The sequence below is a fragment of the Pinus tabuliformis genome, chromosome 9 (genome assembly GCF_031772625.1).
Source record: "Pinus tabuliformis cultivar Carrire ecotype Pingquan chromosome 9, CPIR1, whole genome shotgun sequence".
In the NCBI taxonomy this organism is placed as follows: Eukaryota; Viridiplantae; Streptophyta; class Pinopsida; order Pinales; family Pinaceae; genus Pinus; species Pinus tabuliformis.
The window spans coordinates 1582986824-1583131002 of NC_142307.1; the positions used below are offsets into that span (position 1 = coordinate 1582986824).

The 144179-nt window shown below is 37.8% G+C and overlaps 1 protein-coding gene across 4 annotated transcripts; it reads left to right on the forward strand.

Moving 5' to 3' along the window:
- The first annotated feature begins 8355 nt into the window (after positions 1 to 8355).
- Positions 8356 to 94724, forward strand: LOC149154749 (ARM REPEAT PROTEIN INTERACTING WITH ABF2-like). Of its 4 annotated transcripts, none has more exons than XR_016262930.1 (20): positions 8372 to 8809; positions 12714 to 12868; positions 35409 to 35581; positions 35704 to 35824; positions 35976 to 36050; positions 59612 to 59706; positions 74760 to 74835; positions 75290 to 75397; positions 75589 to 75717; positions 75935 to 76003; positions 76183 to 76242; positions 78297 to 78420; positions 78593 to 78735; positions 92709 to 92772; positions 92965 to 93044; positions 93264 to 93328; positions 93431 to 93548; positions 93638 to 93762; positions 93855 to 94025; positions 94235 to 94724. XR_016262930.1 is itself a non-coding variant. In XM_089440881.1 (19 exons), exons 1-19 carry the CDS (start codon positions 8590 to 8592, stop codon positions 93943 to 93945), a joined length of 2091 nt encoding a protein of 696 aa, XP_089297007.1. In that variant the 5' UTR covers positions 8372 to 8589; the 3' UTR covers positions 93946 to 94724. The 4 variants fall into 4 exon arrangements, 1 of the variants encoding a protein (XP_089297007.1); XR_016262929.1 differs by having other exon boundaries at positions 93855 to 94014; XR_016262931.1 differs by lacking the exon at positions 75589 to 75717 and having other exon boundaries at positions 8356 to 8809; positions 93855 to 94014.
- The last annotated feature ends 49455 nt before the right edge of the window (positions 94725 to 144179 follow it).

Below are 144179 nucleotides of genomic sequence, written 5' to 3' on the forward strand. Positions count from 1 at the left end.
AGGTCGTGGCCTCTCGTATCTAGGTGCCATGGCCAGCCCAACCACTTGCTTATAGTCAGAATAATTACGCCCTCCACTTGTCGTCCTTTCTCTCTAGCTCGATTCACCATGCCAACACCCTCCTTTATTACCAACCCCTCACAACATCTTCAAATGCCTGGAGGTAATGTCAACCTCGATATTAGCCATTACACATTTATTCCCCTCATCATGCTTTCATTATGGGGTATTCTTCCTCCTCCTTTAGTTCTCTTGCTCAACGTCTGACCACATTCACCCACCTACTCTACTTCTACAATCATCGACACCCCTGTGCCTCCTGCACACCTCCTTGATCCCAATTACGCCACCATGATCCGTGAACAAGGGTGAGTTCGTCGCTCTAGTCATGGATGGGAAAGAGGTCACCCACCTACTGTCCCTATTGCGATAAAAGACATAGCGTTTTACGATAACGTTATCTCAACCCATATTCAACATCAAGTTACTGAATTGGGAGTTGAGGAGATTCGATAGGGGAGGAACCCTCATTGGGCGCTTCACAATCTCCTTGCCCATCATCTCCTCGCTTAGGAACATGAACAATCCAATGCAACCAAATGGATCATTGAAATCTCTGCCAACACTTGCCACATTATCTCATCCCTTCATTGCCTCTCCCGTGACCTTGACATAGCCTTACCTCCAGACATTCCTTCCTATTCTTCCCCTGGCCCTTCAACCTCCATCTATGTTCCTCTTAGCTCTTCATCGCCTTCCATTGTCTATGTGAGTGATGGGCGCATCTTTTCGGCTCACAAGTTACAGAAAACCTTGCCTTATCCTGTAAACGGCCAACCAACTACTAACAAGATCTCCCCTCCTCGTCCAAGTCCTCATGGATGCTACATTATCGGAGAACAACCTTCAACTAGTCCTTTCGACAATGAGACACTATCACAACCAACCCCTCCAATGATGAATATGTACAGTAACAATAGGTCAATGCTCCTCCTGGTCTTGAGGGCGCCAACTAAGCTCAGTCAGATTCTCTTTAGCATGACATGCTTTGTGATTCGTTTTCTTTTTTAATGTTGGTCAAAAAATGACCATGGTCCACCACAATTCTCCAGCCTATGGTTTTGTTTCTCTCGTGCATTGTAATGGGTTCAAACAATGAATTTTTGAATGGTTATTCTAGTTTCGCCTTCCAGGTGCAGATAACCTTCCTCCTGCGCATTTCTAAGGCACCCCATGGGTGGTGTCTCCCCAAGTCCTCATGCTTGCACTCCATTTATTTTCTCTTATTAACATAATGTGATCTATTTGCTAAAAGAAAAAAAGTCCTGGCCAAACCAGACATCAAATTGGTGTATGCGACCCCCTTGTTTATGGGACAAAAGGACCTACCTCAGTGTAACGATTTGACTGCTGAAGTTTATTGAGGTGTACATACTCTACCCCCATTTGGATTTGAACCTGTGATCTCTTAGGATAAACACACGTTCTTAACCATGAGGCCTACTCAAGCTAAACATCTTATACAATTGTACACAAATCCTTAAAATTGACCCTCGAATTGAAATTTGACGTTTATAATAACACCATTATTTTGGAGTTAAAATTATGACTTAATTGAAATTGTGGTCCTGTTAGCGAGTCCCATTGCAATTAGAAAACCTTAATATCGACCCCTAAATCTAAAGGTGGCATGTTTTTCAAGGTTAAAATTGTATCTTATTTGTAATTGTGTCTTAGTTGCACATAAATAACTTAAAAACATACATGATCACAACAAAAGATATATTATTAAAAAGAAAAGTTAGAAAACAAGAATTAATTAATTATTAAAAAAAATGTAAACATGTTGTTTTAAACTATTTAGAAAAATTATTTGAAAAACAAACCAAATAATTACATTAATTAAATTAAAAAATAGAAATAAAATTTTAAAACTAAATAAAATCTATATAAAAAATAGGAGTAAACAAAATTAATTGAAAAACATAAAATAAAATAAAATAACATGGCAGGGTTATATGGGGGGAGGGTTCCCATATTTTCCACTTTCCTTCTTCCCCATTCTCATTATTGCCTCGTCTCTCCCCCCCCCCCCCACACACACATCCCCTCCTCTCCACTTTCATTGGCTTACCCTCTCCTTCCACATCCCCTCCCTCCCCATAAATTGCATTAACAATGGTGGTTTAAGGGTTGGGGGTGGTATAAGGAAGGGAGGGAAAGTGGGTAGGAGGATCGAGGATGAGGAAGAGGGGTGGAGAGAGGTAGGGAGTAGGTGGTGAAGGGTGGGGCAATGATGAGTACAAGGGTGGGGAAGGGGGCGAGGGTGGCGATTTCAAAAATTACACCCAAATATGTTGTTGTTGTCCTTTTTTTGTTTTGTTAATTTGACCTATGGGGTTTTGAACTGGCAACCTTCACATGAGGAGTGTCTTAACAATCACTCTATGACCGACTCTTCTACGTTGCATATGTGTTATTTATTATTATTTTTTTTTTCCTTTCTTAAATTGTTATTTTGATTTTTCGTTTATTTTTTTTAATATTTCTCTTGTGCAATTTTTATGCTATTTTAAAGTGTGTGTGTGTGTGTTTTCACCTTCTTTTAACTATTATTATTATGTAAATTTAAGAGATGAGAAGGGGAGGGGGAGGACAAAGTTGGTGGAAGGCGAGGCAATGAGGGGTTTGAGGTGGGGAATCGTTGGAATGGTGATTCTAAAAATCACTTTTTTTTTTTTGGTAAATGGATCCTTTCATTAATAAAAAAAATATGTTACATGTAGTATGGATTTCCAAAACATGACCAACATCCAAGAGATTCTTTGTATCAAGTTTAGTTCAGACTAGCAAATTACCAATAATAGACTATCAAAAACTAACTATGACAATCATTACTACATAGAAAACCTTTTTGAAGATTCAAGAATTCAAGGGAGGAAATGGCTTTGGCATTAGCATATTTTTCCCTAATTTGACTAAGTTTTCAATGTCTGCTTTGATCAATGTCTTATTTCTCTTGCAACATCATTTTTAAGCTTCCTTGTCTTGCCTCAAGACCACTTTGAAAACCTTTGTGTGAACCCCAAGACAGGACTTTGAAGAACTCGATCCCAATTGGTCTTCTTCCTTGCACCAGAGATAGGCCTTATAAAGAATCCTAACGTGATGAACTAACATGTCCTTCTTATCTTTTACATGCCATTCTTCTGCAAGGATAGGTAGTCGTGGATCATCCAGATCCACATCATCTGGTAGGGCTTGTGCTTCGACTTATTTTGATAGGGAGCAAACCATTTCCAGTAGTAATGGATTTTGTTGGTGCTCTTTTATAAATTTTTGCATGGGCTCTGGAGGATTTAGTGAGGGCTTATGAGATTTTCATTTTGTTGGTTGCACACTTGATTGAATACTATCTTTCTAGAGACTCCTTCGAAGAGGAGAGAAACTTGAACCTATTTACATATTTAGGGATTTGGTTAGGATTTAAGGCACCTCAAGGACTCAAATTTCTTCTCCTTTGGGGGACTTTTCCCAAATCATTTTTCTCTTTTTGAGAGGGGTGTTCTTTAGATGTTTCCTTTGCGTTCATTAGATAATCCGTAATAAGATGCCTGCATTCATGAAAACATTTGCATTAGTAGCCTCCAAGACCTTAACAAAGTTGCCAATGACATTGCATATGTCTTTAAGGGTTTCTTCCTCCTAATATTCCTTTAGAAGAGAAATGAGTTGAACCCACACCAGGGTATGAAGGAAGTCTTCCTTCTTTGGATTATTGTACTCATTCCAAAATCACATGAAGAGGCCTGTATTATTAAAAAATATGATCCTCCTTCATAAACCCTCGATTTTATCTTCAAGCTGGAGAAAATGACCGTGACGAATATTTTTGCCCCTAGCTCTAATTCTATTTGACCTTGGAGGTTCATTTGATTTTGAATCCACCCAATCATAGACTTTTCAAAGGCATAATCTGATAAACTTACAGATCAGAGCATGATGATGCATATATTGGGTATATTCTTCAATCTTGCTAGATTTAACCTCATATTTTGGATCTTGCACTGCTTTTAGCAGACAATGCCCTATATTTCTAGCTTGCAAGACGCACCCAACAGAGGCTTCTATATGAAACCAAAAACCCCACTTTTCCCAATTGCTCTATGAAAAGGATGTTGAAGATGAGGATATTGAAAGGGAAACCAGTAGATCTAGAATCTTTACGAATTCTCGAAACAATCTGACTGTAAAGCTAATCATGGATGACTATGTAGAAGAAACCCTACCCCCTATATGTTTTTTTATTTTTTATTAGTCGTATGCAATTTTGTTTAAAAAAATGGTGTTTTATTCCATTTTAAAGTTTTTTAATGTAAATTTAAAATAACAATGACAATACTAACATTCTCTTTTAATATATGATTTATCACTTCTTCTTCTTCTTCTTCTTTTTCATGTTTTATGTTTCTAGTTGTAATTGTGCATGTTTCTAAGATACATATCCATAATGATATTGATTGTCAAGTCACAATTTCAAAAAAAGTATGGTTTAACTTAAAAAAAAAGAACAAGTAACATTAGTTTTTGATTAAGAGCTAATTTTAAGGTTCTTATTTGCAATGGTATTAATAGTGAAGGCCATTATTTCAATTTACTTATAATTTTAACTCCATTTTTTGTATGCTACTAGGAGAATCACTTTTCATTTTGAGCATCAATTTGAAGCTTTTTATCCACAATGATATCAATTATCAAGGTTCCAATTTCAAACAAGTTGCAATACTAACCACCACAAAAAAAGGTGCTACAAGGAGCACCACTTTTTAATTATGGGGTTGATTTGGGTGTTTTGACCCAAAAATATGGGATTTTTGGGCTAGAGTTCTCTTTTTGAGGTCGATATTCTCATTAAGTTGTCAATTGTGTTTCTATAGGTTGTAATATTGCTTTAGTTTTCTTCAAGGTTAATTGTAAAAACTTGAACAACGCCATTCCTTTGCACCATTGGGGGTAATTGATGATTTTAACTATTTTCCTCATATGTATGCATCCTAGCCGCAATTTTACTTGTTGATGTCATAACTCTATGTTTAAAGATGTTAGAACACATCCTTGGCCTAAAAAAAAGTTCGACATTTGGGCAGGCATTAACATATGATAGAGCCTTGATACCACTTTTAATGGACTTGACTAACATAAATAGTGGTTACTGAACAATGTTTAAGAAATATAAACCAATAAAAAACAAATAAGAGAGACAATGCTAAACACTTCCATAATATAACTTTTGTATCAATAAATTACAAAAGAGAGAGTAATGTTCATGAGCCATTTTGAGGGGGCAACCTCATGTTAAGTAGAGCTTCAATGCAATAACACCACTTAATAAAACATTATCTAGCCTTTTAGCTCTATTAATAGTTTCCCAGTAGTAAACCTTAATTAGTTGTGGTCCCATCATTAATGAGAACCAACAACTTGGTGGGCCTTATTTGGTAAAAACAACATTTTTACATTGAGTAATTTCACACTGATCAGCTAATGTGCCTTACTTAAAGAAGATGACTTGGTACATTGATTGACTAACTCCTAAATATCCCAATGTAGGGAGGATACGGTAAGGCCCTAACAATGTATTGTTACAACAAAGAGTGAACAACATATATTTAGGGGTGGAGAATGCTTGCCCAAAGTTCAACCTTTGATACCACATTATTAATCTTTAGCTTTATAAATAATTTTTCACTCGCAAAATCCTAACTACTTATGGTCCCAGCATTAATGAGTACCAACCAATGAGTGGGCCTTATATAATAAAACAAACCCTTTACATTGAGTAACTTCCCAATGATTATCTAATGGGCCTTACTCAAAGAGATGAACTTGTACACAAATTAACTAGCTCCTAAGTATCTTGATGTAAGGAGTATATATTAGGGCCCTCACAATGTACCATTACAACAAAGAGCCAAAGCATGCTCCACCCTTGAATGTATGTTGTTGTCTTTTTGTTGTAGGAGTACACTATCAAGGCCCCACCCTAATGTATACATGTTGGGTTGTAGTTTGGTGGATTTAAGTGGTTGTCATTACGATGACCTAAGTTCAACCTTGGGTAAGCATGCTCCACCTTTGGATGTATGTTGTTATTACTTTGTTGTAGCAACACACTATTAGGGCCTTACTAGAGGAATTTACCCTTACTAAATGTATGGTCTTGAATCAATGGTAAGACAACGTTAAACTTAGATACGTTGAGCTACCCCTTGATGTTACTTATTATATTTATGCCTCGAGGGCTAGCTCAAAAGGTTTGACTTGCCACGCTGAAGCCAATAAGGCATATTCATCAAGGAGGTCACAAGGTTGATTTCACTTGGGTCCCTTTGAGTTATGCGTACATGTTTTCCTTTAACATCATTAACTGCAAGAACCATCCACAAGATGTGAGGAAGCGCTTATAAGGCATCCTAAATAAATTTTCTACACATATGTAAGTCTTCAGGGTTAACATGTATATATGGGTGCATATGCGTGTAAGTCTCAAGGGTTAGTTAAACTAGTTTAACATGTCATGTGTGAGGCCATATTGACCAAAGAGGTCATGAGGTCAATTCCACCTAAGTAGCTTTAGGTTATGTGTACATGTTGTTTGTTGACAACATTATCATTCATGAAATGTGAGGAAGTAATTGAAGGATTTCCTCAAATAAGATCGTCCTTAGTACATATGCATGTATATATACAATTCTTATTATTACTATTATTATTTCAATCACATTTTTATTTATGGCATGGCACAACTTTTATTTTCATCTTTAAAGTTATGCTTACAAACACAATTTACAAATAAGGAATCTTGATGTAATGGGGAAACACATCTTTATTTATAGCATGACTAATGCTAGTTAATGAAGCTACACCACATTTAATAAATGACCATGTCATTAGGAGTTTGATTGGATGACTACATAGAGGTATCCCTACACTCGAAGGACGTGTCTAATTTTTTTGGCATCCTTAGGTTAGTTGAAGTGTTTTGCCGTGCCATGCCGAAGCCATATTAACTAGAAATGCCATAAGGTAGATTCCATTTGGAGTCATCTAGGTTATCTATATATTGTTTGTTTACAACATTTACTTTGGGTACCATTCATAAAAGTGGTTAGAAAATTTTCTCAAATATTATAAATTTACTCTTTTATTTTTATGATTTTATTTTCATTCTAAATTTATGTTTACAACTACCATTAACAACTCATAAATCTTGATGTTATTAGGGGACATCTTTATTTATAGAAAAATTTGTTAATGAAGCTACTCATAACATTTTAAAAAATGATTATATAATTAGGAGTTTGATTGGATAGTTATGCAAAGTGTTCGTGCATTTAAAGGATAGATATGGTAGTTTCTAGAAGCATATTTACATTGATCTGGTACACAATTCTTAAATTAAAAACTCTTCTAATGGAGTACTAGAGGAACTTAGGCTTGATTTATTAGAAATACATATCTTATTATAAATTGATGATCTCGATCTCTTGGAAATTTTAAATTGAGTTTTGATTAAAAAATATATAATAAATTATTTAAAAAATTAATAACTTTTTGATATACATTTTATTTATAAAATTCACATTTATATCCTTCAATATTATATAATTAATAAAATACCTTACAACATTAAACACCAAATTAAATTAATTTCTTAATTAATAAAATTTAATATTTTTATTTTATTAATATATATATATATATATATATTTTTTTAAATATGTAAAAACTTTTTAATATATAAATAAATAGCATTATAATAGGTAATTCACTAAACACATCCATTAAAATATAGACTACAAGTAATAAATTAATCCCTTAAAATTAATAAACAAATAAACTTTTATATACATAAAATGTTAGTAGTTATACAGTTAAATAATAATTAATCTCAATTAAATTAATCCATTAAAATTAACAAAAACATTGAAACATTTGTTTGCATTAACTATTAATCACTTATATATTTAAATAATTGATCTAAATAGTCTGACAGGTACTTATACATTTAAATAATTAATCTAAAGAGCCGTTGATAGATTGGGTTATACATTAAAGAATTGGTGTAAATAACCCAACAATATATGAGAGAGAGTTACATGGGTTGAATTAATGGATTTTTTTACATTTTGCTAGGGAAGAAACTGCCCTAAGGAAAAAGGGTCTGCCTCAATTTGTCTAGCATTCCTGGGCGGCCAGAGGAACCGATTCAAATCAGCCCGGAGCCAATAAAAGGGAGAGAGAGGGTGGAGAGAGAGGGTGACAAAGAGGAGGGAAGAGAAATTTTTACCAGACCCTACATCCGAGCAGGTTCGCAAAACCGGAGTAGTGTTATCAAGTAGGTTTGTTGTCGAATTCGGGTGGTTTGCACGAAAACCGCTTTGTGGCCAGCAGGAAGGAGCCTTTTCCCTCCCAGAAAGCCCAAGGTCTGGGATAATAAAGGAGGGAACAGAGACGTCTCTCCCCAGCTCTGCTTCCTTCTTGCAGGGCTGTCTGTTTTTAATAGGGGAGGAGGGATTAATTCCATCCATGGAGCGGGCAGATGCACTGGCAAGTGAAAGGAAAGGGCACAAGCGGAAACTGGGAGAAACCTCGCTGGAGACACTCGAGCCCGGTGACACCAGCAGTCCTCTACCTCAGGACGTCCAAATTCAGGTTAACAAGCTCAATTCTAGCTTCTCATGGCGGGAGGCGGATCGCCTTGTTGCCAGGAGAGCGGCTCACGCGCTTGCAGAGTTCGCCAAACACGGTAAGGCAGACATTTTATGTGTGTGCGTGTTTTTTTTTTTTTGTTCTCTAAATTTATTTTCCTACAAAGCTTGTTTATGCGGGTTGAACCTTTGCCGTAACTCTGTCTGGAACTTTGTTTTGTGGACTGTAAAGAAATTTCAAGATAACTCCTTTTATTCCGTTGTACTGTGAAAACAGTTTTGTTATCCGTAATATTCGAAAATTTGGCGTAATGTTGAAAGATTTTTTTGGATCTTTATTCCTCCAGTGTCCAAGTATTTTTTGTTTGGAGAAATATAGATTTAGATCTTTAGCGTTTTGAAAAGAACTTTGCATTTCGTGAGATTCGTAGCTTTGTCGTCACGATGAGGGAGTTTTGAACCTCGGATTTTAAGATTTCTTTTAACCCCTAAATTTATTTCCTACATTTCGAAACTAACTACTTACCGGAGAGCTTCGAAAAGTTTAGCGTCATGGACTTTTATTGTAGTCTTACTTATGCTTTATTTTGAAGTGTCTAACTCATGCTTTTTGATTTTTGGCACTGTCAAAAGAATTTCGTACACTGTAAGATTTGACCCTAGGCTTCACAGCAACAGATTGTCTGCGGTTCATACCCTTGAGTTTGAGTATTTTTTAGGTTATTTGTTTTGTTCTTGTGCTTTTGATCCGCTGCATCAGAAAAAAGAGTTTTGTTTTGTTTCAGTGATGCCAGAATAATTTGTTTCCATGAAGTAGCTGGTTCTCTTTTTCAGTTCTAGTTTTATTGTTGTTGTGTATTTTTAAGAAACGGTTATTTTATATTAATCCAAGTGGAAAACCAAGTGGAAAACTGGCCTGTACGATTGTTCTTCTTCATCAGCATTCCAAAATTGTTCTAAAAGCAGCCTATTTCTACCTTACCTTTTTCTAGCTATAGTTCTGACTACATTTATTTTGTACAGCCTCCACAAGACTCCATTATATTCAGCAAAATTACAAAACATTTAAAACAGAAACAGTTTTTGCCAACCGCAGCCTTCCTTTTCGGCTTGGAAGCTTTCCGTCTTGTCCAGCCTGTTCTGCTTCTATCTGTTGAGGGAGAGTCGTAGCCATGATCTGTTCCAGGGGCTCGTTGTGGAGCTGCCTGCACTCCAGGAGGAGGATTTTCGGGGATCCCATACACATCTTTAAGTATACCCAAAGTCACCGTGTCAACTGTTAACTCAATAAAATCCACTTTTAAAGTTAGATTGTCTACCTTTGTAGCCAGTTTATCCACTGTCAGCTGGAGTCGCTCCACCTTTGTTTTTTTTTGTTTTTTTAAATCATATCAGTTCTGTGAATTTCTGCAATGGTTAAAAGGATTTTACACCCTGCCATATATGAGGATCTGCCATCTTGGTAAATTTTAGTTTCGTTCTGTAGAAAATTGTCTTTTTTATTTTCCTTGAATTGTGAATGGAATTGTCTCAAGATATTTGAAGTTTGAACTTGTGCTGTTCTGGAAAAATCCTCTTTGTTTAACTCCGGAATCTGGAGTGTGTTTATCATTTATTCTCAATGGAACAGTTCTTTTATCCCCAGCACGTGATTTTTTTTTTATCTACCTAGAGTGATTGTTTACAATTGAAGTGGAGAGTGTTTTGGTTTTAATTCCAGAAGTTTAAATTTTTTTCATTATTTTAAATTGTCCACACTGTAAACAAAAACTAAATCTTTGAAATCCTGCTGGAAGTCGTTTTGGATATTGAGAATTTGGATGGTAAGCAATTTTCATGTCTTTGTGTTTGAAAATAGTGCTTTGAATCACTTGCTTTGTGAAAGAATTGCCTCCATGTGATTTAAAATTCAGTATCCTGTTGGAACCTCTTTCAGATTAATCTTGAGAGCACAAGCAACATTGAGTTATTAAACTTGAGAGCACAAGTAACATGGAGTTATTAATCTTGATTCTTGAGGGCACAACATTGTGATATTTTTCCCCTCCTTTGAAAATTGTGCCTCCTGTGCATGTTGAAAAGACTGTTGAGTTTCTATTTCTTGGATCTTGCAAAGCTCACTGATGAGCTAGTCACTCTAAGCTGCGTAATGTGACTGGGAATTTGGTTGCTGATGTTGGCATCTAGAAATGCTTCAAATGGGGTAGACTTACAGAATTCAAAGAGCTTTGTATGTCTGACCGCGTATGATTTTGGTTTATATGTTATAACTTACAGCCAATGGAGTTTGCAAATCTTCTTTTTAATTTTCCAAATTCAAAATGTTTGTTGAACTTGGATATCTCTGACTTTAAACGCTTATGACAAAATCTTGTCGACCTTGTTATATATACACACCTACAGAGATTCGGAGCCCAATTCTTGCATTTGGAAGTGCATTTGTTAGATTAATCTGAACTTTCAGTGAAACTCTTTACTCCTTTTCTATCCCATATGACTTCAGCTTCTAGACTGGGGAGACCCCTTGTCTCTTCTAGACATGCAGTGAGCAGATTGGTTCCCCCTAGGGCTTCTAGGAGGTTTTTTGCTCATGGCACAGCACTCAGCTTGGGTGCCACAGGGCCAATATACATCACATCTCATTGAAACCTGGCTCCTCAAAAATTACTGCCCACCAGTGTTCCTTTCGATGGCTTTGAGTGTTAGGGGAGTTTCAGTGGATGGCTGACGTTTGCCCCTCACAGACTGCACCCTCCAGTCTTCTTTGGATTCTTCAGATAAAGTTGTCAGGATTAAGCATTGGTCCCTTCTCAACAACAGATGGTGACAGAGGTTACCTTTTACTTCCCCCGGACCTTCCAATGTTTTCCCCGATGCTGATAATGAGCTAGGGCCTTGCTGTTATATCTGGCCCCTCTTTCTTTTCTTTCTTTATCCTGACATTTCTTGATCATGCCTTTTCATGTATTTCCCATGTACCTGTTATTTTAGTCTACTTTATGTTATATTTCTACTGATTGTTGTTAGTTACAGAGCTTTCCTAATTGGAAGTTTAGCCTCTATGGAGTTATCATGCAGAAGGCAGGCCAACAACATTGTGCACCCATGTTATGAACTGTTCCTTTGTGTTGGTGGAACTGAGTTAAATAAATAAATTGATGCCAAAATTTTAGTGCATTTATTAGCCATGGATTTTCCTGTGGCTTGTGAAGTTTGAACCTATTCAGCCTTGTTTGCAGAGATGACATATCTGCAAGGGCCAAGGCAACTGGTTTTGTTGCTGCTAGTTTCTGGAAATCTCTGAAATCCATATAGTATGAACCTTCTTTGCATCTATGTTTAGGGATGTTTTCTGTAAACAGCAATATAAGTAACAATTTTCCATTCGATAGTTACAGGTTGCCATAGTTTCAGTCTATAATCTTTAGAGTCACAGTGTAGCTGCCCTATTCCTTTTCATTCTGATCAAGGATAGCTATGCCATTTATACCATATGCATTTATCATGCAACTTTGAGCAAATAACACAGGTCATGATGCTAAATTGGGACAGTACTTGCTTTTGATTAACAAAATATTTTTGTATGATGGTTTCCTCAGTTCAGCCATTTTGCGTGGTCACTGTATGTACACACACTATCTGTGCTAATACCAGTACTGAACTGTATGTGCATGCGGGGTCCATAATGCCATTTTCATTATTGTTCAACTAACTTTTGATGGTTTGCTATTTCTAGAGAATGTTTTGTAAAGGTGCTGTATTATGTACATCTGAAATTCCTTTTTTCATGGTTTCGAAGTATTTTCTGTTTATTTTATTGGAATAGGGTGACTGGATGCTACACTTATTGTCGGTTTTTGCATGCTAAGTCCATGTTAATAATGATAATTTTTTAAAGAGATTTTTTGCAAGCTTATTGATTCAGTGTGGCCATATTTTGTCCTTCATGCTTTGAATGAAGATCTATTTTGGCTGGAGTTGATGCATGTTTTTTATTTGCAGAAGAGCACGTCGACATTATTGTGGATGGAGGAGCTATACCTGCTTTGGTTCAACATCTTCAAACACCTGCAGTTGGTGAGGGAGAGGGACCGATTGCTTGTGAGCACGAGGTTGAAAAGGATGCTGCATTTGCCTTGGGACTCCTTGCAGTGAAGGTAGGAAGATGATTTGGTTAATATCTTGCTTCTGTCATGTCCCTTTTTCGAGTGATCACTGCAGGGGAAACACTGATTTAATTAGATTAAATCGTGGCCAGGAGAACAAAGGGAACTTTTTAAAGTCACATTATTATGTATTTACTTGCCCATGGTATTGGCACCCATGGAATACTTACCCATGGTATTGGTATCCATGGAATACTTGCCCATGGTATTGGGATGGCCAATGATTATAAAAGGGAGCTCTAGATCATTCTTTAGATATGTTTGGATAACTGATGGATTGCTTACTTTGGCTCGTGGAGCTTGCTTGAGGGTTTATAACCTATGTTGCCAGGAAACGTGGGTTCGGGGACAGAGACGGGTACATCACTTTTTGAAACAGGGTGCATGGGTTCGTCGGGTGTGTATATATCTATATATATATATATATATATATTTTATAAATAATAATATATTTGAATTTGTGCATTTTCCAACTTTAAACATGAAAAATAAAATTTTTATGATTTAAACTTCAAAGATTTGTTCTAACTTCTAATTTCTCATGCTATCTAATTATGGCCTTGAGGCTTGTACCTATGATCCAATTATCTTCCACCTCTGCTACAAATTTGAGCACTGCCTTGTGGCATAGATTTTTAATGTGAAGGCAAATGCATCTATAAAATGTAGAATGCTCTAATGCTGTGGCTGAGAATAAACTTTAAAGGTTTGCTACAGAAAATAAATATAAATGACAACAAAATTCATAAAGAACATAGCTATTAATGACAGAGGGAGGGTGCCTTTCTGAAGAATATAGCAGCAGCTAAGGGGCACAGTCTTGAGGACGTTATTGCAGCATGAGAGTGCCTTACTTGATGGCTGCTGTGTACTGTTTTACTATTGTTAGTAGCACGAGGGAAAAATTAGAGGCAGTTACACCGTCTCTCATTCTTGTCACCTTGATAATGTTATGTAGATGTTCATACTTGAAATAAGAGTTTGCATCACTTTTCATACTTGCCCAGTAAGTTCTAGCAGTAACTTATATATTGTAATTTGTCATAACGATAAACAATAAATGTGACATGGAGGACTTCTATACAACATTGACTACTTATTTTATTGTTTCATAGGAGATCTTTATATTTGCAGTTGTTCTCAATGAATGAATTTTTTTATGCTATCCGTGTAAAAGAATTGGTAATTATTGTTGGATGGCACTGCTCATTTAGAGATATACTCACAGTTTAGTAAAATTCAATTCCTTCATGCTTGTTTACAGTAGGTAACAAACAAATGGCAAAATGCTATATTTGACATCAAAAAAATGAGAGTTAAATGGGGTATACCGGTGACTTCCAAGGTTCTTTGAGGTGCTCTAAAGCTTCATTGTGTATATGGAGCTAACGGAACAATAATTTGTCCCTTAGCATATAGAGTGGAAGGGCAGTTTTATTATTTAAGTTTCACATGATGTGGAGTCACTGTTTTATAGTCAAAGAAATACCTGCGGTCCTGCTGCAGTGCTGCACCCAAACACTGCTTGTCACAAACTCACCGCTGGTCAGGTCTCTTGTTGTGCTTTCATTTGGACTCTCTGTACCTGTCTCCTGTGCAAAAATGGATGCCATTTGGACCTGTCACCTGTGCAAAAATGGATGCCATTTGGACCTGTCACCTGTGCTCACTGTTGCGAAAATGCGAAAATGGGCGTTGTGTGCTCTGCAAATCGAGTTGCAATTAGAGTGGCGAGCAAAATGCAAAGCGAGAATGAACAAAATGTCAAGCCACCAATAAATAAAATGTCAAAATGACATTAGAGTAGGGTTTTGTGGTTTTTCATTAAATAAAAAAATTAAATTTTGATTGCCCCTTGTGCCTTAGACAAACCCACCAAGCACCCTTTTTCGGGGTTCACCGCACCCGATGCATGAAAAGAACCCATTTCAAGTTTGCGAAGTACTGGGTTCTTTAGGGTTCGTCTTAGAGGTACCCGTTCCAACACCCAGGACGTGGGGACGGGAACCCGGTGCGGGTTTGAGAACTACACCCGTGGGTTCGTGAACCCGTGCAACAAAGTTTATAACCGAAGTCACCTGACACGGGGATTCAGGATTCGTAGGATACAGGGATTTGAGTGTCGGATTCGGACTCGTTGACCCCCCAGAACAGGACACATAGGATTCGTTATATATTATTTTATATATATATATATATATAGATATATAATTAGATATTTCTTACACAAATTCTCATTAATGATACAAATTCATTGATTTCAAACATAGATCTTCATCTAGATGTTGGTTTTACTGTTTACAAAGTAAGTTAGTAACATTATAGCATGCATAGTACATACAAAATTCAAATATTTGCATAAACCTTCACAAACCTCATAAACCCTCACAAACCTCATAAACCCTCTCTCATAAATCTCATAAACTCTCTCTCATAAACCTCATAAACCCTCACTTTTAGTTTTTTGGGATTTGAAATCCAAAACAGGGACACGACCGAGATTCGATGGTGTCCCATTTTAGGATTTGAATTCCCATTGAATCATGTGGGATTCGGACACAGTGCCTGTTTTGGACGAAACCGGTTTCATAGTTTATAACCCTGAGCATGATGTTATTCGATCGAGCAACTAGCCACCCTAGTTGATTAAAAATAACGATATGTTCTTGGATATTTCCACAGTTATTCATGTTGATAATATTTTCCGTAAGAGAACTGTGTATATGAGTTAGTTTGTCTCCTTAAGGCCCCTCCTTTCCCTCACTTTTGGTTTCTAATCCTATTAGCAGTAATTATTATAGCTAATTATTTTGATTCTTTACCCCTTTTAATTTTGGATGTTATTGTAGAAAATTTATGCCCTTAACCCAATTTACGCCCTTAACCCAATTTACAAGTTTGCATGTGTTTGTTTAGGCCCAACCCACATGTTTTGTCAAGCTGATTAAAAATAAATATATGTGCTTGGATATTTCCACAGTTATTCATGTTGATAATATTTTCCATAAGAGAATTGTGAATATGAGTTAGTTCGTCTCCTTCAGGCCCCTCCTTCTTTCCCTCTCTTTTGGTTTCTAATCCTATTAGCAATAATTATTATGGCTAATTATTTTGATTCTTTTACCCATTTTAGTTTTGGATATTATTGTAGAGAATTTATGATCTGCACCCTTAACCCAATTTACAAGTTTGCATGTGTTTGTTTAGGCCCAACCCACATGTTTTGTCAAGCTGATTAAAAATAACTATATGTGCTTGGATATTTCCACAGTTATTCATGTTGATAATATTTTCCGTAAGAGAACTATGTATATGGGTTAGTTTGTCTCCATCATGCCCCTCCTTTCCCTCTCTTTTGGTTTCTAATCCTATTAGCAATAATTATTATAGCTAATTGTTTTGATTCTTTTACCTCTTTTAGTTTTGGATATTATTGTAGAAAATTTATGATCTACACCCTTAACCCAATTTACAAGTTTGCATGTGTTTGTTTAGGCCCAACCCACATGTTTTGTCATGGTGATATAAATTTCAGTATGCATTTATTGTAAACATTAAAAGAGTACTTCTACTATTTTTCACTTTCCTATCAACATGTAATTAATACAAAATTTAGGCAAGCATTCACACATAAGACACTTATTTTTGGTAAAGTTGAACCCGAAAAAACACCAAAGCCTCTTGGGGAAAACCGGTCTTTAAAGGAGGATTTTATTGCTTGAGAAATTTAGAATAAGTACATAAAATAAACACAATACTTATCTCCCTTTTTTGCTATAGCATTACATGCAAATTTTTGGAAATTTGTGCCCACTGTAATTTTCAGATTTTCACAAAATTCTTCTGCATTTTCTCATAGCTCAGCTCCTTGGAATTTGTGCCCAAAATTCTACTTTGAAAATTGTGCAAAAGGTGGCTTGAAATATGTGCTGAAGGCATGATAATTCATCTTGAAAATTATGCCTGTCTGTTGCCTCGAAATTTGTGTTGACAGTGGCCGTTATCCCAAAAGTCATGCCTTGTATTTTGGGTCTGACAACAGAAAAAACCTCCTTGAATTTGGAGTTGTTTTGCTCCTCGAATTTGTGCTGCAACCCTTCAAAAGTCGTGCCTCCTAGCTTCGATTTTTGTGCCTATTGTAGCTTCTCTTCTCCTCAATTTCTGTGTTGCTGTACGACCTCCTCCTCTAGAAATTTGAGCCTCCTTCTCCTTGCTGCAATCTCTCTTTTGTCTCCTTGGAAAAGATTGATTCCCTAAATCTAGGATCCTATGGTTGAGATTTCTTCTTCAAATCTCAAGATTTGTGGTTGAGATCAATTCTTCCAAATGACCCCCCCTCATAAATTGGCTTCATCATTTAAAAGTCTCCTAGTACTTTTTTCAAGGTGTGTACCTTTTCTATTTTTTCTCATAAAGTGATTTTTCATGTCATTTTAATATTAGAAAAGTACACTTGGTACTTTACACACAAAGTCACTTTATAAAGTACAAGTGGGTTTAATATTAGAAAAATTACATGGTTCACACTTCTAAGTACCTTTTCCACCCATGACATTAATATAATTCATAAAAGTCATTGAGACAAAAGTAATTAATGTGTTCACTAGGGTAAAAGGGATGAAAGCCTAGAAACACCTCTCCTTGGTACTATTTACCAGTGTTGATAATATCGGTATCGGGAAAATATCGGCGAGGGTCCGGAAAATATCTTATCGGAAATATCGGCGAAAATATCGGCAAAATATCGACAAATATCGGCAAGCATAAAAAATGCATAATATATTCATTTTTTTCAGATTTCTAAACATATAAAGCAATAACAACATGAACTAAACACATTGGCACATAAATATGAAGAAGGCATTGATATGTATGATGTCAAATAGAAATGATACATCAAACTTCAAAGGCGATACCAAATCCTGCTGATCCCTGATAGTGATAAATTGATAATTGTCCAATCAAGGACTCAAACAAAATGTTAATATAGTTTAATGTTAACACTGGTGGTGGTTTGAGCTATGGTTTTCACACTTGTATCCCAACTCTCAACTCCTTGCCATCCATTCAAATTTCAATTCCTAATTAGGCCGATAACTTTGTTTTCAATTTTTTAATAAATGTTTAGATAAATTTATTTATATAAATATAAACGCATTATTATAATCTTATAATTTTATATATTAAGATTTTTCAAACACTTTCATTTTTATTAGGTAATGAATATTAAATTTTATTAATTTTATATTAAAAATATTATATTCAGTTGATACATATAAGTAGTGATGTTATGAATAGAAAATTAAAATAATATTATAATTTTTCAATATTAAATGATAAAAACCATTAACTTTTCTAATTATAGGGAATATAAAATTAATTAAATTTCATATAATAATATTATATTTAATTCATACATATTAACATCATTATTACAATAATGCATCCAGATTCCAAACAATACGTTCACGTCCAACAATATCATTGTTCCTCAATTAGAAAATAAATATTAAATAATGTAGGGCTTCAAGTTGTGCCTTCAGCCTCATTGAAAAAAATGGAAGGGCAGTGTTGTATCAATGACATCAGAAATGAAATTCCGGCAGCATTTTGATGATGGCGAATAGGTGTTGGCCAGCCAAATTGACGCGTAGGCATTCACTAGGGATTAATGAGTGAAATCCCTTTCCAAATAAAATTCAATAGACGGGATTTGCTTATTTATTATTCATTCCCATGAAAGGAGAGTGATGGAGTCGACTGTGTTTCCACATTATCAATTTGAAATGCAAATTTTTGCCGTTCATCATAGCAGCAGTTGAGATGGCCAGCTTCGTTTTACCAAGAAATTGTGATTTGAAATGGTTGTCAAAGGGCATTTCCAGCTCTCACGAAAACAAAATGACGTGCATCGAAAACTGAAAAACCATTTTATAATTCGTCGATACAACCTAACCAGCGATATTTACCCTCGTCTCGCGATTTTTACTAAAATATCGCCGAAATTTCGTATTTCTCGCGCGAAATTCAAAACTTGAAAATATCGCGATTTTTCGGGGGCGATATTTCGGCCCGTCGAAAATATCGCGATATTTGCGAATATCGCCGATTTTTCGGCGATATTATCAACACTGCTATTTACAACACTCTCTCTTACCGAGGAAGGTGTTGCTCACCACTCCCATCCTGTCTCTGAAGAAAACATGCTGGCCTCTTGGCAAAGACTTGGTGAGAATGTCTGCTACCGGTCCATCAGTGGATATATACTCAAGCTTCATTGTGACTCGCTTAACCCAATCTCCGATGAAGTGATATCTGATATCTATATGCTTTGATTGATCGTGAAATTCTAGATTCTCAGAGAGTTTAATACAACTTTGATTATCATAGTAAATCGTAGTTGGTCTCAACATTTGACCAAATAAACCATGAAGCATCTTGCAAAGCCATAATGCCTCGCACCCTGCCTGACTAGTTGCCATATACTCTACCTTTGTGCTGCTCAATGGCACTGACTTCTCTTTCCTGTTGAACCATGACACAATTGCTAAGCCTAATGAGAAACAACATCCATAAGTACTGTTCTGGTCACTGACACTGCAAGCCCAATCTGAGTCTGTGCAACCAATCAATCTGACTCCATCACCTCTGACATAGTCCAAACTATGATCCACTGTGCCCTGTAAGTACCTCAACACATGTTTTGCAGCCACCCAGTGTACTCTATTGGGCTCCATTATAAACTGATTCAATGTGTTGATTGCAAAACAAATATCTGGTCTACTATTAACCAGATACTTCAATGAACCAATCAGTTGACGATACAAAGTGGGATCCACCAACTCGGAATCAACATCATGCAACTTCTTCCAGTTGGTGATCATAGGAGTAGCCATGGACCTGCAACCATCCGTACAGAATCTCCTCAAGGTGTGCCCATCCTCCTGCCAAACCTCCAACCCCTGAAAGTAATGCATCAACCCCATATCAGTCATATCAAACTCTAAAGCAAGATCTCTCTTGCAGTCTTGGATGAGTTTGTCCTCCCTTGTAATAAACAAGTCATCCACATACAGTACCAGAATGAGTGGATCGTCACCTTCTAAGATAAAGTATAGGTTCGGATCTGCATCACTCTTTTGGAAACCTATTTGTTGCAAGTAGGCATCTATCCTCTCGTACCATGCCTTCGGTGCCTGCTTTAGTCCATACAAGGCTTTCTTCAGCCTACACACATGAGACTCCCTCCCATGCAATTTAAAGGCCTTAGGTTGCTCAATGTACACCTCCTCTTGTATAACACCATTGCGAAAGGCGGTCTTCACATTCATCTGGTGAATCCTCCATCCCATCTCAGCTGTTATAGATATCACTGCTCTAATGGAAGTATAGCGAGCAACCAGTGCAAAGGTCTCCACAAACCCCTGCACCACAAACCGAGCTTTGAACTTCTCCACATTGCCATTTGCAACATGTTTGATCTTGTAGAGCCACTTGGAAGTCACAATTGACTTCCCATCAAGACGTGGCACTACTTCGCAAACATCATTCTTAATGATAGAGGCATACTCCTCGACAATGGTATCCCTCAAGATCTTTTGTCTAGCAGCCTCCTCGAAACTAGTTGACTTTGTCTCCACAACGCTACAAAGCCACCCAACCTCTCTAGTGGTCTGCTCTCATTCACTGACCACTTGGGTCTCCCCACTGCCTCTTGAGCCTCTTTCAGGGTCTCCTGAAGCCATATTGGCTTCCACTTCCTTGCAATAGTCATCTGTGGTGGCATGGGAAAATCCTCAATTAGTGCCTCTCCTCCAGGTGAGGAAGGTTCTGAAATAACCAATGGAGATCTTGAACTATGAGATATTGTGCCTGATGAACTTGCACTAGGTGATCCGGTACTAGACGAAACTGTGCTCTGTGAACCGGTCACCCTTGAAGAAGGTGAACATCCGGATCCTGAAGTACAACCATCTTCCTACTCTCATTAGAACTCTGGTGTAGGGAGACTAAGGGCTCCCACATCTGATATGCATATCTCATCCTTGAAACATGAGGGAATAAATGGTCCTTGGTGGCACTTAGAAGGATCCTCTTTGCCTTCACATTTTTATTGTTGAACTCCACCAACTAAGCTGGATTAGTGGGTGCTTGCACAACTGCTTCAACAACATCCCACACTTCCATCTCCTTGTTGAAAAATGTAACTAGGTTCGGTCTTCATTTAATGTATTTGAGTCATCATGAAATGTACTTGTCAAAAGAATAAAGAAAATAATTATTATTATTGTAACAATGACTTATTAAAGCAGGGGCTTCATGCTTGGGTCATCATTATATTAGTCAAAGTCCCCATTGTGGACTCTTAGGATTAATATTAAGTTTATAGAGTCATTATATATTCAAAGAGACCCTTCTTGGGCTTTTGAATCATGTAAAAAGGTTTAGTATTGAGTCAAATATGATTTATGTATCCTCCACACCAAGTCGGCCTAGAAGAGATCAAGTCAGCCTAAGGACACCAATTCGACCTCCCTTGAAGCCTATAAATAGAAGCAAGTCGAATTCATTTGGAGCATCTCATCTCAAGCTAGTTCCATATCTCTAAGGAAGCTAGAGAAGTGCAGAGGGGTCTAAGGAAGCTAATGGAAGTGTGAGTTGGGTGGAGTCTAAAGAGAAGAAGAAAATTGAACTTTTCGTGCCTCTCTCTTTTTGTTTCATGCCCTAGTTTGGGAGATCGAAGTCGTCCAAGTTTCGATGATGCCGGAAGCTGCTACATAGTCGAAGTTGTTGGAAAAGAGGTTGAGGATCTGGGAGGCTGACTTGGTGTGGAGGGAAGGTTTGGTCTTTGTCTAGGGTGAAGAGTCTCAAATTATACTATTGAAAGGAAGAGAATTTTGACTTGGTTTTCCCCTCGAGGGGGGTTTTGCCCTGGCATAGTTCCTACATCTCGTGTCTATTGTTTTGTGATCTTCGTACACACATAATATGGTAATTTCTTGATGAAAGATAAGATAATAAAGAAGTAAAAGAAGCCAAAATAACTCACAAGTAATTATCAAGAAAGGAGAATCAAACCCTAATCTATTTGCATTGTTTTTCCAACATGGTATCAAAGCTAAGGTCAGGAAAAGTTGTAGATCACTTTGTTGGCATGGATTCTCCCTCTTTGATGAACTACATAAGAATGGGTATCAACACTATTGGAAGTTGGGTCAAGGTGGTCATCCATTACTTATTCAACAAGGTCAAAATTCAAGGATTCTTGGCTGCTATTACAGGTTGTCTTAATGATGACAATGCATGGATCATTGATAGTGGAGCATCAACAAGGTCAAAAGTCAAGGATCCTTGGTTGCTATTACAGGTTCTCTTAATGATGACAATGTATGGATCATTGATAGTAGAGCATCATGACACATGACAGGAGAAAGTATTCAACTTCATACACTATCAAAGGAGCCATCTTCTCATGCAGTGGAATTGGGTGACAACAAAAGCTATGCTGTTAGAGGCCTGGGATCAACATTGTTGAAGTTGGAAAATGAATCGAAGTTACACCTCAACAACATTCTATATGTTCCAGGTTTGAAAAAGAATTTGCTTTCTATTTCTTGCTTAGAAGATAAAGGGGAAAGAGTTGCTTTTGTTGATGGAAAAGTATTGGTTTGGGGTAAGGACTCTAACATTAATAAAGCTAGGGTTATTGGAGTTCGTGAAGGAAGCCTTTATAGATTCATTACACCACCTCCTCAAGTTTTGGTTCATATGGAAATCAGTGCCATTGAACTATGGCATAGGAGGCATGGTCATCTACATTATAAGGTCATCCCTAATCTTAGTCAATTGGTTCATGGTATCTCCAATATGAAGTTAGATCATGAAGGTGTGTGCAAGGGATTCTCTTTGGGAAAACATACAAGAGAACCATTTTTGGATAGTGAAACTAGGTCTAAAGAGATATTAGACCTCATCCATTCTGATGTGTGTGGACCCATGTTTGACATGTCACTTGGAGGTCATCTCTACTATGTGACATTCATTGATAACCATTCTAGAAAGACATGGCTCTACCTTCTCAAAACAAAAGATGAAGTATTTGATAAGTTCAAGAAGTGTAGGTCCGAAGTGGAAACCTTAACCGAAAGAAAGATAAAAGCTCTAAGGCCTGACAATGGTGGGGAATACACTTCTAAGGAATTGATTGCATATTGTAAGGAAGCAGATATTAAGAGGGAGCTCACTGTTCCCTATAATCTCGAACAAAATGGATTGGTTGAAAGAAAGAATAGGTCAATTGAAGAAGGCATTCAAATTATGCTCCTTGATCAAGCTACCAAAATTCTTATGGAGAAGCAACAATGACAACGGTATACATTCAAAATAGAAGTCCTCATAAGAGTCTTATAATATTACACCCAAAGAAGTATTCACAAGAAAGAAGCTTAGTGTGGATCACTTCCGAATCTTTGGAAGTCTAGCGTATATCAATGTTTCAAAGGACAAGCGAAAGAAGTTGGACTCTACAAGTATCAAGGGAATATTCATTGGATATAGTCTTGACTCTCTCCGCAAAAGCATATAGAATCTACATAAAAGAAGGAAGACACGTTGAAGTAAGCAGGAATGTCATATTTGATGAAAATCAAGCATACAAGAAATGAAAGGATATTCCTATTTATTCTGATGACGAAGAAGTTCCCATATTTGAAGAAGAAGTGAAGAAGAATCACAAAGCCATATAACTATATGCACAACAAATTAACACACAAAAATTAAACTGGCGGAAAAGGCAGAGAGCCATCATGTGGTCTCTCATGCTCATGTAATTCATATTATTCAAATAATTTAATAATACATTTAAATACATGAGTAAATGGTCTTAAGATAGTGCATCTTTCTTAGACTCACTTGGTTGAGACAATTTCTCAACTTACACACTAATTTAGGAGAGCTAGTTGGAGAGAATCTCTCATCCAAACTAGACTCCTTAGTTTGAGGAATTCTCATGATTTTATTTATTTAATTTAATAATTGGATTCATTATTGATTTTTAAGAAAGTGAGGCTAACATTCCCCCCCTCAATGATAAATCCAAAACGAACAAGGAACCATTTTCCAAGTTCTCAAGTTGATCCTCAAAAAAACATTTGCCTGAAAAACCGCCAAAGCTGGATGCTGAAAAAACTCAAATCTGAAGAGAACATGAATCAACTGCATGCCTGATTCATCTCTGAATGTCGCTTGACAACTCCATCTTGTGCCAAGCCACAAAAGGATCCAACTGTCTTTTGCTTGAAAATAACATCCAGTGTCCACCGACACAATTTGATGAACACCCACTGGCGTATTTGCTGATGATGATCGGCCACTGGCTGATGAAAATGCACACTGGCCCTTTCGCTGATGTTGTCGAGACTTTCAGTCTGACAACCACTTGTCAATTTCATTGACATTTCCCTCTTTGTCAGCTGAAAGGAGAGGCAATCTTCTCCAAATTATATCTGAACTCCTCCCTTGTAGGTGGAGGAGTATTTCACTGGTGTACTCCCCCATTCAACTGCGCGAGAGTACCATCTTCATTTGACTGTTGGCTGCGATATGTGTGAGTGAATCCGATTGTAAAACTTGTACAATCTTTTGGCTGTGGATGACCATTCCTAGGGATCAATCCATGAATAATTTATCTTCAATCTGGCTGACTGTCGTTGGTTGCAACATTTCTCTGATGTATGATTCTTTTTGCCACAATGGTGACAAGGATGGAGATCAAAACACTGATATTCCAGATGACCGGTTCTTTGACAATGATAACATTTTGGTTTGTCTGCAACTTGAGTTTGTGTGCATTGACGTCGGTCTGCAAGTCGCTGAGAACTCGCTGAGGTGATTTGTTCAAGTAATCCGACACTAACGAACTGAATGGGCTTTGAATAATCAGGGATATGTAAGTTGTCGTTATCTTTGACATATCCTATGCTACGTCAATTTCGATTACTTTGAATTTCTTCCCATTGCTTGATGATGGGTTTGGAAGAAAGTTGAACTGGAACAACTTCAACATTTGAAGCTGGTTGGATGAATGAAGTCGAATGATCAACTCTCTGGATTGGTCAAAGAATTGGAAGCAACATGCTTCTCTTGCAACTCATTTCTCTGCAGTTGCGACTCCAGTTGAAGGAACTCAATCGTTTCATGTGCATGTTGAATATGCACTTGAATGTCAGCAAGAGTGGTTTTGTTGATGTGCACCATGTCACCGATTGATGATGACATTAAATTGTTAATAATTTGGGACCACTGAATGTGTATCGCCATGTTGCCTTGCTTACTTTGAAGTCAGGCTTGCTTGTCGTAGAAGTCGTGCTTGAAAAAATTGCTCACTTGAGTCGATCACTAAAATGACACGCTTGCTTGTACTGGTTGTTGATTGTTGATGCTTTTAAACCAATGTTGTGAAAATCGCGATCAGGATTAAATTGGCACGGGGAACAAATCGGAAAAAATCGGAAAAAATCGTTTGGTACAAAAATATTCATTTTTTTTTTTTCAAATTTTTTAATATCTAAACCATCTACAACATAAAATAAATACATTGACACATAAATATGATAAAAAAAACTAATATATAAGATGTTTAATATCATTTTTAGCGCTAAAATCACACATAACATTGAATCATGTCCTGAATAGTAAGTCTTGACTCCTGAGTCCCAACTCAGCCTCAAAATATCAACAAAAAATATGATAATGTATCTTATCATGTCATATACAATAAAATGAAAGTCTAATCCTATTGATTTCCTCTGCCCCTCTTGTGAGAAAATGCCACAACTTTCCCTTTCCCTCTAGATGTAGAGGCTGGTGCCTGTGCTGGTGGAGATGGCAGTGGAGTCTGATGTGCTCTAGAAGCTGAAGAACTAGAAGTAGGAGCTATAGGAGGTAGACCACGTCCTCTACTGGTGGCAGGGGTAGCCCGGGCAAGTGGTGTCACCTGGAAACATTACAATCTCCCAATCCTGAAATCCTGAAAAACTGATAAGTCTGCTGGATTTTAAATGAAATCTAAAATTCTACTTTCTCCATATGAAATCCAATGAGGCTGGAACCACTCTCAAACATCCTGAGTCATTTCATGGTAATGTTAAAAATTTAAGTAAAAGGATGAAAATGAATATTAAGGAGAATGTCACTTTTACTTTAAGAATTTAACATTACCATGAATAGCATATCCATACTAGGGCCTAGACTTGATCATTAAGCTGCCCCACTCAAAAATTATTTGTTTCTTTAAAAAAAAATTGCATGAAAAAACCCAAAAAACGTTATAAAACTATGCTGTCGTGACCCCCGACGATTTTTTAAGTTTTTTATCGTGATTTTTTCATAAAATTGCGCCTTTTTTTTTTTAATCAGTAAAAATCGGCAAAAAAAATATCGGCGATTTTTTCGTATAAAAATCGCGATTGGATCAGCAGAAGGAAAAAATCGCGATTTTCACAACATTGTTTTAAACACTTGCTTGAACTGTTGATTGTACGCTCGCTTAATGACGATCACTTTGCTTGAATGAAATGTTATGAATGCTTTAATGAACTTTACATAGGTTCGCTTGTTGTAGATGTCGTGCTTTGAACTTTCGCACTTGATTTTGACGCGCTCGCTTGCTCGGTTGTTGTTATGAACACACTCGCTTGCTTGATTGTACTTGCTTGAAATACTTGTTGTCTTGAACTCTTGTGTTTACTGCACTTAGTGATGCACTGAATGTGCTAAAAAAATGATGGGTGTCGAACACTGTCGAAATTGCACCCAAGAGACAAATGACAAGTTCAATCTTGATGACTCAGTTGAAGACTTACTTGACTTAATGTATTCACCTTAACAATTCAAATTAGGGTGTCGGTTACAACTGAGAATGCACCCACACAATATAGTTAAAAAAATGTTTATCTACAAGTGATACAAAAAGTGTTGATGATGTTGATGTCGTCTTGGCTTGAAATGCTTGATTTTGTAGCATCCTTAACTTGATTGCTTTGATTACATGATGTGAAATGTTGTTGCTGAATATTACTTTTATCAAGTCGATGATGTGACGCTTTGTGCTTATGAACTTAATTGATTATGGGAGCTTTGATTTCAGGAGCTTGATCGATGACTTGTTTTGTCTAAGCATAATAAAGAGAGTGTTTTACAAATTGGACTCAAATCATGCAAGCACGTTCACGACACGGAGTGTAACTATGATCCCCTAATTCAATTTCGGGCGGATCGAGGACACGATCACCACAAAAAGATATGTTTTTATTAACCTTCAAGATACATGATCATGACAATGTCTTCAGTGAGGCGTCTCAAGCATAGACTGAGAACTCCTTGGCGTCAAATTGTCTTCAAAAAATTGCCTGTAGTGACTCAATCACTCTCAAAGTAAAAGATAACTTTGGATTACAAAAATGTCTTTCACCTAAACAAATTCACTTATCGCTCCAAATTTACAAAAGATGCACTTTATGATTCCACAAAATCACTTATTACTCCATTATAAAAAAATCACTTTACTTCAAAAATAATTTTATGAAATCACTTTAAGCATAAATTACCTCTATCTTTCAATGCCCATAATTTGGGCATTTTCCTTGAGGCTCTTGTTTATCCACCAAGCACCCCAATCTATATTGATGTTGGAGAGATATATGGTGGTAATCATAAAATGGCTGAGCTTGCATCCCGGTTTCCAACATTGATAAGAAAGGACAAATTAGCTTATGCAGAGTTGACTCCTTTCATGTCGCATGCAACCCAAATGGTTGCTATTTCTCCTCTTCGATTGAAAGAATTTGATCGAGGTTAGGGGTTCGATTTGCCGTGCGTTGAATCAGAAATCGACTGAAGAATTAAAAGCTTTGCTTGAAATTCAGAGCACTTTTTGCCATATTTGCCTCCAAACGCAGTATTTTATGATCCCTATAAAAATAGGCAACAATAACAAAAAAAAATACTCACGCAGGTCCACACAACATCGTCAAACACATAGCTAGGCTCCAAGTCTCTTCATGCAATTCGACATAGCAAACTGCAGTGGCCACACCATGATTGTATACAAAGGAAGATGCTCCACCATATGCAAATGTCAATTATTGTGGTCTCACACTGGTTTGGTAGTAAGCTACTCTTTAATCCAGTCAAATGGTTGAATCATTCAGACAGCGACAGTGCTAGCAACAACTCCCCACATAGCAGCAAATCCATACAACATATTCCCCAGCGACACATAATTTATGCAACGATTTGTAACGTAATTCTTGGTTTATCATTTGGCATTAGAAGCAACCTTGGGAGGTCGAATTATTGCACAAAAGGAGGGCCCGAATTCCTTGTCATAACCTCGCTCCAGAATTGGCAAAGGATTGAGCTGCTTGGGTTGCTGTAACACATCATTGTTCCAAAAACAAATTGGGCTGTGCATGAAGGGTGGAGTTGAACAATCAAATCCCCAACCATCATTCCGCCAGGACACATTGATGCCACTCTCAAACAAGGGATTGAATTGCAGATCACTGTGGCAGACTTGTGGATCGAATTGTCCTATCTCTGTATATAAGGAGGGCCGAGTTATTGGTAGCTACATCACTATAAATTTCGGAGGAGGCCAAATGGTTTGGTTGACAGGAGGGGATTGCATTTCAAGGAGACAATTGATTGCCATGTTCAGATCCGTAGCTTCTCTTTAGAGACATCCCTGTAGCGGTATATTTGGTTTTCAATAACATTTCCAAATTAGCACAATCGAGCTCTGTCTTCTGGTGTTAAAACCCAGGTGTATTCTCTGCAAATAATATTATAATATTTGGCAATTGTTCTTAATAAAAAAGCCTGAACTTCATGATTCAACTCTCAATTCGAAAGCTTTAACCAAAAATGGCATGCATCCATAACCTCTCTACGCTTTGCTTCTCCACTCGCAATGTTGCAATGTTGGAAGTGGATGATCCAGAATCTTTTGCTCAATTGGCCTTGGGAGAGGCATTTGGGATTATGCCCCCAAAAGAAAAGCTTGATGTGGATATTACTACACGCATACGTATATATGATGATGGTCCAAATCGCAGTTTGCTTTACATTGAAATAACCGATCGACCATGAGTTCTTCGAGCTGAACCCGCCTATATGATATGACCAAACTAAACAATAAACCTTCTTAGAACCCTTGTCTAAACTCGATATCTCCAACCCAATAGCTCTGATACCACATGAACAAGAATCACAAAGCCATATAATCATATGCACAACAAATTAACACATAAAAATGAAACTGGCGGAAAAGGCAGAGAGCCATCATGTGGTCTCTCATGCTCATGTAATTCACATTATTCAAATAATTTAATAATACATTTAAATACATGAGTAAGTGGTCTTAAGATAGTGCGTCTATCTTAGACTCACTTGGTTGAGACAATTTCTCAACTTACACACTACTTTAGGAGAGCTAGTTGGAGAGAATCTCTCATTCAAACTAGACCCCTTAGTTTGATGAATTCTCATGATTTTATTTATTTAATTTAATAATTGGATTTATTATTGATTTTTAAGAGAGTGATGCTAACAAGAAGAAGGTCATCATGAAAACCCTTCTACAAATCAAGAAACAGAAGAAGGTCCAAGTGAGCCTATTCAACCGGTGGTCATTCCAACCATAAAGAAAAGGCCAAATTGGTTGAAAGCCACATTAGAAGACGCTGAAGGACATGAAGCTGCAAAAGGAACCTTCAAGGAAAGTAAGAGATCCAAGAGATATTTTGGTTATGCTGCATATATGACGAAGTTGATTGAAGTCAAATTGCAGGAAGAAAATATCAATCCGTCATGAAGAATGGGGTTTGGGAAATTGTTCCTTGACCTAGTGACAAATCGGCCGTCACATCCAAGTGGATTTATAAGATCAAACATGTTGTTGTTGGAATTATAAACAAGTGCAAGGCAAGATTTTTTTCAAGGGGTTTCTCTCAAAAGGAAGGCGTTAATTATGAAGAAACCGTTGCACCCACAACAAGGTACACTACCATTAGACCTATGGTTTCATTGGTTGCTACAATGGGATGTGAAGACTGCATTTTTGAATGGGGCCATTGATGAGGAAGTGTATATCGAACAACCTAAAGGATTTGAAGCTAATAGCAGGGACTCTCATGTTTGCAGACTTAAGAAGGCCCTATATGGTTTGAAGCAAGTATCTATGGCATGGTATGCAAGGATGGATGTATATCTTCTTAGAATTGTGTTCGTGAAGAGTTATGCTGATCCAAATCTCTACATCAAGGTCATGAATAATGAGCCCACCATTAGTCTACTATATGTGGATCATCTATTCATAACAGATGTGGAGAGAAGAATTCCAGAATGCAAGAAGATGTTGGCAACTGAATTTGAAATGAAGGATCTAGGATTAATGCACTATTACTTGGGTCTATATATATGGCAGAGACCTGGGGAGATATATTTGGGGCAAGGAAAGTACATCACCAAGGTATTGCAAAAATTTGGGGTGATGGATTCCAAGCCGATGACTTCTCCTATGATCACCAATCTCAAGAAGTTGAGGGGCTCTGACTTTAGTCTCGTGGATCCTACCTCCTATTGAGAGTTGGTGGGTTCTCTAATGTATTTAGTAAATACTAAGCCAGATATATGTTTTGCAGTAAACATTCTTAGTCAGTTTCAGTTGGAGCCTCGTCATGATCACTGGATAACTGCTAAACATATATTGAGGTATCTTCGTGGCACTATTTGGGGTTGAAAAATGTAGCTAGGTTCGATTTTCATTCATTTAATGTATTTGAGTCATCATGAAATGTACTTGTCAAAAGAATAAAGAGAAGAATTTTTAGTATTGTAACAATGAATTATTAAAGCATGGGTTTCATGCTTGGGTCGTCATTATATTAGTCAAAGTCCCCATTGTGGACTCCTAGGATTAATATCAAGTTTATAGAGTCATTGTATATTCAAAGAGGCCCTTCTTGGGCTTTTGAATCATGTAAAAAGGTTTAGTATTGAGTCAAATATGATTTATGTATCCTCCACACCAAGTTAGCCTAAGGACACCATTTCGACCTCCCTTGAAGCTTATAAATAGAAGCAAGTCAAATTCATTTGGAGCATGTCATCTCAAGCTAGTTCGATATCTCTAAGGAAGCTGGAGAAGTGCAAAGTGGGTCTAAGGAAGCTAAAGGAAGTGCGAGTTGGGTGGAGTTTAAAGAGAAGAAGAAAATCAAACTTTTGGTGCCTTTGTCTCTTTGTTTTGTGCCCTAGTTTGGGAGATTGAAGTCTTCCAAGTTTCGATGATGTCGGATGCTGCTACATAGTCAAAGTTGATGGAAAAGAGGTTGAAGATCTGGGAGGATGACTTGGTGTGGAGGGAAGGTTTGGTCTTTGTTTAGGGCGAAGAGTCTCAAAGAAAATTCTTGAAAGGAAGAGAATTTTGATTGGGTTTTGCCCTTGAGGGGGTTTTTTCCTTTGCAATAGTGCCTACATCTTGTGTCTCTTGTTTTGTGATCTTCATACACACTTAATATGGTAATTTCTTGATGAAAGATAAGATAATAAAGAAGTAAAAGAAGCCAACATATCTCAAGTAATTATGAATAAAGGAGAATCGAACCCTAATTTATTTGCATTGATTTTCTAACATGCCTCCAGTAAAAGCATAATCCTATCCTTCCATGGGCCAAAGTTTTCAACACCTCCCAATTTGTACTCTACTCAACCCAGTAGTCATGACCCCACAACCAACAATATGGAGCAAATATGGAAAGCTAGAATCTTCTTCCCTTCGAACTGCTGAAGTATTTGGGTTTCTGGCAGTATATCAATGGTAGTGGGGGTTTGGCATCATTGACACCTAGGTGGTGAAAATTTGTAGTAGCTATCTAGCTATTTGTACAATTATTACTGCTAGATTGGCTAGTCTTGTGGCCACACAATTTTTGTTTATTGACATTTAATTTCATTATATGCTTCATTTGCCACATGTTGGAATAATTTTAAGGTCAAGTGGGTTGATTGTTGTAACAACCTTGGTCAAAATTCCATGTAATAAAGTTAATAAAGGCAAAATAATAACCAAGGTCATGGGACACGTATTCCAAGTTGAATGTTGGGCAAAGCATCTTAGTGTGGGTGTTCATTTGGTTTGTTATGGTTAAGGAAAATGGCAAAGGCTTTGGAAAGGCAAAGTGGCATTAATTGACATTTTATTTATAAAAATAATGGAAATTAGGAAAAAAAGAAGGTGAAAGGTCACAAGTTGCATGTGAGGAGGAAATGAAGGAAAGTAATAGAAAATTGAAGAAAATAGAGGCCTCATTAATAAAAACGCTTCTGAGGATCAGTTGGTATCTTTTGTTAGTTCAGTTTCGGAGCTCTCTCTATTCTCTCTCTCATACTCCTGGACACTTGAGCATTCTTGGAGCACTTTAGCATTGGATGAAGGAAAGCAAAGATCAAGCAAGGAAGAGCAACATCTAGCAACTACAACGAGATTATTTGCAGGTATTGATTTGCATGTGTGATTTCCTTGCTAGATTTGGCATGCATGGTACATGCATGTGTATTTGGTTCTCTTACTGTCATTGGCATGGGTTTGCCAGGTGTGATAATGTTCTGCAACCTTGACTTGCCATTTTCAGATAGCCATGGTGTGATGGGTTCTCTTTTATTTGGTTAAGTTGGATTACTGGATGGTTTCAAAACTAAGTGAGGTGGTCTCTGAAAGAAAGAACACAAGGCCTAGGAATCCCTAGATCGGACTGGGATTGTGGTAAAGCTGGATTCCATGTGCCTCAGTGGGCCTACGAATCCTCAACTGGTGAATGGCGGGATATACGGTAAAGCCTAGGGGTGTGTGCCCTTGATCAGGCCTAGGAATATTTGACCAGTGAATGGCGGGATATTTGGTAAAGCTTGGAGGGTGGAGTCTTGATTAGGCCTAGGGATCCTTGACTGTTGAATGGCGGGATATACGGTAAAGCTTAAAGACTAGGAGACAAGCAAATTCTTTAAGATGTAGATCGAGAAATTCAGTGGCATCCATGCTTGTTTAGGGCCCAATGATCCAGTGGTGATTGTGGTAAAGCTGGAGGAAACTTGGTTTGGTTTGGTTTTGAGTCCCACATTCATGCTTGGAATATGGCACAGGGGTGATTGGTTGAAAGAAAGATTTGGTTCAACCAATCTATGGTCAGGTGGTTCGTGGAAGTCCCAAACTTGGTTGGCTTTTGCATTCATTAATAAGAGCTCTTTCTCCTTGGTATTTCATGTGTAAATGTATTGACTTATATGTGGATTTTATGGCTGTTATATCCTTGTTATTTTTGTTGGTTATATGTTGGTTATGAGTGTTTTATGACAAATTTTATGTATGACTCTCATCATGTTTTGATTGGTAATTGAAAGTACAATGAATACATGACCTAATAGACGATAATCCAGCTATTGTGATATGGAAACCATGTTTCTTTACAAATTTTAGACACGTATGAGACCCCTATGCTCATATATGTTGTTATGACCTGTAGATTGCATATTCGTGACATGTTCAATGAAATGCCTATCATGGCTAGTAGTGGTCTAGTCAAGTGATTGATCAAGTGTTTACATTTCTACCTTTTGTTCCAATGTCATTTATCATTTTTGACAGTTTCATGAAGTTCTGGGCAGTGGCTTGAGTCCTGACCTTGGAAAAGTGGCACAAAATCCGGGGTCGCTGGCTCAGAACTAGTTGAAAAAGTTCAGTCACTGGCATGCCCTTGCTGTGGGAGCGACTAGAAGGCCTCAGTCGCATGCATGTCATGGGAGTGGCTAGGGGTCTAGATATGTGAAATGTCAAGTTGCCTCAGGGGTTGGTCACATGGAAGGGTTGGTTGGCTCCTGAGGGTTCTGCAGCTAGTGTGAAAATTCAAATTGATTTGGTTTTGTTGGTTCCACTTCCTTAATTGTACATGGGGAGTTGAATCACATCATAGTAGCCTCTTGTCACATGTTTACCCCAACGGACCTGTTAACTTGGGTAAATGTGGAAGGAGGGTGTTACAATTGTGGAGTTGTTCCTTAAATGTAGAATCTTACATTTCTTGCCTTACATTGTTAGAAGCTCCAAGGATCTAAGAATACTCATCTTGTCCTTAGAGCTATATAATTTAAGGGGTGATGTTTTTTTTCTGGTACAGTATGTCTCATTGCTCATTAGTAGAGGGACTTCCAAAGTTTTGAACTCGTCATGTAACATTTTCTATAGGTGTGGGATAGTCCATTATTCAGACAAAATGCTTGACTTGATTGTTATGCTCCTTTAGTGCATGATCAGTTGCATGTCATGCTAATCCAATAAAGGCAACTTGTCCTGTCTTGATGTATTTCAGATTTTTTGTGGGAAGGCACTCCAAAAGACTTTTATTTGGTCATGTATTGTTGTCATATCTAATCTGAACATTTTTTTTAAACATGGTGTATCACTCTATCAAAATATAGTCACAATATATATATTTTCTCCCAAGGAAGATCTGGTGGGGAAACTTTCTTGGCACTAACCTCCATTTTACAGATGGTACCCAGTTCAAATGTGTCGGTGTTGATTGCGGTGCCTGATCCGGTAGGGAGATTGAGTGAGGGACATGACAACAGCAGCCAGGCCAGAGAATTGACTATGAGCCCTCTTGCACGAAGCTCAAAGCACTCAACTACTTGAGCTAACTCACTGGGCCAAAATTTCAATATAATCATGATATATCATATATCTAAGCTGATGGAAAAAATGCTCTAAACTGTAGCTTTATCCATGGTATTCTTTTTGCACTTTGCTTGTTTCATAACATTTTTTCGTTTCCCCAATTTTTTTTTTGTAGTGACATAGGGTTGATTCCAACCACTACCACTATAAACTTTAGGTGAACCCATACACGCCCCCACACACGTCTCATAAGGCTAACTGGGGTGGATTTGAACCTCAAACCACATACTTTACATAAGACTTCATATCACGGCCTTTGCCAATCAAGCTGCCCCCAGGGGACTACTTGTTTCATAATAAGTTGTTTTGATGTGTGAAAGCAATTTAATTTTGATCTTATTTAATCAGTTTATATTAATAGCTGTTAACCTGTTTCATTGGTTAACAGTAGAGAGAGGCTGCATAATCCAGATAGGTTTGTTATTTTTTATAGGAATGATAAAATTTTGGGGTCTTAGATAATGAAAGAGAGTGTAATTATCTCAATGGAGGTTCATGATGTGGATTGATCTATTTTATAAGCTTCTGTTGTATAGGAATGAGTCCCAAATTATCTTTTTAAAATCTCTTCTGTTGTGTGGAACATCATGTAATACAGAATTTTGATTTTAATTCCTTTAGTCTGTTATGTCTTGTATGATGGGAGTGCATTTATGAAATAAGAAGGCTGTACAAGAACTTTCGTTTATTTTTTCTTGGTTCTTTTAGCAGAAACTGACTAATTTTGTTAGTTGTGAACAGCCAGAGCATCAACGACTCATTGCAGATGCAGGTGCTCTTTCCTGTCTGGTTTCCTTGTTAAAAAGACGTGGAAATGGGTCGAATGATCGTGCTGTTAATGGTGTCCTTCGAAGAGCTGCTGATGCTATCACAAATCTGGCTCATGAAAATGGCACCATCAAAACTTGCATCAGGTTTGTAAGGTTTCAAGATTTTACTGCTGCTGGTTTGAACTTTGGATAAACAAAAGCAGTTTATCTCATTAAAGATTTTGTACTCAAGCAGCTAAAATGTAAGAAATATCATTCATTTTCAGGACGGAGGGAGGAATTCCTCCTCTAGTTGATTTGCTTGAGTCAACTGATACCAAGGTGCAGCGAGCAGCAGCAGGTGCATTGCGTACTTTAGCATTCAAAAATGAAGCAAACAAGAATCAGGTTGGAGATCTACTCACCAAAAACTATTGAACTTCTTTGGCTGAGTTTATTGTATTTTTTTTGCTTTTGCAGTTTCTGTCCCTTATTATGATCAGGCATTATATATATTATGTGCTTTTGTTTTAAGGATGGCAAGTGTCTGTTGTTTCAGATTGTCGAATGCAATGCTCTTCCCACCCTTATTTTCATGTTGCGTTCTGAGGATGTTGGCATCCACTATGAGGCGGTAAGAATTATGTTTTTATAGAGGTTCTTTTGCCTTTAACATGTCTTATGTTAAGACCATTTTTTTAATAATATCTTAAAAACGATACCGTTGATGAGGGAGCAATAGTCTAAATCCCCAAAATGTAATAAAAAACTAAGGAACTATAGATAAAATTAATGTGACCTTCATTTGGTGGTTATACAGAAAATCTGCAGGTCAATCTACAAAGGCTACTACTTGAATAAACTTGAATAACATTAAGTTCATAAGTTGGGCATTTTGAAATTTGTCCATGGGTGGAATAGTGTGATTGCTGTTGCCTTGACTGATCAACCAGTCAGTCTTCTTGTTGGATCTCAAGTCTCATTACTTAGATGCATCATGAGAAAAATACAAGAAAAATTGTTTGATATATCCTTTCTTTATTAGGGGCTGAATCTTCGGTTGCCCCTCCCGAACTTGCATGGTACAAATAAGAGGGGATCATGCTGTGATAACCATGGACGACTTTGGATTCACTATTTCTAAAATACCACAACATCAATCCTGTTATTGAAGTGTACAAAAAAATTTCAACTCAATTATATTAAAATCTCAGATTTCAAAAGGTAGCATAATAGCTAGCAAGGGCCTATCATTACCAAATAGGGTGAATAATGTTATGTTGCTAAAATAAGTGCAAGGGATTTTGGAGGGCAATCAAAGGGAAGATAAGATATTTATATTAGTGCCCAACAAATGACTACAAAACAGGGAAGCACACATTTTGTGCAAAGATGGGGGAAGGATTCTTTGGGGTTCAAGAGATGCCTTCCACATTTTTTGAGTTTCTTTTTCCTTGAATGGTGGAATTATTTACCCTTGGGTGTTTTATTTCATAAACCATAGTGGTTGGAATTAGTTCTTGTTTCTTGACGGAAATTGCATTAGATTATTGAACTTGATGTTTAAGCAATCTAGAATGTCTCATCACTAGGACGATGAGAAAGGAAAATTAAAATTAATAAGCCATACATCTTAAATAGTTCTCAATAAGAGAGAGAGCTAAGTGTTAGTCATTAAAATTTAATATTTACCAATTATCAATTGGATAAAAAACAATTATTATTAGAATTTTCTTGTTAAAGGATTTATGATTGGTCTATTTAAATATTGTTCAAATTATCGATTTAAAGGGCCATTAAGATTTTGGTTCATTCTTATATCCTACGAACCTATTGTAAATTCAATGAAACAAACAACAAAGAAACAAAGAAAATCAAAAAGAGAAAAGGGTGAGACAAACAAAAACACAATAAAGAATTCAAACTGTGAAAATAAATTAGAAACTCAAATAGAAGAAGACTAGAAAAACCAAGCTTCATTAAAACAAATAATAGAAAAGACACTGACCAACAACCACTCAAAGTTATCTTTAGTTACCATTGCTTTTGATCAACAAGCACGCAAATGTTACCTTTACTTATCACACTGCTTTTCACCCATTATCATGCACATATATGACAAAATTACAACTTTCACCAACTTTAACCCTATTGTCCCCATTCTAGTTTTGATGGTGCATTTTATCTGGATGAATTGTCCAAATTGTTGTATTGGACAATGATCAATCTTAGCGATGATCATCCCAACTTCCAAGCAAATAGTTTTGTTCAAGTACTTAGCTAATGCCAATGAATCGATGTGATCAATTATACATGGCTATGTGAAGAAGAATCCATAGGGTCCTCAATTGTGTTAGAAAATGTAACTATGTTCAGTGTTTAATAATGTACTTGAGTCATTATGTAATGTACTTGTCAAAAGAATAAAGAAAAAGGTTATTATTATTATTATTGTGACTTATTAAAGCATAGGTTTCATGCTTGGGTCACCATGTTTTAGGTCAAAGTCCCCCTTGAGGACTTCTAGGATTTATTCTAAGTCTATAGAGTTATTGTACATTTAAAGAGACCTTTCTTGGGCTTTTGAATCATGTAAAAAGGTTAAGTATTGAGTCAAATATGAATTATGTAACCTCCACACCATGTCGGCCTAAGAGAAGATCAAGTCGGCCTAAGGACCCTATTCGACCCCACAAGAAGCCTATAAAAGGAAGCTCATCGAATTCATTTGGAGCATCATTCTCTCATCAAGTTCGAATTCTCTTATAGCTGGGAAGAAGTGCGAAAATCTCTTGTTGCCGGGTAGAAGTGTGAGGTTTCCTTGTAGCTAGGAAAAAGTGTAATGTTTGTTTCCGGGAAGCCAAAGTGAATGCGAGTTTGGGGAGTCTAAGGAGACAAGGAAAATCGAAATTTTGGTGTCTCTCTCACTCTGTGTTGTGTCTTGGATTGGGAGATCGAAGTCTTCCAAGTTTCACTGTTGTTGGAAGCTGCCAGTTGTTGTAAGTTGCTGCATAGTTGAAGTTGTTGGTAAGAGGTCAAAGATCTGGGAGGTTGACTTGGTGTGGAGGGAAAGTCTGGTCTTGGTCTAGGGTGAAGAGTCTCAAAGAATACTATTGAAAGGAAGAATTATCTTGACTGGGTTTTCCCCTCGAGGGGGGTTTTGCCCTGGCATGTGCCTACATCTGGTGTCTATTGTTTTATGTGCTGCTGCTTTTGGTAATTTTTTGATGAACTAAAGAAAGAAACATCAAAAGTAATTATCAAGATCAAGAAATCTTTACTGCCTTTTTGATTTTCTAACAAATTGATCCCAATAACCTTCTAGTAGATGTAAGATGACCAAATATTGCCATGATTTGCTTCTTCTTTGGTGTTTTGGTGATCTTGTTTTTTGTGCCTTGGATATAGGATTTGTGAGAATACATTTAAGACCTCATGGGGTCAAGAGACCTTGATTTTGAGGAGGGCATGCTTGCTTTTTGAAAGTTCCTCTTTAATTTGAATATTGTCATAACCATTGCACAAGGTTGTTGGTAACCATTAAGCACATGGCCACAAATAGTTAGGGTTTTCGATAATAAGAAGCTATTTATGGAGCTAGAAGGCTTTGAAATGTTTTGTGAAGTGTTGTTATTGTATTTGGAGCTTTTCTCCTAGGAGGTATCCCCATTGAAGAGGTCCTTGAATATTGTTCACTCTTTTCGAGGTTTAACATTCTTTGCTCTTGTGTTTGCTTATTTGCATATCATCTCTTTGAATATTATTCTTGCTTGGCTGTTTTTGTTGGTTAAGTATTAGAGCTCTTTCTTTAGCCAACACATGCCTTAATCTTAATATTTTTTTAGAGATGTGTTTTGGTGTCTTTAAACAACATAGCGATTTGGTGGACAAATGCATGTTTGGGGGAGAATACACATAGTAGATGCAAGTGGTTCAATATGTGATCAACTTTTTATCTACACTACCAACATGCCACAAAATCAAACCCCCCTTTGCCTAGTCTCTCAATCTACACGAGACGGGAGATAATAAGTAGTTTGACAAGTTAGCTTGATAAATAAAAGTGGGCTCTAACAATGCATACTTCCAAGTTACAATTGCGAATTTAATTTTCTTTTGACTATCATGTCTACGCAAAATCCAAGCATTAATCAAACATGCCTTTATTCCAGTGTTTGTTCCAACCCAGTGCTCATGAATAGATTTATAGTTTCAATCTTGGTCAAATACCTCAACAAACAATAGTACAAGGAACTTCACAACCTATTTAGTATAATTGCTTTATTTAGCTGGCTAAGTAGTAGATAAATGTACATAATGGGATTTTGTAGCAATAGCTACAAAAATCCCATTATGAAAACCCCGTATTACTATAGCTATATGAAAACCCTGAAATATTATATATCTCGCCCCTTTGGTTAAAATATAACCATAATACGTTTGTAAATAGGGATTAATTAGTTAATCAATAACTAGTTAAGAACCGCAACCCCCTGCCACATTAAAAAGGGATTAATTAACCCTCACGGTTAATCAATAGCCACCTCGACCAATCCTGTCACCCTCGATACGATTAAATAATCCTTAATTATATCGGTCCCGCCTTCATTAAACCCCCGTCACTTCATACCCCAGATAGCCGTCCGATCACACCTCCCAGATCCAACGGCTGTCGACTGCACGTTAGCGCGCAATTGCAAAGTGGTTTTGTGTACAGTGCCTCCGACACGCATCAATCATTCTATGGGATCGTTGGCTCAAGCACAAATATCGCCTCCCCTCCATAAGTGGTGCGATAAATACCGCTTACTGCCCTCCCACTAAATGACAAAACATCACGTCGTTTGCCCGCTGACACCACCTGTCCGAAATCCCGAAACCCGCCAATTCTTGACCTTGTATATAAAACAAAAAAAATCATTTTGTCGTTCTATTTTGCGAACCTGTACATCCATGCAAACTTAAACGACGAGGTCAACTAGCTCGTGCTCCCGGCCGCCAACTTGCTTCAAAATTTACAGTTGACGCAGCCCAACGCCATTTAGTCACATCCAATACTTGCATTTCGTTGTCCATCCCCAAACGTAGGTATTTACCAATTTCCTATCAAGAAAACCCTGCAAATATTTGTTTTCCACTGCAAATTGATTGAAAAAACCAAAATTCACCATAATTCTGCTATTGCATTTGTAATTCAAGTTCCCGGACTTGCTATTTCATCATTTTCACTTAAGAAACCTTAGTTTCCTTTCTGAATCCACAAGAACCAGAATGGAAACCCCAGTAGCCCTAAATGTTGCTCCCATTACCACCCCTCACCGTGATTTAGACTATCTGCCCCTGGCAGATAATGATTTTCAAATAAAGGACCTAAACACTGGTAAAGACCACCTCAAAGTCTTTTGCCAATGCCGAGATAACCACTTGAATGGCTATGATGCCATAGGACTGTGGGAATCCAACCTCCCAATGTACTTTCTCCTCTTTGTGCATGTTTTCCCTAACATAATCTATCAGTGGCATGCAAATTATGATCCCAACCGCAGAGTCGTGATGTCTCCCAACCAAATAGTCCTCTTCACAATAACTGTTGATTCAATCAATGAGATGCTGCAATTTCGTCCTAGTCAAGCCCTCACCCCTATCTCCCTTGGAAATTTGCTTGAGAAATCAACCAAATTATCCAAAGCTGAGCTCAGTCGATTCTGCCAAACTTTCATAGTAAAGACCATCAACCTAAAGATCCCCCTCCTTACCTTTTAGTTTTCTTCACAGATACAGGCAAAATCCTAGTTGATATGATATCTGCAGTGATGGGATTCAACACTAGTGAGTATGTAGATGAATTGATCCTACTGTTGATGTCCATCTTTACCCCTGGACAACCCCCTGCTGTCAAATATGATTATGCTTCATTTATTGCTGACAAAATCCATGACCAGTTCATGAGACTGGAGAATGAAAAGGTTTTCAAATATTCCACCTTCATATATCACCTCATCCTTTATTATCAGTCAGACCAATTCCCATTTTTTGTCAAGAAACTTCATACTAAGGGTAATCCAAGGTCTGTCATCTTTTGGACTTCTATTTTTATGTATCTTTTGCTTGCCCTTATTCATATAATGAATTCATCAATCAATTTGTCCACCTAGCAACCACCTTGCTGACAGGGAATTCCCCTCCTAGAATTAGTGATGACATTCAAAGGATCCTTTAGCTATCCAAACAGTACAGAGTAGGTGACTAGTACTTGTACCAAAATCACTCAGAAATCAGGGTATATGGGTGTGAACTTTCCCCATTCAAGCTACCTAAATATGTTCCAATGAGATTGTTTGCACTGGAGTATTGTAGACAGACGATAAACTCAGATTTGATTCATTTTACTAAGGCTAAGTAGAAATCACAACTCAAAATCAAAGATCACTTAGGCCCATTTCTCTGCAATAGTAGGGAAGCATGGAAAGCAGCAGAACAAATCCTAGAGGACTACATGAAATTAAACAAAAGTTTTAGTTGGACTCCATATGACCCCCACAGTTTTATCTGTGATAGAAGAATGAAAAATAGACTATCACCCTATTTTCATCACATAATTCCAGAGATTGAACAATATGCTAACATGGATGAACGGAGGGAAGGGACTCTTATAAAAACAGATAGTGATCACGTCAATGTAGAAAATGTAATGAAAGATCTGGAAAAGACACTTGACCTAGCTTCTTTTGGACAGGTGCAATTTGAGACTTCTCAAAAACCAACATCAGGGACTAGTGCCTCAACAGCTCCTACCTCACAAAGGCAGTCACAGGAGACCGGTGCACCACTTGCAGAGACATCACAAGGAAGAGAAAATGAGACCAGCACTCAGGCAACAGAACAATCAACCATGTCAAAGCAACCTGAAACTTCTCAGGAGCAGGCTCAAACACAGACCCACCCAACTCAAGTCAACATTGGAGAGCCCCCAATTTTACAGACTCCTCTGAATGAGGAAAGGAACAAAAAGAGAGACAGGGAAGTAGCTACCCCTGCCAATGGCCCATCAGACCAACCTGGTGCTAAGAGGCACAGGCTAAATCCCCATTCAGAGGAGGAATATTTTGAAGAAACTACAGAGAGTCAAAGAAAAGAAGGTGCAGACAGCCAACATACTTTCCCAGCAGGTGGGACACCTTCTAGCTCACAGAGACAGGAACTAGAAAGGCAACAAAGTGCTGAAGTGTCATCCTTCAGGCCTCCAGGAAATGAGAACCTAGATATTAAAAAGAAATTCAAAGAAATAAAGGCTAAAAATGAACCATTAAGAGCCCAATTCTACGATCAATAGCTGAAAATGCCTCCCATAAATCAAACTAGGTTGAGGTCATCGTATGACATCAAAGAAGGCAAGATGCAGATGAGCTTCTTCAAGCCTAAAGTACAACAACCTCAGTCAATAGCAAATTACCTTAAGACTGATTTTGAGGTCATGGCCAAGGACATCCACCCCCAGACCAGATTGAATTACACAAGCAAACATGGAAAATGGTGTATTCCACCTTGATAGGTAAAGCCATGATGGCCCAAAGGTTGGAAAATTCATTAAATAACACAACTGCCCAACTACAGCTGGAAAAAGCCTCCTCACAGGCTAAGGAGAATAGAATTAAATCTTTGGAGGAATTGGTTATTGGATTGGGCCATAACCCAAAAGATGTGAAGGCTGCAGAGGCCTTGATAAAGAAGAAAGATGAAGACATCGCTGCTTTAAAAAGCAGTTAAAGTTGCTTCCATCAAGGCATCCACAAACTGCTGAGGTGATTCAAAAGAAGTCTGAAGAAGAGCTTATGGACTTAGTCCCAAAGCTAAATGAACAATTGAAGGAGACTGAACAAGAATTAGAAAGTCATGGAAAAGCAGGCAGAGTGAGTCGACCACTCAGCCTCAAGATGTGATACCAGTGGTCTCAACGGAAGTCCTTTCAACACTTGCAACAACACTGGCACCAAATGTCCTTTTGGTCACAACAGAAGAAATTACAAGTACAGGTACAACACAGGGAGGAACCTCAAGTTTAAACACAGAGGAGTTAATCAAATCTATGGAGGAGATGAAACTCCAAGTCTCTGAATTACAGAAGGTAAAAGAAAAATTTGTATCTTTAGAGCAGAAATATGATGTTTCAAAGGTTAATTTTGCCGAAGAAGTAAGGAAGAATAAAGGCTTAGCACAACAGGTGAAAGCACTAGAAAAATACCTCACCTTTGAAAAGCCCTTAACAGATATTAGGAAGATTCTTTGGACCAACATCACTCAGTCAATAAATGATGCTTGGTCATCCATACAAATAATTTTTGAACAGATTGAATTATTGAAAGTAGCTCTTGAAGAAATTCAGAAAACCAAGGAAGAGTTAGGAAGGAAGCTTGAGGAAGCCATCAGGCTAATAAATTTTTTGAACAACAAAAATAGGTACCAGCTAGAAGAGCTGGGTATTGAAGATAGAACAACAACCATCCTAGAAATCAAAAAGGTATTGACCAAAAGGTCTCTGATGCAGAATTTGGAAAGGAAATGCTAGAACATGCAAGAAGAAATTGATGATTTTATGGAGAAATTTGGTATTTTGCAGAGCAAAGGGCTTCCTAGTCCTTTAGTGATTAATGATAAATTGATGAGGCATGAAGACTATGTGGACAAGTTGGCCCAGTATGCAAACAATCAGCCTAGTTCATCAGCAAGTGCATCTGCACCCAAGGCACTACCAACAGGGAGAGTTCTCTATGACAGTCTAGAGAACCTTTTCTATGTTGAACATGAGATAAAACATTTGTTTTCAGTTCAGTCTAATTTTTCCAACTATACTGAAGCTGATGAAATCTTTAGGAAACTTCAAAAGACCAGAATACCAAAGGAAAATTGGTGGAAGGACATGACAAAATTTTTGTAATTTACTTTGGTAAAATCAAATATTTACCATGGTCAGTTTTGGTAAAAGAAGGTGAATGAGGATAAAGCAGGTAAAGTGTATCAGAACAGGTTAAAGAGTATCAGTCGAAAGTCAAAAGTAGGCAGCCAACACAGAATTACAAGCTAGACAACAAGATGCCCAATCATAGGGCCTGCCTCTTGCTCATTCACAAAAACAGGGACAACAGGGCAGTAGCTCACTTTCATCTTCTATATTCGAGACCATCTGTCTGTACTTTTATGTAACATATAGTTAGGCTTCCTAGATTATATATCTCTTTGTTAAGAGATATTTTATTGTAAGTTTTTGTATAAGTACTCCCTCATTCAGAGTATTGGGGGTGGATTCTCTGACGTTTTTGTATACTTTTTATTTTGGAAAGAAGTGCTATTGGAACAACTCTTGTATGGCTACCTAGAAGCAGTGAATAAAGAAAAGGACTTTCACAGGATTCTCGTGCAAAACAATGGTCAAATAAGTATTTTATATCTCTTGTTTAGTATTGTTTTTCCTCTGTTTATTAGAAATCATATGTGTTTTCATGAAATCTGAATTATAAACGAAATAATGATATCTGAGAAAGTGCTTTAGTGCAATCTGTTTTAAAAGGTTTATCTTATTGTTTTCTTCAAAACTATTATAGACAAGGAATTCTTAGTTGCTCCTTGTTTCTTAGTTTTTCATTATGATCATTTAGTAAAGAATTCTTAACTGCTTTTTATTAGTGATCACCCACTTTCCCTCCCCTCAAAACTTGTTGAAGGATTCTTAACTGCCCTTCCTCCCTTTTGAGACCATTTCACCCTTTCCATTTACCATTTGCCTCTTGTTTTGCTATCTTGCCCTTTGAAGCCCTCCTTTGCTGAATCAACCCAATCCAGTTAAGCCATCTTCAGTTGATTCCATAGCCCAATGACTTGAAATACTCTGTTTTACCCATCTGTTCTTGAATTCCACCACCAATCAAAATCAAAACCCCCAAGCTATCATACCTAGCCTAACACCTTACTAAACAAAGCTAAATCATAAAGAGAGAGCCCTCTCTGAGTACGGATTGGCTAGATTATGTACTTAAAAGTTGGTTTGTGGTTACCTCAGACTCCTTTCCTCTTTTGACAACTCCTAGGAAAATTCGAGTGATAATGTCGAACTTCTAGGGACATTATTAGATTATCTAACACAATGCACAAGTTGCTTATAGATTGGTTTTTCTAGCTCACTCCAAGATCAATCCAATCGTTGGTGTGTCTTGTTTGGTTAAGGTAGTGGAATCAAATCGTTGAATTTAGTCTAACCTCCAAAAAAATGGATGAAGGGTCCATTTGTCTCTAATCAGGTGTGGATCAAGAAAGTATAGATATAAGACTTGGTAAAGAGCAATAAAATTTCAACAAAAAATGGTATAATGACCTTTATAAGCAGAGCTAAAAACTAAGAAAATCAAATGAAGAAACATTAAGGAGCAAAATTCATAAAAATACATTTGTTTGGAAAAAAATAACAACAAAAGTAAAAAGAAGGATTCAGGGGCCAAAGTTTTATTGCTTTTATAATCGAATGTACCATTATTGCCTTATAAGCATAAATCTCTCAAAGATAAATACACTAGAAGTCTGTGCTGAACTTCTAGGGACATTATCAGATTCTTTAACATAATGGACAAGTTGCTTATAGATTGGTTCTTCTAGCTCACTCCAAGATCCATCCAATCTTTGGTGTGTCTTGTTTGAAGAAGGTAGTGGAATCAAATTGTTGAATTCAATCTAACCTCCTAAAAATGGATGAAGGGTCCATTTGTCTCCAATCGGATGTGGTATTGGCAACCAGAGAACATTGACTATACTAGTGCACCCTTTGAGACGTTTTGGCCTAGTGGAAAAATAAGCAACCAAAAAACACCACTTGAGAACTAACAATGATTTTATAGTAGTTTACGCCTCTAGCCTTGAGGACAATAGTGCTTTTGAAGCAGGAGGCCACGTTAGGGTGCTTGTAATGTCCTAGGGCAAATTAGGGTTTTATTTCTAGCTAGGGTTCCCAACATATAAAAATTTCATGGATACAAATAGCAAATATATTTTCTCATGTCACACAATTATTCAACAACAATGATAGAAATCTTGAACATAATTGGTAGTCCAATTAACCAAAGATATTTACAATTCACAATCCAATATTGTAGTGGGAGTAATAAACTAATCCAACAATTCGATTGTTTTCCAAACTTAACAATTTATCTTAAACTAAAAAACTTGATTAATTCACTGAAGAAATAATGTAACAATTCATAGCCTAAGTGGGGAAAATTCCAATCATGAACGAGATGATCTCTTCCTTACTGCCTTGCTGTCTTGGAATTCCGCTTCCTTGTTGCAAGACACAGATCTAAGTGGTCAAATTTCCTAAATAGAATGACACAAAGAATACCACCAAACGCGTTTGCCTCAAGCTACAGATCTCGTTGCAGGGATGCCACAGAACCGTTGAGATTGCCTCAGATCACGAATTTGGGCTGCAGAGATGCCACAGAACCCTCAAAGATGCCTCGAGGTTGCCTTAGGAATGTCTTGTAGTTGCCTCAAGCTGCCACGCTTGTCTCAGAGAATGCTCGAGTCGCCACAAGTGTGGCTCAAAGTTGCCTTAGAAATGTGCCACGTTGCCTCAGAGGGGCCCAAGAGTGCTCGAATTTGCCTTGGAATTACCTTCCAAATATGTCTAGTTTACTTTAGAGGTGCCCTAATGCGAGTCTTCTTTAGACAAATTACTACGCTATAAGGGAGGCCACAGGAAGGACTTTGTTTGACCATAGAAAACCACTTCAGACCTGACTCGAGCTGCTTAAGAATAACTTGTGCCAAGACCAGATAGAATCTTCAATTTTCTCAAACTTGAATTGATTCCATAACTTGTGCTAGGACTTGAAGAAAGGTAACTAGGTAGGGTGGGATCACCTCCATCGAAATTAGTCAAAGAAGAGAAAGGGGTCTTAAAACCCTCAGAGGCTCAGGCTCAAGAAAAAAGAGACAAATTAATCCAATCCAGTCATGATCAAAATGATTCTACTCTCTTGTAATTAAAGAGTTTCTTGTGGTTTTTTTTCCTTCCTTAATTAATTGAGAGGGGTTCATGGCAACCCCAACGTTGGATTTTTTGCCCCAGTTGCCCCAAAACTTACCCCATGCTGGCCAAACATTAGGTAATTGGGGTTTTTCCCTTTATCAAACACTATAGTGTACAGGGATTGATAGGCTACGTTGTCCCTTGGGAAATTAATCTGTAGGGGACATTACAGTGCTACCTCGCCCTCCCTATTTTATGTACTTAGTAGTTAGTCAATTACTGTACAAGGTCATCTTCTTTCAAAAAGGCCCATTAGATAGTTAGGTCGGAGTTAGTTAATGTGAAGAGTTTCCTTGGTGAATAAGGCCCATTAGGAGTTTGGTACACATTGTAGTTCATCAATTGCTGTACAAGGCCATCTCCTTTGAATAAGGCCTATTATATAGTTAGGTGGTAGTTAGTTAATGTGAAGAGGATCCTTAGTGAATAAGGCCCATTAAGAGTTTGGTACCCATTAATGATAGGACCATAAGTAGATATGGTTTTTGATCGTAACAAGCTATTATGGAGTTATGGTTGTCAATGCTTTGCGATTTCTATTGGGAGCTTTGCTTATAAGAGGTTGCTTCTTTGAAGAGGCTCATGAACATTGTTCACTCTTTTGGATATATTTAATACAAGGCATATTTTTTGAGGTTTAATATCATATGCTCTCGTATTTGTGTTTTTGCAATTAATTTCTTTGAATATTGTTCATGTGCTATTTTTGTTGGTTAGGTACGCTACAAGAAATAAGATAACATAATTTTATTAATGCTCGAAGAATGACCACAAAAGAAGGTTAATGGGTCCTAAGTACAATAGGTATGAATATAATATGGAATTGCAAATTCATCTCCTTGAAAATGCTACAAATAATATAAATAAAGAATCCTACATAATTATAACACCATAACCGTGACAAAGGTATGATGATACAAAATACTAAATAAGTTTGTCCAATACTAGAAATGTCGACAACACAAAATCCTTTCAAGAGAGAGAAAGAGAGATCAGATGATGAAGCTGATCTCACGATCTCCAGTGTCTGATGTCCAAGGGTGAGGGGGTGAACTAGGTATTGGCTTGTTGTTGGAGTCCTTTGGAACCCTTTGGGGGTCCAACTGAATCTATCACTGGTGCTCTATCTTATTTGCCTAGAAAGATCTAGACAAAGAATTGTCTTTGAGGTAGAGGAGGTGTTATCTCATTTTGAATATATAGTTAGGTCAAGAACATCTTGCTAATTAATTTCCTTTTTTTGCAACTCATAGCTAAGGCATCCAACTCAAGGAAGATATCGCTACATTTGAAGAAGGTAAACCTACATAATTACTCTCTAATTTGTGTAACAATATGGGAGAAACCAATGTTATAGTTCTAGAAGTACTTATTCAACCATTTGGTTATGGGCTTGAAATCCCCTAAATTTGCTACTTATTGAGGTAAACCTACATAATTGCTCTGTAATTTGTGTAACAATATGGGAGAAGCCAATGTTATAGTTCTAGAAGTCTTTATTCAACCATTTGGCTATGAGCTTGAAATCCCCTAAATTCGCTACTTATTGATGCCTTTGTTCACAATAATTCCGGCCAGAAATAACCTAGCCTTGATGTTTGCTATCTTATTGTTTCCCTTGAAATTTGTAGCTCATTGGAGTTTGAGTTAACACAACTATTGAAATGAGAGTTAACCTTGATTTCTGATTTGTTGTCCCTCCCTCGGACATAGGTGTAGTTGATCTTATGACTATTGGACAAGAATAGATGTTCACTTGCTCCACACAACCTTGGGTCCCACCTTGAAGAAACCATAGGATTTTTTTTGTTTATCTCTAGTGGGTGAATTTGGCTAGGCACCTTAGTCTTCAATATGTTTTGGAGCCATTCATATGCATATTGAATTTTGTAGAATCTTCTAGAGGTTTGAGGGTATGAGCATGGAAAATGGCATCGATTCATGCTAACCCATACTTCCAAAGACCTCTTATTTTCTCTACTTTGTGAGTTTCATGAATCCCACTATGAGTTATTTGACACACCCTTTTCCCTTGGGAAATCATCCTCCCTATTTACTTGGATCTTTAGACCATGTTCTCTCATTTTTCTCCCTTTAAAATGTTTCTGAGCAACCTCTAGTCTACTTCAACTCCCCCCCCTTCAACAAGTTGCGTGCTGAGAGGCACTCTCCAACCCAGTATGGTAGAGACTTTGTAATGTAATGTCTTATTTACCATTTTGACTCGGTCAAATTACATAAAAGTAAAAAGATTTTTTTTTAATAATTATAATTATTAATAAAACATTTTGATTGGGTCAAATTATATAAAAATAATTAAACCAACCTAGTTCAGTCTCAACTCTGGATCTACCAAGCGCCTAGAAGGATCAAATCTCTTGACATGTAAGCCTCTTTTAGAGTGAAAAGAGATTTTATCCCTCTCAGCGCTCGGTAGATTTGGAGTTATGATGGATCTAGGCTGGTCATATGTTTTTCTGTGGCAACATCGAGCAGTCAAGGTTATGGATTGAGTCAATGTCTGACTAAAATAGTTACAGATGAGGAAGGCTTTCGGGCAGAGCTCCTCAAACATGATATTCACTCCCTTAAAACCTATATTGCTAATTTGTTTAACCATATTGTTTGTTGTAGTGTATCAAGGATGGTTTTTCCATATCATCCACTCGTTCTCAAAGTGATTGTCAGTTAAGATCCAAATATCTATAGGAGAATCATGTTTGGACACATCTTCTCCAAGCTTTATGTCACAATCTTACATTTGTGGTTTTTAGATGAGCTCAAGGGAAGGCATTTCAGGGCTAGAGGGCAAGCAGGGTTCTGTTAAGAGTTTTATATCATTGATCATATCCTTATTCTTGGCCATTAATGAGGAGGCATGTTATCCCTCTTAGAAGTCTTTTGTTGTTTTGTGGACTTTTGAAAGCTATATGATGCAATCTTGAGAGAATCCTTGTTCCAATGACTCCGTGACATTAGCATGTCAAATATCCTCTTGGTCATTTGGGCACCATGCATGGCCTTTTCAACTTCATTAGCAATACCTTATCTATCATGCTTTAGGGTGTGATTAGTTGCAAATTTTTGTTCTCGTGGAATATTGTGCAAGATGAGTTTGGTGCCTATCCTTTATGCGTGGAGAACATTTTCTTACTCTTTTTTTTTTTTTTTTCCCTTAATAGGGTTAACACTTCAAGGGGCTCTAGTTTTGGTTATGATAGATACCCTTATCTTGCTTTTTGTTCTTTTGAAGAGGTTGACCTTTTGGGATGCATGCAAAGTTGTTTCTTAGAGGGCACTATTGAGAAATCAAGGGGCAATTAGATTGGGTGATTTCTCTCACTTTGATAACTGCTTGTAATGTATTTTTCCATAACTTGATTAGCTTCTTCTTTGACTTGATTTTAATTAGTGTTCTTATCATCAAACAAGTACCAAATAATAAAGAACAATGAGAGAAGAGGACACAAGATATAGGCTATCAGCCAACGCCAAAACGTCTCCTCTTGAGAGGAAAACCCACAATAACTCTTCTCTTCTTATAGAACTTCAAATGACGAATTCCAAGACCTATGACCCTTGTCAAAGTCCCCTCCAAGACCAAGTTGGTCCTTCTTCCTTTATGAACTTTCCTTCTAGCAACTTTGACCTCAACAAATTCTGCAATTTCGACCCCCAATATTTCCTTTTGCAATTTCAATCCCCAATAGCTTCTTTTGCAACTTAGACCTCCAACAACTTCTTTTGCAGCATCCACCCCCAACAACTTCTTCTGCATAAACCCTAGCTCTTGCACGTGTGGAGAAAATGATTTCTTTCTTTCTTCCTTCTTCATCGCTTGATGAAGTTCGCACAAGAATAATGTGTTTATCTCTCCCCCTCAACTAGGGAGGATATATTCATTCCTATAAAAAGGAATGTACTCAACCTCCCTCTTAACCAAGGACTTGTCCAAGCTCCCTCTTAACGAGGGACTTGTCTTTAACAACAACTCTTTTCTCTTTAGTGGTGATCATGGAACTATTAGCTACTTGTAGGGCTCCTTTTCCCAATGTCATGAACTTCATCTTCCTTCATCATGGAGCCCTCATCTTCTAGATCTTCTTGTAGGGCATCGACCATCTTCTTCCTCACTTTCCTTCAATGGAGCATAGGGCTGAACCAATAGTCATGTCATCCTTTTTATTGGAAATGGATCTTCTAGTCCACATCTAGCTTTTCCTTCATACAACTACCTTGTCCAAGTCATGCTTCTTTCATGATCTTCCATCCAATCACATGAATACTAGTTGTAGGTGACATCTACAACTCTCTTTTGTTAGCTCTATTTCAACCCAACCAGATGTTGTTCAGAAATCAAAATGAACATCAAATCAAAGGTACCTTTTTATGATGGTCTTTCATCATGGCATCAAATTTTCACAATATCAACATCCTGCACATGTATGAAGCCATATCCAAGACATATATTACCAAGGTTTTTCCTTTTCCAACATACTTATCAAGGTCTTCAATCCTTCTTCTTTAGACTTTATCAGTCTTCATACCCTTTTCATGGAGATGTCATAGCTAATCCTGCTAATTATAGGATATTTATCGCATATCTTATCTTACAAGAGTATAGTTGCATCTTTCACGAATTCTTCTTCCTTTCTTCACATATTGTTCCCCACGAACCACCTCATATTCCATATGTCATATTATGTTGAATTCATCTTATCAATACATGAACTAGTTTAAGGCATATGCCTTCATGCATCATTCTACAGGAAGAGATCCTTCTTTCTTTGATCATGCTCATGAGATAGAGCATTCAATCATTCTAACTGCAACCATATGATGTTATCTATCTATTTCCAAATATACATACCTCTTCATGTGATCATCTAGACTTCCTTTCCTTGCTTGAAGATTAAAGTACTTCAACCAACTTGACATGTTGCACATCCTCGTCATCATACCTTACTAGTGGATCCCACACAAGGTGGATCGTAGACTATCAGCGAGACACTTGCTTCTTCCAAGTAGAGGTGAACCTTCTAATGAAGATTCCAATGGAGGATTTTGATTATCCTCATCTTGCAAATTCTCCTTAATAATGATGATGTATGATGACCTTTCTATCTTCTATCATGCTAGATGACTTTCTTCCAACCATATATATTGTTGCTATGATTTTCCTTGTATGCTTCTAATTGAGATGCCATGAATTACTTTCTTTTTGTCATGATGACTGCTACAACCATGTAGACCTCTACTTCAACTATCCTTTCAAGCTTTTATGATGAGGTCATCTCTTTTTCAGCTCTAATGCATCCTATCTTTTATATAACTGAAAAGAACTAAGTGAAGCAGATTGTCTCAGTCATAGTAGAGATCTTTCACTTCCTCCTCTGATTTCTTCTTTTTAGGTTCTTCTACTTCTTCGGTGGCATGGGCTTCATTTCTTTCTTTTCTCTTCTTGTTGTTCTTCTTGAATTTAGGACAATCTCTCTTGAAATGCCCATATTCTTGACATCCGTAGCATTGGATCTTTGACATATCGATCTTCTTTTTCTGAGGACCAAACTTGCCAAAATTTCCCTTTCTCCTAGCTATGGTAGCAAATGCTTGAACTTGTTTGTTTGATCCCACATTGCTTATTGCCTTCAACTTGGTTTCTTCAATCTTACATAATGACCAAAGTTCGCTAAATGGGGTGGCTTCCTTCTTTCCATAGATGCTTGATACAAAGTTGCCCCACACATTAGGTAGTGCAATGAGCACAACAATGGTCATTTCTTTGTTGGACACTATTTCCCCTAACTCTTGTAGTTGGTCTCTTAGTTGTGATACCCTCATGAGGTATGAGGCTATCGCTTCTTCCTTTGATACCTTCATCTTTTATAGCTCGGTTCTCAAAGATATAACTTCTTTTGCAGTGTTTACGGAGAACAATTCTACTAACTTATCATAGATTTCTTTTTGAATTCTCCGATATTGCTACATAAGGGATGAGGGAATCTTTGATTGATTCTATAAGGATTCTTTGAGCCCTTATTTCCCTTTCCATGTATTTCGATAGAGCTTCAACTTCTTGTGGTGATTTAGTGATTGAACCCTTAACATGTCCAATAACTTCATTCTCTGTGAGGATCAAATCTGTCCTGTTCTTCCATGTAAGGAAATTTGATGACCCAACGAATTTGTTACTTTCCTTGCATAATGAAGTCATTTTGATAGTAAATTCAGACATAAATATAAAGTTACTTACTTGTCAAGTGAAGATGCTTCTTTGATGATGATATCTTCAACTTGATGCCTTTCTTGATTTTGATGATAGTTGATGATGATTGCTTCCTTGAAGATGACAATGCTTCTTCTTCTAGAGATGTCCTTCAAATATACTTGAGATGTTATTCTTCTTTAAAGAGAGGGAGATCACCTTGATTTCTTTGATAATGATAGCAATGCTTCTTCTTGCTTCCTTGGGATGTAGAAATGTAGATTATGGAGATTTCAAGATGCTTCAAATGTATAGTCCTCCTTTCTTTGAGTGGAGGTAGTGTCCTTGTGGTCTTTTTCTTTTTGTGGTAATGTGATCCTTTGAGATGAGAAGTCCTCTTTGATGTTCCTTAGCTCCTTCCCTCAAGATGATGTTTTGTTAAGTTTAGGTATGTTTTATGCTTAGAGCAATTTATTTCAATTTTCACAGTTATCTCAAGAGTCAATATCTTTTACAGATTAGCAATCACGTCAGCATTAAAGTAAATTGCAGATAGAACATAAACATAAATCGTAGAAGACAAGCTAAGACAAGAGGACACAAGATGTGGCACTAGCCAGGGACAAACCCCAATGTGGGGAAACCCTTGATCAATTCTTCTTATATGTTCTTCAATAGTTCAACAAAGAGAGAGAGAGAGATAGTACATTTACAACAAAAGTCAACACTTTGACTTATCTAGATAAGAGCATAGATCATCTCTAAAAATATGATACATGAGATCAATTGAAGACATGTTGTTTCAATTGATTCTCCAAGGTGACTCCTTCACCTATCATTGTGTTGCATCTCGTCATCATGCTGCACCTCACCGTGTTGCACCATGTTGCACCCATCATCATAATGATGGATCTCGTGACCATGCTGTACACATCATACTGTTGCACCTTATGTTGCACTGCTCATACAACATGTCTCATGTGCTAGCAACACCATGCTTGCCATTGCTATCCATGTTGCCCATGCTTTCCATGCTACACCATGCTTGCCATGTTGCACCATGCTTGCAATGCTGTGCATGCTTGCTGCCATGTCACAACTGCTGTCCCACTTTGCCTTGCCATACCTTGCTGCTGTGCCATGTATCTTGCAACACTATGTCACCTTGTTGTCCCATGTATCTTAGTAGCGCTATGTCACCTTGTTGTCCCATGCATCATAGCAGCACTATGTCATCTTGCTATCCCATGCATCTTGGCTCCACCAAGCTCCTAGCTGTCCCATTTACAAGCACTGCTGTCCACAACACTGTTGTTCCAATGCTGCTTATATGGTGACTAGTTAGGGCATCTGGCAACCCTTACACACCCAGCGATCAGTGCACAAACAACAATGTATTGCTCCTATTCTCCTCGGCTTGGCTGCTTGCCTTTCCCGCTCTTAATCATGCCTAGAAACAACCCTAAACTAACCCTTAATAGATTTGCTGTCACCTACAACAGTTGCTCCTATCACAACCCTCCACGTTGTCTCCTTATGCTGTCCCTTAGAGATGACTACGACCTGGTTAGGAGGGCCTTTCTAGGCCTCTCAACCATCTAACTTTCACCTCCCAACAACTGCTGTAGTAGTCCCTTACTGCGGCCCTATACACAGAGATATGACCTCAAAAACATGCGCAAAACTCACCTATAGTCTGCGGCTTGATTGGCAAGGTAGGACTGCTACAACGTGTCACAAAACAGTCCTCAAGCCATCCTTCTTGCCTCCTGCAATGTGGCTAAGAGCTGCGGCTCTTCTTCTCTAAAGTCTGCACCTAAAACAATGATCAGATACTAGGGCTGCCCACAAACTCGGCTATCTTCTAGACTGCATAGATATCGGGGCTGTCCTCCTTGTAGCGTAAGGGCTTCTCACTTGATTGCATAGATATTAGGGCTGTCCTCCTTGTAGCGTTAGGGCTTCTCACTTGATTGCGTCCTCTAGATTAGGGCAGCGTATTTCTTCTTGACTACAGCTAGGGCAACCTCTTATCCTCCAACGTCTAGGGTTTCCACTCCTAGATTTCTCATTCACTAAAACCCAAGACACGTGGAGAGAAATCAAGATATAATTGTGTGTGAAATGACTCTCGAGTCATCTCCTTTTATACTAAAACGTTGAGCACATGTGGGGTTTATTTGGTTGCTGGTTGACCTTGAGAAATTGTCTTATAACACAAATAAATTCATAACTCCATGAATACTTATCGGAAACAGATGATCTTTAGATCAATCCTACACCTCTCGATGAGAGGGATCCAAGAAAATTATTAGCTGCCATAAATAAGATGACCCACATGAATCTTGGCCCTAGTTTCCAATTTTAACATGTTTGGATGAGCTCCTTGTGCTTTGACCCTTATGTATCTTTCTTAATTATTGATCTTCAAACTGCTTCTTCATGTCTTGTCACCTTAGCTCTGAAACCATGATGAAAAATCAAGGGGTAGTTAGATTGGGTGATTTCTCTTACTTTGATAACTACTTGCGAGGTATTTTTACTTAACTTGATTAGCTTCTTCTTTCACTTGATTATAATTAGTGTTCTTATCATCAAACAACTACCAAACAATAAAGAACAATGAGACAAGAGGACACAAGATATAGGCTATTAGCCAGGGCCAAAACCTCTCCTCTTGAGAGGAAAACCCACAAGAACTGTTCTCTTCTTATAGAACTTCAAATGATGAATTCGAAGACCTATGACCCTTGACAAAGTCCCCTCCAAGACCAAGTCAATCCTTCTTCCTTGATGAACTTTCCTTCCAGGAACTTTGACCTCGTTTGAAAAAATGTTTTGGAATAACCTGTTCAGAGTTTTTTGATTAAAGCAAACGTTTCGGACTTCTATGTGAGTCCATCTTTAGGGGAACACCTAGATTCTTGAGAATATTGGTGTGGATTAGGGCAAAGAAAATGCAAGGATATATATAATGATAGATGAGGGGAGTGTTCTTGAGTAGGCTGTTAGGAATTTTAATTTTAATTTTTAATATAATTTATTAGGATAATTTATGAGATAAATTTAATTAGTTAGGATATAATTTATTATTATGCAAGTTAGATGCGGGAAAAATCTTTCTTTTTATAAATTGATTAATTTATTAATTCTTTGTATCTATTATTCTCATAATATTAATATATTATCAATTATGATTTATACCTTATTCAAAAACTATTTTATAATAATTTTTTAATAATGTAAAAACCATTATGAGATGAAACAATAATCTAAGTTCATATGATTTATAAATAAATTAAAGTTAATTTTATGAGATTTTTATTTAACGAGTTAAATTTAGTTAATTAGGATATAACTATTCTATGTTAATTAATAATTAGAAATGTGAAATAGTAATTCTTTTTTATTTTGATTCTTTATTACTAAGCTTTAATTTATCAGACCTATGTTTTTTAATAATTTTTTTTAATTATTCTTTATTAATTATGAAAACATCATTATGCGTTAGAATAATTAATCTAAGTTAATAATATTAAAATTATAAGTTAATGTTAAATTTATTAGATAGGTTGTTATGAGAGGTATGATTTAATTAAGGGTTTCCAGGTGTTGCTGATTATAAGACCTTCATCTCGGTTCATATTGTTCTTTCTCTTTTCGATTTCTATGGCTTCTTTTATTTTTCGTTTTAGGTAGTGCTCTTCTTTGATGACAAGTTTGGCATCTTCCATACAAATGTAGTGTGAGGAGGAGAAAGCATGATCTGCAAGTGCGGATTTTGATGTTCTGTTTCTAGATATGTCTGCAGCATGCTCCTTAAGCTTAATGTTTAATGATCTACCAGTTTCACCTATGTATTGTTTCCCACAAGAGCAAGGGACCATGTATACTCCTTTTTGAACTGTACATAATCTGACCTCAACAACTTCTGCAACTTCGACCCCCAATACTTCCTTCCGCAATTTCGACCCCTAGCAACTTTTGCAACTTCGACCCCCAGTAGCTTCTTCTGCAACTTCGACCCCCAACAAATTCTTCTGTAGAAACCCTAGCTCTTGCACATGTGGAGAAAATGATTTCTTTCTTTCTTCCTTCTTCTTCGCTTGACTTGGTTCTTACTTCTATGGAACTCGACTTGCAAAGTATACCCTAACTCGACTTCTTGTAGCAAGTCTGCAATTCGGTCTAGCTGCTGCAATAGGTGCCCTAATTCTTTCACACATGTGAAGGATATTAGCCCAAAAACAATCCAAAACTTCGCTTTCTCCTTCTCTTTCTTTGTTAGGTATTCGACTTCCTTTTTCGTCCTCTTCTTCTCTTAGATCAAACTTCTTGAGAGCTGATTGGATGATCTTCAAATGAGGTCGAAGTCTTCTTATATATAGGCTTCTTTCTAGGTTGAATTGCTGCCTTTAGGCCGACTTGTCCACTCATGAAGGCCGACTTGTTCTTTTGATGATGACAAGGTCTTGGAGGGTCTATTTGACACTTTTGACTTTACATAAATTTTCTTTACAAGATGTAACATGCCCAAAAGGGTCTTCCATACATGACAATGACTCAATTGACTTGTAGACTCAATGACAAGCCCTAGAAGCACTCAATGGGTGCTTGACCTATAAATAAAATTTCCTTGAACATGGAGCCCATGCCTCAAGAATGGCAATATTAAATTTATTAAATAAATTTTCCTTGAGCATGAAACCCATGCCTCAAGAATGACAATAATAAATTTATTTTTCTCTTTACATCAAATACATAAAATCATGATTACATATGTCATTATGAAGACCGAACCTAGTTACATATTTCAAGTTTCAACAGGCACATCATTTCTTTAGTCCATTGTTGTTTATATAGAGCATCTTGTCTCTTTTAATTATTCAAAGTATGTGGGTCTACTCCTTAGACTTTTGGCCTGAAGATGCCTTTTTATTTTATTATGAGCATTTCCAGAAGGTGCAGGATGGTCTCCTAGTTCAACTTGACAACATTCAACCCCTTGGGTACATGGCTCCAGGAAATTTGATCAAACTACTCGTGGATCATGATAGCCCATCACATCCGATATCCCAAGAGATTTTGTCAGATTTGCCATCTCCTATGCTTGAGTTTGATAAGCACTTTGTTTTCTTATGTCCCATAAACTGTGCAATTCAAGGGAAGTTCCACTGCTTGTTCCAAGACTTTGGGGGACCCCTTGCGGTTTTATTTCGCTACATGAATCAATGATACCTAGCCTCGTACATCTGCAAGGTGATGATTTGTAGAGAGAAGACTTTGTGCTGCATCTCTTGACCCAGTCCATTCAGGCTCATTTATTTCAATATATCAAAAATTTCAAAGAAAAAATAGAAGAAAATGTAAAAATAAACTTGGATTTTGTTGTTAACCTTTTAATTTAAAAAAAAAAAGGTAAAAAATCTTTACTTTTTAAGCGCTTTGTTTTAATTTTACTTTAACTCTTTAGTTTTATTTTAACTTTTATTTAAAGTTTAATTTTGTGCCTTGAAGCCTAATTCTTAACTTCAATATAAGCCTTGTAATGAATTTTAAGTTTAAGCTTTATTTTCAGCTATAGATTTGATATTGTCTTCAATTTTAAATATAAATTTTAGCTCAACTCAAATATTAATAATTTTGCCCTTGATACGGAAGAACCTTAAATGGTCTGTAAATCATCAAAATTGAAAAAAAAGGCTGAAGCATGGTAGAGCTGAATACCACAATCTTTTAATCAGTTCCCACTTCTCAAAAAATTGTTGAGGCTGAAGTTAAGTATCTTTTTGGTGAGATGAATTATGTAGGTTGTAGAGATGTAAACTTGACAAGTACTAAATGACGGATTATTTTTCCAATTTTGGTTTGGCATATGTTCTCACTTCATATTTTATGTTCTTATTTGCTGTAGGTGGGAGTAATTGGGAATTTGGTTCATTCATCTACCAATATAAAGAAAGAAGTTCTTCTTGCTGGAGCTTTACAACCAGTTATTGGTCTGTTGAGGTATTTAAAATATGTTCATTTGGGCTGTATATGATTGATGGTCTGATGGTGCAAGTAAATTGTTAGGCATTTTTTGGGACGGTTTTGAAATGGTGTTTTTATCAATGCCTTGGATTCTGTACTCCTGCACATTTAAGGACACATCTTAGATTTTGTCTTATATTGTAGCATTTAATTTAATGAAGTTGTAGCCAACGACAATTTAGTAGATCATAATTCATTTGATCTTGATTATGAACCAGAGGGTTGGTTTGAAAGGATATGGAAAACTCAAACACAGTTGATTTTGAAGCATTATTCTGAAACACTTCTTACTGCAGAAGCTTGGAAATCCAAAATAATAATTTTTATTTATCGATCTTTTACATACCATTTCCCTTTTATCTAGGTAAACATGTTTGTTAAGCCATATGACTTTTCATTTTACTCAATGATTTATCAATTTTAGATGGCTTGTTATCCAATTTCTGATTTTGACTATGTTGTCGCTATGGTGGTGTTGTAACTATTAGGTTATAACTTATGACTGTTGCCATTGCACTTTTGTTGACATACACTTGTCCCCTGTGTTTATGGATGGCAGTGTTATCTTAGAAGACCCCTTAAGTGTGAGGAACTTTGAATGTTTGATGGGATTTTTAGCTGTTTCAAATTCTCATTTTTTTAACAATGCTATTGTTCTTCTGATCGAAATGGGGCTTCTTACATAAAAGGGGCCCACATTGCAAATCATCGGTCATAATTACTGTAGGGATTGCACTATCATGGAAATCCTTAAGCTTGCTAGTACATGCAATAATCACTATTTTTGTATGTATATTATTTTATTGTTTTCTTCTAATTCTCTAATGATTATTCTTGTTATGCTTCTATAATGATGAGTTGGGAATAAGTTCATGTACTCTTGAATCTTGTGTTTATTCCAAAATTGGAACCCTTTGCCTAATTTCATAGGTGAAAATATTTTTACTAATTTTGGTTGATGACAATGATAAGAATCAAGAGGTGACGAGGATGCGTGCCTCATGAATAATTGGATCTGTGGATTCATTGGGAACCTTGATATGTCATTTTTGATGCTGCTATCCTACTTTAAGGCTGTGTGTTCAAACACTATTTATTCGAAGGCATTGCTTTGGGCTTAAAAAACATAGACATGGTAGATAAAGAACTTGATTTGAGAAATATTTTTCTTCAAGCAGAGGAGGTTCCCGTATTCTAAAACATTACATTTAAAAATTAAATTTCATTAAATACAGAGTTATAAATAGATTAATACAATCTTTCAAAAGGATCTAGACCTGTAGTACAACAGAGTACAATGTGTGAAAATTCTGGAAATTGCCGCAGAAAATGCGAGAAACCAATCACACAATGAACATAAGTATTTTTGGACAAATGTCCTTGGAAAAACCTCAATGTGGGTAAAACTAGTTTTCAGATCTGAGGGTTTATATTATTATCTTCAACAAAATTGCTCTTGAAAATTTACAACTGCTTGCCTGACACTGACAAAGCTCTGACAAAATTTTCTCTTCACTTCTGACCAAATCGAGCTGAGAAATTTCACTGTCTATCTTTGCAGATCAACTCGATCCTTTCTAGAAATTTGCACTACCCTCTGGAATTCGCACTGACAATCTGGCAGGCTTTGGAAATTCAGACTACCCTTCCTGGGAATTCACATTGCCATTGGAAACTCGATTTTCCCTTCCTGGCAACTCGCACTGCCTCTTGGAATTTGATCTGGCAATTCGCACTGGTAAATTGGCAAACTCGAATTGGCAAATTCAGCCTCATGCAGAAATAATTTGGCCTCCTACATAAATAATTCGACCTCCTTCTGTCACTCAGAATCTGGAAACCTCTGTGAAGAATAAACTCTGCCAAATTTCTTCTCAATCATTGCTGCTGAAACCCTCCTGGTGTCTTCCAATGTCGCCCATCGATCTGCCTTTATAATCTCTCATTCACAAATGAATGGCCAAGATTAGAAGTTATCTTCTTCCAATTGATGGTTAAGATCATCTTAGAAACTTTCTACAAGCTTCTGGAGGCAACTCAATCTTTTTTCAACTAATGTCAATTAATTATCCACTTTTCCTAAGTTTAGACTTAGGAAATATTAAAAAATCATTAATTGACATAATTAAGACATTTTCCCTTTGTGAAACATAGGAAATTTTTTTAAGGGTGGTTCACAGACACTGGGTGGCCGCTACATCCATGGGAAAAATCCAGGCAGATCAACCCGAAGGGATCTACCCGCCGGCCAAACAAGGTCTAACCCAAGGGCATCAAGGAGATTTGACCCTGTGACCTCCCAACTGGCGAGGTACTTAGCAATGAGAACTCGACTAATTGAGCTAACCCTTGGGGCTAAAACATAGGAAAACATCAATGTTCCACCAAGGTTGCGGGACGAGGGGGCGAGGGAGCGAGAGGGCGCGGGAGCGGCCTATGCAAAAGCTCCCTACCATTTTTTAGGAAACGTGGGGGAGCGTCAGGGTCTTAAAAATTTATAAATATAAAATGTAATTTATTAATTGAGTCCACTATGACAATTTGGTTTGAATTGAAACGCTGCAAAGCATGATCATTGATATGAATTCTTGGAGCAAGAAAGCAATGAATTTGAAAATTTACACAATCCTTCTTAGAAGAAAACTTAAACAAAGAGAGAACTGTATTTAGAAGAAAACTTAAACATAGAGAGAACTCAAAACTATAGTGGATTATGTATAATAATTTTGAGAAACTGGACTTCTAAGTTCTTGACATATTAGTTAGGCAGGCTGTAGATTTTCAACTAATAATATTAATATATGAATAGCCTATTTGGCAATGCTTCCATAGGACTAGCCCATAGGTCTGATATACCTTCACAATTCTGTTTTAGATACTGCTAACCTAGAGAAAAAGTCTAAAAGAAATCATTTTTGGAACTTGGACTAAATGGAACCTGGGTGCTTTTTCCACACGTAAAGACCATAGGCCTAATATAGTAATAGGCTGACTGTCTATTGTTTTTTCAGTTCCCAGGTAACCATTGTGACAACCATAACCTTGTGCCATAGATTTTTCCAACGGCAATCGCATGCAAAAAATGATAGACACGTAAGTGGAAGTTACTTTCTTCTTTTCATGTTGTTAGACTGCTTAGTTAGTATCCATTTTATAGATCCTGCTGGTTTCTTTCTTTGAGCTAATGTATATTTTGAACCCTTTAAGTTCTCATGGGATCAAAATTAGATGTCAGGGTAGAATTTTGAGAAATCATATAGGAAAGTAGTTGGGTGGCTGGTGGAATATTAACATTCTGTATTTTAATCAGGTCTTATTATTATATTTCAGTCAGGCCTCATCAACACAACGCATGGTAGTCAAGGAGGCAATCTTTTAAGTTTTTACAAGTCGGATTTTTCACCCATACTTGTGGTTAATTGGTTTCTAGAAACAAAATAGTCAGATCCACTTTTCAGAACATGTGACAGTAGGCTCTTTTCCTAAACCTACTATCACCATGAACTGAGAGAGCCCATATTGAACCGATTCTAGGTCTTGGTTTTCCTAGCTTGCACTTTCAACAAATTGTATTAATTCACTGACTTTTTTTAGGTAATGTACCTTTTGTATACAATTCCTAATACAATCAATAATGATACATGCACTGTTTATTAAAATCCGAATAGTGAAATCCAACGCTGTGAGTGGAGCGCTCAGCAAACTTGCAAAGGCTATGAGTGTGTTGTTCATGGTTCAGGGTGTCGTTTTTATAGCATGAAACAATGATTTTCCAAAACCCTAAACGTTAATTAACTCTTAATTAAAGATTAAGTTCAACGTTTAGTTAATTAAAATGGCTTTTAATGCATTAAAGGTGTGCCACGTCCCCCCTCGTCCCCCCACGTCCGCCCCCGTCCCCCCACGCCCCCCCTTTCAGAAACGCCCCCTCAGGGAAGGGAAACGTTTCCCTGACACATCCCCCTGAGTTTCCTCCATTTTGGGAGCGTGGGGAAACGTCCCCTACTCGTCCCCAAGTCCCCGGAGCGTGGGGGAGCGAGGAAACTAGACCCCTAGGGGGGGGTGAGTCCCCATGGAACACTGGAAAACATAGGAAAAATTACATGGGCTTGAAGATACTTAATTCCTCTGTTTTCCTAACTTCAATGTCACCTCTCAAGACTAGAACACTTGTCCGAGCTACAATATTTAACACAAGGAAACATCAAATGGAGCTGGGGAGAACCAAAGAAAGCCCTTGTGAAATTGAAGTAGATGACTTCCTTATGTGCGATTTTATGTTCAAAGTAAGGTAGATTCATATTATCATGGCAACGAGGTTCACATATTCTAAAACACTACTTTTTAAATTAGAATTCACTAATTATAGAGTTAGAAATAGGCTAATACAATCTTTGAAATGGAGTCTAGAGATGTAGTACAATGAAACATCATATAGGGCTAGGGAGAACCATAAAAAGCCATTGTGAAATTGAAGTAGATGATTCCCCATAAAATTATGTGTGATTTTGTGTGTTCAAGTTAAGATAGAGTCAAAATCTCAAGCCGGCACATAAAAACAAGCTAGCAAAAAATGTGTTGTAAAGATACTCAAGCAAGTAATGCTCAAACTATCATGATTTGAATTTTGGACACACATTTAAACACTTTTTTCTGCTACACTATACTACTTGCACAAAGCCTTTGATACAATTTCAAGATGCCTACTAATTAAGAGGCTTAAGACCTCCCATGCTCCCCCTTGAAGAACAATTGAGGTTAGTGCAAGCGCTAAGAGAGCATTAGCTGTACGCTAAATTAAGCAAGTGTTCCTTTTATTATAAGAGGCAAATTTATTACTTGGGACACATTATCTCTTAGAAAGGAATAATAGTAGATCTAGAGAATATTAAAACTTTTAGGGATGGCCTACACCCAAGATTGCTCACCCCATTACATCATTACAGAAGAAGAAAACTAAGATTGAATGGATAGAATAGTGTGAAAAAAACTTCCAGTTATTAAATAAATTGCATACTAGCACGCCCATTCTTAAGATTGTTGACCCAACCAAGGATTTTGTGGTATTTTTAGATGCTTCAAAGAGTGACTTAGTGAGTTCTTTCTCAAAATAGGCATGCGATTTGTATGAATTCAGGAGGCTTAAGAAGCATGCAAAGAATTAGGTCATATATGAAGTAAAACTCATTGCAATAGTTCATGTACTTAAGATGTGGAGACAATTTCTCCAGCGTGAGTTAAGAATATCACAAGGATTTGAAATATTTGCTTTAAATAATAGACTTCAAAGTAAGGCAAGCTTAGAACAAGAGAATGTGCAATAGAAAAATGAGGGTTATAAGTTGGAAGTGAATGGCATTCTTCTACATAAAAATAGAATTTATGCCCCTAATTCTAATGAATTAAGGAAGTGAGTATTAAAAGAAATGTGTAATGTTCCATATGTTGGATAACTTGGTTATTAGAAGATAATTACGATAGTACAAAGTCAATATTTTTGGTAAAAAATGAAGAAGGATGTGTTAGATTTCCTTGAACCCAATGCTTGGTATTTAATTCCTAAAGAAATGCATAATGTTCCATATGTTGGATAACTTGGTTATTAGAAGACAATTACAATAGTAAAAAGTCGATATTTTTGGTCAAGAATGAAGAAGGATGTGTTAGATTTCCTTGAACCCAACGCTTGGTATTTAATTCCTTGTAAAACTTATTGAATAAACACACATCTAGGTTCCTAACAAAAATATTCAACGGAAACAAATAATGATCTCAATCACAATAATACAAACATATTTATGCCCAACAAATCAAATCATCATTAATATTAACTTAGAACCTACTTGGGTTCCCATCTTGGGGTAATGGCATAACTAAGAAAATACATAATACAAAATAAATTGGATCTGATCCATCATATCTGCCCTAGATCGATGCTTGATTTTCTTTGTAGATTTAGATCTCCAGGCTCTCTGCACTCCCTTGGACCCAACACTCAGGAGTATCACACTCCTCCTCTAGAGGCTGGTGCCACTGCATGGTGTGTCTTTCTCCCTCTCCCTAGCTTTGCTTTTATAACTTTACATTGAGCCAAAACCCTACTCCTAACCTTAATCTCAAGGTGATTGACGACACATATTAGATATCACCTTACTTGAGATCAACAACTAAGATTAAAACCTATCAAAGTAAATTACTTTACTTTTGATAAGTTTCTATTAGCTCAATAAGACAATATATTAATATGTAATTTTTCCTAAGTTAGACTTAGACTAAGTTACATGAGCAACTTTCTCAACTTAGAGCAAGTATTCTAAGGAGAAAGTGTGTGACTTTTGCATGCCTAGACATAAGGCCCATGCATAAGTACCTGCCCGAGCTACAAACTTCAACGCGACCTCTTAGCGAGGGAGGTACTTTTGTCCCTTGGAATGTTGATTTGTGTAGCTTGGGAGGTACTCCAAGCCCTAGGGTTCATGGTTTGGAGGGCAAAGCGCCACAAGGGTCACTTGTGGGCTTGGAACCCAAGCATCGGGTTTTGCACCCATCGAGATTTGGGTGAAAAGCATGATGAATTTGAGCTTGAGAAAATTTGAGGTGATAGAGCTTGGCTAACCGATTCCAACGCTCCAAAGATCACTCAAATCGGAGCTCTAGAAACAAAGTAATGCATTTTGGAAGTTGACAATTAATTATGGACAACCAAAGTCATGTAGGCTTGAGGAATTCATCGAGGAGACATGTCTCTTCAAATGAATTCGTGGAACCCCTCATTTGTGTATAAATAGAGGGTGAAGGAGATTCATTTTAATCATCCATTTTTGCAACACACACTTGAAGAAAAGGACTCGCTAGAGGAGGAAGAGAATTCAAATTTCTTACCTTGATTGGGCTGAAGGTAGAAAAAAAGATAGCTAGTGTAGGAATAGGAACTTTTTGGAGGTTGTTTTGCGGTCTGTTCACACTTTATAGGGAGGCCGAGATAGGTAAGGAGCTAGGAAAGTCTATTGTGGCACCTTTGAAGGGTAACAAAACTTTGTTTGGGCAAAACGTAAGGCACAAGAATGCTGTGTGGTAGGCCGCAAGCCATAACACCACAACTAAGCAATTGCATAGGTCTATTTAGCGCTGCGTTGTGCCCTAATCTCCAATGTGGAAGCAGAGGGATCATTCTAAGGTAGCTCGCAGGGAATGATCATTGTTGGAGGGCTATTCAAGGGTCGGTTAAGGGTTGTTGCAGCCTGTTAAATAAGCCCTAACCAGAGATAGTCAAGGGTAGTGTGGGACAATAGACTTGGAGCCATGGTATGTGTGTTGGGTCAAATAAGTCGACCAGTTTGGATCAGTTGTTGTTGCGGCTTGTTGGTGCCGTGTGGAGGACTTTTCGTGGTGGTGAAGAGTTCATCCGAGGAGCAGAATCGACAATGTAGTATTGGGCATCTTTGGACTATTGGAGGGCAACGTGTGGATGTCCAAAGTAGCCCTAGACTAACAGTCTTGTAGTGACAAAGATAGATGAAGATTGGCTGACGAAGATAGTTGAAGATTGGCTGAAGTTTGTAGCCTTATGAGTAGCTCCTGGATGGACGAAAGAGGCTACTAGAAGGTAGATTGGAGCTCGGGAATTGGCCAACCTAGAGAGCAGATTTATGAGCTCGTGTACATGTAGCAGAAGTGACATGCAACAATGTTAGGTGGCAGCCCTCTTGGAGTCTTGATGTGTAGTGGCCTTAATGGACTAAGGTACTACTAGTGAGCAGTAAGAAAGCGAAGGACTGATCGGACAAGATACGACATAAACACTGCAACGAAGTTTATCATTGTATCTTGTATACCATAGACTGTTGTATTATTCAGATTTGGTTTAATATAACGAAGATTGGGATTGTACAATATTGTACAATCTTGTTAAAAATTGTGTATACTTGTGTACATGTGATTTACTGCTTTATATTTTCCATTGTGCAACTTTGTTCTTGTTGAGATTCTTGGTTTGGTAGCGTCAGTGATTTTAAGATTCTAATCTAGACCCAAGATCATGGAAATTCGACATGGAACTGTCTTCGATCCTGGCTCTGCATCTGCTACCTTGGTTACTCTCTCTGAACTGGAAGCCTTCTCGACCACTTGGTCTGGAAAGATTTTCGAATTCCAACTTCTCTTGGTGTTGTTATTAGAAGCCTTCTACTCTTGAACAACCTTCTTGATAGACTTGAAGGAATCTATCGACTACTCCTTCCTACTTGAACTTGAAGGTTGACTCCCTCTGGGTTGCTTAACCTTTGGAGCCTCCCGCTCCTTGTTCTCTATCACTACAATGCTTCTTTTCATTGCTTCTGTGCTAAGTCCTTCTATAGCACGATTGTGGATATGCCTTGGTCCTTTAAGACACCCGCAAAATTTATTGCCAATCCCTTGACTGGTACAGTCTCCCTCTCTCCCTCTGAGGGTTGACCTCCACTAATACTCTTGGCTGCTGGTATCGTCCTTCATATCTGCTATGTCAACTTAACTTTGCGGACATTTCTAATCACAACTTGTTGCGACAAAGCCCTTGCCCAACAACTCCTTGCTGCTTAATGCATCCTGCAGTTACTCAATCATGCCTAATGTGGTATCCTGCCCGTGCCACGATTGTGTCACCTCTTGCCCATGTCTCCACAATACTTACACGACCCTGTGCTCTTGTGCTTGCCTAGTTGTTTCCATTGGCTCATTTGCGTGTTGACTTCCTTTTTCTATGTGACTTGTCTATACCTTGTCGGCCTAACACCCTAGTCTTATGGCTCAAAGTTCAAACCAATGCCCCTGATCTTTGTCGATTGTTGCGTGTACAACCTAGTCTGATCTCTAGTGCCCAATCTCCACGACTTTGTTGCCTTTTTGGATCTCCTTTGCTATTCCGTGCTCTTTCCTAGGACCCAATGCAACTGAGTATCTCACTCACAACAAACCTGCAATATTACTTGTTCAAATCTCTTTCTTACTTGAGAGAATCACTCTCTCAATGTCTCGTGCTCTTGGACATCTCAGTGCCTTGCTCGACCCTCTCGAAACTCTTCGTCCTCTTCATAGGCCCTCTGGCTCTCTTGCCAAGCCACAAGAATGAATCACTCACCCTTGTGCTTATACTCAAAGGGTTCAATACCATGGGTGATCAGAATACCATGGATCTATGGGTGCAAAGCCCCATCACTTAGACCACTTGCCCCACACGTGAGAATACTCCTGATGCTATCTAAAACATCAACACTTTGTCTTAGCGAGGGATGTATTCGCACAACACCACTTTGAAGCGTCTTTGCCATAGAACTTGGAACACATTTCCACCCTTGATCCACTACCATAGCTTCTCCATGTGACACATAAGCAATTCCTACTGTATGACAGGGACCCTTCATCAAAGGCACCTTGCTCCTATAAGCCTCCCTCTCCTAAGCATCCTGCATAGCCATCTTGTAACATGAATTCATGAATTTGAAGGCTATCTTCCTCTGAGTTATTGAGTCCCTTTGGGCTTGTTGGATCCCTCTGAAGACTCACTCCCTCTTGAGCCTGCTCACTTTTTCTGAAGCTTGACTCTATTGACTCTAGACCGCAAGCCTTCTTGGCCCTCAAGGTCTCTGCTTGATCTTTACCCCAAGTTTCTCACTTGGATCTCTTGTGGCTATCTCAACACTTTGACCATCTTGGTTCTGCCTTCATGACCCATACAAACAGTCTGCCATAGTTAGCCAACTCTCTTGGCATAGTTCTTCAAAACACAATTGCTACTGGAACAATTCCTACAACTCCCTCTTAAAGCTGTCACATGTGCAAATCTCATATCCAACTGCCCTTCTTAGATACCATGCTTTGATACCATGTGAGATTTTGGGCACTAGACTTAGTGTGTGCGCACACACACACACACACAAGATCTGGTAACAACTTCCTATTAACTTTACACAACTAATGAATTGAAACAAATTGATGTGTTGAACCAAAGATAAATTTAGCAGGAAGAAACTTATAAAACCAACAATTAGATTATGCATAGTAACATATTACACAAGTTTTTTTCAGTCAACAATTCTTCATTAATTTTTTTTTAAACCTACTCAGGCTTCGTTACTGGGATAATGGTCTTATATTTGCCCTCAATTTGGTTGATCTAGATCTCCTTTGTTTCTCTGTGCTGTTTCCTCAAATCCAACACAACTGAGTATCTCACTCACAACAAAGCTATGATATTACTCAGGAAAATCTCTTTCTTACTTGAGAGAATCTCTCTCTCAATGTCTTGTGCTCCTGCACATCTTTGTGCCCTACTCGGCCCTCTTGGCCCTCTCCATAGGCCCTCTTGGCTCTCTTGCTAAGCCACACGAATGAATCACTCACCTTTGTACTTTTACTTTTCCAAAGGGTGTAATACCATGGGCCTATGGGTGCAAAGCCCCATCACTTAGTCCACTTGCCCCACACGTGAGAATAAGGATGATTTTATATATCTAAGTGCATGGAATGTCAAAGAATAAAGGTTGAGCATAGATGTCTAGAAGGTTTGCTACAATCATTACCAACTCTACACTGGAAATGGAAAGTGGTAACTATTGATTTATAACTAAGCTACCCATAACAACAAGGCAACATGATTCAATGATGGTAGTGGTGGCTCACAAGGAAACTAGGTAACATAGGTTTACTTGAAAGGGATTGTCGAGTTGTATTGGATACGTAAACCAATCATTTTAGGAAGAGATCCAAAGTTTACCTAGCTTTTTGCAAATGATTATTTAAGGGTTTTGTTACAAACTCAAACTTTCGTGCAACCTATAGTCCATAAATAGATGGGCAAACTGAGAGAGTCAATCAAGTGATTGAAGACATGATAATGTGTATGTGATGGACAAGCCACCCAAGAGGGTGGATTACTTGCATTAGTAGAATTTTCTCACAATAATAGATATCAAGCTTCATTGAAGATGAGTCCATTTGAGGCATTGTATAGTAGAAAGTTTAGGATTTAGTTGAGACAATCCAATAGGCTAATTAGTACTTGGGCAATAGGTTCTTAGAGAAATGGAAGAACAATTGGTCACGATCAAGCAAAATTTAAACGTAGCACCAGACATGGAAAATGTTATGTAGATAAAGGCATAACGCCAAGGGAATATAAAATTAGAGACCATGTGTTTTTGAAAGTGGAACCAAAGAAAAGTAACTTGAAGTTGCGTTGCACTAAGCTAGCACCTAATTATTGTTGTCCATTTGTGAACTTGGATAGGATAGGGCTTGATGGATACATGCTTGCATCGCATGCTACCATAAAACTTCATGATGTGTTTTGAGTGTTATTGTTGAAAAATTATGTACATGATCCTATCATTGTGGTTGATTGGGCTTTGATCTAGGTGGAACTAGAAGGAGACTTCTAGGTGCAATCAAGAAGGTCATTGTGATTAGGAATAAATCCATAGGGCAGGTAAAGGTCCAATGGGTCCATGACAACCCTAAAGGAGCACGTTGGAGCTAGATGTTGCTATGCAGGAGGTATATATGCATTTATTTTGGAATTTTTTGATATGAAACTTGTTACTATATATAGTGATGATGTACATCAAGGATGGTGCAAAATCTAGGGGGATGGAAATGTAATACCATAGTTTTGATCCCCAAACAAATACTGCTAAGTTGCATGAAACGATGAAATGTTTTGAAGTTTCTGAAATGGGTACGTTTAGAAACGTCACCTCCCAAAAATGGAAATGTTAGTCGAAACGTCATATATATATATATATATATATATATATATATATATATATATATATATATATAAGCGAATAAAACATTATCTTTGCAAGAAAAAAAGTAATAAGACCCATGGATGACAATTTAGAAGGAAAAACAAGTCTATAATATATATTATCTCTCATAGATGATTACATGATGGCCGAGTTTCGGTCAAGTTTCAGAGTTTTGGGTATGGGTACGGCCGAAACGCTGGGTTCCAAGAAGTTTCGTGCAAGGCAACAATACTGTAAATGTGTACATGATGAATGGCTAGAAGTTGGACAATTGTAATTTGTAATTGAATGTTGATATAAACACATAACATGCTGCAAAAGAGGAAAGGCAAAGAATGGTGGGCTGGGAATTAATTGCATGAAGGAGGTTTGCGGGCTCTCTAGAAAGATACATGGCCCTTTTATGCCATTCAATCTTTACTATGCCTTTTTGGCCTTGTTGGGTGAGAGTTTGAATTATTGTGGAGTTCAAATTACTAGGTGGTTCAAGTGGCCATTCTATTCAAAGTTCAAACCATAAGCTCCCTGCTGCACCAATTCTCTCTGCAATGGAGGCCACCCTGAGTTAAGGCTATGAATGCACAAGGGTGAATTTACCTATGGCTGGCCCTAACTCTCTTCACACAATCCAATTCCCATGTTCACAGTGAATTTTCAAGCTACAGCAATCCCAATCCACAGCCCTCTTTCCCCATCATCCTACACCCAAGGAATAGGATTAGGATCCCCTTCTCTGTTGAGTAGTCCCTCAAGCTATCCCACTTCTAGGGCACTAACTGGCGAAAAAAATCTCACTACTGGGATTCTAAGGATCCTCAGCTGTAGTTCAATACTTCAATGACAGCAACTACCATTACATACATCCTTAATTTTCTTTGTAATTTTCAGTTGTAACTCAGCATGATTTATTTAGCACTTTAATGGTCTCGCTTAGACTCTGAGAAAAATCTCCCAAATTTCCCCAACAAAAGGGTAATTTAAGTTCTCCCAATCAAAATTGATAATTCAAGTCCCCCCACCAATTGGAATTTGAACCAAAATGGTAGTTTGAATAGAATGGCCACATGAACTGCCTAGTAATTTGAACTCCACAATAATTCAAACTCTCTCCCAACATGGCCAAAAAGGCATAGTAAAGATTGTATAGCATAAACGGGCCATGTATCTTTCTAGAGAGCCTGCGAAACTTTGGTGGAACGTCTTTCTACAGACAATTGGTGTATAATGCCTACACAGATAAGTGTTCATGACTTGTGGTCTTGCTGAATTAATGTCGGTTGTGTCTTGGATTATATTAATTTCTATTTTGTTCAGTTCTATTTGCAAGTTTAAGTCTGCATTTTAAAGGTATAGTGCCATGGGAATTGAATGGTTCAATTATATCGTATAAGCCTTTACGTGTTAATTAGTTAATAGCAGGGTAATGCAGAAGGTATCAGGACATGTAATTCATAGATATGATATCATTGCAACAAATTTGGAGTGAAAAACGGTGGCTCCAAGAAGACCACATATCCTCAACAGACTATGGTGAACCTTGAAAAGACAGATTATCATTCTGCAAAGACAAATTTATGACCCTCAACCTTTATAACAAGATGCCACTATAGTCTATAACTAATCTCACCTAAAAAGGAGAGGAGGCAAAAATTGTGATCTTTTACACTCATCTTGGAGTGCTAATCTCTGGCCCATTTTTCTATGTTGATCTTGGCTGCAGAATGAGGCATGAGTAGAGGTTATAAGTTTATCGATGTCTAACAAATGATCAAAGCATGAGTAGAGGATGTGCAGTGTTAAGGACAATTGAGAGACATCCTTTCAAGTTAAACTCCAGGATATCAGGATAAGGCCTGCCTCTTTCACATACTTGTGACACCTTCTCTCCTATTGGTTGGTAGGTTTGGAGCAGATACCCAGGGCAAACAGGTTCAATCCACATCAAAAGTGTACTTGTGACTTTGCTGTCAAAATAAATTCAGTGATTTGTTTTAAAAAAATTCACAAATTGTTGAAGGCCATAGTGATTTAATTCGTTAGGTACGGTGAAATTGTATCCCATGAGTTGGCATTTAGATTATCGACATGATTTTGCACAATATATATAGGGCTCCCTCTTTCACATACTGGTGACAGCTTCTCTCCTATACAGTTTGGAAGTTTGGAGCATATATCTAAGGCAAGTAGGTTCGAGCCATATTAAAATGATACTCATTACTAGTAGAGTTAATGGCATTTAAGTTTGTCAGATTTAGCGAAATTAATCACCATGAATTGGCATTTAGTTTATGGACATGTTTTTGAACAATATATGATCGTAGTACTTGTTTTCCATATTCATAATTATGATTTAATTTGACTTATTTTTAGAGTATTCTAACAAGGCCACAATTTTGCCTGGAAAATAATGGAAATTCTGGCAAGATTTTGACAAACTCTGGCTGAAATTTATGGAAATCTGGGTTACAGATGTCAAGCTTCAGGATTTTGGGTGCCTCAGCGGTTGTTGATGGTGCTGAATCCATTTCCAATATCAAAAAAGCGATTCAAACCAGTGTTGCGAATATCTCGATAACATCCTGATTTTATGTCGAAATCACGATTTTTTGTCCTAGCCGACGTTTGTTGATTTTTAAAGATATTTTTATGGTATCTTAATTTTACCGATGTTTGCCTATTTTTTACTGATATTTTCCAGATTTTTTGGTTTTCTGAACCCTTGATGGTTCTATCCCGATGCCGATGTTCGCAACATTGATCCAAACACTCCTGCAGCCAGATTTTTTGAAAAATTTCTCGACAGATTCCGGCAAGAAATTTTCCATCCAGGTGAAATTGTGGCCTCGGTAGACAACACCCTTATTTTTGGATCAAATTTGAAGTTATCTTTTTTTTAATAAATTTATGTTTTACTCGGATATACAATGTTATAACAAAATTTGCCTAATTCTTTTTGCCATACTATTTCATATTTTTTTATTGGTGGGTTTTATTTTATATTTTATATATATATATATTTTTTTTCCAATCTGAATTTTGGTGTCAGCAGTTTGAAACATAAACAAGAGCCGGGTTGCAGCTTGTAATCATTTGTTATCCATTGTGGCTAGAAATGTGAAATGTTTTTGCATTATTTGGAATAATTTTTTGGAGTCCTTTGAGTTTGTGGAAACCTGCTTTCAGTTGTTATATTTTTGTGCTTATGGTCAAGATTCTAACCGGAAATTGGATATCTTCTGACAGTTCACGGTGCCAGGAAAGCCAAAGGGAAGCAGCATTGTTATTAGGGCAGTTTGCAACAACAGATCCTGAATGCAAGGTATAAGATGGCCCTGTGCCCCTTTTAGTAATTGTTAGTTTTAAATTTTGGGCATCATAGCAGAAAATTATCTTTTGATTGGGCTGGAAGTTGAACGATGGTGCTTTTATTTTCTTTTACAACTCTCAAATCTTTTTTATGCTGTATAATACATTTACAAGAGAAATATTTTTTATGTGATCTCTACATAACTTTGTGCTTTAGTTATGTACCCACCTTCTTGAATAAGCCTTTTACATGTATTTGTGAAGCTTATTCAATTGCTATTTGAGTGAACATTATTATTTTGTTTTCTCTAATGTAAGAAATAAATTATGTTAACTTATTTCTCAAGTATATATTCTGGAAAGATGGGGTTAAAAGGTGAAACCTGGGGAAGGTATAAACATGAGAGATGAAATGAAGTGAGATCTTTCTGTAATCTTGATGATTTAGGTGTTTTATGTATGTGTAGGTTCACATTGTCCAACGTGGTGCTGTTCGTCCTCTTTCTAAAATGCTCCAATTGCCAGATGCCCAACTCAAGGAGATGGCAGCATTTGCTCTTGGTAGATTAGCACAGGTTTTGAATATATGAAATGATCTATTTTGTCCCAGTTGTAGTGGTTTGGCACTCTTTTCTTCATTTCTTGTTTGGAAATTACAATCCTTTTCATTGAATCTTTGCTTTCAAGTTTTGCTATGGAGTTAGTCATATCATTTTTCCTCTAATTTCTAAGGTTTTATTTTGAAGCACTTGTTGTTGACAAGCAGAATTCACACAACCAAGCTGGCATTGTCCATGAAGGGGGACTAATACCGCTTCTTGATCTTCTAGAGTCTAAAAATGGGTCTCTTCAACACAATGCAGCTTTTGCTCTTTATGGGCTTGCAGATAATGAGGTCGCTTAAAAGCTTGTATTATGGTGCCTCTAGGACTTGTCTGATTTTACCATATGATTTGTATTTTTAAAATGTGATTCATCTTTAATTTATTAACTATTATCATTGAATATTCTGCATATATTTGGCCTTTTCTGAGCAGTTGAAATACATTCTGTCCTTGACTGTTTGATTGGAGAAGTCTTGCTGAGCTAGATGTCATTTGTTATGTTTTTAGGATAATATATCTGACATCACAAAGGAGGGAGGTGTTCAAAAGTTACAAGATGTAGAATTGATTGTCCAGGTAAGGTTGACTTAGGAGGTCTATGTTTCTATCAGCACTCATCATTTGCAGGGAGAGGTAATCTTGTCTGACTGCATTATCAAATGATTTGTTTTCCTGATGCTGTCATTTCTGTTGTCTAAATGTCTTATATTCTTAATGACCTTAATGATTTTTAAGATATTGTATTCTGTCTTCAGGCATCAAAGGACTGTGTTGCCAAGACTTTAAAGAGGATTGAAGAAAAAATTCATGGAAGAGTGAGATTCCTTGTTCCTTGGATATTGTTGTATATAGTTAACCGTCAGGCTTTCACATTTCTGAATTTTCTGATTTAGTTTTGTTTAAAAGATATAGCATTCAGATTGATAATAAAATGCCTTGCTTAGTGAGAGTTGTGATGATATGGTTTTATGTTTTTAATAATGACTGATTGTTATTACCTCAAAATCTATAAAATATATAAAACAGTGCAGCATGGATATGTATTATTTTCAATTAAGTTTTAAAATATTTAGGGAAGTCTAAGTAAGAAAAAAGCTCCCATGTTAATTTAGAAAAGGTAAACAAGGTGAAAACAATGTACCCTAGAGACATTTGGGCATCCTAAAGGAAATATATTATTAGCTTAAGTGTGTGAATTTATCATTAGTGTTCATTTGCTTTGCTAAAAGTGGATAAGATAAGATATTCTTATTAATGTCCAACGAATGACATCAAAAGTAGGTCAGTGGGACTGAACAATACAACCAGTTTGAATACAATGTGGGAGTGCAAGCACAGCTGCTAGATAATGCAAAAAATAACATAAAAGAAAGTGGAGAATAAACAAGGAAAGGATATGTGGTGCTTTTAGGCCACTGAACAGTGAAAGTATACTTCATGAACTAGGCCCAACAAATTATAATTAAAGAGGACTTTCTCCTCCAAAAGGGGAGCAATTTTTCTTCACTCAACACATAGCTTGAGGGTCTCTAGGAAGGTGCAGATTAAATTACCTTAAGATTGGTTACAGCAGTATTCAAATTTCAAGGGCTACACTTTGAATATTCGAGGGGTTTTGTCTGTGTTTCAGCAAATTTAAGAGCAGTCTGTGATTTTTTAGGAATCTGGTATTGTTACTGTTTAACATTGTTTTTGTAGCTGTTTTATCCATGTTTTGTGGCAAAGGTTGAACCTCTTTCAGCTGGGTCTTTTGACACCTGTATAAATTCATATTTATAGCAGAATCAGATCTATGGGTTGTTATTTATTATTGCTGTTTTTGGTGTAGCTGTTCTATCCTTTGTTTTGTGGAAAGGGTCCATTCTCTTCATAAATTCAGATATATAACAGATCTATGGATTGTTATTTACTATTACTGTTTTTGGTATATGCTTTTGTGTGGATGGGAACATACTATGTAGCAACAAAAGGGGGTTGAAGTGCTCATGTCAATCACACGAGCTTCCTTTACTAGTGTGTAGGTCCTAGAGAATGTGTGAATCAACGATTTCTCCTGTTTTGCAACTATATATTTTGAAATAAAATGCTTCCCTGAACTTCTAAAATTGAACAGTAAATTATGTATATTGTGACTGGTATTTAATACAAAACACATGGGCCACAAATGCTAGCAAAAGTTAAAATCTCCTGTTAGCCTATCTAATTCCCCTTGGCCAGAAACTTAAAAATTGTAAAATATAAAGTCTGGAACATGATACAGTAAGCAGTTAATAAGCCCATATCCTGCTAAAAGCTTAAGATTGCAAACATGCTTATGCAGCGGTCAGGATAAGCCAAGCCCTGGGTGGAAGATCACTGTGGTCCTGCAGTCCCCTGCATCCCCATCCACCCCACAAATCAACCATCTGCAGTATGTCATGCACAGTAACTATCAGCTTCCATCTATCCTTGGCAGGTTCGGGAGGCTTCTTGTCCTCTGAGATGTTGATAACCAGTGTAGAAAACTTATCATTCTATTTACCATTAGGCGTGCCATGTGGCCAGTTGTGATCCTTGCATCTATGATATATATAGACTACTTGCTTGGTGCTTGACAGTTTATCATTGTTTAATAATTGGTGACTCCGAGGTTCACACTCGTAACTTATGGTACCCTCACGTTTAAGCTTTTACATTTTCGACATTTTGTACTGATGCCAAATCTTTTGATTGATTGAGAATTTTATTACCTGAGATTCCAATTTTTGACTTTATCTTGAGGCACAGTTGTCACTTTGGTGGATATAGACTGGATGATTTTTTGGTATGTTTATTGTTGACGCTTTTACTTGATATCGTTTTGGCTGATATCCAATGTTTTGATTGGCAGGTATTGAAGCACTTACTTTATCTAATGCGTGTATCAGATAAAATTGTTCAAAGACGCGTTGCTTTGGCTCTTGCTCATCTTTGTTGTGTTGATGACCAGAGAATGATCTTCATTGATAACAATGGTAAAAATAATGGGGTTTGACATATTATATCTCTTTTGGCTATGAAATGTTGTACAATGTCTAGCTCAGCCAAATGTATTTCTTGATTTTCTGAGTGGAATAAGTTTGTACAAGATATGACTATTAGAAGAAAAATGTTAATATTAAATTTAGATAATATTTTGACATGCAGGTTTGGATGTACTACTTGGACTATTTGAGCCTGGTTCAAATTCAAAACAACAACATGATGGTGCTGTAGCATTACATACTCTTGCAAAAAGGGCTACTGCTGATTGTCCAATAGATGCCGCTCTTCCGCCTCCAACACCCCAGGTCTACAATAGAGACATTACACAATAACCATGCTATTTTGTCTTCTGCTAACTATAAAATTCTAAATATTGGAGTTAAAAAGTAGGCCATAGTACAAATATTTACATGTTTGCATTTCCAAAGAGAATGCTGGGGAAATCAGTTGAGAATACTTGAAATGAAGAGAGTCTCTTGGGGTGCAGGAGATGAAAGAGGTGGGTGATTAATTTCATGTAAACATGGTGCTTAAATTTCGGCTCAACATGTAGTTAAACAGTGTGCACTTTAGAAAGGAAACCTGTTCAATAAGCTAAAAATTGAGCACCATTCTCCCTCTAAAACTACAGATAATTTTAGCTCAAAAGTATATCAATTTTCGAAGTTTGAGAAGTTAAGAACCTTCAGACTAGTGTTATAAGACTCACAAACATGGCTTGGCACCTAAATTGGGCTGAGTTGATGTGCTAATGAGTCAAGCTTGCCTCACGTGAGTCTGATTTGTTGGTGGCAAATGTGACTCACGTAGTTGTGGGTCAAACTCTGACCCACGAGTACTTGCTGAGTATTTTGCGAATTGGTGAGTTAAATTGCAGGGCTGTCGTAAACTTGGGCCCCAAAGTAAACTCAAACAACAAAAGTATTCCTGTTATGAATTTTTTTATTGCGCAGAGAGGTGCTCTCCAGCCCAGTATGGAAGAGATGCTGTAAGGTTAGGTTATGTTGCGATGTTATGTTATGTAAACATTTTGACTCGGTCAAATTAGATAACAATAAAAATATTGGTAAAATACAATTTAACAAAATTAAAAATTAAAATATAAAACTAATAATTATAATTATTAATCAAAACATTTTGACTAGGTCAAATTACATAGAATTAAAAATAAAAATAAAATAAAATAAAATAAAATAAAATAAATAAAATTAATAATTAATAATTATAATGATCAATTATTAATAATAAAACCAGCCTAGATCCATCTTAAGTTTTACCTCTGGATCTACTAAGTGCCGAGAGGGATAAAATCTCTTGAGGTGCAAACTTCTTTTAGAGTGAAAAGAGATTTGATCCATTTCGGCGCTTGGTATATCCAGAGTTCAAATGGATCTAGGCTGGTTAGCTGTCTTTCCTGAGCCTGAGTCAAACTCTTACTCAGGCGTTGCTGAATTTGGAACATTGCTGCAGATAATTGTAGCCATGTTGGCTTCAATGATCCAATGAGCCCCATGTCTAAATTACTGAAGTTTAAATATTACTGACAGTACCTGGCACTATACAATCTACACATATTTTATTGGACATTTTGATGACCCCAAGACAAAATGCCAAAAAATGAATGAGAACTAAAAGCATAGCTCTAGGCACGCGCCAACCAGGGTCTCAAACTTAGATTAGTTTTCACTGTCATAGGATTTTGATATTGTACACGTTAGGCTGATTGGTAAGCTGTGAGGGAGTGGAAATTAGGCTTCATTGATTGATTTCATTATTCTGGTAGATGCTAAGCTTTTTAGTATACTAGACTGCAAGGAAGCTGTTAAGATATATTATACATAATGGGGTTCTAGAGCAACAATCGATTTCTTAAATGTCGAAACACACTACATGTAATTTTAACAAAATTTGAGAATGATAATCTACAAAATTCTAACAGGATGTTCCACATTCTGCTTACTTTTCTTGAAGCAAAAAAAAGGGCTTACTTCATTGAATGTAGCAGTAATCTTCAATGTTCCACCAAGTTTCTGGGACATGGGGGCGAGGGAGTGGGGATAGCAGGAGCAGCCTATGTAAAAGCTCCCCACCAATTTTTAGGAAATGTGGGAGACGTCGGGGTCTTAAAAACTTATAGATATAAAAATATATGATATATCATTGAAATTTTAATATTTATAATGTAATTGTCTTTATCATTATATAATATATAACACTTACATCATGAAGGATAAATGATAAATCAATGAATCATATAACTGAAATCTGAAATAAATTTAAAATGAAAAGCATGATATCATATAATCATACATCATACATCATACAACATACATGTGAGTTTGTAACTGTACAGTGTAACTACTAACAATGTACAATGAAAATAAATGTTTAAAATTTAAACCATATTGAAGTTCCAACTATGAATGCTAAATATTGAAATAAAAGTCAAGTCTGATACATCAAGAGTCAAGTTTTTATAGAGTCAAGACTCAAGTCTAATATATCATATATCAAGATTCAAAATAAACTGAAGTTTACAACTGAAGTTTGAAACAGAAAAGCAAATGTGAAAGGACGAGAGGACGATTGAGCAAAGTGATATCATGAAAAGATGAAACAATGTGAAATGAACATTGAAAATAAAGTTTAAACCCTTCCCGGTTCATAAAAATTATGATTTGTTTTTCATTAAAAAAATTTGCGATTTTTGTCTAGGAAAACAACCCCTCATGACCCCACACGACCACTTTCGCTTAGGAAATGACTCCATTTGGAGGTTTCAACACCGAAAATCGAGGAAATGCCCCCTTACAAGTTTCTGCGTGTACCCTGCTTTTTGGGAGCGTGGGGAAACGCCCCCCAGTTGTCCCCAAGTCCCTGGAGCGCGAGGGAGCTAGGAAACTTGACCCCCAGGTGGGGGGATGCGACCCCGTGGAACACTGATAATATTCCATAATATCAGAAAGCAACAATTGTTTTTGCATAAGTATGCAATGCTTGCTTTCTAAAGCAACTGTGGCCAATACTTTAGGGTTTAGAACAATGTCTTTGTTGCTGGTGTATAATTATATGTAAGAAGATGAACATGAGAGCACCTCCACGACATAATCCAAGGAGTGCAGGGAGCTTCTTTGCACTTACGATGAGTAGTTATGCCTACAAAAATGTGCTTGGGAGCAGCCACGCTTCAATGGAAACACTCTTGTGATGCTCTTGAAGCTCCTAGAGCTATTCTCTACACATTTTGAGCTTTTTGTAATAGTGCCAAAGCTTCCAAGAGAGGGGAACCGATAGGTAAGAGATGTGGTACTTGAAGATGAAGTGCTTCTCTATCTTGGTCTCATGAAGGATGGTAGAGCTAGTAGGTCTTGTCCCCTTGCATGATGCGGTGATTGGTTTAGACTTGAAGACGATGAGAACCAACCCGAAACTGCCAAAGGGGATCTAGAGAGCATGCACCTAGTGTCGAAGCATGTAGGGGCCCAAACAATAAGGCCATCGCTCAACTCCAGAAAGTGCTTTGAATAGAAGGTCATCTTGGGGCATATTCCACTCGGACGATCAACCCAACTAACCTAGATAAACTGTTTGATGATGTCCTCTTTGATGATCCTACTCAATTTCTTAGTCAACAAGAATTGATTAGGGGCTATGTCAAAAGGTTTGTCGAACTTCAACCTTGAGGTTTGGGATTCGACGAACCTAAACCAATTTTTGAGGTTCGACAAACCTCATCGAACTTCATGGCCATTAATCGTATCCATGGCTTAGGCTCATAACATTGTGTCACAATTCAAGCTTGTAATTAATTCGTGCAGTTTCCAAGTCCATGATAACATTTTTTATGTTTAGAGATGTTGATTTCTTACTCTTTTATGTTATTTTCATTTAAAGGTTTATATATATAGATGGACCTAACGGTGAACCTTATTCTAATCTCATCAAAAAATTCGAACTTCATCATTATCGAACCCAAATTTGAGCCCACACCGTGTGACTTAGATTAGGGGCATAAAGAGTAAACCGGGGGAGGTAGTGGATTGAGATATCAACGGACTGAAGTAGATAGGTGGCCTCTGCAAACCAAGTTCTAGTAATTCTATTATAGGGAATCCCCCCTTGAGATAGGGGAGGGCAGGGGCCAGCGTAAAGTGTGGAAGTGAGGTTGTGTGATTGTAGGCAATATTAGGGTGTTGGTTCCTACTGGTTAAAGAGCTCACAAAGTGTCAAACATGGTTCTAAAGGGAAACTAGACCAAATATGGTTTTGATCTTGGTGGGGTGGGGGTTGTTTTAATCTCTACCTAAATAATGGGTTCGCAAAGTGTCAAACATGGTTCTAAAGGGGAACTAGACAAAAAATGGTTTCGATCTTGGTGGGGTGGGGGTATTTTATTTTTTAATCTCTACCTAAATAATGGGCTGGGGAACATCATTGAAAATTATAGCTCGAATAAGAATTTATATAGATGCTCACTGTGGACATGTGAGAAGTAGTTTGAGATATTTTCAAAAAGTAATCCTAATTTTGGAAAAGTAATTCTATTTTGTAATTTGCTTTAGCTAAAAAATGAAAGTCTTAGTTTTAGTAGTTGAGTGTAAAATTGTACTTAGGCTACGAATAATCTTAAAAATAAAGACTCCACTAAAACTATAAAGACAGGGCAATGTAGAGGCTTTTACACAGGCTGGAGCAGTTGAGCATGAAAGAGAGAGCAGGAAGCCAAAGAAGAAGCATTCCCGGCAAGCGTGCAGTTCTAGACAGCAGTTCCCTACAGTTGTAGAGATTCCAGCACAGCCATAAGATGATATTGTATGGAGTCGTACAGCCATACAGAATTCATACAAAAGCACTGTACAGGAACCATAACGTCCGTACAACAGTGATGTATAGCAAAGAATCACTGTTGCTGATTTTTTCAGCAGTGCTTCCTCTCTAACAGCTTGTAGAAGCTCACTTCAAGATGTTTTTGGTGTCTGTGCATGCTTTTTTTTTGGTTTGTTGGGGGGGGTGTCGCTGTGGAGGTCATTGTGGTGCCAAGAGGAAGGAAAAGTAGATATAATACTTGTTTTTCCTTTTCCACTGCTTTATTTGTCATAGACTTCAGCTCAGTTTACTGTTTCAGTCTTTACTTTTAAGACTTCAGTTAAATTAGAAGTTATGCAAATTGCCTATTTAGTATTTTGTAAAGATAAACTCTTGGCCATGTTAGTGGATAGTCTATTTCATTCCATAAATTTGTGGTGTACTTTCTATTATATGGTTTAAGATTTCAAAGTTTGTAACTACTAGATTGTTGATGCTCTAATTATTATTCATTAATCTACCACGAGTGAAGTTTCTGTCTTCATAATAATGTATTATTCGTCTACAAGTAGCACAAATATGCACGTTTTCATGTTTTCTGTATCTAATTTAGCATTCTGCATTTTTTCAGGATATATATGCATTATAATATTAAAATCCCGGGATCCTTTGCCCTTGGGATTTCTTTGGAAATGCTGTTCCAGGTGTTCTTGAACTTACTCCACTATGTGCTCTGGCAACACTGTTTTTTTACACAGATATTAAGATATATTTTCACATATTTTAATGCATATACAAAATAAAGTGCGGAATGCCTAATTAGTTGCAAGAAGCATGGTTATAAGTGTTACTAGTAGCAAATACTACATTATTAAAAAGTTAGAACTATGATTCTTAATACTTTAGAGCATCAGCCCATTTGTACAAGTCTCATCACTAGATAATATCAACCATAATTACAAATTTAAAAATCAAATAGCATGAAGTAAATCAAGTCTTAATAAATGATGTTGAGCCAAATAATATCAACTATCTAGCATTTATAAAGTTACAAACCAAATAACAGGGGGTACAATAATATGAAATGAAATAGTGCATAGTGAACAATGAGTTATAACATGCTCAGATTAATGTTTACAAATAAGCCTTTAACCTAGTTGACAAAATAGGAGAACACAAACAAATTGAAGTAAAAATGCAAGGAGAAAGTAGCCCCCCGGGGGCAGCTCAATTGGTGATGGCTCTGAAAATCAAGTGTTATCTACTACGAGGTTCGAGGTTCAATTTCCCCCAATTTACCTGTCTGCCGAAGAGGCATACTTAGGCTCCTAGGGGTTATAGTGGTAGCAGTTAGAATCGACCCCGTGTCATGCGAGTACAAAACCAGCCCAGTTGCAGCGTTCTCTAGTAAAAAAATGCAAGGAGAAAAGTAAGAGGGAATTGAGATTTAATAAGCTCTAAGCCCTTTTCCTTGACGATGCAGGGCCTACTAGGGTATTACCATTCTGTTTAATCGCTAAAATTCAATCTTAGTATTCTGTAATTTCCAAATTCTAGGCAAACTTGCAAAGGTGGCTGGGGGCACAACGTTTTGCTTTGCATAAATCGTAAAAGGTGAAAAAGCTGAACAATGGAAAAATATCTGATTTCTATCTTATTTGTGTGAGGTCTGATGGGTCGGATTCTCCACCAATAAACCTTTCTTGAGGGTGTCGGGTCTTTCAGGGCTTTTTCATAGGCACTGGCATAAAAGAATAAAAGTAAAAAATAACTTGAAATTGGATGAAATCCCCATCTTGCGAGTAGTCCCAGGAACACTTAGTATTCTCGGGAACACACCCCTGAGCGAAGTTTCTAGAGTGGGAGTGAGACACCAAGTTGTGCTCTCTGGTAACACTGAGTATTTGCAATAAAATATCTTCCATGGTAGTAGCTGCATCAATATGCATGAAGGGCTCCTTCAACTAGAAATACAAGGGCTCCCATACCAGGGAAAGTGGCCGTTTACAATCCCTGTATAATACCGAAAACATGAGAATCTTTGTACAATACCAAAAACATAAGAACAAACACGCCTGTGTTTTCCTGGGCTGAGGCTGAGTTCTTTCAGCTCTCAAATGCCCTACAAAATGCTCCCTTTAGCTGCTGTCGTTCCTTGAATGGCCACCATAGGCCAACGGTACCTCCTGTACCTTGCTGTGGTCAACCTAGGGCTTTCCTAGCTCTCTTAAACCCTTGGTACACCTGTAATCTGCTCCACAGGTCTGCGGCTCTCCCTTCTGTTGTGGCCTTATAGCCCAGCTTCCAAACAACAACCCCCAGCCCTTCCTTTTGGCTGTGGGTTGTTCCTGCCACAGGTCTGGCCTGCTGCTCCTTGCTCAGCAAATCAGAACCCCAATCTAGAAGAAACATCCATTATTCTCCTCTCCATGATTTTCTCAAGCCTCCCCATTGGCTTCTAATTTATACCTTTTCAAAGGGTGCAATACCATGTGTCTATACCATGGGTCTATGGGTACAAAGCCCCATCACTCATACAATCACTTTTATGATTGTTTTCCTCTCACAAACCCAGCAGCAAGGGCACGTGAGCATACCTCCTGATGCTACCAAATTTCAACACAAGCATCTGCATGATTATAACATTTAAAGCCTAGGCCCCTTTAATAAGAAAGTGGTGATTGCCTTTCGGGTTGCAGACAAGCCCCATTGCCCATTGTCTGATTGGATTACCTTGAATTACTCAATAGAAGTAAAGATAGAAGCAGTATCTGCATTTTTAAAAGAGACATTCTGGGAATCCAACAAATACTAATGCTGAAGTCAATATCTCAGTTTGATATTTCTGTGTCTCTTCAATGTTGTAGAAGTATGCTTGACAGTGTCTATGAGCAATGGTATAATTTAAATGATCTCTGTCATGGATGATGCTTTGCATTCAAAATGATAATTTTGTTCATTATATCCAGATACTCTAAATTCTGAATATGAGAGGTTGACTGATTTTAACGAGGCACAAAACTCTTATGATTCCATCTCAAAGCTTCTTATTTTCCTAACAAAATGGGAAAACATGTTCTCGGATTTTTCTTCTTGGCTTGAAGGGCACCTGGATGGTCTATTCCTTTCTTCATTAGAGTTTCTGCTGTAAGAGGGAGTGTTGAAAAATGGTAGCTGCGGTCGGTATTTTCATTAGCAAAATCAAAAGAGAAAATTTGACTTTAGAATTGTTGGTTTATTAACCCACAAGTGCTCAAGTCGGCCCCTCCAAGTTCAAGTCGGCCTGCCAAAGAGACACGTCTTTTCGCATGGACAAATAACTATAAATAGAGCCTATTTGCTCTCCTCCAAGACACTTCGGATCTCTCATTGTAGCTCTGCGGAACACTTCGGATCCGAGGCATATATCTTCTGTCGTTAAAAGCGAAGTTATGTGGCTCCTTATCTCTGTGGTGAAGCAAAGTTCTGTGGCTCCTTATCTCTGTGGTAAAGCAAAGTTCTGTGGCTCCTTATCTTTGTGACTGAGGAAGAGGATGAAGTTTGAACCTCATGAAGACATGTGACAGACCTAATTACAGACCTTTAAGTGGAAGAAATTGTATGGAACTTTGTATTGTATATTGGAGGGTTGACTTGGCATTTGTGGGAGGTCATCTTGCTGGTCAGTATTTGTCCACGTGATCTTATCAAAGATATGTTATTTTGACTCATGTACAATTGATGAATTGAACTCTCTCTCATAAGGAAAGATTGTTGGGTTTTCCCCCTTGTGGGTTTTGCCCTGGTCGCTGGCTTAAATTTTGGTGTCTCGTCTTATTGTCTACTGTGATCTCTTCTTTTGCTCTATTGTTAATGATCGGAAATTTTCATGTATAACTGCTTGATGATTGGAACAATGTTGCACGAAGCGGGGATGTTTTTTGGAAGTGGGGACGCGGAATCGTCATTTCCCAAAAATGTCGGAAGTGAAGTGTCTACTATATATATATATATATATTTTGACTTTTTGCATTATATGAAAAAAAACCATCCAAAATACCAAAATAGTTGTAGAAGATATGGAAGCATGCATATTTGTACATAAATCAAGATAGATATGGCATCCATTGTACATTAATGATTAATTATTTGAGCATCAACCATTTAGATGCATCAACCATCTAGAATCTAGATTCTTCTCCTCTTGTCTAGCCTTTGCCTCTATCTCGATTGTCTAGGGATATTAGTCAACATTTCCCAATTTTGATCTAACTATCTAATCCAAGCCTTAAAATATGGTAGAAAAAGCCTTAACATGCTTGATCGATGATTTTGACTTTATTGAAATGTAATTTTTTGCTAAGGGCATGACAAAGGAGTTCAACAATTAAAACCGCCACCACTAGGGGTACATATGGGGCTTGGTGTTCTTGATTAAATGCTAATTACATACCTCATACATGATATAGTCTAATTAAAAGCCACAATCCCATTGATCCCGAATTCCTAAAAACTGTTAAGTCTGCTGAATTTTAAATAGGATATGAAATTCTATTTTCTCCATATGAAATATGATTGGGCTGGAATCACTCTCAAACATCCTGAGTCATTTCATGGTAATGTTAAAAATTTAACATTACCATGCCCTTGATGCTCTTTAGAATGCCTCTTTTACTTTAAGAATTTAACATTACCATGAGAGAGCATCTAGGAAGCATCTAAAGAGCATCAAGGGAGCACCTTGGGAGTGTTTGAGAAGCCCCAACCCAACTTAAGTCAAAGAAAAAATAAAAAAATATTTAGAACCCTCTGGAACCGCCCATCTCCCTTCGGATCCGTTGTTGGATCCGCGGTTCAAGGATTTGGAACCGCGGATCGGGTTGACATGGTTCCGAATTTCCAAGAACTGTTTTCGATGGCCCGATCCGCGGTTCCGAAATTCCGAACCACAGATCCGACTGCAGATCCCCCACGGATCCGTACGAGATGTGATTCCTGGTTTGTATCCTTGGGGGGGAATGCTCTAAAGAAGTCAAATTGTATTATTAGAAGTAGTTATCAGTTTGAAAAATTGTACTAGTCTTGATTGCACTAGTAAATCAACATGGTATCAGAGCTATGGTGAAAGAAAGAGCATTGAGATCATCTATATATCTAGCCGCCCTGATCAATGAAAGCCCTTGATCTTTGAAAGCCCTAAGTAGGCCTAAATATGCGAAAGTCCTAGTTCAAAGACTTATTGTAGAAGGCTGAATGCCAATGTCGGTTCTTGAACTCTCTTAATATACGTCATGGATTACATTAATGGAAACTTCAATAGACAAGAAGGCTTGAAAGGATGGTTGGAAACCCTAGAAGCTTCGCATTTATTGAAGATTTCGAGGATGAGGGTCAGTTTATTTGCTTGCAAGACCTCTTCATTGGATTGTCCTCGTCATGCCGATTCCAACTGTATATGGCACGTCACGAGACTCCTCACGGTTTGAGAGATATGTCGGATTAAAGTAGATGCCCTCATTCTGTGGTCAAAATTCCCAAAAGATTATGATGTGACAACCTATTATTGGACAGGGTCTTATAGATAAAAAGGTCTTATCATTAAAAATTAAATTATGGCAAATGTTACCTTGTGGAATGGATCAAAATGTGAATGTGAATCTAAGTGCAAGTCAGCCTAATTTGAAGAAGGGGTTTTTTGGCTCCAAAAATTTGAATTTTCAAAATTTATTTTTCCCTCCAAGGCTAGTCTACTGCCCTCTAGGATGCTTCTCCAAATCTATATAAAGGGATTCATCTTCTTCACAAGAGTATGTAATTTAATGTTGATCTTTTATGTAATGACTGTCCTAAGTTAAAGAGTCCTTACCGAAACTGTAAAGATTACTGAAACTGTGAAACTGTATTAATTGATTTGATGGAGTACTTACCTGATCTGCTACGGCTGTTGCGATGAGGATGCTGCAGAACTTCTCTCGTTACCGAATGACCAAACCACCCAGCCGAACCGAGTATACCTGGATACTCAATCCAGTATGCCTCTCAACCGAAGCATACCGTTCCCCCGTGCCCAGAGACTTCAAACAAGTAAGGCTCAATAGTTCCGAATTATAAGCAGTATGGATAAATTTTCTCTCCTTCTTCCTTCAACAGCACTCTCCTTCTTCCTTCAACAGCCCCCGGTTCAGTTTTTCCAGTTTTTCCACTCACAGTCAATACAACCTTGTTCCTTCCTTGAGACATAGAACACCCCCCCTTTTATAGCAGAGGTTCCTCCCTCTCTACGCATCAGTTCACCGCCTTTATGAAAGGATAAGATTTTGTTAGGCGGTGACCGCTTTGTCAAGATATTTGCCTTTAATAGAATCAGATCTTCACACATCGGATGGTGTCACTTTAATTTATGACAGATGGTACTTTAATTTAAATAGTATAAAACCATGATGATTTAAATATTACATATTATTTTATGTCTTATAAAATATCAAGTTTAATCATAAGGTTTATGGGTTTAGTTTTATTAGTACACATTTTGGGTTATATATGTAAACATATGAATAAACTCAACTATATTTCTTACTGAGTGTATATTTCTTCTATTTACGAGAATTAGGTATTTAATTTACACCTTTGATATCTTATACCTTTTGAACATATTGAGTATATTCTTGGTTGAGCCTTGACATATGCATTGGGTTGCAGTGAATATCAAGGTATATGCATAGCACCATTGATTTTGGTCTAAGATATATTTCTAGTGGAAAATGTCAACTATATTTTTTTCCTAATGCTGATTGGGCTGAATGCACTAATGATAAAAAGAGCACTTCTGGTTTTTGTTTTTGACTTGAGCTTTGCTATGATTTCATGGTCAAGTAAGAAGCAAACTTCTATTGCTTTTAGTATGATTGAAGCTGAGTATATAGCTACATGTTCAACGTGTTGTGAAGCTAAGTGGCTTCGTAAGCTAGTTGCTAGTTTGTTTGATCAAGTGCTGGAATCAACTATTGTATATTATGATAATCAAATCTATGTAAAGATTTTTGAGAATCTTGTTTTTCATGGTTGAGTCGAAGCACATTGAGTTCAAGTATCACTATATCTGGGATGTTGTCCTATGTGGAGCTGTGGGGCTCAAATAAATTTCTATTAATGAGCATTGAGCAAGTTGTTGATGTTTTGACTAAGCCACTGTCTTAGATGAAGTTTGCTTTCCTGGGGTGGTTGATAATTTCTCTTAAAGAAAGAGAAGAAGCATTGATTGTATGGCATCATGAAATTGACAATCTTCCTTGGGCTTCGCTAAGAGACTAAGATTTATGGTCCGGAAGATTGTTGTGGCTACTCCCTTGGGTCATTGAGATTGACTGAGAAACCAATATGGTTGGGGAGTTTGGTTTTGAGGACTGGAGTGATCCCTTAGGTCATTGTGTTTGACCGAGATACTCATAGTTTTGGTCAGGGACATTGATTTTGAGTACTCTTCCTTGGGTCATTATATTTGACTGAGAGACCATATGGTCGGGGAGATTGACCCTTTTGACATTGAGATCATGATTCCTCCCATGGGTCATGGATTGAGAGACCTTGTTTATGGTCAGGGAGATGGACCCTTTGTACTCTCTTAGGTCATTGGGTTTCATTGGGAGACCATTGGTATGGTCGGAGAATTTGATTTTGATTACTCCCTTGAGTCATGGTGTTTGACTGAGAGAATAGTAGGATGGTTGGGGAGATTGATGTTGAGTTCTCTTCCTTGAGTGATTGTGTTTGACTGAAAAACCATTTCATATGGTTGGAGAGGTTGGCCTCATTGATTGATCCCATTGGTCAGCTGGGCACTGACCTTGATACCATTGGGTTTTCACTTATGGGATGCCTTATAATGAAACTTGTACATCTGATCTCTCCCTTGGGTTATTACTTAGAGACCAATGGATTGGTCGGGGAGATTGATCATGAGAGAAAATGAAAAGTACCCCCTGGCTAAGAGGGAGTGTTGAAAAATGGTAGCTGCAGTTGGTATTTTCATTAGCAAAATCAAAAGAGAATTTGAATTTATAATTTGTTGGTTTATTACCCCACAAGTGCTCAAGTTGGCCCCTCCAAGATCAAGTTGCCCTGCCCAAGAGCCACGTCTTTTCGCATGGATGAATAACTATAAATAGGGCATATTTGCTCTCCTCCAAGACACACTTCGGATCTGAGGCATATATTTTCTGTGGTTAAAAGCGAAGTTCTGTGGCTCCTGATCTCTGTGACTGAGGAAGAGGACAAAATTCGGCCCTCTTGATGACCTGTGACAGACCTAATTACAGACCTCTATGTGGAAAGAATTGAAAGGAACTTTGTATTGTATATTGGAGGGTTGACTTGGCATTTGTGGGAGGTCATCTTGCTGGTCAATATTTGTCCATGTGATATCATTAAAGATATGTTATTTTGACTGATGTACAATTGATGAATTGAACTCTCTCTCATAAGAAAAGATTGCTGTGGTTTCCCCGTTGTGGGGTTGTGGGGTTTTGCCCTGGCCGCTGGCCTAAATTTTGGTGTCTCTTGCCTTATTGTCTACTGTGATCTCTACTTTTGCTCTATTGTTAATCGTCGAAATTTTTCATGTTTTACTGCTTGATGATTAAAATGCTCTAAAGAAGTCAAATTGTATCATTAGAAGTAGTTCTCAGTTTGAAAAATTGTACTAGTCTTGATTGCACTAGTAAATCAACAAGAAGTTTTCTGTGAGCCAGTCATTTTGAAGGTGATATTTGTTTTTGGCATGGGGTCTATGAAATCCCATTTTTTCTGTGTGAGAGAATTAATGGCAGAGATTCCAAATCATTTTCCATGATAGAATTAATACCCACATTTGGTCAATCTGCAACAAGCTCTATAGATTCTTCTTGGACAGTTTAATGCTCGACTTTGGTTTAAACTTTATAGTCACAAATTCTGAAGTCTTCACTCTGGCTTATATGTAATAGTAGGAGAGAATTTAAATTTCAGAGGAGCAAACCGGAGTCATCTTTAAGATTGGAAGAATACAAGGGCAAGCCAAAGTAGATTTCTAAGAAATTGATACTGTCTGAATTTTTGTGTGAATGTGCTTATTGTGATTGGATTGTATTTAGTGCTTCGTGTTTAGTGATGGCTGTAGGTTATATGAGGCAGTTTCCTATTAACTGACCTTCACATAAATATGACCGATTTTGTGAATGTTTCCTACTGACACTGCCCTTTGATTATGTGTAACGTGGGACAGAAAATGTGTTTGTTTGAAAGGTTTAAATTGGTGGAAGTTTGGGGACATGATGCAATATGTAGATTCAGAGAAACTCGATATACTTAGAAAAGATGCGTGGTGATAATCTCCTGTTTATTAGCATTGTTTATCAATTTTCGATGTTTTATGACTAATAAACAAGATTTCCAATTTAATTTGTTATGAATTTCTTTTTATCTATGTTCGTTTTTTCATCTTTATAGAACTTTGCAGGTATATTTGGGAGAGCAGTATGTCAACAGTCACACTTTATCAGATGTTACCTTTTTAGTGGAAGGTGAGTGATGATATGCAGTAACACATTTACTAGGATTATTATAAATGTCATACTATCAGATCATTGGAAGTGGATAACTACTCAAAGGATGTTGAATTGGTTTGTCGGGAAAATTTAAGATAGAGGTTTCCACAAATATGCAAATGAGTTTTTATTCTGACAAAGTGCAAAACATATGGTGCTTAAATGCAGGTAGGCGATTTTATGCCCACAGGATTGCACTTCTGGCATCTTCAGATGCATTTCGTGCCATGTTTGATGGTGGTTACCGGGTATGAGTCATTTTGTTTTTGGCATTGGATACAAGTGTTATCCTTAAATGTAGGCTGTCTTTCATTCTTTGATTCCTATAAATTTCGTGATAGTATTTGGAGCAGTTGTAGACTGTATTGTTTACCTGAGAAATTGATATTGTGAAACGTATTAAGTGCATTGTGGCTTCAAACAATGATTAGAAATTGTTTGGGCTTATATGTGTGAACCTTCAACAGGAAAAGGAGGCAAAGGATATTGAAATTCCAAACATAACCTGGGCAGTCTTTGAACTGATGATGAGGTAATTCTTATGGTATTTTCTGTGTTGCAAAATCACTAAAGACTCATTGCTGTTATAAAGCATGAAGAATGTTTGACGATTCTAATGGGTTACTGGTTTCAGATTTATATACACAGGTACAGTAGAGGTGACAGCAGATATTGCACAAGATCTTCTGAGGGCTGCTGATCAATACCTTTTGGAAGGCCTCAAACGTTTGTGTGAATATTCTATTGCACAGGTATTCACTTTAAATCATTGCAGTTTTAACTTCCGTTTATGAGATTGACGCCTTTAAAGTTTATTCTGAGATCTGTTTCTTCTGTTTAGGACCTTACTGTGGAGAATTTTGCAAATATATATGATCTTGCTGAGTCCTATCATGCAACTTCTTTGGGCCATATGTGTGTTCTGTACTTTCTGGAGCACCATGAACAGATGTCTAACATGTCTGGGTAAGGAAAATTTCTATATAACTAAACAGTTACTGTGACAGCCAGCCACATTTCAGGATCTATCTAACATATATCATCAATATTCTGTGCAGCTACCCTTCCCTTGTGGAACGCTTACTACCAGAGATACGTGATTACTTGTTTAGAATATTAAGGCCACAGCCTTATATGCCTTCACAGTAAAGGAAGTCATGATCATTTGATTGGCTTCTTGGATGGTCTCATCTTCGCTGAGAACTAGTGCAGATAGAGGTATTTTGAAGGTGTTTATCATCATGCCAAGATTACAGCTTGTTATATAAGATGCACTGATTTGTTAAGTGAAATGATTGCAAGACGTCAACTGAATGACACATTCTCAGATCTTTTCAAAATGAACATAAAAGTTTGAAGCCAGAGATGAGCCGTCAATTGATATTTGACGGTCTTTTGTGTTTCTCATCTAACACTTGATTTTTTTTTTCTGTAACAGAAGCTTGACATTTCTACTTTTGTTGTATTCAATGAAATGGTTGATTAATTCAAGGCTGGAAGACTGATGGTTGGAGGATTAATCTATATGAAGCCTTCGGTTGAAAAAGCCACAGATGGTTTCTTAGCTGAATGCCATATTGTAATGAATAGCTTTTTCAGATGTCCTTCTTGTGATTATAACTTGCCCTTCTTCAATTGACAATCAATGACAATTAGGTCTAAGGAAAGGAACAGGCATTCCAATCTCTGTATTTTCTAATGATACTGCTTCTTGTTTTATTTCAACCTGTAAATGTAGCAGGCCTTTTCCTAAGAACTTTGAAGTAAGCATATGCCAGCTTGAGCCTTTTAACAGTGTTTTTGGTACATTGTTGTAATTTTAGGTTCGGGCATTGTGCTTTATTTAGTTGTTTAACTGAAGTCTAAACTATTAAGGAAACATAAATCTTTCAACCTAGAATTTTAATCTGTAATGCTCCTTTCTTTTCCATCCTTTCCAAAGTCCAATGTGTTGATTGCATTGAGTTTACGGAGGGGGGCAGTTCAGTAGCCTATGTAGTTATGTGTTGACAGTTGCATATTGTGCTTTACTATCACATGCTTAATGTGACATGAGATTCAGAATAAAGACAATAATTAGTTTGGATATGCTGATTGAACTATAAGAAATGAGAAGATACCACTGTTTACAATGGATAAGAATCTGAGCTAAATATCTGATTCCTTACAAATTCCATGTTGTACATTCCCTCTCCCCCCACCTCCTCACCCCAAAAAAATTCCGGTGATTGGAAAGTAAAGCTTACTTTGAGGGAAAGAATAAACTGAAGAAACAGTGACAAATGTTGTGTTGTGGCATCAGTTGAAAGAAATGCAATTTCTTTTAAATAAACGTACAATCAGGATTGGATAGATATTTGAAAAATAAAGTAGAGCAAAGCATGTGATATGGTGAAAATTTATGACCAAAATCATTGCAGTGAACTGAAAGAGGTTGGGAGAGCGGGTGACCTCTACTGGTGATGAGTAAGCTCAATGAGGGTAGCGAGCTAATCTTATAATAATTGCAATAAGAATATTCCTGTTTGTAGTACACGTTCAGATCATTTATTAAGTTATAGAGGGTTGTAGAAATTAGGGAAACATCAAGCTAGACATAGATGATCAGAGTTACATTGGCAATGGAAGAAATAATGTGAGTAATTTAGCTCCTGAAGTAAGGAGTTATTCTCACAAGAGGTGGTTCACAGACGCAGAAATGATTATTAGAAGGTAATGACCATGGCATGCTTTATATTGAAAATTAGAATGAAGGAAATTATAGATTATTTACAGTCGTATAGTTGCAGAATGATTGCAATTAATTGCCAAGGAAAATTGAAAGGTGATGAATTGAGTCTAAAAGCATCATATTTTTGGTTAGAACAACCTGGCTTTTGCATTAATACCAGAAAATGGAAATTATATCGGAGCATCATATGGTGAGTTTACAAGATAAAGACACAGTGACGAAATCACTACTCAGAAGTGAATATTCAACGCTTTAATTATGTTGCATATTTCTTCCTTGAACTGAGTATTGTCATTACTATTAGAGCCTTTGCTAATGCATCTTTCTATATTGGTTGGCTTGTCTTTGACTGTAACAACTTCAACGTTCTAGATGGGGTTATGCCATGAGCTCCTTTGAGCTTGTTTGCTGTTCAAATCCACTGGCTTCTTGTCCTCTAACATCAAAGGCGAGTTCTTAGTGGCCCCCTTGCTTTCTTTGCTACTTTACACTTGTCACTCTTGAATTTCCTTGAAACTTATATTTTGGAATAATTAACAAATGGAGGGGCTTCCCCTATTCTGGGATCTATGTTGAGCCCTAACCTAGCTAATCTTACCTTCATTCACTTATGATGGAAAATCACAAAACTACTTTTGATGTATCCATTGTCTGTACCCGAAATGATAAATTATAGAGAACAGTTATACATGATAGGGATCATACACATTGCATGAGGTTATTAGATTACAAATGGAACCCTTACATTTCCTATCAAATCCCAAAATACTGGCATCTTACAGTCTACCTATGCAATTTTCTTGGCCAAACTCAACTAAATAGTGTTTCTGAATAATACAGGTTGGTTACAAAAATGCAATGATAACCATAATTGTTCCTCTTACAATTGTGACGCCTTCTCACATAATTCCATCGAAGTGTTTAACAATATCTTGGGGTTCCATTGTTTTTGCATCCATCATTTTTTATGATAATTCTCACAAAGAATTGATGGGTTCGAGTTTTGGTCATTGTATTGAATGTGTAATATCACACATAATCCCAAGCGTGGGATTCACTTTATAGTGGTAAACTTTGGTGAACATGGAAGTGAGCAATTTGGTCTTACGCCATAGATTGCTAATTGAAGATTTGGTTCCCTCAGATTGTTGTGCTATTTGGAGGCATGCTGTTTGTTGCAACTACACATAGCTCAGCCTAGTGGAGTGATTTAAATGGAAAACTCAATGAATGGTAATGTGCAAGAGCTAAATAATCATAAAGGATCAGCTTCTCATTATATTTTTTTCTCAATTTTATACACTTGGTAGTTTTAGACATGAACAAGTACTATGGGAAACACTGTATTGCCTTGGATATATTATTCATACCACCGATTATGGTTTTAGATGGTAGTGGTAGTTTTGGATTGATAATTGTGAAGCTTTATTGTACAAAGTTTATTTTTGTTAATGGAAATTCAAAGTTGTTTTTGTTATCTTTTTCGGTCTAGATTCCTTAGATATGGTGATGCCGTCATCTAATTATTGTGTATGTGAGTTTAGTCCATTGCGTATGTCGTTGCGGTTGATTTAAAAAAAATGAGAGATTTTCCAATAACTCGACATATCTTCAAAAAAGAATGAGAGAGATTTTCCAACGACTCATCATATCTCCCATTTGATACGATACATAGATATTTTAGGTAACGGTTATTAAGTATCTCATCCTACATCGCCATGTGTTACCAGGGCATGCGAATGTTTACTTGCTCTAATAGGGAACGTAAAATGATTCATTTCCAGCACCCCTCTTCATAGACCACCCTTCAAAGCTTTGAACATCGCTTCATTATACTTAAATGGGTTCTAGTGCTAGGTCACCTCACACCCCGGTATTAGTGTAAGTGCCTCAATCCAAAACTCCAACTTGGCATGCCTGGTGCCAATTGGATCGTTATATTCTTTATGAAATATTTGGTTAGTTCTTAGAGCTAACATATATGAAATATAATTTTTCATATTTTAACAACTAGGTTTCACAGAAAATGAATAAATATTTGCTTAGCTTTGATCTTAGGATCGTTAGATTCTTTATGAAATATTTGGTTTAGTTGTTAGAACTAACATATATGAAATATAATTTTTTATATTTTAACAACTAGGTTTCACAGAAAATGAATAAATATTTGCTTAGCTTTGATCTTAGAGCTAATATATATGAAAATCAATGGGCGCTTTGATCTTAGAGCTAATATATATGAAAATCAATGGGCGTTTTAGATCAGTATAGTTGTTATGACCAAATGCTTTTGATATCCATGCCTTTGTTAGGGCTTACAATGAAATCTCAATTATATATATTTAAAGTTTTATTATTATTATTATTTCTGTGGAGCACATAAATATAAGTATTGGGCATTATAAATGTTTTTATGTAATTATGTTGACAAGAGTGTCTATTTTGGAATTTTAATTTAATTATCATTAAGTGGATGGCATAGATTTAACCTCTACACTTTTTTCTAGAATATTCTTTAGCGGTAATTAATCAAAAGTTGAAATTTATTTCAAAAGTAGTTATGACCTTTTTGTTTTTTTTTGTTTTTGTTTTTATAATTAAATTGATTAAAAAAATGTCATATGAACATGACTTATGGTTTTTTGGGCATGTGGTATTAGTAAGCCATTGTATTGTAATATACCCAAAAAAAATATAATATGAACGTGAGTTGCGGTTTTTTGGGCATGTGGTATTAGTAAGTCATGATATTGTAACAAAGCTTAAAAAAATGTAATATGAACACGAGTTACAATTTTTTTAGCATGTGGTATTAGTAAGCCATGGTATTGCAATAAAGCCTATTAGGTTAAAAATCTCCATGATAAAATGGGGTGAATTTCCATGATTAAAAAAATCGTTACATATCATGATAGTTATAAAAGATGTGTATGATGAATTGAAAGTGCTTGACTGATTATTATGATGAATTCAATTGTAGGTACATGTTGGCAAAAATTCACCCTTGGAACAAAAAGGATTCATTACTATGGTAACCAATGTTGAGGACATGAGCATATTAAGACATCAATTTGTAGATACAACATTTGATCTTTGCAAGATATGTGTTCTTTACAGATCGTTGACCACCTTATGATAAATTTCCCCAACGTAATGGTGTTTATGAAGGGTGTATGTTGGGGAACACCATCAAGAGTCTTTGCCCAGGGACAACTAGGTGAACTTTTCAAGCTCTTGCGTTTGTTCATAGTGACATTTGTGGGCCTATGACCACTCATTTTGTGCAGTGAGCTAAAGTTTCTCACCTTTAGTGATGATTCACCTACTTCTTTTGGATATACACCATTCACTACAAGGATGGAGTATTTGACAAATTCGAAGAATTTGAATCATTAGTTGAAAATTGAGGTGAGAGAAGGATCAATTGTATTGAAGTGATCATAAAGGAGATAAGGAGAAGGTGTTGAATACATTGAGACCTTTGTCTTGTTGCTAGTAATGACTAAATTTGGATGATAAAATCTAGTGTTGCTTTATTGAATGAGAAGTTCATTGGATGGATGTCAAAATTGTCTTTCTTCATGGAGACCTTTAGAAGGAAATCTATATGCAATCACCAATAGGATTTACTCAAGATAGACCCATACGATTGGTTTATGCGAATGCAATAGACCAATAGGTGTATGCAATGACTAGTAGGATTTGTTAAAGATGGACACATGATTGGTGTATGCAAATTTACCAAGCCTGTGTCTTAAGTGAGAATTTTGAGTTTGGTATGAGAAAATACACGCCTTTTTTAGTTGAGGGTTCAATGTTCTCAGGTTGAGCATGGTATTTATATTTTCCATCAAGATGATCATACCCTCATTATTATGTTTTATGTTGATGACTGAATAATGAGTGATAGCTCGCCACCCAAAGTTAAGGAAATGGATTACAACTCTAGGGATCCTTTGAGATGATTGATTTAGGCTTGCTTCACTATTTTCTAGGACTTAAGATCACCTAGTGCTACTTAGAGATATAATTCTTACAACTTCAATATGCAATGGATCTTGTGCAACATTTCAGGATGAAGGGTTTGTTAGTTTTTGGTAGCAGTGGACGTGTTCTAGCCTCTATGGTGTCTAAGAGGCTAAGGAACATGCGATCTCCAAAATACAGAAAAGGTTATATCAAAAAAAGCTTTAGAAACACTTCAATTAGATTAATTGACCAATTATTAAATATTTCCCAAGTCTAAGTTAGGAAATCTGGTTAATTTAATCAAATTAATTGAGGGAAATCAATCTTGCTCTAAAGACTTTTGGAAAACTAAGTTGATGGAGTCAAAATGATCATAACTATCAATTGAGATGTGATTATGGCAGTTGGTTACCTAATAGAAGATTATAATAGCAAAGTCGATGGGGTTTGGAGAAGCATCGCACACAAAATCACAGTGAGTGAAGAGCAATCTGACTTACATAGTTGCAGTGATTCAACAAGGGCGCAGTTGAAGCTATAAAGACTATAAGCAATGAGGTTTCAACATAGATTTGGGAGCAGGATTTCAGAGGAGATTTCCTTAGTATTTACACTGTTCGAGAGATAAGAAAACGCTGAAATTATTTGTAGAGGAGGCCGAATCAGCGAGTGCGAGTAGTCAGTTTGATAGTACGAGTGGCATAGGAACTCATTTCAATGAGCCAGAGCTGGATTTATCACCTAGAGGAAGAGCGAGTGGGCTTAGAGTAGTGATGGAGGTTAATAAAAGACAAATAAACTGCACAAGTTAGGAGATAAATTTCTAGTTGTTGTGATTCGTGGAAATTTCACATGCTATCAGAGTAGATTAGATCAAAGAAGCTATAAGGCGAGGGTGGTGCATATCAGAGGGAGATTTGAAGCATTGAAGAGTAGATATGCACATGCTGCTAGGCAATGCATGTTTTAGAGGCAACAATTTGATTTTCAGTGCAGGGAGGTGATCCAGAGGAAGTGCGAGTTGTCTTAGTGAGCAACAACTAGTAGTGAGGTTTCCAAAAAGGGTTTCCGGAGGTAGCTAAAATTTTGTATAGGGTTTGCAACATAAGAGTTTTGCAGTAGCATATCAATAGGGGCCTAGAAGAGAAAGCACAAGAGAATTTTTACGCAGATTTATTCAATTCATTTCTCTAGTATTCTAAGAGTTAGAGAAGTCCAAATTCATTATGTAGAAGAGAGGGTCGAAGCAAGCAATACGAAGAGCCAGTTTTCCCAGTGCACATTCCTGAAGTAGTAATTCCATTTCCAAGAGTCCGAAGGTTTGCCGGAGTAGTTGCGAGAAGCTTCAAAGGACAATGGGAGGTAATATACTCGCTAGAACCAATTTCTGAAAGCACTTCTAGTTTCCAATGCGAGTTGTAGGATCTAGTGCGAATTGCAGGCAAAGGGAGTGAGTTTAATGAAGAAGGCCGAGTTGGTTTTTCCAGAGGAAACTTAGTGTTTCTAGATCGATTTTCCAGTTGGAGGAGTGAGATTAATTTCTTCAGTTTACTTGACTTCCGCTTATTTTCAGAAGATGGCCATAGGAGGATTGAGAGATCAAGATAGGTTTGGATGGTGCCTCTAACATTGGTATCTAGAAGGCCAAGATGCTGTTTTTATTAGACGAGCATGGTTTGAAGGAGTTTGCTACATCAATGATAGTTGTGCCTATAGATCCCATACAATTTCATGAGTACAAGAGGGATAACACCAAAATAAACATGATGATTCTCAATAGAGTTCATGATCATATCATTTTGCATATCGCAGAGAAGAACACAACGAAGGAGATGTGGGATGCCATAGTCAAGTTGTACCAAGATCCATCAGAGAACTGTGATATGGTCCTCAAAGAGAAGCCGAGGATGGTCAAGATGAACAAGGGCGAGGATGTGACCACCTATCTCACCAGAATTCAATCCTTTAGAGATGAACTTGCAATAGTTGGAGAGAAGCCAACAAATGATGAGATAGTGCGTATAACACTCAAAGGGTTTACCAAGGAGTGGTGTGTTGGGGCAATTATATGAATGATATATCACCACAAATTAAATTATCAACTAGGGATTCGTAATCAATGGAGCTCATACACTATATTTGCTGATAACGGATAAGTTCCTATCTCTGATGAGTATAGCCTAGATAAGAAGCATTCAAAACCAATACTCCATTTGACAAATTTCAATCTAACGTCCTCACACAATTAGAAAACAAAACTCAGAAACAAAATCTTAATAAGCATGTAATCTAAAGGTTCATGCTCAGGTAACAAGTTTGTCCATTTATAGGCTCATGAAATGAAAAGATGAATTCAACTGTGTTTCCCTATAGCAACTGATTTCAATTAACTTACTGCAGTCAAGCATCAAAGCAAAACATTGCTAATCTAACTAGTTCTAAAGGAAGCCATACATCTTCTTGTACACATCTTCTGATCACCAGATCTGGTCCAACATGGTTTAAACAATCCTCATGCCACATATAATTAGCGCTAAGTTGTATGGTTCTTTGTTTTTTCCTCGAGGACAAATTTTGTGGCAAATTCCATGTAACCAGGTAATTAACTACATCTTCATACCAAGGAGTATAAGTAGAAATAACAAATAAATTCTCATCCGGCAAATCATTAGTAATTGGTGTACTATCACCTGTGTGGACACGTCTAGACAGAAAATCAGCAACAAGATTATCTTTTTTTGGTCTGTAAATGATAGTAACATTAAATTCTTGCAGTAGTAACAACCATATAATAACACGGGCATTGGTAATAGGTTTATTCATTAGAAATTTAATAGATGAATGGTCTGTAAGTACACAAAATTCATACCTAGTTATATACTATCTAAATTTATTAATGGCATGAACAACTGATAAGAACTCCTTTTTAGTGATCGTGTAATTTAGTTTTGTAGGAGCGGGATTTTTGCTAACAAAATAGATGGCAAAGGGAATTTGATTCTCTCTTTGGCCTAAAACAACCCCCAACGCTGAGTTTGAGGCATCAATACAGATGTGAAAAGGGAGGGCCCAATTTGGTCCTCTTAGAACTGGAGTAGGACAGTTTTGTTTAAGAGTTTCAAGGGAAATTTGACATTGAGAATCCCACTAGAATTCTGCATCTTTGGTTAAAATTTTGAACATAGGGGCGACTATTGTTGTAAAATTTTGAATAAATCTTTTGTAATATCTGGCATGCCCTAGAAAGCTTCTAACTTCTTTTTGAGAGCTGGGAGTTTTGATTTGAGCGATTATTTCGATCTTAGCAAGATCTACTCTTATCCCAGTCCCAGAAATATGGTGGCCTAACACAACACCCTCTATAAGCATCATTCTAGATTTTTCATTGCTAAGGGCAAGGTTGGTCTTATGACATCTGATTAAAACTTTCTCTAGGTTGTTTAAAGCTTGTTGGAAATCTTCCCCATATACTATGAAGTCATTCATATAGACTTCACATTGCGAAAATCAATACGTCCTGTTAAGAAAAGTTCAAAACTTGATTTTCAGTTTGTTCTTGAAGGCCTTTACACTGTTCAATTGTTAACAAAGCTTCATTACATTCCTCCTCTCTATATGGGTTCTCTATCCATAAGGGGATTTCTGTAGCTGGGTAGGAGGAAATAAGGTAATTTTTTGGCTTTGACATTCGTTGGAAATTGTCATCTCTCTAGTCCTGCATCCAATAAAGGCATCAACAGTGGGTAGCCAAGGTCAACCCAGTACTACTGGATGTATAGGTTTGGAGGATTTTGGATGGATAAAAAATAAGTCTACAAGATATTCATAGGAAGCTAGTACCACTGTTATGTCATCCAGGTTTCCTGTAGGTTTAAGGATGGATTTGTCTGATATCTCCAATAGTGTTTGAGTTGGCCTCAAGCCTTCTAACTGCAACGTTTTCATAATATTCACAGTGATGACATTTATTGTTGCACCTAGATCGACAAGAGTGTTTGGTAAAGATATGCCATTAATCTGTATGGTCACTACTGGATTCCCATGATCAGTTTATTTATAAGGCATCTCTAACATGGTTTCTGACAATTGGTGAACTACTTTTATAATAGGGGGGTCCTTCGTTTTTCTTCCTGGATTTTTAATGCAAAGATCCCTTACAATCTTGGGATAGATAGGAATATCTTTGATGGCTTGAAGCAAGGGTATCTTTACACAAATATTTCACAATTCAACCTCTAAATCATATCGTAGCGGGACCTCAGGCTTTTTGACAAGCAATCTCTCTGGATAGGGTGGTTGAGTAATATCCTTAGATGGTTTAGGTTGTATGGTAGAATTGATGGGTATTGAGGGAGGGTTTTCCTCTTCATCAAGAGGAGAATCTTCCTCTTGACTACATATGTCCTTGTCTTCAAGAGGTGATTATGTTGATTGTTCTTCTTGAATGATCACTGCAGGTCCTGTTTTATTTAAGACCTTCCCAGATCTTAGTCAAATTTCACTGATTGGAACTGAAGTGATAGTGTAGGTAGGGAAGGTTTGCAGCTCCATATTCTGTATAGGTTGAGATGACCTATTATTAGGGTTTGGAATGGGTTGTGCAGGTAATTGAGTAGTTCGAGGAGGATTAGGGTTTGGTGGCATTTGTTGTTGATTCAGATTCATGGGCAGAGCAAGTTGTTGTGGACTTGAATTCATAGGCAGTTGTTGTTGACTTGGATTCATGGGAAGAGCAGGTTGTTGTGAACTTGAGTTCATAGGCAATTATTGTTGAGGAAATGAAGGTAATAGAGGTGGGTTAAACCCTGGAAATAACTAAGAAATATTTGGAGGATATTGTGTGCATATTGGGTAAGAAGCTGTTTGGTATGGTTGTGGAGGAATATTCCCATAGGGAGTCCCCCTCCAACCTTGTTGCCAAGCATGTCCTTGTGATGGTTGAGGCCCCCATTGGGAGTAAGGCATTCGAGGGGCCCACTGTGGTTGTGCAAACTGCATGGAAGGGTCCTGGAACATGGATGCGTTTTGTTGCCTCCATGGTATCCTAGGGGGATAAGATGGATCTTGTGGTTTTGTTCCCCCTTTGTAAATGGCTTGCAACCCAGGTAATGATGGGAATTCATTAGTTGGGTGTTTATCCATGCAAATTCCAAAAACCTCTATGGCATTAAAATGGCATTCTTTATCAGAATGCTTCTTCCTACAACAAGGGAAAAAGAAAGCTAAAGAAATGTTTTCCTCTTCTTGTTTCTTCTTACTACTGAGGGTATCTAGTTGGTTACTAATTGTGATATGAATATCAGTTTTAAGATTTTCCAATAGTTTCCCAACTCTATTCTGGTTACACCACTTGTAGTGGATTTGCCAACTCGACTTGTAAGTTCTCTTGGGAATTTCCCAGCTTTAGCTTGACTACAAGAGTACTTCTTGCAGTATTCAACAATTTCAACAAATGACTTGTGATAAATGTCGCCAAAGCTCACGAGATTAAGTATTTCCATGCAGTCATCCCCTACTCCTTTTAGAAAAATAGTTCTAACTGTGGCTAGGTCAAGAGCAACTTGCTTGGTTTTTTGGTAGTTGTAAAGGAACCTTTCTAGGTAGTCTTCTAGGCTTTCTTCTTCAGTCTGCTACATTTTAAAGATGTCATTCTTGGCATCCCTAGGTCTACAGTAATCCTGGTAGTTTTGGAGAAAGTCTGCTTTCATATCATCCAAATATGTAATAAAGTGTTCCCCTAGACTCATGAACCATCTTAAAGCTGAGTTTTTTAAGGTGCCTGGAAAAAGTTTTAACTTTTGAGCATTATCCGTATAATTATAACTTCTACACAATTATTGAATTCGAATAAAAATGAATCAGGATCTTTGGATGACGCACTGTTGAAGTGAAGTAATGATGACAAAGGAATGTTCTTCATGGTGACATTCCTAGTAATGTCAATAATTGGAAATCTAAACGTTTATGGCTCATTGTTGGCTTCATTGTTTTATGTATTTTCTACTCTTCATCCTTCTCCTTCCATTCTTTCTTCCCACAACTTGGAATTTGTGGAAGTAGGAGATGTCTCTCTTTCAGGAGATAATGGTTTAGACACTGGGTTATCTACAATGTTCCAAGGTACTATCTCCAATGTAGTCTGAACTTCCTCTTCCACTGTCTTTGTTTCTACTCCAAGCTTCTTTATTGATGTACCCTCTTCTGTTGCCACCAGACTTCTCTCCTCTGGATTTTTCCTTGCATAGCGATTAGCAGAATTAGTTGGATTAACAATTTTGGGACCATATAGGTTTTATGGGATTTTTGATGAAACAAACCTACCTTTCCTATCTCTAATTCTTCTCATGAAATGAAAGCATCAAACTTTAACTACTTACCAAAAGAGAGGACAACTTAAATTTGGAGCAACCCCACTATAGTGGATACATGGCTCTTCACTCACATCTTGTCGTCTTCTCTCCACCCTCGGTCTTCTTCAATATCGCTCAAAATCCATAAAAAAACAAATCATTACCTATTACCATTTACAGCTCCCCAACAACGACGCCAAAAATGCTAGGGCAATTATATGAATGATATATCGCCACAAATTAAATTATCAACCAACGATTCATAATAAGTGGATTTGATACACTATATGTGTCGATAACGGATAAGTTCCTATGTTTGATGAGTATAGCCTAGATAAGAAGCATTCAAAACCAATACTCCATTTGACAAATTTCGATCTAACTTCCTCACACAATTAGAATTATGAAACTCAGAAACAAAATCTTAATAAGCATGTAATCCAAAGGTTCTTGCTCAGGGAACAAGTTTGTCCTTTTACAGGCTCATGAAATGAAAAGATTGATTCAACTCTGTTTTCCTGTAGCAGTTGATTTCAATTAACCTATGCAATTAAGCATCAAAGCAAAGCATTCCTAATCTAACTAGTTCTAAAGGAAGCCACACATTCTTGTACATGAAATGTTAGGTATGATAAGAGTCTTCACTTAACGACACATGTAGGTGAATGATGAGATCTATGTTCTTAACTCTTCAAGTTTTTTCCAATTAGAATTGAACACTTAAACCTACAACTTGGGAAATAAGTTTGCATTCATAAAACCAATGTGTTCTCACTCAGAAATTAACATCTCCAGATTTATATCTCACACTTTCCAATAGATTTCTCAAAACTGGAATCATATCAAACACTTTGAAATTGAATTATCACACTAAGTCACTCTTCACACATAAACCAAACTAAATTCACAATCACTATAATAAAAACTTTCCTTGATGGCTTCGGTGGGCCCTTGCCGAACTACCAAGGAAGGTTGGAAGAATTTACAAAAATAAGGAGTCTTCTAACACATCGAATTCATCAATTGCTGCTTATATCATTGATTTCAAAACAAAGAATTACAAAATCAACTCTCCAACATAACAATAATGTTAAAACTTTGTCTCCAACTCTAACTATGTTACTAACTCTCTGTCTCCAATTCTAATTGTAACTGTCTCTAACACCTATCATCTAAGAGCCTTCTCTGATAGAGGAATGATCGTTACATACAATGTTAAAAGATAAGATCAAATCGTTATAAAAATATACTATTCACTTTCTTTTACATGCTTGGCTTCATCCTCATGACACACAGTGCATGAGTGATGAAGCATATCATCTCGATTTGCCATAAAAAGGTAATGTGCTGACCATTAGTTCCCTCAGTCTCATCGAAGGCATCTCACTCGAACCGTCGAAGCTGAAGAGTCGGGCTCAGTACCAAATGAATGTAGGTAGTGCAGGATGACCGCAGGTACCAGAGGAACACAGTGGGTATTAGATGGGTGATATCGATGCCAGATGAACTCAAGTATTAGATGAATACAGGTACACAGGTACCAGACAAGCAGAGGTACCAGATGAACACAGGCACATGGGTACCAGATGAACACAGGTGCACGGGTACCAGATAAGCAAGAACATGGGTCTAAAAATCTATGTGAGACAATCCAAACAATTAGAGAGTACAAAGAATCAACTATTTCATTCCTACTAACAAGAAATCATAAAAACCATGCTTTAAAATATAAATTACCTCATATATACACAAGGAGGCTAAAAGTAATGTTCTTGAAGAAGGTAGGCAAGTGGTGAGTAGGTTTCAAGGTAAAGTTGGTAAAAAATAGAGGACAATATGGGGTATGAAAGGCACCAAAAAGGAGACTCAACATGGAGTACATTTTTCTAGATAATTTCTGGGCATGAAAAATTTCCAGTTTGGGATTTCTTATGGAGTGATTTCACTTAGGAGGATCTAAGGTTCAACTTAGTCGAGGGCACTACCAACAACAGTGGAAAGGGACAAAAGGTGAACGAGGCGCAAGAGAATGTCTCCTTGCAAGTAAAGGGTAAAGGAAGAAAGGTCCTAGCTAGGGACAAGACTTGAAAGGATAAAATAAGGAGGACCTGTCAAAGGTCAAGTGTTTTGGATGTGGTGAGCTTGGTCATTATGTCATCCAATGTCCTAAGAGGAATAAGGATAAGAAGGTGAAAAATCATCAGTCCCCCAAAAAATCATCGCACCTTCTTGAGATTTAGAGCCGAAAGGACTCATATAACCCCCAGTTGCAGAGTCTGTCCCTTATGAAAGTTTTTATGAAGGTATGGTTTGTTTTAGGCGTTTTTGTCATATCTCTCATAATCATAGCTAATGCTGATCATTCATGCAGGCAAGGACCAAGAGAAGAAAAGCAAGGTTGGTGAGCTGATGCATAAGCATCATGAAGGGCTGCAACGAAAGATGCAAAGGGATCATGAGGTGGTAATAAAATTCGAGAAAGTAATGCAACCTTTGAATGATCATTGTAGGAACAACATGCCTAGTCCACATGATACCTCTACCAGCTGGATTTTCGTTGCCATGTGTCGTGGCTTTGGGATAGAATGGGGTAGGATGTCCTAAAATTCTGAGAAGACAGGAAGCAGAACAAATGTTGGTATAAGAGTTCTTATGTCGCTCTAGGGACTCTAGATGACACCTCTGCACCACCGATGTCGATATTGCAAAGACATACTCCGCAAGAAAGGGATATGGAACCACCACAGTGCATAATGGAGGCACACTCTATGTTAAGTGGAGGTACTCCTGACAGCGCAGATCCATCAAGCTGTTGTTACCTCCAGATACACCTTAAATCATGCTAGATGTTCGATGATGAGCGTAGTGTCTTCATTTTCCTTCAGGAAATAATAGGGAATAATGTTCAGTCGATACAGGTGCGAAGAGATCGCTTGCAGTCGTTCTTCTTTCCAGGAAATAAAACGCTCCAACAAATGTGGCCTCGACATGTCAGTGGTTTCATTGACCATTCTATGTTTGTATATTTTAATTTGTATATTGAAAAGAACAGGAAGGTGGAAATTCATGGAAGATTGAGGGTAAGTTGTCTTGCTACATAAGTATTAACTCTGGATATGGGTAAAGGACTTTTTTCGGCAGAAGAGGGCTCGATTTTATTATGCTAATAAAGAATACTGTTTCGGTCAAGAAGAAGCCTTTCGCAGTTTCAGTTTTTATGTTAAGAATGAGAGTATTGTCACTGGCATGAGGATATATGTTTTTTTTTTGTGCACAGTAATTACAGACAGTTTATGACTAATCTTGGTTATCCAAATATAATTCGTTATCATGGTTAATTCATGAGCAGAATCCTATTCGAAACCACATTAAACTTCAGTTGCAAGTTTGATTTGTAGGAAAAGGAATGTGTATTACTTTACGAATGGTTAGACTACAATTAAGCTTAAATACAACCTTGTTCATCAATGAACCTAGTAATTGATTCATTGGGACCTGGAATCCATATATGATTTTTAATCTCTTTTAATTAGGCTCCTGTAGGATAGGTTAGAGTAGTTAAGATTAACATAAGTAGGTAGAATCAGTATAGGTAGAGCATGGTGAAAATAGGTTAGATTTTTCTTTTGTTGATTTTATTGAAGTCTTCTTCCAAGAAGCAATCTTTCAACACCCATAATAGTTTACGGATCCTTTAAAACCCGTTGAAACTAGCCACCCAAAACGAAAGCAGATCTAATTGGGGTCTGCGATCAGGTTGGTTCCCTTTGTTGGCATAGTGAAAATTCGTAGTGTCAACAAATTTGGCGCTAGAAGGAGGGCTTGAACCTCCGTTCACATATTTTCAGGTTTTCATCTATAAATGTTGCACATGGATTCAGAAAGATTAATGTATGGATTGTAAAGGTCGAAAATATCCTTCCACCCATTTGGAAGAGCCTCATTTTGAAGAAACAGATGTCACTCTAAGTCCCGTGTTTAGGTCACCTAAGGAAGAGAGAGTGTGGGAGTGTCCTGTCACTTAGGAACAACCAGTCAGAGTACTTACTCATGCTTATGCTCATTCCCTCTCTTAGCTCCCCATCTTTCATTCCTTACCTCTGACCGCTAAAAGAAAGCCAATGATCTTTCCCATAAACGAAGAGACATCTGCAGCCCTTTCTCTTGAAGATATTGTGCTAGAGTCCCTGCAAAGTATCGACACTGTTGTGGGGAAAAATGCCTATTTAGGACGATCCTATCCACCTAAGGTGTGACAGCGCCTTAGCAACAAACGAATACAGCTACTATGATTTCTTCCTTTATGAAATGTGAAAGAGGAGAGATCGGCAGACTTACCGTTGTCTTGCGGTTGTCCCTCGAACTAGATCCTCTTCTCTTTGTGTGTCCACAGCTACTTGCCTCGTCGCTTGATCAAGAGAACAGCTACTTGAATCCCACGAGATCACAAGAGAACAACTACCTATGACAAGAGAACAGCTACTTGCGACAAGAGAAGAACACAATACAAAGGCAAATATACATATTCATAAATGATTCAGGATTAGAAGTAAATCAAATATACTAATGCAATCATACAAAATACATCAGCATATAGGAAAGAATCAAGATAGCTTTATTGAAAGTAACAGGATTCAGGAAGAGATACAACCCATAGGGCTCCAACCCAGCATCTCCTTCCCAACAGAATCGAATTCCTTCTTCAGCTCCTTTCAAAGCATAACACACCCAATGTTTCTAGCCACAAACCAACAACAATTCTTTGCAAATACCAAATTCCAGCCTCCCTAGACCTCATGAGAGAGATCTATATATAGGAGTTTTGGAGAGAGGATGAGTCAGCTTGAGGCTGGCATGAAGCTGACTAGTGTCCTCTCCCGCTTCAGTTCTTGAGTCCACTTGGAGGTTCTTGCTTCCACTTGGAGATTTGGAACCTCTTACTCATCACCAGTCGAATTCCCTGATCCAAGTGTCATTTTGGAAGCTTCCTGGGCATTGACACCTCGAGAAATGACTCTGCCACTTGTCCAAACTCGCTCAGCGCAGGTAGCCTTCTTTACAGTTGACATTCAACATAGGTAGACAGTGGAGCAGTTGACATTCAGCGCAGATGCTCAGTGGAGCAGTTGACATGATCCAGAATTGCCTTGTTTTTGAGTGTTTTCAGGTGGAGAACTTTTGTGAATTGCTGTGGTTACTTGGCCTTGTTCCTCTAGGGGTAGGAACAACATGTTTAGGGACTTTGGATCCCTTGATTATTGACATTTCATGCTCAGTGATGCAAGGCACAAAAATGTCTATAACAGTTGCCCCCTAAAGTATGAGGCCGTTTATCGGGTGAAATGCTTTATCCAGGAGGGTCCGAAGTTCATCCATCTGCTGGGAGGAGACCTGTAATAAAATACAATACAATACATTATGATTCATTCTGCTTTCATGATCTAGCTGAGGCGGGCATTCCCATGCTCAGCTTTATAAATACATTTTGGTACATAGAACCGACGATCGTCTGATGGTAGACTGATAATTCTGGTGAAACTATCATCCTTTGAGTAGGATGATTATCTGCTGCAATGATGTACATATCAAATGTCTTTATTTTTCCTGAATATATATCGCAGCCCGGATGGATGAAACTAGATCCGGGGTCTTCAAACTCGTTCGATCTTCACTCTAAGTACAAGTCGATCCATGTGAGAATTGCGCTGAAGTCGAACATGGAAAGACATCGCTTGATTACCGGTCAATGATGTAAACCGTTAACAAGCGCGAGAAGAATCACCGATAATGATAATGACCCTCAAGGTACTGCAGTACGATTCACGTGGTGTGAATAAAGGACTTGGCGTCGGACACCACGCAAAATCTTCTGGTCGAAGGTCATTGATGTATACCTGTCGCCGGAAGTGAGAAACTTGCCATTGAGGCATGAAAGCTTCAAAGTACTGAAGGGGGTGTTCCTAGATCAACTTCTTGGATAATGAGCTGATGTCGACAAGAAGCGATCCGTCACAGGAGGGCCTTAATGAATCCCACATCAGTGACATGGAATGGAGCTAATGATCTTAGTGGAGGTGACAACAATCTGTGACATATGATTCAGGGTGGCGGTCATGAATGGATGAAGGATAATGTATGGCAGTGGATGGGACCCGGTTGACTCTTTCTGAATGACTTCTCTTGAACATATGGCGACACTGATACGATGGATTGGTAGCATTACCCCAAATATGGATGGTATGGCGAGACCATGGTGAATGAAACAACCCAACCCGATTGTGGTACGGAGGAAAAGTGTCATGTTCAAGAGCGACCTGCTACCATCAAAGTTTTCTTGATTTTTCCCAATTTTTCCCCAGTCATTACTGACCAGTACCTCTTTATTTTTGTCAAGCTTGAGGAGGATAACATATGCTTGTTCTATAACCTGCCATTCGGGCAAGCCCATCACTATGTTTTAACGAGCCTAGCGATAGGGAAACTCGTTCTCGTCTAAAGACAAGTTTGTCGCTATTTAATCATTTTAACGAGTCTAACGACAAGGATAACTCGGTCCTTTTCATTTTTAGAGAGTCTGAAAAGGTACATAAAGTCAACTCCAAAATTCCTTTTTCGTCATCTAATCCCTTAAGTCCGAAAAAGTATAAAACAATACAGAAGGGATGAGTTTTCGATAACTTTAACGAGCCGAATAAAACAAGCGCTCGAACTTTTTGTGCAATAATCCCTCAAGTCCAAAAAGATTAAAATCTAGAGGAGGGATAGCTCTTCCGGTCACTTTAACGAGCTGGAAGGCCAAAACTCGGCAATCTTTTCATATTTTACGAGTCAGTTGAAAAGAGCTTAAAGAAGACTCGTCTTTTGAGGAACGAGTGATAAACAGGGATAGCAACTGATTCCAGGTATAGGTTGGAATTTTCCAATCACGGCAGTGTCATAAGGATGGCTAGGTGAAATCACTCTTTGCAGCTGTTCCTCAAAATGGGTAAACAATCATATGGGGGTGAACGATCGGCCAAATAAAAAGTGAAGGTGGTAGGTGCACATACGACCAAGGCTTTTATGGCTGATAAATTTACGATCACAGTTTTTATTTACCGGGATAGGTTCATTTTTTAGATAAAAATGAGCTTAAACACTGGAGGAAACTCTGCTCACTGCTTTTATTTATTTTTTAACGAGCATGAAGACCGCGTTAAAACTGCTCGGATCTTGCGTTTATTTTTTAACGAGCATGAACTTTATGCTAAAACTACTCGATTACCCAGTCATAAGATAAGAGTGTCTCATGAAAGATCCCATTTTTTATAGAGCTTGCGCCTTACCGAAGCTATGCTCACTCTCCTTTCTTTATGCAAGTTCGGAAACGGCTAACCCAAAAAAACAGATAAATAACCGCTCTTTCCTTGCACTCCAAAAGGTTTGCATGCCCCCAGGTATAAAATACAATTTCAAGGTTGCCCCTCCTCCTTCTCACCTCTGCTTTTCTTTGGGTGTTCACAGCTACTTGTCGTCTTGCTAGTCTAGTTTTAACGATACTTGTCTTCTCGTTAATTTTAACGGGTCTATACGGTACTTGTCTTCTCGTTAGCCCAACTTTTAATAGATTTTTCGCAAGATCGCAAGAGAACAGCTACTTGCGACAAGAGAGCAGCTACTTGCGACAAGAGAAGAACACTACTCAAAGACAACATTTGTGTTACGGAGGGAGGCTTACCTCTTTCTGGTTACCCAAAGATTGTTCTGTTATTCTTTCAACGGAACACTTCCTCGGCAATGTCTACCGAAATAGACAAGGGTGAATGACCATTGTCAAACACGTAACTTTGACAAAAGAATCTTATTCTAGAACAACCCCTCTTCCATCCACGGACGGGGTACGGACTAGTCATATTCTCCTGCGGAAACCTACCTTATACCCAAAGTTCTCTACCGAAGCAGACCAGGACGCATGCCCCCTGGGTTCCGGTCATATCCTCCCAGATTACTTGCGCTCATCAGGAGGATGGACCGTGGGTTGAGACACTTCTTTCATGAATAGACCATTTAGGGATGGCACATGACTATTTGCGATGTGTGATCCGGGAAACGAAAGTTGGTCCACGAGCTTGACCATTCTTCCTTCATGCGGAAAACACATTACTCTAAAGAGTGAGGAGACTACAGCTCCCATGCAATATATATAGTCTCGTCCAAGGAGTAGGTTATAATCCAAGGGTCCTTGAACGACCATCACGTTCATTTGAACGGTCTTCCCTTTCAATGTTATAGGCACATTGGGGAGGATCCCTAAAGGTCGACTGGTTCCTTTATAAAAACCTGATAGATTTCTCATCTCAGGTAAAAGCGCCGGCGAACCAAGCGCTTTCCAAGCAATAGAGGAAAGGATACTCACAGATTCCCCCTCATCAATGATAGTGCCAACCATTACCATTCTGTATATTTGACAAATAATTCTGAATGGCACACTGGCTGGCAACCGGGGTCTGCCTAGTTGGTTCCAATCAAAGGACACAACCAGGTTGCTTGGTGGTGGGACCGAATATACGGCCGGATAGCGCTCTGATGAACTTCCTTCCTGCGATAAAGGAATGGTGGCATTGCCCCCTTGATCATCAGAGTCAGTGCTGATGAAGAGAATCTGGACGGTGTCATCTTGATTCTCCTCTGTGACAGTGTCATTCGAAGATGGAGCCTCTGAAGGCAAAACCGGGTCAACTACCGTATCAACCTTTTGACTTTCGTCAGGCATGGATCTAGACGGTTCTTCTTCAATGACAGGTGCTTTGGCTGACCATCTAAGTGGCTCAGCCGGATTCTCAACTAGTGAGGGACTTGGCAGGAGTCTTTGATATCCAGGAGGAAGATTCGCTCGTAAAATCGGACGATCTTCCAGAACTCTTTTTGCCTCATCTAAGAAGGGACAACGGTGGATGGCGTGATTGCCTTCACACAGTCTGGAGGGAAATTTAACTTTCCCATTTTGTCCTGGATCTTCACTCCCACTAGTTGACGGTGAGCAGTCGACATGGCTATCAGAGGTCGATGCTCCCGAATTGTGCAAACGGGGGGACCAGTCTCTTAGTATCCGTGGGATACAGGGTCAATCTCTATGGAAGTGGTCTCCCCCGCATATGATGCATGGCGATTTAGGCCTTACAAGTGCGGTGTGTGGATTTTTGTTAGATGACATTTGTTTGCCCCCAGTCGCCTTAGGCTCCTTCTTCTTCTTTTCTTTCTTCTTCTTCTCTTTCTTCTCCTTAGGAACCTGATTTTTTGATCGACCAGTTCCGTCAAGCGAAGAGGAAGGAGGAGAGGAAGATGAAGTGGAAGGCTGGGAGGCAACTCTTGTCTGATCTAACTGTTGACTCGACTGTTCAGGAGAGGTGGTATTCTGAACGACATTGGTCTAAAAGAGCCAAACTGGTAGGCCAATTGTCAGTCCTGGAAGCGGCAATGTGGCCATGTGGGGCGCACCAACATCTCCCCAAGAGGAGAAGGGACTAGGATTTCCACTCAAGGGAACTCCTTGGTTGGTGTGCTCCATCTTTTCAACCTAAAGATCAACGCAGGATTAAAGGGTGATTGTTCCGTTTAAAATAAATTGTTAACGACGCTTTTTAGATACAACTTGCTTTTTCAGTTTTAAAGAGTCGAGAAAAAGCTAAAGATGACTCTAGTCTCCTTTGATGTTTTAACGAGCCCGAAGTGACAAATGATCGGATGGAATTTTTCTGTTATAGAGTCTGAAAAAGGCCAAAAGAAACTGCTCTGGAGATCTAGGCAGAGGGTGTGCCAAACTTTTCGCAAAACCACAGAATACTTTTTACGGTACAGGTGGTCGATCTTCGTGAATGCTGTTTTCACTGCATTGCGATCAGTAGGGCGGCCGACACGGCTTCCTAAGGATAAAAGATATATGCCTATAGGGGTCTCCCAATATATACGCGACGGTACGTGGGAGCACAATCCGTATTAGCGCCACCGACTCTCAGGAGGAATCACCCACCTTCTTCGAGATCGACAGTCACTATGTTTAACGACGTCGGAACACGTCTCTAGCCTAGACCTCTATGTTGTGCGTTATGTTACAAAGCGTTGTTAGGTTCATTCAGTTTATTTTAGGTTGATCTTTTTAAAGTTTGCCTTTCAAGGTTCACCACGAGATGTATGATACAAATTCCTAAATGCAGTCTAAGATGATAAGCAAGCTTTACAATCTTTCAACTTTGAAAATCCTAGCTACTAAGGGAAAAGAGAGCAACTATCTTTTCTCAAAGAGCAATCAGCACACTCTAATGCACTTTCCCTAAATCCAACATGCAAACTTATCAAATGCAAAATGCACAATGCAGGTGTTTGTTTTCACTTTCTTAGTATAAATGCCTACAAAGAAAGCTTTTTGCACAAATCTGAATTTGCTTTTAAAATGATCAATACAAACAAGCTCACTTTCTTCGAAAACAACAAGGGTAGAAGAGATTACAATCACTTTGCTATTTTTCGAAATAAAGACTTGTTCTGACACTTAAAAGACACAAATTCAAACCAATAAGCAAAAGTAAAACTATAATCAATCTGAACAAACAGCCAATGAACTCTCTTCTAAGATCACTCTCAATCAGATCTGAATCAAAAGCTACAGAAAGACTACTTTACTCATGCAAAGGAAGACTGTAAATGACGCCACAAACACATAAAAACATTCACAATCTTTTTGTACAAAAATGAGGCGGAATTCAGGCAAAGAAAAGGGGTTATCAGGCTAGCACCTATACTTGGTTAAAGGCTGCAAAAATAGAGATCAAAACAGGGCAAAAGAGGACAAAGAACCCCAGTTGCACAAGGCCACACTGGTTCAGCACAGGTACAACACTGTCAGTTTGACATTCAGCGCAGGTAGCCCCTTCGGGACCTACGTTGAAATGCAGATTGCCTTCACAGTGCCTGCGCTGAAGAGAGAAACTCTCGTTTCCCTTGGTTTCTGGGTCACAAAATGCTCAAAAATCAACTGTTTCAGGCCAAATCAGAAACACAAGCAAGGTATAAACAGAGGGATGCTTTGATAGGGTACTAAAGACTATCACAAGGATCAATCAAATCGTTTGTGGATCTAGTTTAGATCATAGACAAGTCCAACATACTGGATCAAAGCAGCAACTTTTACTTTGCATCCGGGAAAGATGCAGTTCAAGAATTGCTGTCAAGTCTATGAGGTAAACAAATGACGGAAACACAAATGAAATGAATAAACAAGTTCTTCCCCAGCGGAGTCACCAATTTGTTGTGGGGAAAAATGCCTATTTAGGACGATCCTATCCACCTAAGGTGTGACAGCGCCTTAGCAACAAACGAATACAGCTACTATGATTTCTTCCTTTATGAAATGTGAAAGAGGAGAGATCGGCAGACTTACCGTTGTCTTGCGGTTGTCCCTCGAACTAGATCCTCTTCTCTTTGTGTGTCCACAGCTACTTGCCTCCTCGCTTGATCAAGAGAACAGCTACTTGAATCCCACGAGATCACAAGAGAACAGCTACCTGTGACAAGAGAACAACTACTTGCGACAAGAGAAGAACACAATACAAAGGCAAATATACATATTCATAAATGATTCAGGATTAGAAGTAAATCAAATATACTAATGCAATCATACAAAATACATCAGCATATAGGAAAGAATCAAGATAGCTTTATTGAAAGTAACAGGATTCAGGAAGAGATACAACCCATAGGGCTCCAACCCAGCATCTCCTTCCCAGCAGAATGGAATTCCTTCTTCAGCTCCTTTCAAAGCATAACACACCCAATGTTTCTAGCCACAAACCAACAACAATTCTTTGCAAATACCAAATTCCAGCCTCCCTAGACCTCATGAGAGAGATCTATATATAGGAGTTTTGGAGAGAGGATGAGTCAGCTTGAGGCTGGCATGAAGCTGACTAGTGTCCTCTCCCACTTCAGTTCTTGAGTCCACTTGGAGGTTCTTGCTTCCACTTGGAGATTTGGAACCTCTTACTCATCACCAGTCGAATTCCCTGATCCAAGTGTCATTTTGGAAGCTTCCTGGGCATTGACACCTCGAGAAATGACTCTGCCACTTGTCCAAACTCGCTCAGCGCAGGTAGCCTTCTTTACAGTTGACATTCAACGCAGGTAGACAGTGGAGCAGTTGACATTCAACGCAGATGCTCAGTGGAGCAGTTGACATGATCCAGAATTGCCTTGTTTTTGAGTGTTTTCAGGTGGAGAACTTTTGTGAATTGCTGTGGTTACTTGGCCTTGTTCCTCTAGGGGTAGGAACAACATGTTTAGGGACTTTGGATCCCTTGATTATTGAAATTTCATGCTCAGTGATGCAAGGCACAAAAATGTCTATAACAGACACTCCTTGGGAGGAAATTCCTGAAGATCCCATCTCTAGAGGTGATTCGTGCTCGGAAAATCAAGGAAATAGGCATCCCTGGCTTGATTTGGAAAATCCTAACAAAGAACGCCCAGAGGAGACCCTCAACCAAAACTTCCCAAATCATACTATGGCTAACGTTCCTCCTCTAGGTGGGAATCACCCTCCACTGCCTCCTCCAGGTGGGAATCAACCCCCACCCCTGCCAGGAGGACTCCATCCCTGGTGTGCACAAGATGCTGTAGCAGTACCTAGGCAGCAGCATGCCTTACCCAAGAATGCAGAAAGAGTATTACCCAAATTCGACCCTGAGCGGGGAGACACAACTGATAACCATATCCACTCTTTCTTCCTAGCCATGCGCATGTTGGGGGTAGCCGATGAGGATGTGGTATGTCACTTATTCCCTTTTACTCTGATTGGTGCAACATCCACATGGTACTTTAGCCTGAGAATAGGATTGATCACTTCGTGGGATGCTTTTTAGCGGGCCTTCTTAGACAAGTTTGGTGATGATAAGACACCTGCGGCCTTGGTTTTAGAACTATCACGTTTAAAAATGGAAACCAAAGAAAAGGTCAAGGATTTTAACATCTGGTTCAACACTTTGTTCAACAGAATCCCGGCTAACGCTAGACCTACTGATGAGGTGCTCATGGAATTCTACATCATTGCTCTCCATGTCCCTACTACGATGTGGGTCAAAAGGAGTAATGCACAAACCTTATAGGTTGCCATTGATGAAGCAGTAAAAGCTGAGAATGAAATGACTAGTGTCACAACATGTCATCATACGACTGAAGAAAAGAAAGCCTCTCAATCATCAAAGATGAATAATGGGAGTGATAACAAAGCGGCTGAGATCAAAGAAAAGGACACCACAAATGTGGAAGGTTTGCATCGAATCATTAAGAAATTGACAAACATAGTCATCGATATGAAAAGAAATCTTGGAGAGAGTACAAATGGGAATGGAGGAAATAATAACAACAGAAACTCCTTCAAACCTTTCTATCACAAGAAGACAGAAGGTGGTCATAGTCAACCTGCGTTTCCTGCTCCACCTAATGAAGGGATTTTAAATATGGAAGACCTGGCTCTTATCGGATTGCTTCTTACCAAAGAAGAACCTATAACAGATCTGGAGCAAGAATAGGAAGATGAGGAAGATTATGAAGTAGAAGAGCCCAGGGACGAGGCATCTCAAGTCAATGTACTATGGGTTTTCTATGAAAATGGGAATGATGATGAAGAAGATAGTATAGAAGAAATTCACACTAATGAAATCCACACACGAAGTAAAGGGCCACTTGCGGATGTGATAAAGCCTGTAGAACAGACAAAGAGAGATGTTCGACCTTCAAAGACCTCCGCTCCCAAGGCTCCTATTGAGAAGAATAAACCTAGTGGTAATTCCAAGAGTACTCTAGTCATGAGCTATCCAAAGAATGATAATACATCACCAATTGAAATGAAGGCAACTCAAAATGGTAAATTCCCACCTAAGAGTGGCAAGACTGGTATGTTTACTCTGCCCTACCCCATTTATAACATTGATTACAACATTGTGGATGATCTTAAGAAATCTCGAGCTAATATCACATACTTCGATTTGTTAAAGTTAACGAAGTTGAGAGATTTGCTTTTGAAAGCTATGAATGAACGGAATTGCAAATCTCTCACCAATCCGAGTAGTCAAACCAAAACTTCGGTGTCTAGACCCGTTAGTACCTCCAGTACATCCCAAATGCCATTAGCCATGGAGGCCACTCTGTCAAAAATGAATTGGACACCCCAAGATGTCAATGCAGCCATGATAGGAAGGAAATCAAAATCCATGACTCCACCTTTCCTTATCACATTTGAAATCTTCAACATGAACATACACAATTGCCTAGTAGATTCTGGTGCCTCGTCCATTGTTATGCCTTACGCTGTTGCTAAAAGACTTCATGCAATGCCTGAGAAAACTGGAACTCAAATTATGCAACTGGACAGAACGAATGTAAAAGTAATTGGAGAATTGAAAGATGTGCTGATTCGGATGACTACCAAACCACAGTACACACAAGTCATTGACATAGTGGTAGTCGACATACCCGAGGCATATGGAATGCTTCTTGATAGGGATTGGTCAGCAAATTTGAATGGATATTTCTGAACTGATTGGTCCCATCTCTTGTTGCCTTAGAAAGGAAAAGTTGATATCCTGAGATTTGATCGAGAAAGATATATGAAGTATGCAGTGACAGAGTTAAACGACCCCAATGAACCTGTAATGTTTACCAACTCTATCCTTGGGAATTATAATTTCGACATTTGTGCCATGGAAACCTATTTTGGAGAATTCCATGCAGAGACAGTTGAAGAAACTGCAACGAACACACAGTTGGATGTTCTTCCCTGTAGTCCAACTAATGAACTATCCTGTATTATAGTAGATGATAGGACTAATTTCGTAGAAAGCAGTTCAATTGATGTAACATTAGATTCTATATTTTGGACACTCTACTTTGATGGCTCTAACTGCATAGAGGGCACAGGTGCTGGGAGCATTCTCATTGACCCACAAGGGAACCAACATTTTCCGGCCAGCCAGTTGGAGTTCGTGTGCACCAACAACACGACAGGGTACGAAGGCTTGCTGCAGGGCCTGAAGAAAGCCATTGAAATGAAGGTGAAAAATCTTAAATTTTTTGGTGACTCAAAGATAATTGTTGACCAGGTAAGGAAAAGGATACATTACAATTCGCCACACCTGTTAAGATACCAACAAGAGGTATGGAGCTTAATTGACAGTTTTGATTCTTTTAATATCACATACATACCTCGAGGGAAAAACCAAGATGCTGATCTGATGGCTGGTATGGCTTTAAAACTTTTTCCTGACCTTAGATTAAACAAGAATAAATATTATGTTGAATTGATTTTCAGACCATCCGTACCTGATAACATCTCAAATTAGCAGGTATTTGAAGGTGACGAGCAAATCCTTGAGTTCCTGCATTGCGAAAAAACATTAAAAAATGCACTCATTGATGAAAAAGAGCATGACAGGCTTTTGAATGAGAGTGAAGATGAGGAAAAAGGGAAGTCCAATATAATTCCCAAGTCATTTGTAAAGATGGAGCACTTTTATGACCTACATGATAAATTTAAAAAGCCGACTAACTGCAAAATGCATAGCTCATCCATGAAGCATGAGTCGGTCAACCTTGGAACCGAAAACGACCCAAAAAATGTTAATTTGGGCTTAGGATGCTCTCCACAAGAAAAGGCTGCATTTGTTAAGCTGTTTAAAGAGTACAAGGACGTATTTTCATGGACATATGGCGACTTAAAAACCTTCGATACTAGCATCATGCAACATGTAATTCCTTCGGAAAAGGATGTTAAGCCCTACCAACAAAAGCTTCGTAATATGCATCCAAGCCTGGAACCGTTGGTAAAGAAAGAATTAAAGAAAATGATGGATGCTAAAATCATTTTTCCAGTTAGGCACACCCTTTGGATAGCCAATCTCGTGCCAGTAAGAAAAAAAATGGAGACATCAGATTACGTATCGATTTTAGAAACCTGAACAGAGCATCGCAGAAGGATAACTATCCTGTCCCTTCTATGGAACACATTCTTCAATGCGTTTCTGGGTCTGAAATGTTGTCCCTATTGGATGGGTTTTCGGGATATAATCAAGTGTTGGTGTCGAATGGAGATCAACTTAAGACAACCTTCAACACTAAATGGGGGACCTACGCATATCGTAAAATGTCGTTTGGACTTATTAATGCAGGTGCCACATTTCAGAGAGCTATGGACATAGCTTTCTGAGGATTGATTAACAGATCAGTAGTGGTTTACATGGACGACATTACTATGTATTCTTGTCGCAAAAGGGATCATATTTATCACCTGAAACAAATTTTCGAAAGATGCCGAAGGTACGGAATATCGTTGAATCCCAAGAAGAGCGTTTTCGTAGTTATAAAAGGGAAGCTACTGGGTCATATCCTCTCCAAGGAAGGAATTATTATCGATCCTGAAAGAATAGAGACCATCATGAGAATACAACCTCCTGCAAATAAAAGAGCAATGCAATCTTTTTTCGGGAAGATTAATTTCGTTAGGAAATTTGTTTCAGGCTTCATGGAAATAGTGTGTCCCATTCAGCTGATGATGAAGAAAGATGCCGTGTATAGGTGGAGTGATGAAGCTAAGAGATCGTTTCAACAAATTAAGGAGGCCATCGCAGAAGCTCCTACGTTGGTTAGCCCCAATTTTGACAAGGAATTCCTCCTGTACACTTTCGCTTCTGATGTTTCATATGCCACAATCCTCACCCAAAAAAATGATAACGACAACCAAGTCCCCATTTCTTATATGAGATCTAATCTTTAGGGGGCAGAACTGAATTACCCTGACATGGAGAAACAAGGTTTTGCAGTTTTTAAAGCCGTGAAACATTTCCGCCCTTATTTACTGAAGGCTAGGACCAAGGTGATCATTCCCCACCCTGCTGTAAGGACCCTCTTCGTGCAGAGGGAGATGGGAGAATAGAGAGGGAACTGGATAACGACTCTTCAGGAATATGACCTTGAGATTAAACCAACAAACATAGTTCGGGGGCAGGGGTTATGTAAGCTTGTAGCAGAAGCCATGGCAGGTAAAGAAGGGACGTCAGAGGAACCAGAAACTCAGTGCGCGCAGAATGCTCAAGTAACATTCAAGGAAGAGCCCAGATGGGACAACAAAATGTTAATATATGAGCGCAAAATATTGGAAGTCCCATTGGACTCTAATTCATGGTATTACGACATACACTTTTATCTAACACGGGGGTCATGTCCTGAGCACATGGACGCATCACGAAGAAGAGCACTCAGATTAAAATCTAATCAGTATCACTTGGCCAATGACACATTATACAGGAAAAATTATGATGGAGTTTGGCTGAGGTGTTTGGAAAAGGATGACGCTGATCATGTCTTGAAAGAAATGCACGACGACCCAACAGGTGGTCACTATGGCGGAGAGACCACTGCTCACAAAATATTAAGAGTTGGGTATTATTGGCCTACAGTGTTCAGAGACTTGCATGCCTACGCTCGGAAGTGCAAGGTTTGTGAAATTTCTGCAGGGCGAGAAAGAAAGCCATCCGTTCCCCTTAGGCCCATTATGATTTATCGCCCGTTCCAGCAATGGGGCCTAGATGTCATAGGTGAGATCACTTCGAACTCTTCACAGCAGCATAAGTATATACTCACGACAACCGACTACTTCACCAGATGGATCGAAGCCATCCCACTTCGAAAGGTTAACGAAGACAAGGTGATATCTTTTATTGAGAAATTTATTATCAACAGGTTTGGCATCCCTGACGCTCTCATATTTGATAATGCTTCTTATTTTTCATCACTAAAATTCACTGAATTTGCTATTGATAAATCAATTCGCATAACATATGCATAAAACTATTACCCCCAGGGAAATGGAGTTGCAGAGTCCTCAAATAAAAACCTCATCCGCATAATTTGTAAATCTGTCGTCGACAACCAGAGGAATTGGCACAACGCTCTAACAAATGCCCTCTAGGATGATAGGGTCACCCAAAAAGTAGCATTAGGAAACTCCCCATACTTGTTTATGGACAGGAAGCCATCTTGACTCCCAACGTTACCCTTCCCTCTTTATAGCTCTCCCAAGCCTCGAGAGGGACCCGTTCAGCCTTACTTCAAAAGAGGATCAACCAACTGGTGAGGTTGAAGGAATTGAGAGATAATGGTAGAAACAAGTTCAGGAATCACCAAATGATGTGAAGAGATGGTTTGATCGCCATCTGGCAGGAGATAAAGATTACCAAGTCGGAGAGCTTTTCCTGAAATGGGACAAGTTGAGTGAGCCAAAAGGTAAGCACACGAAATTCCAACACTTATGGCTAGGCCCGTTCCAAATTGAGGAAAAAATTGGTCAGGGAACCTACCAATTGAAAAATTTACAGGGAGAAATTGAAAAACTCCCTCTTAATGACCAACATCTTAAGAGATACTTCCAGTAGCCACCACATGGTGCTTACCTCCTGAGTAGGTTAGGATTCACTTTTTTTTGTTGATAGCTTAGTTATACTTTTGGTTTTTTTTTTTGGTCTTGTTTTCCCTCAAAGTTTATCTTCCTTCTGTTTTGAATTCCAGTCCTTTTCATCCTATTAATTTCGGTCTTTCAGTCTCGTTTTCACATTTTATAACTCTCTTCCGATTGCCCTCATTCGCTACCTTCAGCTTTTTCTTCCCTCATTAACCTGCTAATGAGTCTGCAGATCCTAAATTCATTATTACCTTGCAAGTTGAACGAACCTTCGATGAGCCCATGAGAACTGGAAAATCAGTGGTAAAATTCAAATCGAAGCCACTCATTGGCATCTGTTGGGAACTAGGTAGGCTTTGTTGATAATCTGGATACCTGAAGCATGTAGGGACATCTTTATAAAACGAAAAAATGTGTAACCACGATTGGACTAGCATGGCGGAACGCTGCATTTAAAAAAAAAATCCCACCTAGACCTAACCTATACTTTCCTATGAGATTTGCAGTCATTCTCCATTGGTTCCATCCACCACACTAAATTTCCAATATCTGTCATCTACAAGTAAACCTCCTTTCATGGGCTAAGCTTGCTGTCGTATATCCTGTGGCAAATTTAATTATGCTCTAGTCCTTGTGCCTGAAACTGGAAGGACTTATTTAAAAGAAAATGAAATGTCGAGTCCTTGTGCCAATCTGGAAGGACAGGTTGTTTGGGAAGCTGGTTGGAGTAGGGATTGTTGTTGGACTCAGAGTACCAGTTGACACAGCAAGCCCAACCTTGCTTAAGCAGTTTAAAAATATGGCATGATCCATGACTGCGCCCCATTCGATCATACGAAAGTATAGCACTAAAAATTCTTACATAAAGTGCAGATAAACATATCTACATATATTCGTCAAGCTTGATGCATGATAAAGAGCTGAGGTACACACCTAAACAGGTATTGACAAACCGGTGATGGCCCCAGAAGGATTTTGAAAGTAGAAAACAGGTAAAGGAGGGTCAATAAATCCCATAATACGACCATTGGAGAATGCCTGTCAAAACCCTATCAGTAAGTAGAAGCTATTTGTCTTTATCCCACCTAAAGTGATTAATGCTGAAGTGGAACTCACGCCTGTCCGTTTATACAGTTTTCATTTTGAGTTTATCTTAACACCTTGATGTTCTACGGATCAAAGTTTATTTGGTAACAGAGATAACTGGTTTGCCCAGCGGTTCGCCATTTTGTTGTGGCCACAACCACCACCCTATCAATTCTTTTTGTTTTCAAAACCTATTTCTATAGGAGATAAATAAATGAATCTACTTTCATTTTCAATTTGAATCATTCGAATCCATCATTAAACGAAAAAATCTATGCTTAAAAAATCCACTGTTGTTTTAAGTGGGAAAATTGAAAATGACTCTGTTATGCAGGTTGTTCTAAATAAAATTGACATATCATATCATGGAATTTTCAAAACCTGTTTCTATTGGTGATATAAATTTGAATTAGCTCTCATTTGGCTTTTGAATCACTCGAATCGGACCAAAAACAAAGGAGTTGTGATTAAAACATTGTTGGTTAGTATGATCGACCACTGCTCTCCCGCAGGTGACAAATAAATTTTACTTTGTTATTTTTTTCGTGGATTTTTTTTATAGAGTAACTACTACTATTGCCTAAAGGGAGCAACATTTTTTCGAGTGTTTTTGCTGTTCCCTCTAGGGAACAACACCTTTTTGGAGTGTTTTTTTCTATTCCCTCAAGGGAACAACACTTTTTTGAGTCTTTTTTTTGAGTTTTCGTTGTTCCATCCAGGGAACAACACCTTTAGAGTTTGTTGTGGCCACAACCACCACCCTACTAAAACCTACTGTTTGGAGAAGCAAGAAGTGACTTAATGTCTCTCCGAATGATAATCGTAGTTATCAAATGGAATTATGTCCTCAAAGCTGAATCGTTCAATGGTTTATTAATTATGGTTGCAATCCATTTTTAATCATCAGTCCCCAAAAAATCACCACACCCTCTTGAGATTTAGAGCCGGAAGGACTCATATAACCCCTAATTGCAGAGTCTGTCCCTTATGAAAGTTTTTATGAAGGTAAGGTTTGTTTTAGGCGTTTTTGTCATATCTCCCATAATCATAGCTAATGTTGATCATTCATGCAGGCAAGGACCAAGAGAAGAAAAAAAAGGTTTGCGAGCTGATGCATAAGCATCATGAAGGGCTGCAACGAAAGATGCAAAGGGATCGTGAGGTGGTAATAAAATTCGAGAAAGTAACACAACCTTTGAATGATCATCGTAGGAACAACATGCCTAGTCCACATGATACCTCTACTAGCTGGATTTTCGTTTCCATGTGTCGTGGCTTTGGGATAGAATGGGGTAGGATGTCCTAAAATTCTGAGAAGATAGGAAGCAGAACAAATGTTGGTATAAGAGTTCTTATGTCGCTCTGGGGACTCTAGATGACACCTTTGCACCACCGATGTCGATATTGCAAAGACATACTCCGCAAGAAAGGGATATGGAACCGCCACAGTGCATAATGGAGGCACACTCTATGTTAAGTGGAGGTACTCCTGACAGCACAGATCCATCAAGCTGTTGTTACCTCCAGATACACCTTAAATCATGCCAGATGTTCGATGATGAGCGCAATGTCTTCATTTGCCTTCAGGAAATAATAGGGAATAACGTTCAGTTGATATAGGTGCGAAGATATGGCTTGCAACCATTCTTCTTTCTGTCAGCATCTGGTGCAGGTAAACCACCTGTACATACCCACAGTATGCGTTTCTTCACAATAATGCATCCACAACTGTCCCAAGATATTTAACTCAATGAAGGAGTCAAATCTATAGACCATAAATGGTCAAGTGGCCCTCTTACACAGTTCCTTTATAACAGAACTTCAATCACCCCGCTGTAACCCTCTATTAGGATTATATGAATTCTCAAACGTTGGATTAAAGTCTTTCCTTAATTCGGAATTAGAACCTCCTTAATACATCTTCTCATATACGTTTTAACGTATATATCCTTCTCTCGTGCTTATCCACTTTATAAAGAATTATAAAGGATTTAACTTCAAACATGCCTTTTCCGCCTATCGTACAGTCTTGTCACGGTTTCCGAGGCTAAACCTCATCGCAATTGACATTCTCTTCTTCCCTTGGACATACATACATATATGCCTTCCTCCTTCAAATATGTGATTTCCCTTCAAAATCGGGAAAATAAACTATCGCGCTTAATTCTTCACCATCCTGGTTATAAAGGAAAACATCGCCAAACATATATATATATATATATATATATATATATATATATATATATATATCGGACCTCAACATTTATGAAACTGCGTTCATAAATGCCATCAGGTCCATTTCTGATCACTTTCCAACGTTGATTCCCGATCTTCCGAACTTCCGATCGCCGATTATCCCGACGCCGATCGCCGATATATCACTCTCAGCGATATTGCAACATTCATTAGCCGCTGACTCTTGGCATCTACGATCGCTGATATGCGATTAAATCGTGACCATTGATCTGGCCACGATCCAACGGTCAACAATTAATCGCTGCTTGCTCTTCGCAATTCTCCAAGGTTCACTCCGATCACTTTAAAAGGGTCTCCCGCCGATGCGATTAAATCATAGCCATTGATCTATAAGATCTAATGGTTGCTGAGCATCACTTGCACTTCTCCATTTATTCCTTTTACTTGGAATTTCTTCACGTTTTCTTCAATTTCTCTCTGTGCTTGAGTTTCTTCAAAAGCTCCCGTCCTTGTTGTTTCCGCTGCGCGACTCTGATTCACTTCTCCACTCTTCTCTTTACTTATGTTTTCGCTATCTTCTCAGCATTTCTCTATGGGTTTCTGTCTCGCCCAATTTCACTTCGTTGTTCTGTTCGAACAATCCTCAATGTCTCCTCTGCATGTTCCGTAGAACTCTGCCTGCACACCTCATGTAACAGAACCTACGAATTCAATTCATAATTCATCACAAACACGCAATTCACACTCTATTGATACATTCAAAAATAACTATGTATATATATATTAATGTAAAATATAGATTACATTTGAGACTCCTCATGTCGCACAGGCTTGATTTCAACATTAGTGGCCTCCTCTTCCTGCCTGTAGGCTTACATACTTTTATATAGAAACATTGGATCATATCATTGAAGGGTCCAATCAATCCTCTAACAAAAGCCTAAAGCTCTACATGCATGCATATGTATGTGGCAGATAAGTCTCCTTGAGACTTTATCCATTCCATCTTTTCCTCTGTTTAAAAAAAGAAAAGTCTTCTTATCAGCTTCCCATTTAATGCCTAAAAGCTCTCTCTTGTTCCGAGAATTATGGAACTGTTTAAGAGTTGGATTTGACTTCTATCACTCATGTTCTCATTTATTTATTTTGAGAGCATTTACATATTCTCCCATTATCTAATTAAATCACACTTAAAGGCCTAAATATTTCCTTAACTTGATACTTAGGAAAACTATTTCCTAAAATGCATGACCCCCTATGTCTACTATTTACAACGATTTTCCTTGGGCTGAATGCTCCTGCATTATACTCCCAAAGTAGAAAATATTCATGATCTCCTGATCATGTGTCTTTTGGTCTTGGTCTTCCTGGATCCCATACTTTGTTTTGTAACTGTCCAGATGCTTTGTTCCTTTGCTGCTACTGCACTTCTGCTATATTTTGCTCCATTTTCTTCTTCCTGTCAATCAGGTTCAACTTCTGATTGATCTTGCTTGATGCTGTTACCATTTTCCTCCATTTGGACTGCTTCATCATCAGCTCCCACATTTCTTCAATTTCTATGTCCAACATATCTTTGGGCTGGTCCATCTTCTGCTTCATATTTCTTTGTTCCAGGTTGTTGCTGCTGTCTTCTACACTGGATTTTCTTGCTGCCATTGTAGACATTGCTGTAGAATTTTCCTCCATTTTCCTTGGTTTTCTTTACTTGCTTCCTCCCTATCATCCTTACCCTCTTTCATGATTAAATCATGACTGTTCAACATTCTTTCCAACACTTTAACTTATCTACTCCATGGATTGAGTTATTACATAGAATTCTCTTCTTCTCTCATCTTTATTTGGCTGTTCACCTGTGCCAAATCTCCTTCAACATTTGCAACAAAACCTGCACACTCAAAACACTTGTTAAAATAAAAAAACATAAGGCTGCTGTGCCTTATCTTCCTTTCGAAACAATTTTGTTTGCTGCTTTGTTTTCTCCTTCTCCTCTGTCAGCACATCAGTATGCTGATTCAAATTCTCAGCATAATTCATGAAACTGTCCATTAGTCTATCTTCCACACCATCTGTTCTAATGATGTCTTCCTGCTTGGGTTCACAATAGTGAACTTCTCCTCCTTTAACCTGCTGCTAGTTATCTTCACTTTGAAATTGTTTGATTCCATCTTCAAACAACCTCTGCTCAATCTCTCTGATCACATACTCATACTCATTCATGCTTTTTAATGAACCTGCAAAAAAATTATTACATCTTCCTATCTCCATGGCTACTTGAGACACATCTTCTTCTTCAGAAACTATAACTGCAGCTTCTGTTCTACCGTTAGGTTCTCTCATCAATTTCTCTAGCAGTTTAATCTCCTCTTCACACTTAGCAAGCACTTCATCACAATGCTCTCTTCTTCCAGCTTCATCCTTTACATGTTGTGTTACAATATTAAAATACTGTCTTCCTTTGACCCTTGTACTCTCAAGGTCTTTCTACTATAGCAAATCACTACTTCCCTCATTCAAGAGGTCTTCTCCATTATACTCTGTTCTCCTAGAGTACTCCTATAGACTTTTGACATCTTCAAAGGACTGTCCATCCTCTTCAAAACAATCTTTTGTTAGTGTTCCTTTTCCCAAGGTTAAATCCTTTGCATAAGGTTCCTCCTTCTTAACATCTTTTAGTAGATGTCCTTCTTCCCTATTGTTTGTCTCAACAGTTTCCATGGCTATCTCCACTGTGCCTATCATCATAGTGAATTGACGATCCTTTACTATGTTTTCAGCTAACATAGTATCTTCCTCAAGTTTGCCTTCAGTCCCTTGCTGTTTATCTTCTCTGAAGATATCCTCGAATGGTTGCTTTTCTCCTGCAATATCTGCCATCATACACAAACTATCAGTTTTAAAAATATAAGACCCTATGGTCTCACTTGATGGTTCAGCCATCATATTTCCTTGCTGTTCTAAATCATTCATATGATTCAAAAATTCTCCAATAGTCTCTTCTTCCATCTCCTCAAGCCCTTCACTTGGTTGCTTGACATCTTCCTCCTGCTGTATATGAGATCTATGATCTATCTACCTCATCTTCTTCCAGAACAAAATTTTGATTTTGCTGGTCTTTTTCCTTCTTCACGACAATATCAGCCAATTGTCCTTCACCTGCAAACATACACACATTGTCAGATTTAAAGTCATCAGACCTTTTGGTCTCATTTGAAGTTTCAGTCTTCAAGTCTTCATCTTCACTTTCTCCTAGAAATTCTCCTTGTTTTGGTTCACACATGGATTCTTCCATTTCTAACTCAACTTCCTTGAGTTTTCCCTTCAACCACTTTACTTGCTTTTGCTATAGCCTTCTCTGCATCTCATGCCATTCCAATGGCTTCTTCCTCAAGACCCAACCTAGTCTCTGGCTTTCCTCAAGCATTCTGCTTAATGCATAGAGTTGTTATTTTAATTCAACAACCTCTTTGTCAATTTCTTCTTGACTCATCCTCTTGCCATTTTCTTTGGCATCCTCTTTCTTATATCCTCTACTATTGCTTCTCTCTGAACCTCTACTATTAATATCAATAGTCATGTTCTTCTCTTATTTCTTCATGAGCTCCTTTGCAACAAGCCTTTGCAACAGCTAGTACTCCTGGCTACAATCTTACCTCACTAAGCTCTCCTCACTTAGTTTTTTGGTAAGCATAGGTCCTCTGTTTGGAACCTCCCCTTCTTCTTGAGCAACATCTTTGCTCCTCCTAGGCTTCTGCAATCTCTCACTCTCCTCTTGAGAACACTTCAGCTGTCCTCTTTGTCTAATCTCTTGTTGGATTCTTCAGGTTCACTGCCACTCCTTCTTTAGAGTGCTCTCCTTACTCTGTCTTCAAGAACTCACCCGGTTCTTCTCTCACAGCTTCTCTTGCTGTCACCTATGGATCAGTATAAAAAACACACATTCTCAATAGAACATAACATATTACCTCACCTTCAAGATCTCAGCATGATCTTGTTTCACCCATTCTTCTGCACTTTGAATGGATTTTCCTCTGTTTTGTCCCCCAAGTCCTCTTTCCTTCAGAACTTGCATTAAGCAATCTTGCTTTCTCTTTCCTTCAAGGAATTCTCTGTTCCTGTCTACTCCAAGCCTCGGCTGGAACTACTATAGTCTTCCAAGAACTTCAAAGTTCCCTCTTACATATTACAAATCTGTTCTGATACAAACTTCTGCTCTGATACCACTAATGGTGCAGGGTAAACCACCCGCACATACCCACAGTATGCATTTCTTCACAATAATGCATCCACAACTGTCCCAGGATATTTAACTCAATGAAGGAGTCAAATCTACAGACCATAAATGGTCAAGTGGCCCTCTTACACAGTTCCTTTATAACGGAACTTTAATCACCCCGTTGTAACCCTCTATCGAGATTATATGAACCCTCAAACCTTGGATTAAAGTCTTTCCTTAATTCGGGATTAGAACCCCCTTAATACATCTTCTCATATACGTTTTAACATATATATCCTTCTCTCACGCTTATCCACTTTATAAAGCATTATAAAGGATTTAACTTCAAACATGCCTTTTCCACCTACCGTATAGTCTTGTCACGGTTTCCGAGGCTAAACCTCATTGCAATCGGCATTTGCTTCTTCCCTTAAACATACATACATATATGCCTTCCTCCTTCAAATATGTGATTTCCCTTCAAAACTGGGAAAATACACTATCGCGCTTAATTCTTCACTATCCTGGTTATAAAGGAAAACACCGCCGAACATATCTATATATATATATATATATATATATATATATATATATATATATATATATATATATATATCGGACCTCAACATTTATACACCCGCGTTCATAAACATTGTCGGGTCCGTTTCTTATCGCTTTCCAACGCCGATTCCCGATCTCCCGAACTTCCTATCGCCAATTATCCCGACGCCAACCGCCGATATATCGCTCTCGGCGATATCGCAACATTGATAAGACACTGACCCTTGGCACCTCCGATCACCGATATGTGATTAAATCATGACCGTTGATCTGGCCATGATCCAACGGTCCACGATTAAGCGCTGCTCGCTCCTCGCAATTCTCCAAGGCTCATTCCGATCACTTTAAAAGGGTCTCCCACCAATGCGATTAAATCACAGCAGTTGATCTATGAGATCTAATGGATGCTGAGCGTCACTTGCACTTCTTCGTTTATTCCTTTTACATGGAATTTCTTCGTGTTTTCTTCAATTTCTCTTTGTGCTTGAGTTTCTTCAAAAGCTCCCGTCCTTGCTGTTTCCGCTGTGCGACTCTGATTCACTTCTCCACTCTTCTCTTTGCTTATGTTTTCGCTATCTTCTCAGCGTTTCTCTATGGGTTTCTATCTCGCCCAATTTCACTTCGCTGTTCTGCTCGAACAGTCCTCAATGTCTCCTCTGCATGTTCCATAGAACTCTACCTGCACACCTCATGTAACAAAACCTACGAGTTCAATTCATAATTCATCACAAACACGCAATTCACACTCTATTGAGACATTCAGAAATAACTTTGTATATATATTAATGTAAAAGAAAGATTACATTCGAGACTCCTCATGTCGCACAGGCCTGATTCTCAACATTAGTGCCCTCCTCTTCCTGCTCGTAGGCTTACATATATTTATATAGAAACATTGGATCGGATCATTGAAGGGTCCGATCAATCCTCTAACAAAAGCCTAAAGCTCTACATGCATGCATATGTATGTGGCAGATAAGTCTCCTTGAGACTTTATCCATTCCATATTTTCCTTTGTTTTAAAATAGAAAAGTCTTCTTATCTGCTTCCCATTTAATGCCTAAAAGCTCTCTCTTGTTCCGAGAATCATGGAACTGTTTAAGAGTTGGATTTGACTTCTACCACTCATGTTCTCATTTATTTATTTTGAGAGCATTTACATATTCTCCCATTATCTAATTAAATCACACTTAAAGGCCTAAATATTGCCTTAACTTGATACTTAGGAAAACTATTTCCTAAAATGCATGACCCCTATGTCTACTATTTACAACGATTTTCCTTGGGCTGAATGCTCTTGCATCAACATCCATTCATTTCCTCCAGGAAATAAATGCTCCAGCAAATGTGGCCTCGACGTGTCAGCGGTTTCATTGACCATTCTATGTTTGTATATTGAAAAGAACAGGAAGGTGGAAAGTCATGGAAGACTGAGGGTCAGTTGTCTTGTTGCATAAGTATTACCTCTGGATATGGGTAATGGACTTTTTTTGGCAGAAGAGGGGTCAATTTTATTAGGCTAATAAAGAAGACTGTTTCAGTCAAGAAGAAGCCTTTCACAGTTTCAGTTTTTATGTTAAGAATGAGAGTATTGTCACTGGCATGAGGATATATGTTTTGTTTTGTGCACAATAATGACAGAAAATTTATCACTAGTCTTGGTTATCCGAATATAATTCGTTATCATGGTTAATTCATGAGAAGACTCCTATTCGAAACCATATTAAACATCAGTTGCAATTTTGATTTGTAGGAAAAGGAATGTGTATTCCTTTACGAATGGTTAGACTGCAATTAAGCTTAAATATAACCTTGTTCATCGATGAACCTAGTAATTGATTCATTGGGACCTGGAATCAGTATAGGTAGATCATGGTGCATATAGGTTAGCTATTTCTTTTGTTGATTTAATTGAAGTCTTCTTCCAGGAAGAAATCTTTCAACACCCATAACAGTTTACAAGATCCTTTAAAACCCATTTGAACTAGCCACCCAAAACGAAAGCGGATCTAATTGGGGTCTGCAATCGGGTTGGTTTCCTTTGTTGGCATAGCGAAAATTCGTAGTGCCAACACTAAGATAACAAGATACTTTGATAGTCAGTTCGATTTTGCAGCAGAGAAGTAATTCCCATTTTGATGGTTCAATTTTCTAGTGGAGGTTGAGTATTTTCCCAACAGTGCAAGTTTTTTCAGAGAGGACATAGTAAAATTCCGGTACACAATTGCAAAGGTTGATTTAGGGTCTCAGAGGGAGGATAAATTGATTTGGAAGGGTTGAGTAGCTTCCAAGACCTCAAATCAACTAACGGAAGTGAAGGAATGGATTTTCTAGAGGTTTGCTAATTTATGGAAACTAGTTGTATCACAAATGTTAGACACCAAGAATGTGGATCAGTTCAACTACAACATGTTCCCATAGATTATCATGTTGCAGATATACTCACGAGGCCTTGGGTACGAAATAGTTTGTCTACTTCAGGGAGCAGTTGGGAGTAATGGAGAACACCTTACTCGCTAAGAGGGAGAGTTCGTTTTTCTATTAGCAGACAAATGTTCTAGTATCTATGGTGTCTAAGAGGCTAAGGAACGCAAGATCTCCAAAACCCCAAAAATATTTCGTCAGAAAAGCCTTAGAAACACCTGAATTAGATTAATTGACCAATTATTAAATATTTCCTAGCTTAGGAAAACTCATTAATTAAATTAGTTTAACTGAGCGAAATTGATTCTGCTCTAGAGACTTCCATAAAAGTGAGTTGATGGAGTCAAGATGATCATAGCCATAGATTGAGATGCGATTATGACTATTGGTTTCCCAACAAAATATTATAAGAGAAAATTCGATGGGGTCTGGAGAAGCATGACACATTGAATCATAGTGAGTGAAGAGTAGTTCAACTTACCTAGTTGCAGTGATTCAACAAGGGCGCAGTTGAAGCTAGTGAGACACCGAGCAACAAGGTTTTAGTAGAGATTTTGGACTAAGATTCTTGAGGAGATTTCCTCTATATTTCCAGTGTTCGAGAGGCAGGAAGAGGAGGTCGAAATTATTAGTAGAGGATGTTGAATCAACTAGTGTGAGTAGTCAAATTGACAATACAAGTGGCAAAGGAATTCGTTCCATTGAACAAGAGCCAGATCTATCACTCAGAGGTAGAGTGAGTGGTACTAGAGTAGTGTTGGAGGTAGAATGACTTGCAAGGAAGGGTTCCCAGTGGATGTACAATTTTTTTTCGGAGCAACAATGCACATTTCCAATCAGGATGTACAAATAATTAGAGGAGTGCAAGTTGGCTGGGATGAAGCCAATCGAGTTGCAGACAAAGAGAGTGAGTCTCTTATATATTTTTCTAGTGAAGATAAGTATTTTATAGAGCTTTGCTACTGAAAGGAAAGCAATAGTAATATTTCTCAAATTGTTGAATAATAATAAAACCCTCATCTGCTGCACTAGTTTTCCCTTCGGGGTTTTTCCAGTTATGATTGTCCAAAAATAACAATGTCAAACTTGTTTTGTGTGTGTACATTATTTTGTTAGTTCCAGTATTTTATTTTCCAGAAATTATTTTATTTGTGAAGAATCACAATGTGAGTTTATCAATATTTGTTGTTAATAATTAACAAAAGACAAATAAACTACATAAGTTAGGAGATAAATTTCCAGTTGCTGCAATTCGTGGAAATTTCACAAGATTATAAACAAGTTTTCACCCCTATTGCTCTTGGGATGAACGTTTAGGCAAATTGTACTTCTCCCTTATCAATCGTTTGTAGGTTGTCTACTCTACCTTACATTCATTCTCCATATATAACCTTTTTTTCAACATGTGCACCAAATATATGTAGAGCCTCATAAGAGTCATTGGCATGGTGCCAAATGTAATTTATGCTATACTAGGGGCACCACTCAAACGTGAACCAATTATACATTCCATCCTTCTTTAGGGAAATTTCTTTGTTACTCAATGTGAAAAGAATATTTATAATAAGTGATCCAATGTAGGGAAAATATTAATATTAACTTTGGATCCATGTATTGATGTTCAAAAAATTAATAGTGCTTGTGTTTCTCCTCCACTAAAGTCAAATATTCTTGTGCCATTCTTATTGGGAAGCACCTTGCATGGATGTACATGGGTATTGAATGGTTGGGTCTTCTTTAAAAATATTAGACCACTTTATTTTTTGATGTTCAAAGTACCATTCAACTTGTTTGTAATCTCTTGGATCATTGAAAATCTAAGCACATTGAAATCTAGATGCATTGCATTCCACACCTAAATTATTAAGGACAACTTGGGCCAATCATTTTACATTCAATATAGTTCATTGACATCTTCACAAAACCTTTGGTAGAGATATCCTTCACTAATGTGCAAAATCACATTGGTGTGGGAGATTGGCCAAGGGGGGTTGTGATGTAATGTCTTCTATTTGAAACCCCTTTTTTCCTTTAAGGGTGATATTTAGAATAACATAATCTTTAATTTCAACTATGGTTGATTTTATATTTTGTCATTTTTATATTTGTGCTTGTGTTTCTTAAGGAAAACTTGGGCCAACCATTGTACATTCAATATAGTTCATTGACATCGTCACAAAACCTTTGGTAGAGATATCCTTCATTAATGTGCAATATCACATTGGTGTGGGAGATTGGCCCAGGGGGGTTGTGATGTAATGCCTTCTATTTGCAACCCTTTTTTCCTTTAAGGGTGATGTTTAGAATAACATAATATTTAATTTCAACTATGGTTGATTTTATATTATGTCATTTTTGTATTTGTATATTTTTTAAGGTTGACCATGTACAAGTAGACAAAAACCCTTATTGGAGAAATAACCCTGCCTTTGAGTTAGTTATTTGTACACCCATCCTCATTTGTATTACTCTTTCAAGTGATCCATTCATACATAATAAAAATGATTTTCCTAAAGGAATCATTAAATGTTGCACTCACTTGTGCATGAGTTTATCTTTCTAGTGCACTTGTTCATGGGTTGTTTATCTCATCTAGGGTTGCACTCATCTTGTGTGATTTTGCATTTGTTTTGTTTGTTTCTCTTGCCATCTCTTGTGCATCTCATCATAACAAATCTAAGCCTTAAATAAGATTTTGATCTCCACCATTGTATTGTGAATGCAACATTGAATACACATACCATTGAATCCATTGGAAAAATGAAACACCAAGGATTAATTAAGAGCTTCAGCTTTTAAATGACCTCTTTGGATTCATAAGCATTGTATTTGAATGACTCATTTTTGTGGCGTTACTCACATCCACCATCACCAAGCTTGTCAAGTTCATAGTTTCCATGGATAAAGTTTCCATGAAATTGATAAATATCATTAATTTCATGTTTGCAGTGGATGGAATGCCCATGGAAATGTGCTCCTGATTGAATCACAAAGCCTTCCACAATACATGCATAAAAGAATGAGGATTTTGTTTTTTAATACCTTTTCACATGATATGTCCCTCTACCACACCATTGTCCTTGTATGCACAACTTACTCATCATATATATCTCACATTAATAGCCCTAGGAATTGACATGGGTACACTTTTATCATTCGCTAATGATTGCACATTGTTTATGTGGAACATTTTTCAAAGCTTCCAGTGCCTTATGAAGAAGCCCCAAATCCCCTTTAAGGTCATTCACAACCTTGTACATCAAAACTTTGTCATCTCACAATGTCATTTTTGGGGCTTTGCAAATTGGGATTTTGGAAAAATGTGAGAACATTTTCATTGTTCTCTTTGGAGTCATTGATGGTGTCTATAGAAAAACGTTTAATAAATCTATGCAAGACAAGAAATACTAATAAATTCTGAGGAAAATTAGAAAATAACCCCTGTCACACATACACAATACACAATGAATTTACTTTGGAAACCCTGGACCAACAAGTCCAACAAAGTAAAAGGATCACCTCTTAATCGTTCTATTAACAAATCAATTGACAATACCAAATATAAATATTTTGCAACATCACTCAACCCTAATATGATAAGAAATGACATATTACAATAGGTTGAAAACCACCAAAATTGATTTAAATGCAAATAATAGAATACCTATCCAAAATTCCTTGACTTTTTGAATACTTTCCACATGGGGATTTAGACATACATAAAATTAGTTTCTTAGGGTAACTATTCCCATTGAGTTTTTGTACCAAGAAAAGTTATTAGTGCTCATAGATTTCGTTAATGAGTTTGCAAAATTCTTCAAGGTATCAACCTTCTAAAACAAAATCTCATGTTTTGACCCATGTCACTAGCAAAATGTTACTGCATATTAATATGCTTCCTCTTAGCATGATACACATGGTTCTTTGCTAGAAATATTCCTTTTTGATTGTTGCAATCTATATTTAAAATTTGTATGAAACTTGTAGAAATTCTTTGTAGATTCAAACTGCTTATGTAATTTTCTAAAACAAAAGACTTGAATCTACTCTACTCATCAGCGAAAACAATTAATTGATCGAGAAATCATGAATCATACAAGAGAAATAATTCAATCAACACATTACACAACTATTTCCTGGGGAAAGCCATAGCTAAAAAACCCTGCTATCTGTATATTGCATTAGTGAGAAATTATGAGAAAATTACAATGCTTTTCTCAAGCCCAAGAAACCTCTATCTCTATCTATCTCACAACTTCCTAGACAAGCCTAGGCCAACACTTAACCAATTTTCTGCTTCCCCAAGTCCCTATTACCTTGCGTTGTTTCCTTGGGAATGATCCCCTATTAATTAGGGACATTCCTCAATTGGAATTGCACAATACATCATAGGCCTTTCTCTGACTGCATGCACCACCTGTACAATTTGGATGATTATACAACTGATAGTACACTGCCCTTGAACTCCAATCTCAACTAGGTAACTCTCAGATCTGACATGCATGAGTTATTTATGGTTGAATCATCGGTTAGCTAGTTGAACACATGAAGCAACACCCCACTATTAGACCTCCTCCTTGTTCCTCCATTAGTTGGAACTAGTTTAACTAAGTTTACCTCAGTTAGACTGAATTAATTCATTACAACTAAATATAAACTCAACCAGGGCTCCTATAAAGTAGGAGACACTCTACATGACTCAAGTTAGACCCTCAACTCAAATTAACTGAACCAACTAAGTCAAATTAACTTATTTAAATCGTACAAGTTGTCTTGTGATGTGAAATTACAATTTTTTTTCCTAATTTAATTCAAGGGAAAATTAAATCAAGATTTTTTCTTGTTGCATTTTCAACACTCCCTCTCAACAAGAAAGGGATTATCATATACCCCAATCCAACGTCTATGGAACTCGAATTTTCCTCTTGACAGTGCCTTAGTCAAGATGGTATGCATCATGTTCGTCTGTATGAATGTACTCCAACAACATGATTCTCCTCTACATACAATCTAGTAGATGGTGATACTTGATGTCGATATGCTTGGACCGATCATGAAAAATTGGATTCTCAGAGAGTTTGATACAACTATGATTGTCACAATAAATTACTGTAGGATCCATTTGCTGACCAAATAGTTCAACAAGGATATTCCTCATCCAGATAGCCTCACAAACTGCTTGACTAGAAGCCATGTACTCTGCTTCTGCTGAAATGAGTGCAACTGATCTCTTCTTCTTACTGTACTAAGAAACTACTACAGAAACAATACTGAAGATTCCCGTGATGTTCTTTTCTTGTATGATGGGCTCCCTGCCCAATCTACATCTGTGAAGCCTTTCAGCTTCACTCCCTCTGTTCATTTGTACCAAAGACCAAACTGAGTGGTGCATATGAGGTATCACAACACATGTTTAAATTCCTTCCAATATGGTTTGGTTGGCTTAACCATTGCTTGACTAAGATGGTTAATTGAAAAACACATATCCGATCATGTGTTCAGCAAGTACATAAGTGAACCCACAAGCTGCCTGTAAATGGTAGCCTATACTACTTCTCCTGAAGTAGCATCTTCCTTCAATTCCCCGCTAGACGAGTCTCCATGGGTTTGCCACTCTCCATGTAGACCTTCTTCAGTATCTTGTTGGCCTACTTTCCCCGAGAGACAAACAATTCTTCATCTCCTTGGTATACTTCCATACCAAGGAAATAATGCATAAGCCCTGGGTCCTTCATTCGAATTCTCTTACAAGATCCTCTTTGCAAGATGGATCGAAATATAATACTATAATAAATAATTTACTTTCAACCACAATATGTTAAAGGTTTACATCTGCTTCAATTTTGGTGAAGCCCAACCTGGTGAAATAACTATCGATCCTGGTGTACTAAGTACAAGGTGCTTGTTTCAATCCATACAATGGTCACTTGAGTTTGCACACCTTCGACTCTCTATTGAAGGTCTCAAATCCTTCTAGCTGCTCTATTTACAACTCTTCCTCAATCACTCCGTTGAGGAAGGTTGTCTTCACATCCATCTGATGTGTCTTTCATCCCATTTGCACTGAAAGTGACAGAATAGATATGATTGAAGAGTACCTTGCTACCGGAGAAAAGGTCTCCTCGTAATCAATTCCCTCCACCAGAGGAAACCCATTGGCCACAAATCTAGCCTTAGTTTCTCAACACTCCCATCTACTACTTGCTTCACCTTGTAGATCCACTTGGAACCTACCACTAACTTTTCCTCTGGCCTTGGGAAAACTTCCCAAGAACTATTCTTGATAATGGAGTCATAATCCTCTACCATGGCATCAACCCATATTGGTTGATGCACCTCTTCCTCGAATGAGGTTGGCTCAGTCTCTACACTCTCGCTCATCAGATCCATGTAGCCACTGTACTAATCTGGTGACCTCCTCTGCTTGCGTTGTGATGTGGGTGCTTCCACATTAACTCTAGCATAATGCATCAATCTTTCAACTTCTTTGGTGCACTTCCTTCCATCTATGTATGTCTCTACATGAGTAGGTGCTTCCACTCTCTTCTCCTCTGCATGTGGCTACTCCACATCAACCTAAGGTTCTTCCTTTGGAGCTAAAATCTCCTCATTTGCATGTAACTGAAGCTCCCTCTCAAGGGAACATATCATGGAATTATCTTCATCGAAATTCACATCTCTTTAAAGAACTGTCATCATGTGAGACGGAAGGTACACCTGATAGTTGTGAGATGTATCAGTGTACCCCACAAAAATGACCAACTTAGCCGTTGGCTCTAGATTTTTCCTCGCATCCTTGGTAACATGACAGTAAATTGATGAACCAAATATCCTAAAGTGTGACACATCTCGTTTCTTCCTTGAACAATATTATTTTGGCATACTCATCCAGAGAATCCAATGAGGACTTATGTTCTGCACATATAAAACTATGTTGCATGCTTCAACCCACAAGTGCAACGGTAGGCCCTGATCATGTAGCATTGCCCGTGGAGCTCCCACAATACTTCTGTTCTTCCTTTCAGCCAACCCATTCTGCTATGGGTTATGGGGTGCTATTAACTCCCATCGAATTCCTTCTGATGCACATAAGTTCTTGAACTCATTCGACACATATTATCCACCGTTATCACTCCTGAGAGCCTTCGCTTTCGTGCCAGTGTCTTTCTCAACATTTGATTTAAATTCAAAAAATTTAGAGAAAGTTTGATCTTTCTTCTGCATGAATAAAATCCATCACTTACATGAGAAATAATCTACAAATATCACACAATACCTATTCTTGGACATGGAGGTTGTCGAGAATGGTCCACACACATCTGAGTGAACTCTTTCAAGGATCGCTTGCGCTCGACTATCCTTATCATGAAAGGTGGATTTGGTGTACTTCCCAATGTACACCCTTTGCATGTATCTTGCTACTCTAGTGCACCCTTGGAAAGTCCTATAGAAGTATGATGCATGATCTTCAAGGCTCCATGGTGCAAATAGCTCAATATTCTATTCCATAATTCACCGATGTCTCGACTCTACGCCTTCTCTGCTTTCATGCTCAAAGCAACATAGTCTTCTACATCCAATTTGTATAGGTTCTTCACCCGAACCTTGATCTGCTTCACTTGTCCCATGGCTATTTCATGAAGGAAATCCTTTCCTTTTCTAAATATCACATTGTAGCCACGATCTTCCAACATAGCAACTGAAACTAATTTTTTCTTCAGAAACAAAACATACATGCCATCTTTTAATGTGAGAGAAGAACCAAACTCCCTTTGAAAAGTAATAGTACCAATGTCAGTTGCGCTATAGCTTCCATGATATCCCATCTCGATGTGCATCTGTGTTGGGTCCCTATAATACTAGTGATTACCCCATTACTATTGTAGTTATACCCCTTATTTATATTGTTGTGCCCCTATTACCCCCATATTGTTATTTCTGTGCCCCATAGAATCCCTCTATTGTTATTTTTGTGGCTTTATATTATTATTGTTAGGTCGGCTAGATTATATTGTGACTCCTTAGACTCCTATATATAGAAAGGAGGTTTTGTCATTTGTATCATCCAAGAATTGTTCATTTATATAATGTAAAGGAGGTTTCCCCCTTGAAGAGGCTGAATTCTAAGGCATTGATCTATCTTTTCTATCTTTTCTTGAGCTGGTTTCATAACATTTGGTATCAGAGCTTTGGATTCTAGGGTTTCGCTGCTCCAAACAGGTCATCGTGGAATTTTCACTATAACTTTTTTTCTGTGACGTTTCAGAAGTCACAAAAAAAACCCATTTGAGAAGAAATCGCGCTGAACCTTGGGTCCAAATTTCAGAGCTTTTCGTGCGATATTTGCGGAGATATGATATGAGGAAGTTGGCCTTTTTGCAGACTCCTGAATTACATTCAAAACAGGTGACCTGGGGAAAATCGTCATAACTTTCTCTCTGGGGATTGGATTGAAATTTCGTAAAAAAGTAAAGAAATAGGACAGACTGTAGTTTCTTATGTGTGTGTTTCAGATTCAAAGGTTGAAACAGTGACTCGTGGCATGTCGTACAAGTTCGCTCTACTGAACCTGTCTAAAAGCAAGTCACTGTGGGAGATTTCACATAACTCTTCCTTGGAGAATCCAATTTGGCTCAGACTTGTGGCATTGGAAAGAGGACGCAGAAGGCTACTACAGGTAGCAATTTTAGAATTGGATGATCTGAAATTACAGAGATGCATGAGATTCAATATCAGGCTTCTATAAAGTGAAAAAAGGTGTGTAGTTTTTTTTTTAAATTTTTGTGTAAGCTTGGTTTAACGGAATTCAAAGGGTATAGTAAAACATTATTATCAGTAACTGATGCCCCGAGGAAAGAAAATGCAAACACCTAGTAAGGAACCTGAAAGCTCTAGCATGACTCATGAAGAAGAGGAAGAAATGCTACATGATATATCAAAATTACAAGAACAAGTGCAACAAATGTCACGCTCACAAAAGCTAACAGAAGCTAAGATAAGTGGCGTGGAATCTAAGATAAATGGCGTGGAATCTAAGATGAAGGGCATGGAAGATAAGATGGATGATTTGAAGATAGATTTGAAGACAGACATGGAAGAATTGAAGAAGTTGCTACAAGAAAGGGTCACTAATGGTGAAAAGGTAGTAAAGGAAACTCATGATGAGAACAAAAGAAATGCTAATCATGATTCCATAGACGCTAATGTTGGATCGAAGAATCACCATATTCCAAAAATCGATATGAGGAAGTTTGATGGCAAGGATCCCGCCACATGGATATTATAGATGGAGCAATTCTTCGATCTCAATAATGTGCAAAACGCACAAAAGGTACGTATGGCAACTGTATATTTGGAACCAAATCA

Coding starts and splice junctions, on each gene's coding strand:
- LOC149154749 (XM_089440881.1), top strand. CDS start 8,590: ATGGAGCGGGCAGATGCACTGGCAAGTGAAAGGAAAGGGCACAAGCGG. Junction 78,736..92,708: donor TTCCGCCTCCAACACCCCAG/GTCTACAATAGA, acceptor AGAACTTTGCAG/GTATATTTGGGAGAGCAGTA. Junction 93,329..93,430: donor GTCTTTGAACTGATGATGAG/GTAATTCTTATG, acceptor TACTGGTTTCAG/ATTTATATACACAGGTACAG.